Source organism: Ceratosolen solmsi, unplaced genomic scaffold (assembly GCF_000503995.2).
Source record: "Ceratosolen solmsi marchali unplaced genomic scaffold, CerSol_1.0 scaffold10, whole genome shotgun sequence".
Taxonomy (NCBI): Eukaryota; Metazoa; Arthropoda; class Insecta; order Hymenoptera; family Agaonidae; genus Ceratosolen; species Ceratosolen solmsi.
Genome location: NW_011948412.1, coordinates 25,848,708 through 25,992,886, shown reverse-complemented (window position 1 = coordinate 25,992,886; position 144,179 = coordinate 25,848,708). Strand labels below are relative to the sequence as shown.

The 144,179-nt window shown below is 31.6% G+C and overlaps 6 protein-coding genes and 1 long non-coding RNA gene across 8 annotated transcripts in view; 4 read left to right on the top strand and 3 right to left on the bottom strand.

Moving 5' to 3' along the window:
* The window catches only part of black (glutamate decarboxylase-like protein black), a 7,657-nt gene extending 2,871 nt beyond the window's left edge, over positions 1–4,786 (top strand). The window contains exons 2-6 of the mRNA XM_011500984.1: positions 99–419; positions 1,448–1,643; positions 2,030–2,369; positions 3,120–3,404; positions 4,536–4,786. Of these exons, the coding sequence (XP_011499286.1) occupies positions 99–419; positions 1,448–1,643; positions 2,030–2,369; positions 3,120–3,404; positions 4,536–4,770 (1,377 nt within the window). The 3' untranslated portion in view covers positions 4,771–4,786. The remainder of the gene's footprint in view (positions 1–98; positions 420–1,447; positions 1,644–2,029; positions 2,370–3,119; positions 3,405–4,535) is intronic.
* A 2,587-nt stretch (positions 4,787–7,373) lies between these two features.
* Positions 7,374–18,696, bottom strand: LOC105363302 (alanine aminotransferase 2). Its single transcript, XM_011500973.1, has 6 exons — positions 18,415–18,696; positions 12,278–12,411; positions 11,168–11,366; positions 9,482–9,926; positions 8,817–9,085; positions 7,374–8,010 (listed from the first exon to the last, which is right to left on the bottom strand). Exons 1-6 carry the CDS (start codon positions 18,688–18,690, stop codon positions 7,732–7,734), a joined length of 1,602 nt encoding a protein of 533 aa, XP_011499275.1. The 5' UTR covers positions 18,691–18,696; the 3' UTR covers positions 7,374–7,731.
* Positions 18,697–29,677: 10,981 nt separating this feature from the next.
* Positions 29,678–109,801, bottom strand: mgl (low-density lipoprotein receptor-related protein megalin). The gene is made up of 45 exons (XM_011500961.1): positions 109,104–109,801; positions 69,833–69,991; positions 69,231–69,362; positions 57,973–58,227; positions 56,490–56,741; positions 56,178–56,294; positions 55,334–55,648; positions 54,659–55,083; positions 53,765–54,050; positions 52,580–52,806; positions 50,680–51,038; positions 49,840–50,240; positions 48,848–49,169; positions 47,912–48,215; positions 47,416–47,776; positions 46,439–46,938; positions 46,028–46,244; positions 45,370–45,911; positions 44,534–44,747; positions 43,622–44,096; positions 43,169–43,484; positions 42,587–42,853; positions 42,164–42,503; positions 41,556–41,883; positions 41,054–41,464; positions 40,653–40,939; positions 39,930–40,244; positions 39,342–39,780; positions 38,801–38,991; positions 38,105–38,500; positions 37,637–37,961; positions 37,002–37,244; positions 36,130–36,373; positions 35,308–35,915; positions 34,839–35,134; positions 34,173–34,690; positions 33,843–34,080; positions 33,386–33,640; positions 33,001–33,305; positions 32,366–32,591; positions 31,632–32,059; positions 31,231–31,554; positions 30,816–31,030; positions 30,533–30,629; positions 29,678–30,150 (listed from the first exon to the last, which is right to left on the bottom strand). The coding sequence occupies exons 1-45, from the start codon at positions 109,237–109,239 to the stop codon at positions 29,851–29,853; spliced, it is 13,911 nt and encodes a 4,636-aa protein (XP_011499263.1). The 5' UTR covers positions 109,240–109,801; the 3' UTR covers positions 29,678–29,850.
* A 13,901-nt stretch (positions 109,802–123,702) lies between these two features.
* On the top strand, positions 123,703–126,096 carry Vps36 (vacuolar protein sorting 36). 2 transcript variants are annotated; one of them, XM_011500949.1, is made up of 7 exons: positions 123,703–124,004; positions 124,305–124,485; positions 124,740–124,903; positions 124,997–125,188; positions 125,254–125,418; positions 125,540–125,755; positions 125,839–126,096. In XM_011500949.1, the coding sequence occupies exons 1-7, from the start codon at positions 123,909–123,911 to the stop codon at positions 126,010–126,012; spliced, it is 1,188 nt and encodes a 395-aa protein (XP_011499251.1). In that variant the 5' UTR covers positions 123,703–123,908; the 3' UTR covers positions 126,013–126,096. The 2 variants fall into 2 exon arrangements, with proteins under 2 accessions (XP_011499251.1, XP_011499245.1); XM_011500943.1 differs by having other exon boundaries at positions 124,994–125,188.
* Positions 126,097–130,916: 4,820 nt separating this feature from the next.
* On the top strand, positions 130,917–132,995 carry LOC105363271 (proline-rich nuclear receptor coactivator 2). Its single transcript, XM_011500931.1, has 2 exons — positions 130,917–131,276; positions 131,551–132,995. Exons 1-2 carry the CDS (start codon positions 130,999–131,001, stop codon positions 131,726–131,728), a joined length of 456 nt encoding a protein of 151 aa, XP_011499233.1. The 5' UTR covers positions 130,917–130,998; the 3' UTR covers positions 131,729–132,995.
* Positions 132,996–139,271: 6,276 nt separating this feature from the next.
* On the top strand, positions 139,272–140,410 carry LOC105363266 (uncharacterized). Its single transcript, XR_912917.1, has 3 exons — positions 139,272–139,446; positions 139,810–139,869; positions 140,387–140,410. It is a non-coding gene; the product is annotated as an uncharacterized LOC105363266 (long non-coding RNA).
* Positions 140,411–143,044: 2,634 nt separating this feature from the next.
* The window catches only part of LOC105363259 (WD repeat-containing protein 34), a 2,598-nt gene continuing 1,463 nt past the window's right edge, over positions 143,045–144,179 (bottom strand). Inside the window, exons 5-9 of the mRNA XM_011500909.1 lie at positions 144,157–144,179; positions 143,874–144,058; positions 143,648–143,790; positions 143,268–143,470; positions 143,045–143,156 (exon numbers count right to left, since the gene is read on the bottom strand). The exon at positions 144,157–144,179 is cut by the window's right edge and continues 179 nt beyond it. Of these exons, the coding sequence (XP_011499211.1) occupies positions 143,084–143,156; positions 143,268–143,470; positions 143,648–143,790; positions 143,874–144,058; positions 144,157–144,179 (627 nt within the window). The 3' untranslated portion in view covers positions 143,045–143,083. The remainder of the gene's footprint in view (positions 143,157–143,267; positions 143,471–143,647; positions 143,791–143,873; positions 144,059–144,156) is intronic.

Here is a 144,179-nt window from a genome sequence, read left to right as displayed (position 1 = left end):
AAGTTGTAAGCGCACGACCAATCGATTCGGCCGAGAGCCACTCGTCACTCCCTGTGGCCGCTCAGCCGCCATAATAATGAGGAAAGCCGCGTCTCCAGGGCACCTCACGGAAGAGTCACGTGGTGGAGTGGGTCGAGCCCAAAGCGCTCCCATCCATCATCGACTTCCCGGCTCGCAGCTCCGGCGAGTGCCACGAGGACCTGCTGCGGCACGTGGCCGCGGTCATACGCTACAGCGTCAAGACCGGACATCCGCACTTCGTCAACCAGCTGTACTCGAGCGTCGATCCCTACGGTCTCGTCGGCCAGTGGCTCACCGACGCCCTCAATCCCTCGGTCTACACCTACGAGGTTTCGCCAGTATTCTCCCTCATGGAGGAGGCCGTGCTGCGGGATATGCGTCTGATTCTAGGCTGGCAGGTAACGCGGTTAATGACAACGAGCATCCGACGACGACCTAATTACGCTTTAAAATCGATTTTGGTTCCTTTGACTTACTTGGACGGATCGTGGACTAATATTAACCATCGATATAATCGCGCTAATTACTTGACTGAATTTTTCTGCATCGCCGGATTCCGCTATTGCATGCACTGGAGGTAGCGTCATATTTATTCACTATCTCGTTTTGTATTAAAATTAAGTAAAAATAGAACTTCAATTAGTTTGACCATGCTTCGAACAATCACTTATTGTTAAACGTCGCTTTTCTATTTATATGTTTTGACATGAGGGTGGGGGTGGGCGGGCGGACGAGCGCAATGATAATATAATAATTTGGCTATTACTAATCTTGATCCAATATTTAACGACCGTAAAGATTTTGAAGTATGTGTCTATGTGCAAATGCTTTGCTTTCACTTCGTTTGATAATAATTAAAATAATTACATATTCCAGAATTTGCCGATAACATATTGCAGTTGAAATAAATTGAAACGGAAAAACGACATTTAAACAAGAACCAAAAGTAAACAAATCCTTCCTATATTGGAATGTAATTTCAATGGAATTAATTTATTTTATTTGAGGGCAAATGTGCGAAGTTCCTAAATAGTATTAACACGGACGAAAAGTGAAATATTTCGTATTGTGTTAAACGATGCTCGATGTCCATAATACAAACAAAAACAAAAAAAAAATAACTACCTTATAGAAAATTATTAATTATTTTTCTTGATGTCTCAAAGTAAAATACAAAATTTAACACACTCATAAATATTTAATAAAATGTCAGAATTATTATTAATAATCATTTGTAAATGCAAGTCTCTTAAATATCATTTTTTCAAGGTAAAAATTTTACAATTATAATCGAGTATTAGTTTCGATTAAAAAGGACTAATTTCCATTGACTGGTCAATAGAATAATCAGCTGCTAAACAATAAATAGCGCGGCCTTACTGTCCTATAATTTACCATAAACTAAGCCAAGTTCCCTAATATCCAGGACGGCGACGGGGACGGGATCTTTTGTCCGGGCGGCTCAATGGCCAACGGCTACGCTATCAATTTGGCACGACATCGGATGTTTCCCGCCATCAAGGAGAAGGGCCTGGCTTCCGTGCCGAAGCTCGTCATCTTCACCTCCGAGGACGCCCATTACTCCGTGAAGAAGCTCGCGGCCTTCCTCGGCATAGGCAGCGGTACAATTCATTGATGTTTGTTCTTATCGTAATTTTATCGCGACGAAAAATTAATAGCTCCGTCATTTACCACTAGTTTCTTTAACGCCGACCGCGTGCCACTTATGCTTACCATCCAACCAACCTTTGCTTATCTCGTAAAATTCGTTTGAATCTACGACTGCTCTCTCGTGATAATTCTGAAAACGCATTGGCAAAACGTTGTCCTTCCCCTCCTCATATACTGTGCCCAAAGTGCAGAGTATCGAAGCCCGTAAAATCACTTCTGGCAAGCAATAATGCGTGAACTAAGTTTTCGAAAGACCCCAAAGTTAAGTGCCCTTGGAGATAATGGCGAAAGGGGCTGCATCAATGCCTGTCATTACTCATGATGGGCAAAACTACAGAGAATGTACGAGCCGTGGAAGTGGACGAGCGCGGGAAGATGCGGGTGGAGGAGCTGGAACGCGCCCTGTCCGAGGTGGAGGCGGAGGGCGCGTTTCCTCTGATGGTGTCTGCGACCGCGGGCACGACCGTTCTCGGCGCCTTCGACCCAGTGCGCGAACTCGCAGCTCTCTGCCGCCGTCGCGGCATATGGCTTCACGTGGACGCGGCCTGGGGTGGTGGCGCCCTTCTGTCTCGGAAGCAGCGGCCGCTTCTCGACGGCGTCGAGCTCGCCGACAGCGTCACCTGGAATCCTCACAAGCTACTCGCCGCGCCGCAGCAATGCTCGACTCTGCTCACGAGGTCAGTGATTGAGCCTACTTCAATCATTTATCACGCTGCAATTACTCCGTCTGCTCAAACTTGTCTCGCTTCTCTAAGAATTGGTTGAGCACCAGTCTTTTAACTTTTGCACGCCAAACTTCTATTACCTTCAATTATATATTAAGAGTTACTTATGTTGCGCTTTTGTTAGTAATCAAATTTTTTAAGAGTCGCCTTTGCATCAAACTCTTCGTCGCTACAAATTGCCCTCATTTTTCATTGCACTTGACAACTAATAATCGAAACAATTTCAAATTTCTTGCATTTAGTTATGCAATAAAGAAGCAATTAATTTAACAATATTACGCCTACGTTCGTTTTCTAATTTGAATTTTTTCTTATTTTCTTTCTTGTTAACTTGATTGAAAAGCTGGTATATGTACATATCAAGTGTTAAGTCGAGGTTTATTATATAATCTCAAATAATTGAAATAAATGCTTGTTAATTATATTGAATGAGTATCGGTTAATTTTTACATCGAAATGCCTATGAAATGTTGCCCCAGCTATGAATAAAAATGGATTTCTAAATCCAAAGTTCCGTAATCTGAGATTGAATGAGAGTGGTTTGGAAGAGGCTTCACTTTATTGGCACATCACTGCGCGCCAAACTCAGAGTCATCGAATAAACGCTCATCGCTCGAAGCAAAATCGTGTAAGCTTTTCGACGTTAAGGCCTTATGCAGCCAAATATTAATAAAAGTGCCATACGAAAACTGACTTCTGCAGACACAAAGGGCTGCTGCAGTCGGCACACGGCTCGCAGGCGACATACCTCTTCCAGAAGGACAAATTTTACGACACGAGCTACGACTCCGGGGACAAGCACGTGCAGTGCGGCAGACGAGCGGACGTCTTGAAGTTCTGGCTGATGTGGAAGGCCAAGGGCACCGAAGGTCTCGAGAGGCACGTGGACAAACTCTTCGAACTGTCGAAGTACTTCGTCGGCCTCATCAGACACAGGCTCGGGTGGAAGCTCCTCCTCGAGCCCGAATGCACCAACGTCTGCTTCAGGTTAGACTATAGCTTAGGTTTGAATTTAGCGGCGAGTATATTAAAAGAGAAAAATAATAATAATAAAATAAAACTACTGTTGGTTAAATTAGATGATTGTCTTAACGGGCTTTTTATTTACATCGACATCATCGATAAATTAACGAACAATTGAGCGTCCCCCCTAATTATTTCAACACTCGAGTATTAACACTTACATAGACAAAATTATCTGATAATTTAATCTAAAATTTTATACACATAATAATAGCTTGTGTAGTAATAAATAAAATTAATTTACGCAAAAAGCTTTTAATTTTTTAATAGAATATTAATGTTAATAAGATTAACTATCGTGTGATAATTTGTGCATAAGATGTAAAAATTATTATTTTATTCTTGGTTTATCCATTATACCATTATAAGAGAAAATTTTGTATATACTCACTTGTTAATAAACATGTAGTGTGTTTATAATTTGATGTATGCATCATCTATTATATTTGTGTAACAAAATTTGTATATTTGTATTTTATAGAAGAATTATCTTATTCAATACTGGCTTATAAATAAAATGAAAAATCAGAAAAACAAAATAAAGAATTTATTTAGCTTAAATTTCTGAATTGTCAATAATTTTATAAACATATTAAAAATATGTGCAATTATAATGTATTTTAATAAATTTTTATTAAATGCTAATTTGAATAGTTTTTAAATGATTTAACTTTTAAATGATTGACAATATATATTTGATTTTGTAATCGCGATCTAAGATAAGTTCAAGTTGGACAATTATTAGTTTAATCCTATATCTCTATGCTTTGAAATTTAAACGCGAGACTGGCATATGGTTGTTTTTTAATGTATTTTCATATCTTAAGAAGAAGTAAATTGGATTCTATGGAATTTTAATTTAATAAAGCACAATATGATAAAAATCGTTCTGGCATAAATTCCTTCGTTTGATCATAAATTGCATGGAATTTATCAGAAAATATCTTAAACATTGTTGTTAAAATAAATGATTAAAATAAAGAATTTCAGTTGAGTAATAAAAGCGAATGTAGGCAACCTACTTTCTATCCGCACGCATTATCTACAAAGAATGCCAATACATCATTTATGATCTATAATTATCTGTCTGTACAGGTACGTGCCACCTTCGAAAAGACATCTCAATGATGAAGAGCTGTCGAAAGCACTGCACAACATGGCACCAATCATCAAAAGTCGAATGGTAAAGAAGGGCTCGATGCTCATCACTTACCAGCCACTTCGAGGACAGCCCAACTTCTTCCGGCTGGTGCTACAAAACTCGGGACTTACCGAGGCCGATATGCATTTCTTTGTCGAGGAAATTGAGCGGCTATCCGACGATTTATGATGTGGACTTGAAAAAATTAAAAGAAAAAGAAAAGAAAAAAGGAAATACCTGAACACATCGATGTACGGGAGATTTGACGATTGCAACTGGGAAATGAAGGTACGATGCACTTCATTGAATCTCTCGAGTGAGGTTTCAATTTAGTTATTACTTATTTCCTTTAGTATTCGCTTTAAGAAAAAAAACAGTAATACAAATGTTAAGAACTTTTAGGATGTATGTTATTATACTGTGCATTTCATTTACGTTGGCAATAATTACACAATGAACGAACATCAATAAAGGAAATTAAAATAGTGACAAAAACTTTGTTACAGCCTTGCCATTATTTAATCTGATCCTATTAGTCCCGTTACGATTAATATACTTCTTCCTCAATGTTCTAAATTATAAATTCAGGCATGTAATTTCTGTAAGAAAAATACTTTAATTAGTTTCAGAGAAGGTAAAGAAATTCTCTCTCTAATAATATTAAGGACTAAAATACTTTCTTTCAAATTTATATATTTATTGAAAATGATAGATACGCAACTATTATTCAAAGTATGATTTTGTAACATTTTCTATAAAATATATTAATAGCATAAATATGTCATCACAGAAAATACAGAAAATATTTAAAGAAATGACATTTCAACTTACTCGTCAACTTTTTGTTTTGCAGCAACTTTAAATCATTGTTTATGAGTTCCTTTTTAAGTAAGACGAAACTAGTACTGACAAGCAACGAGTTCACTTTTCTGCATTAATCAATGCAATTCTTAAACATAACGTGATTTATAACTTGAATTATTTGCATAATAAGCGTTAGCGATCGTTAAAATCTAAATCTGGCAATGCTTACAGTATATCCAATGCTATTTTCAAATATTAGAATGACGTTCACATAAATATCCTTTAATTTGCATTAGTCTATCGTTAAATATGAAGGCGTCTCCGAAATCATTGTATTAATCATTTGTATTTTATTTTTATTATCAATTATTTATTATTAATAATTTTTTTTACAAAGATAATTCATAACTTCATATATAAATATTTAAAACTTTATTTAAGAATTATATGAATCTTTTAATGAAAATTGAAATTCCTTGTAAAAACAAAATTTATAAATTAATATATATATACAATTCTTTATACTCTATATGATATTAATTTGAATTGGGTTTTTTTAATAAAGGCGATTTCATTTCATCAACATCCATTCCAATATGAATTCTATGTTCCATAATTTTATGTACGTTGAATGTAGGTTTTCGATGTTTAAAGTATGTACATTTATCATCCAGTCAATTTCTGCAACTAAGCACTTGATATGTTATAAAATATTACTATATAAACAAAAACTATTTACTAGTATGAATTCAAATGTTCAATCATGAAGTAATGTTAAAATAAAACATTTGAAATATGATCCACTTACACAAAGTATTACTGTAAATTTAGTTTTGGAATGTAATAGAAATTCTGATTCTAGTCATCATTTATATTTTTCATACATAAAAAGCAATATTTTATATAAATTAAGATATATGCATGGCTTTCCATTCGCATTATCTATATCAAATTTATCTTACAAAGTTAAATTCTTTTTAATGACTGCTTATTAATAATAATGCTCATATATAAATTTTTAACAAAATATTATATATATTTAATTGTAATATAAATAACTTCTTTCTCAATTAATTATCGATATTCGTTCTCTAATATTCAAGAAATATATATTTCTTCTTAGTAAACAGAATATCTATACATATAATATCCAGAGTTAAAATTTTATTTAAAATATCTTTAATATTCACCATTTATAAAAATTTTATATTTATTAATTTTTATGATTTATGATTTAAAAATTACAAATTTATATTCATAAAAATATGTAATTTATTACAGAGAGATTAACAATTATATATTACATCATAATCGACTTGAAATTAAGCCGAAGACGATTAACTTCACATGTTTAATCGATTCCAAGCTTACTTTTATTACTAAACGCAATAGTGTTGCGAATTTATTATTATGTTTAACTGTTAGCCAAGTACTTGGCCACATCGTAACTACTTTGCTCTACTTGATATCGTAAATACATTTATCAGCGAATCGAAATGTTTCTTTAAAGAACCATTCTCTATTTACAATTATTGTCGAATTCGATTTAATGAAATGATCGTTTAAATAAAGTATCCAAAATATGATTTAAAAATGAGGTAAATTTTAACAGTTAAAAGGTCATTGATCTTGAATTTTTGGTATAACAAAGATATATATATACAAAATTTTATCTTTTGCTATGTATATGAGAAGTGATACATATTTTTATCATTATTCGGATTATTATTGATTCGTATTTTTATCAAAGATTTCCTAATTACTGATTTATATTTTTATCGAAAATTTGGTATTTTATTAATTCATAATTGTACGGAACATTTGTATTAATATTTATAAACTTAACAAAATCTCTCATTTGAAATCGTAATTAAACTGTTTTATAATAGGCCTTTTATTGAAATTCAATCGAATAAATGGTGGTATATATATTTATTAAAGAAAAATGTTTACAAAAAATCTTCATAAATAATTACATACGTCTCATATTTTGTTGAAAAATTTTATTTCTTATTGTTCAGATGAGTCTACATACATGAAAAACATTAACAATTTAATTACAGACAAATTCATAATTTATTTACAAATCTATTAAAAATTAACAATTATAAATAAGGAAAATTAGCGATCTACAAAAAGCCGTGTACGAAAATTCAATAGTAGTTAACAATCGTGTTTCCTACACGCATGCAATATAAATAGTCCCGTGTACATACTACGATTGCGAAAGATGCACCCGATCGAATAAGATAAAGAATAGTTATTAGTTTTTCATTCGATCATTTTTACATTCTTTTATACTTTCATTTTATGCACTAAAAATAAAATAATTCACCGCCATTTAGTTTAGCTGAACTCCTTAAGGAACTTAAGATGAAATTCCTTTAGACTACTCAGCATCGACTTGATTTTTTCTTTCTGGGGTAATATGGTTGTTCTAAAGTGAAACGTGCCGGGCTTTTGGCCGAAGCCTGAGCCTGGGATCACACAGATGCCGGTTGCCTCCAAAAGTTTAAACGCGTAGAAAACATCCGGTGCTTGGCCGACAGCCTTCGCTGCTTGTATAGCCTTTTCCGGAAGGTCGAGTCGTGGAAAGCTGTACATGGCACCCATCGCTGGATTCGCCTATATATAATCAAAGTTTAGATCTATATTTAAACAATTTCTATTTAGTGAATTTATACACACACAAACACTTATTATATTTATATTATAAAGATTTTATTATTTGCTATTACTTTTCTTGCATTTTTTTACGAATATTATAAATAAAAATATTAACAATTGCGTACGTGTTAGTATAAGTAATACTGTAAAGTTCATCTATGTGTAATTTTTAATGTCACAGCATTAGGTGAAACTACATATTATCATTAATTTTCTAACAAATATGTACTTAAGATAAATACAATCCGTGACAAGTCAGTAATGAAAATAACGTGACGTGATAAGTAATTAAGTTTATAATTATCTAAATTTTGAAGCTCAAAAATGATTAATCATTCAATCTAATCAAACGTATTGGTATTTGTAAAACCATAGTTTCTACGCTCGTAATATTATAACAATTTATAATAACAATTTAATATTGTAACAATTTATAACAGTGTGAATACAATTTTATCAAACATTACTTTCTTCACCCTTGATTTATTTTTTTGTTAATTTACTCAATGCAATTAATGAACAATTAAAGGCTTCATCTAATAATATTAATTTTATAATTTGAATAATATACAGTGTAAAGTAATTAGATAACAAAAATGTTAGTGATAGTTTGTCGTTATTATTTCCATAAAGATAGTATTTAATATTTATTATAAATACTATTTTAATAACTCATTTGTATTCAATAAAATTACATTAGCAGTTATATAATGCATCGAATATCTCGGAAAAAGGTGCGAAGAAAACGGAAAATAATGACTTACGTGAAATCCAGGAATGCTGTTGAGGGTGTCGACGACGAAACGCGACCTATCGGCAAGTGAGCTAAGAGTGTCTTCCTTTTCCTTAATAAATTGCTCGTAAGAGGGTTCTCCAGGTCTCGGGGGGTTCACCACTACGTCCATGGCAGCCTGGCCAACTACCGTAGGACAAAGAGTCGCTGAGATTGACTTCATCAAGATAGCCGTGACCTTTGGATCCATGTTCACAATCTCGGCGTAGCCACCACGAAGGCCACATTCGCCCATGTAGCCTATAACAGAAACGAATATACTTTTTATACAAATCTTCTTAAAATAATTAAAGCACGAGTTTCTTTATTTGAAAATTTGTTAAAACTTATAATTTATTAATGTAAACTATGAAGGATGGTATGAAATTTAGCACTTACAAACTTATGCAATCTTACACGGAATACAGATAAAATATATAAATAAATTAATGGCAGGATTATTCGAATGGCCTTGGAATTTATTGTTTATTAGGTTTTATTTTCTTTATAAATTTTAGTAATTAACTATAAAATACATTTGTAAAATTTAGTAACTAATTGTCATAAATATTACATACTTTTGCAAATTATAATACAAATTATGTAAAACAGAAATGTATGTGTAGTAATAATGAAAAATCATTTAGATTATCTAACCTTTGGAAATGGACATAAAAGAAGCGAGCTCCATCTTGGAGTAGGGTTCGCCCATCTCGAACATAACCTTCTTAAAGGCATAGAAGCAGCAGTCTTTGTGATATATGTTATCCTGGTAGACCTCGTCGGCCAGTAGGAACAGCCTGTTCTTGTAGGCAAACTTGATAATATTCTCAATATTCTCGCGGGTAAGAACCTGCCCGGTCGGGTTACCCGGATTGATCACAACAAGTACGCGAGGATTGCTGTTAGCTCTGGAAGCATTAAGGGCACGCTCGAGCTCGGAGATATCGAGGCCCCAATTGTTGTCCTCGTTTAAGAAGTATCCGCACTGGGCGAGCCCGAATTCAGCAAGGGTAGCCGAGTAAAGGGGATACTGGGGGATGGGTATGAGCACACCCGAAGGCTTGCCATTGATCTTCTCGTTGAAAAGCTTCAAGAATGACTAGAACGATACGATAAATTCGTCTCAGTTAATTTATTGTCAGACTGTTGAGAATAAATGGATATTTTTCGATATAAATGCGTTCATTGTATAAATCAAATTAAATTAAAAATTAAAAATTATCGATTGAATTGGTTTGTGCAATGAAAGGTAAGAAAAATAATCGATGTACGTTCATAAATGAAATTATGTTGTAGACCGGTTCAAATGTCGATTAGTTAAAAGTTTTCTTACCATTATATTTACAAACTATTTGAATAAATAACGATGATATATTATCCTACTTATTAATGAAACAGTTCTGTCAATATAGATAAAACTAATTTTTTACAGTATAATAGAATGGAAATAGAGGTTATTTGATATTCCAAATGCCCTTAATTGATATATTTTTATATACGAATCGTACTGAGTCCACTGAGTTAATAATGTTCGTAGTTCATTATAGGTAATGCATCTACAATATCGTACTTTTGTATATGTTGACTGCAAAATCATTATAGTACCGATTAAATAATTAAATAGCTTTATGCGTTTTAGTTTTTTTTATAAAGTTCTTTTTCATTTTGATATCATATTTATTTAAAGACGTTTACATGTAAATTAGCACTTATTTAGTAATTATTATCATCAAATTATTGTAAACAAATTAAGTGTAATTGCTATACTCAATACTTATGTATACAATTAACCAAAAAAGTGATGAAAAAAAAACAAAAAAGAATGAAACACGGTTTTAAAACTCATTGTTGACACGCATGTATTTCTGATATATCTTTGAGCATTAATTATCAACAAAAAATATTATCTAATTACCAAAAATCAAAATGTAACAAATGTTTTGCCCACGGATAAAGATAATCTGCGTAAAAATTCATGTATTTATGAAACGAAAACTGGGAAGGTTATAAAATGAAAGAATTAACATTAACGAATTAGATAACAATTCAACATTATTAACGAATAAAATTTTAAATACCCTGTACTATTGTATTATTCTTAAAGTATGAATAAAAATTATAATATTATTTATATAGAAAACTAAAAAAAAGCAAGTCTTTATAACTACATAACTTGTAGTAACATAAATTATAATAATTCAATGATATTGAAATTTGTAAAATAATTAAATATTTCCAACTTCATTAATTCGCCATTTGAAGAATTATTATAATGTATACATTAACTTTATAATACAGATAATAATCAGTACAGAATTAAATTTTGTATGAAATACAAACCTTGATACCGTCGGACGCTCCGTTCGATAAAATAATATTATTGTAATTACTAGGAATTCCACTGTCACGATCCTCGATGTACTTGGCTGCGTGTTTTCTAATTATTTCGATTCCAGCAGATTCCGAATACGATCCCAGACTTGATCCTTTACAACCACTAAGAATCGTCAATACACGTTCTTTCACATCACGTGGATACCTAATAATAAAAAAATTTATTCATTGAAACCATTTCAATATCGAAAATGAAGTACCGACTTTTATTACTAAATTCGAATTTTAGTTGTGTTTTTCAGATCAGAAAATACATAGGATATCTTCAATATAAATTTATCGAATCGTTTTGAAAAGAAAAGAAACGTGCTCTTTGCGTTAACCAAATTATAAATTTTCAACTATTGAAAGCCTTTAAATTTATATCTATGAAATATTCTAAATAAGAAAACGGTAAGCTAATATCATTAATTAGACAGGGCAATTTTAAATCAGTATATTGTTTTAAATATATTCTTCGTAAATTACCGGTAAAAAATCTGGCTTTTATTATTAAAAACAACCTATCGTTAAACAATGCAACTAATGAAATATTTTTACGGCAACACTAGGCGCTAGATTTCGCCATATTTTACCTAAAAATACTAAAGCGTTAACTCGAAATTGTTAATAAAAATATTTCACGGGAGCGAAATACTTGGAAAAATGGGTATACCATACAATTCCATATAATTCCAATAAAAATATTACTCCTTTTTAGTTAAAAGTATAATTAAACGATAGTGCATGAAGTATGTACTACTTTAACATTATTTTTTAATACTTTATCAGAACTTCCTATGTACAGGAAGAATATAATATAATCTCCGATGAAGGATCATTTAAATTAATTTTTACATAAAAACGAAATAATCCACATATATCTTTACATTCGTGATTTTTTTAATGAATTATCGGGTATTGGCATAACTCCACTTTGAAGCCATTTTTCCTTTAAAAACGCATTCCAAATATGCGCAATTGCGAAAACTTGCACACGTCCGACGAAAGAAATAAATTACGGAAGTTGACAATTACATGCACCCCAGCCTCCCTGTAAGAAAGTATTTTATTTACTTGGGATCGTCAAGCAGCTTAGGATAGAGTGCGATGGCCAACACCTGTCTAAGGAAAGTGACGGGCTTCTGTCCCATAGCATGAGCATCTCCAACGTTCGCCTTGATGACTTCCTTGAACGGTTTCTTGGCTCCCTGGGGGTACGATAACGAGATGATAAAAATAAAAGCGTAAACTGAGAACGCGTGAGACTAGGGTGTGTATTTGATTACGCTTTAGTGGCGATTCGACAAGTGCTGAAATCCTATGTTTTCATTGCTTATCCGCTTGGAAGCGCCAAAGTTGTGTGGCTTACCGGGCTATCGTTTCAACCATATTAGTAATTGTTTTAGTATTAAACGGAAATCAAATTCTAAAGGATTTTCTCCCAAATTATTGACTCAATTTTTCAGGATTTTTAATCCTGTGGCTTTGTAAGATAAGATTCGTGAATTGCAATTTTTATCATACCAAAATACTGCCTACGTATTTTGTACGTAACTAATTTTTTTTGTACTGATTAATATTTAAAATTGGCTTTGCCGTTATTAAATATAGAAATTATAATGCTGCAGGATAGTTTTCAAAGTTAAAAATAAACAAATATACGTTAAAGAAAACTTAAATATACATAATTTAAGTTAATAATTATAATTCTAATATAACTGAATATATATATATATATATATATACAGTATAATTCATTTCATTACATTCTCAATGCAAGATTACTTTAGTCACAAAGAAACAAGAATACTCAAGATTAAATTACAAACGGTTATATATAATTGAGGATTAAATATTTTTCTGCGTATTATTTGTCAGTATTACTTATAATTACTTTTTTTTAATTAAAATTGAAAGTAAGTGCATTATTTGTTTATTTAGTTACGTAAGAAATAAAATTTTATAATTTGAAATAATTAAATCATTTATTTAAAGAAATACTTGTATTGAAGGAAACTTTTCAAAGTATTATTAATCTTTTTAAATAAAGTAAATTCTACTGTGAATTTCATAAATTTCAATACCTGCCTTTTGGATAGTTAATTATAATATTCTATGCATTAATTTTAGAAAAAAAAACCTACTCTTTCTGATCATATCATTTTTGTTTCTCAGTGATCTCATATTATTGTTATGTATTCATACGAATTAAGAATTAGTAATTTGTCTTTTATGAAAAAAAATTACATAAGAATAAAAACTAAATTGGAAAATTAAAAAACATTTATCACATTATGCCAAAAATTGATTTCTAACATGCTGCTCTACATTTTCATATTTCATATGGTTTTATTAAATTATTATATATTATAATAAACGTATTCGTTTAGAAGCTTCGATATTATCAACAAACAATTTTATAACATTAAAAACATACAAATATGTAAAATATTCTATAGTATTATATAATATTATGAACTTACCAATATATATACAATGTACTGTAATATTATATAACTAAATAAACAAAAATAAAAAATTAATTTTAAATTTTAAACCGTATTATTTTACATTCAGTCATTATATTACGTATAGAATTTTTATAAATGACCTTTTTTATTTAAAAAATTAGAACTTCTGTCATCTGTATTATAATATGAACTTGTGTAATTTTTGTAAACTGACTTTACACCTAGTTTTATTTATTTAAAATAAAAATGATCTACAATATATTTTCCACATAATATTTAAGATAATATTTTTAATTATTCAAAAATTGTATATGTAATTAAATAAAAGTTTGTAAAGCAATTGGCAATACAATAATGAAATAACTGACAAGATTATGGAACAAATCAGAGTACAATAAGAAGTAATTAGACCATAAGAATTAATTAAGTGAAATTTATTATTATAATTTATGTGAAACAATTAGTTAAAAATGAACATCTAATAAAGATTCAATACATAAATTATCCATTTTTAAAACTATATTAACAATAATAAACCAAAGCAATTCTAAAGTATTTATTTCTCTTTCAAGCTCTATTAAAACATACGAATATTGTTAAAATATCAATTAAAAAATTATAAACGGACAACAAATTTTTTAAATTTATAATTTATTCCTTTTGTATTTTTTAATCGTTTTAGTAATTAATTGCTTAGTTGTAAAATATAAAATAAGTAATTAAGTTTTTATGTTTTTTCAAGTGAATTTGTCAAGTAAATTATGTTCAAAGATATGTCAAAATACTTTCATTTATGTGAACTATATGCCAAATTCATTTGAAAGACAACTTTAAATATATGTAAAAGAAAATTTCAAAAATTACACTTTATTTTTACTTCGCAGAAACTATAGTTATGTTTCTACTTTTGCCATACTAGAAGTATATTTAAGATACCGTAAAGTATTATCCAAAAAAAAAATTGTATGATTTTTGTAATGATTGCTATTATTTGTGTGTATTTATATATATATATATATATATATATATAAAACTTTTATTTACTTTTTACTTTTTTGTAATATACTAAGTATTAGAAAATTATTGATTCCCGGAACAGAAAATTATCTATGTCTACTAATTATCAAGTACGGAAAATTTTTTGTCTTTCAATTACAAAGCAAACACTACGTACGGAAATTTACGTGCGCAATAAAATACCGACCTTGTCTCTAAAGCTAATATTACTACATATCCATTTAAAATTTCTCTAGAATGCTTTACATTTATTATAAAATAATGAAAACTTCCGTTTAAAAATGTCACGTTATTATAGATAATCGAGTTACTCGTTGTAGTTATAAAACTCTATTTTTGTATCGTAAAAAAGAGATATTTTACAAACTTTACTGATTTTATCCAATTTATTAAAATTTAAAATTTATAAACATTAAAGTAAAATATTAAATTTAAATGAATCATTAAATTAATTAAGACATTTTTATTTTTACTTCGTAAGTAGACCTTGGTACTTTAAAAATATTCAATATAAATAATTTTAAATAAATTTATCTATCGTTTATTTAAAAAAATTAGTTTAAGAGTAAAATTATAGTACAATCATATAACGAACATAATGCACTCAGCTCTCGCTAAAATAGACATTTTAGTAAATATATTGACAACAACCTCTCGTTTAAATGAATTATGGACACGTAATGTGAAAGGTTCTCGAAAGATAATAATGGAATGCTAAGAATCTTCTCGTAACCAGTAAATCTTTAAACTATAAATAACTGAACATATATTGAAAATATTTTCTTTATGCAGATATAAAACCACATATATATATATTTATAGACAGTTTTATTAAATTAATCTTAAGATTCTGTTTAAGGATGATAATTTAATCAACTTCATTTGCTAATTTTAAATTAATATACTTGATTTTAGATTCTTTGGATCTGCTTGAAATTGTTACCATTTTATAATTGTTATTTATATAGAATTCTTTAGTTGATCAATAATAATTTACTAATAATTTAAGGAATATTTTATTTAATAAAATAGCTAATAAAACCGTTCAATATTAACGTATTACTACAGTTTTTATACTATTAATATTATTTTTTTTTTAGATTTTATATTTAATATTATTATCGCGATTAGTTAGACGAAGAATATGATCTGGTATGAACAAAGCTAATAGTATTGAATTTGCTGCAGGATGGTATTACAAATTAGATAATTAAGTGGAAACATAAATCGAATGGGAATTTAAATACAAGTACACTTTCATAAAATTAGGTATTCAATTAATCTGAAGCTATTAATTAAATTAAAAGAGTTGCTAATACTTATATTTATTACAATATCGTTAGTGGATAACATATTCATAAAAAAATGGGTACATACACGTAGAAAATTAGATTTCTATCTCATTCTCGAACGTTTAATATAAAAGATAAAATATATATTTTAACCTGCATAGTAGTAAATATTATATAAATCATGATGACGAAGATAATTATGAAAATATATTACTTTTTTTTATTTTACATTTAATCGTGTTAAGTTTCAATTCCATTTTTTGACTTGTTACTATATATTCGTACTAAGAAAACTGAAGACAGGAATAACAAGCCAGTTATTTGAATGAATTTTCTTTTTAATTATAAAGTATTGTAAAATCTAATTAAAATCTAATTTTCATATATCTATCTTTTTTTTTATCTAGCAGTTTTGTAATAAGAAGATGTTTAAGCATGAAAATAATGTTAATGCTATGTTAATAATGTTTTCCTTTAAATTAAAATAAAATAATAGACACACACACGTATATATACATATATATATATATATATATATATATATATAGTAAAAAATAAATAAAACTTCAGATGATTGTTTTTTATTTTAATTTATGACTTTATAAAGTGTATCGTCTCACTACAATAAAAGCTAAGTTAATTATCTTAATAAATATGAAGATAATAATTATTCTGCGATTTAACGCGATAATTAAAATTTATATTTCGAAAACATATTGTCTTATTTAATTACTATTGACAATTGCTATTATATATTATTCTGAAACTATTTTATCAATAGAAATATAGATTAGTAAAACTTTAATATATTAAAATTTGAATTTATTGAAAATTTCCATTATCATAATAAATAGCTTTTGATTATGTGTTAAGAGTGGCAAATTTGTTTAAATGCGATGCTCTAAATTTGGTTCTCTAAGTTAAATTCTATGAGCCAGTTATTCTGGTGTGTTAGAGATATTATATTTGGAATAGTTATCGTTTTATATTTTATACTTTTCATTACAATTTATTTTTAAAGAAAAAAAATATGCACTAATTCACTTTCATAATCAAGTTTATATTATGAATAATTAAATATAATATTAATAATGAATATTAGTAATATCTTAAAACGAATATAATAAAATAATAATGTAGAATAAAATGAGATTTTATTTTGTGTACAAATATATAAATTATTAATAATAATTGATATTTTATGTTTCAACATAAACAAAGATAAGTTTAATTGCTTTGATAACGAGGCTGCCTTTATTTAAAAAGTAATATCAGTTAGAGCACATCAATTAACGCATGTAACCGAAATTCTATCTGAAATATTGTATTTTGTGTCAATATATGCGGAAATACTCTTCTATAAATAGGTTATGTTGAACCATACTGAACAGAACTGAAATAAAGTTTACTTTACCATTTTCGCGGGAAATAGGCATTAATCAAAACCTCACGATATTTAAAATCTTTATTGAGTGCTACCCGAACAAATACTTTGCAACATTTTTTTAATACCGAGATGCATACTATTTCCCTTTTAAGTACGAGCACCATTTTAAAATGTATTATTTTGTTATTGTGTGTTGTTATTTTTACAATAAATCGAATCATTTTTATTATTTTAAAAACCTAAGTATCGAAACCAACCGGCAAATGCTATATTTTAAGAAATACAAAGTAAACTAAATTTATCATTACCGGTTAAAGAAATATTTTTTGCCAAGATAGAAATATTTATTCGTTAGTTATTTCTCTCATTATTCTATCATAGTTTCGATCAATGAATTCATAAATATTTTTCTTCGTGCCAGTATAATACTTATAATTCGCAAATAACGATAAGAAAGCAAAGAACTTAACACATTTTTTTGTAGAAAGATCTAACCTAACCGGTTCCGTATTATTAATAAAAAAAATAACATAAAAACTTATCTCAAGGTATTTCTCCATAAAGGAGAGCAAACACTACGCGGCTATTTTACATTGGCATATATATATATATATATATATATATATATATACATGAAAATATGTACACAAATATACTAACTCTAATTATTAAAACAGCGCCGTACAATTATCAAAAGCACAAATGTCTACGTAGAATAAAACATCAGATGCCTGTAAGTTTTATACACGGGAATATACCTTAAAGCTAGATTCATCAATAATTCGATCAATCGATCATAAAAGACAAAAGGTGTGTAAATAGAGTAAGAAAGTTAATAAAACATGCAAAAAGGTGCCTGCACACCTCCATGGCTCAAAGTTTCGCGGTAGAGGCAAAAAAGCCGACCTTGGGCCTAGAGGCGCTCAAATACGACACGCACGAGCAAGAAGTATCAAACCGAAATTCCAGCCTCATGAAATGACCTGGCTCCTCAAGTACACACACCCGGTGAGCCGCTCAAAAGCGGATAGTCGTGAAGCGAACCTTTAGCAGCTCCTTTTCAAGTTCGATGGCACGTAGGAGCAGCGGTCCGCGCACGGCGTACTCCATCTTGACGAGATTCTCGAAGACATTGTCCTCGGTAAGGACTTGCTGGTAAGTCGTCTTCTCCCTGGCACCAGACATGCCAATGATGCGGCTTATACTACTGGAAGAGTCCGTCATCAACAGACTACAGCGCGCCACCGACGATGACGCACTAACAACACTGCCACCGCCGCCGGTGCCGCCACCGCCAGCGGTGCAAGAGCGGCCAAACATTTGGCCCCCGCCGCCGCGTAGAAGGAGACGTGATCGTGCCGACATTCTTGTGCTTTTGTCGTGCTCTAAGGAGTCTCTCAACTCTGTTCCAACTCTGACTGAAGCTTTGCTACGGACGCAGAAGACCAACGACGCGGCTTCCGGAAGCTTATCGAATTAGAGCTTGTGGGTGGTGGGTATGGGCGAAGAGGCGCACGCAACTACTATCCTCTCTTTCTCTCGTTCCCTCCCTTTTTCAGTCCACCCGTCTGTCTACCTGTGTACCCTCCTCCGTCACTCTATTTACCGTATCTTCTTAACACGTACAATGCAAATTTATCGTTTTTTTTTTAAAGAAGTTTCAACAAATTTCGTTTATATTATGTCGGTTTGTAAGATCCGTTCGTTCATTCGCTAATCATGACTCGACCGACTTAGTACACACATGTGTTCTGTCACCTTGACAGAGTTTTCGTCGGTGCAGATTCTGTCTTCCTTATCGGGAATTGTCCCTTATGTATGTTAGGTACTAATTTTTCTTTGTGTAGCGCCGGTGCTTCACGATACACTTGTGATTTAACCTTTCACTCGCGAGATCAAGCACGCGGGAAACTCGAATAACCAAAAAGTCGATGCTGTGCTTCAATTCTGAAAAATACAAGTTTAATTATATTATTGGGGTAAAAAGAGTTGCCAATGTACAAAGGCAGTTTAATGAATCATTAAGACATGAAATTCGTGTAATATAAATGTTAATATTAACAAGTTTTTCTTATGAATGTATTATAAAAAAAAACCTATAAGTGATAAAAAACAAATACAATAAAAGCTGACTAATATAATATGAGTATAGTACAATATTAATTTATTACAAAATTGTCGTATAATCATACACTTTCCACGGTAATAATGTCTATTGAAAATGCATACACACATGCATACATGCATACGTACGTAGGATCATTCGTGTGTTCATATAGATATTATGCATATATGCATGCAATACAGAGATATGTGCGTATGCATTTAACCATACTCATTTTTAAAAAAACTTCACAATAACTGATTGTACATGAGAAATTTTCAAACAATCATGGAGATGTTTAGAAAATGCTTTCAATAACGAATTTAAAAACAAAATTCTCAAAATTGTAAAATAAAATCGTTCATCGGTTTTTAACAATTTTATTCCAATTAATCATATTCCATTGATATATTTATAATTATATAATAAACTATTTCATATAATAGTAAAACAAGTTTTGTGTAATACGTTAATTTATTTTCATTTATTATTGAAAATTTTTTAAATAGAACATTAAATTTATAATCGTTATATCTAATTATACTATTTTTTTTACATGAATTTTATAATTAGTATAATTAAGAAAATTTAATTATGAAAATTGAATAAAGATTAAATATTGCATATTAAATAGAATAATAACATTTAAACAAATTTATAATATAAATGTAATTTAAATATTACCATCCCGTTTGTATTATATCTACTGCTGGTATAACTAATAACTGTTTTATCGATAAAAATATACAACTTAAATTTGAAATATTTCATAGTATTTCGTTTATTTATACTTTAAATATTTATATTTATATTTTAAATAATTTCTATGAAAAAATTTAAATTTAATATCACTTCAGATAGTAACTTATAAAATGTAATGAATAAAAAGAAATTGAAACTTGAAACTTGTTTTAATATAATTATTTTCTGTTATAAACACACTTACTAAAATTAGACTGAATTTAAGTAACATTAATATAAAATTTTAGAAATAAAATTGTTAAAAATTGTACTTAACACAAATATATTAAAGATTTAAAATAAAACCTAACACATTAAAAAACGCCGGGAATTAAGAAAATAAGTAAAATATTCCAGTGACAAAGTATTTATTGCATTTAGTAATATAATTTATTAGTGGAAGTAATATATATATATATATATATATATATATATTTATATATACTAATCGTGTACAGGTGTTCGTTAATTTAAGAATTTATAATAGTTTTTATGTATTGTTAATAAAAGTAAACATAGCAACATGAAATCAATCATTTCATTGTTATAGCTGTATATTCATTCTTTATGTTATTATGTCACATCCGATTAATAGATGCCTTTATAAAAACTTAATTTTTTCTTTTTACACTAATTAGAATTCATTTAATAAAACACTTTGAGGTCCAATTTTTCTAAAAATGATTATAAAACAATCAAAAATTCTTTTTAAAAACGGATAAATTTATAAACAATTTGTAAATATAGAAATTTGTAAAATTGAGTTGATGGAGTTATTAAATAAAAATATAAAAATATTTCTCTCATTTTATTTCCTTCCTACGAGTTGTATCAAGTTTTTTTAAGCAAAAATATAATAGGAGCAATTTGTAAAGTTTCTGTGTCGGTATAGATTTATTTATAATTTTCTGAAATAGACCAAATATTTATAATAAAAACAGAAAATTTTGTGACTAATTTTAAATTAAATTAGTACTTAATTCATTACAATAAATAATATACAATTAACTTTTTATTTAAAAAATGAACTTATAAAAAATCATTTATTTTTAATACATAATGCATATTACGATATCTTTTCATTTATGAGCATACATTAATTAAATATTAACTACATGAACATTAAACGATAAGAATATAAATCTTAATTAGTCACGTGTTAGATAAACTAATTTATATATTTCCTACAACAATAACTTTGTGATTATTTGCGATTTTACCTTGAATTAATGAAAAAAATTAACATACGAAAAATCTTAAGAAAACTATATTTACGATTGAGAATGTAGCGCAAAATATGTAGAAAGTATATACTCGCATACTATTATATATATAATAGAATCATAAATAATGCGTATTAACAAATAAAGAAATTTTCAAGTACAAATTCTAGCTTAGTTCTAATGTATTTAATTGAGTATGTAAATTAATAATTATAATGAAATAGTGATTAAATAGTGAATATATAGTAATAATTCTCAGTTTCGCACTAATTTAAATGGAATATTTAACCGTTAATACCATCAATATGTGCAGAAATAGATGACACTTTTCAAAGAATTATTAAATTTCCAAAAAATTAAATATTTCTTTTTAAATATTTTTAAATATTTAAAACGAATAGTTTTGAAATAATAATACCATTTATACTTTATTTGAACTTTATTATACTTTAATTTTTATTAATTTTGTTTTAATCTTATGCTTCGGTAAGCCGATTAATTCTTCGATCAAAAATATTTGATAAATCATAAATATATTACACTTTATTTTCACAATTTCAATTGTTGCACAAAAATTTATATATTAATTATTAACCAATTGTCAAACGTACTCTAATACAAAAGAAATTTAATTAGAAAATAATAATAGAAAAATAATCAATAAGAGTTCTATATTTTTTCGAAATATAATCATTGTGATAGAATAAATAAATATCTTTACTACATATTAATTTCAATAAATATTGGAAATAACTGAAAATTAATTCATTTTAATTGAATTTCTTGATTCAGATAATATCAGAAATTATCTTTCGATAAATATTCCTATTTTTTTAAACTTAAATGAATAAATATATACATATAATAATATGAATGATAATATATGATATTATTACATTGAAAAAGTGTAAAGGCAAAAATACTATCTTATATTTTAAAAATTCGTGGAATACTAGAAGATCTTACTATACTCAACCTAATAGGAGTCGCTAAATGCAAGCTTTGACAGCACAATTATGTTGAAATTGTACTACCTAACCGTATCATAAGAGATATTACATGGAAACTACCGTTTAATAAAGATTAAACAAAACATTTAAATGCTTACTAATTACAAGGTAGATTTATCTTAACAGATGGAAAATGGAATATATTATTCATGTTGCAATGAAAAATAAATTTAACTATTTACATACTAGATAGCTAATGAAAGAGTCAATAATTTTGTACAATTTGTCTAGATTTCCTCACATCACTGCGATAACAGTAAGAAGAGTAAGAAGAGGATGGATAAAAATTTCACACAAAAAAAAACAATTATAAAAAAATGGATAAGTTATAAAAAAGAACATTGGTTAAACACATACAGTAAAAAAAAATGTACACAACAGATAAAAGCGTTGTGCGATTAAAATAATTTGAACTATTGCAGACATTTGGCGAAAAAATGAGGTTGGTTACCCTAATAATTGTGAAAGAATAACTATAAAAAATAAATAAATAATTATACCATATAGCGTTCAATGAAATTAATTTTAATTATTTTTAGATCATAATAGTACTGCGCTTGCTTTTAGAATGAGCTTGAGTACAAGATGATTGACGTCCGTGCGCAAGTCAAGAGTTCGGGGGCGTCCTTGACATCTAGTTATATAATCTGCTGATTTATATCGTAATGTATCTAGTTTTTATAATCGAAAGTAGAATTCCCGTAGAATTCTGCAATGACTTTATCATTATTACCTGTGAAAACGCACGGTTGTCCGTCAGCTACAATATATCATGCATAGCGGAAACAAACAAATAATTTAAAAGACATTTTTAATAGTAATTAAACAAATTATTATTCTCCAAATTTTGCAATATTATCTAAGTTAATTTGTCCTTCTTATTGTTTCCAAAGGCAAATAAATATAATTCTCAGTTAGTTGTATACAGAACGATTTCTTAAATCGCTTGTTTATGCACTAATTAGATATAAAAAATGATTATATTGTTTGATATTGTTCTTTAGCTAAACGTTTATTCCAATTATATTTTATAGAAGAAATAATTTTCATTTCTACAACAATGAAATATTATTGATGGTATTTAAAGAAATAAAATTATACAATATTGTGCAGTCATGTGCTATTAGTAATAATAAAATTCATGTCATAGAAGTAGAATGTTTTAAAAATCTGAATTAATTTAATCTTATGATACTATACATTAATTATTATATGCATAAATAAAATTTAGTAAAACCTTTTTATTTAGTTAGTTTACTCGACTGTGCATTAATTATGAGCTACACAAGCAAAAATCTTATAAAATATTTCCTTACTTTATTTTTTTTTCAATAATATTCAAAAGGCAATCAATTAAAATGTATATATATATATATATATAACCAAAGGGTATAAAATTATAAGTTAGATACAATTAACTTTTTCTATAATATCATGAAGAAATTTTTTTTCTTCTAAATGTTAGTAATAGATAAAACGAATTAAGAATATAATATAGCCGAAAAATGATAGGGCTAAAGAAGTCATATCAGTTAATAATAGTTTATCGAATTGATAACGATCCACTTCGTAAGATATAGATATAATAATATTTTACATTTTTACACATATTTGCAAGCCCTAGAATTATACATTAGAACTTTTAATTTAAACGTATTTTGTATTAATTTAATCGATGTAAGATTATTTTGAAGGCAACTCATAATTTAAACCGACGTATAATCATGACATACGTACATTTTTTATAATAATAATTCTTTGCTTATCACAATAGTTTCTGAGAGATATTTGTCAGTTATGAAAAACGAATCAAGTAATATGTTTAAAATAATTTTAGATTTTTACTTTACTTGCATGTAATCGTATTTAAATGAAATAAGTGGCAATTTTTAATGATCACGACGTTACGAAAATTGAAATATCCCCTCTAAATCAAAACAGGCATTTCTTATAGTATTGGTACTTAAATCGATTTTTGAAATCAATGAAATATATAATATGCATGGATGCAACTATAGCCTTGATTATTATAAATATTTTCATGATTATAAATGATCATCTAGCTGACACTTAAAATAATACTTTCTTTAAGAATGTATGACCTAAATGTCTTTAAAAGAATGTTTAAATGAATTAGTAACTCATTTTTATAAAATAAAAAATATATTATATTTAATTCAAATGCTTTAAATATAATTGTTTTTAATATTACCCCTATTCCAGACAATGAACATATGTATTTATTATATACATTAAAAGACATTAGCAGATATTGGAATTTATCAAGAAAACAATTCATAATTTCAAAGAATAATAGAACAGCGTATCTTTTAAAATAATTTCTCTAGAAAACTGTTTTAGAACAGACCAAACAGAATAAAAACATCTCTACAGTCAGTGTAAATTTAACGACTTATAAATAAAAAAAATGATAATAAAAATGAAAAATTTCACATTATAAATCTGGCAGAGACTATTCAAAAATACGAAGTTGGGAATGCCCCATTTAACGCTGGGACCTGTAGGCCAATAATGTACAACAAATACAACTTATTGGTAGGCCTAGAATGCCTAAATAGCGATAATGACCTCCTTTTAAATTTGGAGCAGTGATCGCGCAAAATCATTACCCACATTTGACTCGCTCGCTCAACTATACGCAACAATACTGACTCGTATAAAGTTCACATTTGTGAAAAGTTTCCATCCAAGCGTCAGGTATACCAAACCTGAGGGTCATAAACGTACCGGGCGACAGCCACGATGAGGGGGTGTGAAGCAGCTCGCAGCGCGCACCTCGGAAACTTGCCTGCGAAGCGCTCCGCTCCTATGCGTATAATTACGTCGGAGCTCGATCGGTCACTAGCAGGCCTCGACGCTCCGACCAAGCCTTTGGACGAGACGCGACCTCCGCCTCCCCTCGCGGCCCTGGCTACTGTTTTATTTTCGTTCGGAGAGACCACGATTGCGAAAGACCCGCGCGCGAATCAGCGGCCTCTTGTGATATTTCCCAGTAGTCCAACTTTATCGGGGTGAGCCCGATAATGGCTCTCGTGGCCCAACGGACAATTCAGCCCCTCTCTCTGGCCACAATCGCGGTGCTACAGTTCATGCTTCACAAATGGAGCACAGTTTACTTTGTGTCGTGACGCGCATCATCACACGGTACAGTGAGCCCTATCGGGTTGGGGGAGGGGGGGGGCAATAATTTGTCATGCTTACAAAACGATTGAGAGCTGGTGCGCTAAGTGAGTTGACATTGTATGCTGAACTTGTGAATATTATCCTATCGCATTCTCATTGATGTGTTGTTGATTATTTTTGGTTTTATTAACATTTGATTATTTACCAATGTTTCGAATGCACACTGATTTGCAAGCTAATAAAATTGCAATGTTATTGATAAGAGAAAAGTTTTATATAAAGTATCGGCAATGTATTCACAAATTTCAAAAAATTTATTTTGCTCTTTCAACAGCGAGTCAATGCAAAACATGTCACATGCGCGCACGCACTTGACAAGAATATATATTAATTTAAAATATAATATTGTAAGGATCCAATAATTGACTATTTACAGTTTCGATATATTTCTGATTTTAAAATATACGGCTTTTTTTAAGCAAATATCTCACAGTCTTTTTATTAAATAACTTGAATTTTTATGATATCCCTTCATACTTATAGCTATCCAATCGTTATTAAAATCAATCAAAAAGATTTTATAATTATTAATAAGGAAAATCAAAATGAATATTTCCATTTCAAAAAGAGTGTAAGTGATAAATATTAATTTGAATCGATTGTTTTACAATATTTTACAATTTTCCGATACTTTCATGTATTGCAATGTATAATGCAGAAATGAAACTAATGCAAGGTTATAAATCCTTATTATACGCTCATAAAATTATAATCTGATACATAATCTGTAAATTGTTAATTTAATTAATCTGATATATATTCGACTTCATAATTAAATTGTTTAATACATTACAAAATTATGACGACTAACGACGAGAAATTGTTATAATGGTAAAAATATAAGTTTAACTAATATAAACTTTACTTTTAAAATAATTAAAAGAAAGCTTAGTAAAAAACTAACAACATATTTAAGAAAATTTCAATATTTGTAAATATTTTTTATAAAAATAATTGATAACTTGAATTTGCAACAATACATCTCTTAAAATTGTATACTAACCTGTTTTACCGACAGCTAATAATCAACAACTAATAATTTACAAATAATAATAAAACATTACTTTCCTGTATTTAAGAAGCTATTCTTAACATTTCTAAAAATTATAATTAAATTATTAGTTTCAAAGTGTTTTCAGATTGACATTCTCTTTAAATATTCTTTATTTATCCAAGTCTAGAAAACAACTTTCTATTCTAAAATTAATAATTAATACTATATAATACATAATAGTAATAAAACAATATATCAATTTTATTGAATAAAGTTAGCAGTACGTACACCCTATATCAATTTACTTTTAATTTACTCACAGAAATATATTTTAATTTATATTATTTTATTTAATGCTTTAGTCGAGATGAAATTGAAAATTAAGCAAGAAAATGTGAGATACCATTCATAAATTCATTATAGTGGTAGTAACAGTAATAATAATGAAAGTAATAAAAGTATTGATAATAATATTGATAATAAGCAAATTTAATTTTCGAAAACAAATAGTTATTCATGAAGAAAATTATTTTAATCCGTTTTGAGTATCTAATAGGCTAAAAACAATTACTCTATCAACGTACTCTGTTCTTATTCAATATCTTTCAATCGGGAACAAGAAAAATTTAATTCTTAACCTTAGTGTTTATTGTTGGACGGTATCAGTTTGATATTTGCACAATATATTAACAATTATTATTTTATCAACTGAATAAAAAAATACACAAAATACTGATATGTTATGATTACGCTGGAGCCCTGCCCAGGTCGAAGTCAATAGCAACAAAATATATATATTTGTTTATTTATAATCATTGTATGTATAATTATATCGCGCGAGCGAGGCGCTTCAGTGCGCTATATTTATATTTTTCACGCATTTTCTCATCACAATTACGCTAGAGCCGGAAATAAGAGAAAAAGTCAGCGAATGGGTCGTCGGCTTTCTTTGTATTCTCTCCGATCGATCCCACAACGACTTTAGTCACCCTTGCAACCACAAATTATATTTCACAATAAGTAAAAAAGTCAATCGCAATAACAAAATATTGGTTGAAAAGGATCGACGCCTTGATGCATCTCGCACGTAACTTACAAGACAAAAATGTACAACAATATTGACATGCGGCCAGACTAAGCTTTCTAAGCATTTTATGCTTAAAGAATAAGGAAAACAAAAACATTTATTTATAGAATATAAATCGATTGGCTTTCGTAACATCTACGCTTACTATTTGTTGTTGTTGTTGAAAGTAATAATATAGTTAATAATAGCTAATAATAATAGTAGAAATAATAATAATAATAATAATAATAATAATAATAATAATAATAATAGTTAATAATGCTTAACAAAATGTACGAGTTATTTATAACTTGTTGTTTTATAGCTTTAGCAATCGAATTTATTTTGCAAAAGTTTATTTCCAACTCAGAACAAGAAATAAGTCCTCTTTTTTTCTTCTCTATGTATTCGTCTCTATGAACATTATATTGGAGTAAATGGAAATGTAAAAGTTACAATTGCAGTTTTGCCACGATTTAACGGCTTCGTGTCGTTCGAATAACGACTTGTACAAATAGCATAAGGCTAACCTCTGTCTTTATTTTTTCATTTCCCTTCGTAAATTCTAATCACAAACTAAACTATCATTCGATTCTCAACACGGATCACTTTGTTTTCAACACACACACACGCGCGCACACACACTTATACACGCACGCACACATTAATAATACCTTGTCTTATCACTACAGAGTAATATACCCTCGTGTGGTCTTCGGTTGACAATGGAATGTGTAGTATTTCTTGCTTCTCGTTCATTACATTTTATTTGCAGCTTGTTCGCGCTTTTATGATGCACGAATTAATAGAATGATTTTTAAAATTCTTCATAGCAATCATATTTACAAGACTTACAAATCACATTTATGTAGGAGATGTAAGATTACCGATTGCTCAGACGCCCATCGAAAGGACAAAAATATTCGATCTTATGACGAGTTTTTTTTTATTTTTGCTTTAAACTATGGTAAAATTTTACATTTTTTAATCCAAATAGAATGCAATTTAATTTCTTAAATTGTTAAATCATTCTCGCGTCCTCTGTCCTAACAAGAAAGCAATGATCTCGTCTCTTGTTTTTCGTTTGCACGCTATACAGTTTTCAAAGACGGAGTATTAGAAACATCAGGTAAAAATTATCACTCACTCGATTAGATGTCATTAATATTGTTATAAAAAATCTGCGTTCTCAAAGAATAATATTATCTATCGATTTGGAAGACGAAGTCAATATCTATAAAAATGAGATTTCTTCTTAAAAGCAATCGAAATCTTATCACTTGTAAAATTGATCGTTGTTTGTAGAATCTTAAGAAAATTTTGAACTTTTGCATTTATATACACTCATGCACACACACATTTCGTCAAAAAATAAAAATTTTTACAACCATTCTTAGTTTGATATTCTGATCAGTCGCTTAGGTATTGAAAAAAAAAAATAAATAAATGAAAATACAGATTCATTATTTAAAGGCAAAATATAAAAACTTTTCAAATCACAACGCATAGAATAGAACGTAAAAACATTTGAATAGGTACGTCGAGTTATCATTTTCTATCTCCTCCACAAATTGAAACTTCACGTATTACACTTGAAAAGATTGTAAAAAAAGAGAAGTAAAACAAAACAAAACAAAACAAAACCTAATACTATCTGCTATTTTAATATAAGTAATTATACATTCCAATTATCTTATAACTCATATGAAACTTAATTTCCAAGACACACGGGAAGAAATCAATTTTCACGCCTTATCCTCGTATTTATTTCATAAATAAAAATATCCGCCGAATCGGCGACATTACAAACCGTTGTATTCTTCCAGTATAGCCGTCAATCTTCGTCTTAAATAAAAACAAAAACGTTCTTCGTACTAGTACAAACATAACACTTTAAAACATAATACGAGATTTCTTTTTTACACACAATAGTTTCCTCGATGTAATAGGGAAAAGTAGACCATACGGACAGTGACGTTGGCAACGTCCAAAGTACATCCTACTTCGGTTAGTCACTGCTGAAAACATGAAATCGCAATGGAAGGAAGGTTCTGATTACAATACCGATCGCAGTGACTATACAAACAATTCAATTACAAACAATCGGTGTGCACGTGGCTAAGCGAAATATGTAACCTCTAGCATTCGGATTTGTCCTCTTCGACGAGCTGCTGGGTGTCTTTGCCGGTATCGACAGCCGTCGGATCGAGCTCGCGCCTCTTGAGATGCAGTTGAGGTGGCTCCTTGTGCTGAACGCTAGAGGGTTTCATTTCCGCGGGCACCTCGTAAATGCTGGTGCTGTTGTTGCTCGCTCCCGTGCCATTAGTCGTCGTGTTGCCCATACCGGACTCCATGTTTACGGCGTCATACATAGGGTTACTGAAGTCCCTATTCTTGTTGCTCACCTCGCCGAGGTTGTACTCCACGTCTAGTGGCTCCTACGCAAACAAATGTAACTGAAGTATTATAAACATTTTTTATGTGTGTTTTCACGTCATCTTTAAAAGACACGAGAGTCGGGTGAAAGTTGGAAAGTTTGGAAAAAGTTCGGTGATAACTTGAAAATAAATTGAAAGGGCTCATAATGAACTAAAGAAAATACGTCTTTTTCTGTATCATAAAATACGTATTTATATTTTGTATATAAAAAAAACATGTAAATCTAATTGTTATGCGATACCAAAAACAATGAGCTTTGTATTTATTTCCTTCTTTGGTTTTTCTTTTAAGAACACTAGTATTAATATCGATAGTTAACTATAATTCAAGTAACCAATACACAGGAGTGGTTCTTTTAAATGTAATTAATATTTTAAGTACCATTCGATCCTGTGTCGATCCACCAAATTCGACATTGCTACCTTGTCGGAACGAGACGCTTTGAGCACCCGTTAAGCTACCAAGACCAGGTTTTCCGCTAAAACAGTAATATTTAGAAATATTTTTAACCTTATGAGAAGTGATGCTAAGTAAATTGTTAATTAATCGTATATTTCAGTCTCATTGGGATGTGAAACACCCCACAATTGTGCTTTTAGGATCAGTCATGTGATCACTCGATATGAATCAACAAGCGAGGGAATTAGTAATTATGAGCACTCACAATGGCCGTTTTTTTAGAACCATGAAGACCGCGGCAGCGGCAAGGAGCACGAGAATCGCGACGACAATGGGCACGACAATGGAGGCGGTCGAACTACTGGATCTCGTTGACACTAGTCCAACCTCGCACGTATCGCCGTGGAAGTCCGTTGGACAAATGCAGTAAAGTGCCGTCACGAGCTTCTTGCAGTATCCTCCGTTTCGGCACATACAAATCTTGAAAAGAGAAAAAAGATCAAGAAATGAGTGCATGACTGAGAGAGTGGTGATTGTCGTATTCGACGTTATTAATAGTTTATCGTTGAAAGGCTGTGAAGTGGACAATAATAAGGATGTAAATTCCCCCGAACGTATGATAGCCGTTTTAAACGTTCAATTCGTACGTTTCGGGTGAACCAATTTAAAATATATTTTACCTGGGGTGGTGGTATCTCGCTCTTGATGCTCGCGTCGCAGACTACGTCATTCACACCGAGCGGACCCGGCGTACTCCAGTGATCCGGGCACAGACAGCGATGACCTCGGGGTACCGCCACGCAAAGGTGCGAACAATCGACCGAGTGGCAGGGATCACGTAGAGTCGTATTATAGCGCAGCTCGTGGTAAACGCGGACGCCACCGGGACTACCGAGGTCACGCTTCAAGATTTGCGAGACACCCCGGCCAAACTTATCCTGGCGCACGAGCTCGTTGGCGCGCGTTGTCCAGTACACATTGCTCTCGAACACATCCAACGAGACCTACGAGAACATGATGAACAAGAACATGACGTCGTTTGCGGTAGCTCAGGTACTTAATATCCGAGCGAAATACTCACCGGATGCCTCATGTGGTCCCCGCTGATGATGACCTTTCTGTTACTGCCGTCCTTCTGGATGGACTCGATGGTATTGAGCTTTATGTCGGCCCAATAAAGTGTGTGTTCCATGGCGTGATCGATGGCGAGTGCCGAGGGCTGGCCCAGGCGGCTGATGACCAAGGACTTACGGCGGCTACCGTCCATCCAGGCGACCTCGATCTTCGGCTGAACACCGGCGTCCGCCCAGTAGACACGGCCGAGTTGCGGGTCTACAACGACCGCCGTCGGGTGCTCGATGTTCTGGGTCACAAGGGCGCTCGTATACCGACCGTCTGCCTTCGAGACGAGAAGGCGGCCCCGAGCGTGAGGCGGACTGTTATTGATTTCAGTCCAGTAAAGATTTCCGGATACCCAATCGACTGCTAAACTTGTCGGTATCGAGTTCCCTGTAAAAAAATTCTCGTTACAGTTTACTTGGGCTTCGCGAGCGTGATTCCCGATATAATAGGTTGCTTTTGTTGGTTTAAAAGATCGTCTGTAGTTATCTACTTCAATTTACTATTTAATTGATTATAGTTACGGAATTTCAATAATGTGCTGATTTTTATCAGCTTTCAGTAAGCAATTGTACTTGGTATATCATAAAGATAATGATGCACCGACTATTGCTAATTATCATTTTTCAAATTCTAAATTATACGATTGATGGTAAGATAATATAAACATGTAAATTATATATAGCTTGTACTCACTATCGATAAATATATCTTGTGCAAATCCAATTTGAATTATATTGCCGTCGACCATAGCCGAACGCCTGATAGCTGTATCGTGACCGTCAATCCAGTAAATGTATTCATTTTTGGGATCAAAATCAATAGCATTTACGCGATTTTCCTGAACGATCACATCCATTTCCTCATTTTTATATAGATTCAGTGCTCTAATTTCTTGTCCGCTTCCAAAAACAATCGTAACCTAGAACGGATTGCATTAATTATTTGCAAATGTGCCTTAGATATTAATTACTTGTCAAAATATGATCGCTGAGAGGAGGAAATTCGTAGTGACGGTCGATATCGATACGAGAATCGATAATTCTAACGAACATGCTTACGCGTGCAATTAAAGGTTGTTCTAATGTGAAATGATTCTAATGTGCATGAGCATACTTTTGAAATGTTCAAACGAGAAACTTTGCACACTGTGCACCCCTTTAATTCAATTACGTAATGCTCATTGAATCTTAATCGCTAATCAAATGCTATTCCGTACAATGCTGAGAAAATAGTTGAAATTCTAAAGCGATTGTACTTATGCAAAGCAGATTGTGTGAAGTAGCAAGTTGATCGAGACAAATGAAATTATGGTTGAAGAGGATGCCAACCTTATCGTCCTCAGCTTTACACACGCCACTGAGATTGTCGGAAAGTCTAAAACCATCGCGACAGGAGCAGGCGTAGGAGCCGTTGAGATTGGTACAGAGCTGCGAACAAAAGTGTTGGCCCTTGGCGCACTCGTTGATGTCCTCGCAGTGCTTATGGTTCTCCTCGGAGATAATGTAGCCGGGGTAACAGGCACATATGTAGCCACGCGGGTTCGCATTAACCGCGAGTGAGCCCGTGTCGGTTACGTTCTGGCAATAGTGCGAGCAGCCGCCTTTGTTCACGTCGTTGCATACTTTGTTGTGATCTGCAGAATCATAATGGAGGAGATGGTCTAAGATTTGTATATGCTGTTAATTAAGCCATTAAACAAAGTAGGAGACTTACGGCAGCCCAATTCATCGGAGAAGTCACCACAATCGTTGGCAAAATCACAGAGCTTCAGCCGATCGATACAATTTTTGTTGGAACAGAGGTACTCGGCGACTGGATTGCATGGGATAATGTTCCGTGAGCAGAGAGTCATGTTATTCTCATCGCTTCCATCGCCACAATTGTCGACGCCGTCACACAACTGATACTTGGCGATACAACGATGATTCGCGCATTGGAAGCGCCGAGTCGTGTCGCAGTTGAAAGTCGCTATTTAAGCGAATGAATTAACATTAGTTTTTATTATCAACATGGGGGGGGGGGAAATTTATTTATTACGGAGACAATAATGACATAAAATAGCCGCGTGTTCCTTTAATCGTGTATTATTTCATACTCGTGTATTCGTACGACAGTAGGTATAAAAGATAACTTCTAACGTGACAGGGGGAAAAACGAGGTGAAAACTTACCGCACATGATGGGATTCTCGTCGGAACCGTCAGTGCAATCGTCACTACCGTCACACCTGTCAGATAACGAGACGCAGATATTATTGTCGCATTGGAATTGCGTCTGTGGACAAAAACGACCGCCCGGATATTTGGGTGTGCAGCCGACTTCGTCGCTCACGTCTTGACAGTCGCGCGCACCGTCGCAGCGCAATGCTATTGGAATGCAGTGGCCACTGGCGCATTGAAAAGTGTCATTCTGCGAATAGAAATCCATTTTTAACTGGCCATAATTTCTTATAGCGGCTAATGATTGCTCAGACAATTTATGAACAGACAACAATGTCTCACCTTGCACTTAAATTCCTGACAGCTGACCTCGTCACTTCTGTCGCCGCAATCATCCTCGTTGTCGCATCTCCATCTTGAAGCAATGCATTTCCCATTGGCGCACTTAAATTCGCTTTCGGTGCACTCTCTGTATTTGCCGGCGCAGGTGTCCTTGGACTCGTCACTACCGTCACCACAGTCGTCGGCGAAATCGCAGAGCCACTGCTTTGGCACGCACCTGCTGTTCGAGCACTTGAATTCGCTGGCAGGGTCGCACTTGGGGCAACCCTCCGGACGCTCGTCCGAGCCATCCCTACAGTCATCCTTGCCATCGCAAAATAGCCACTTGGGAATACAGCGATAGTTAGCATGACCGGGGCATCGCTGCCAGCCAGTCGTGCAGTTGCGCTGGCGACACATGAACGCTGGCTCGTCGCTGTCGTCGCCGCAGTCATTGTCAAAGTCGCACATCCATAGCTTCGGGATACACTTGCCATTTTTGCAGCTGAATTCCGTATCCGAGTCGCAAGTACGATTATCTGGGAAAGAATGGTGATTAATCATTTACCAAGCACCATTATGATAATCGATGTTCGCTAATGACTCGATGAGGAAAGTCGCCGAGCTATTAACCCAATTAATTAATTGTCGTGTGCGCGTGCACGCGATATTTATACGACTACTCACGACAGATTACAGGATCTTCGTCGCTGCCGTCTTTGCAATCGGCGTCATTATCACATTTCCACGAATCGTGAATGCAGCGTCCAGTACTCTTGCACTTGAATTCAAGCTCGGGGCAATCGAGGGCGCAATTGGCCTCGTCACTCTTATCGCCGCAGTCGTCGGTACCGTCGCATACCGTGATTGTCGGCACGCAGTTCTTGTTATCGCACTGGAAGACGCCGGGCCGACATACTCGCGTCGTCGTGCAATTCACCAACTCGTCCGAGCCGTCTTTACAATCTTTTTCACCATCGCATCTTTAAACATTTTTAGGCAATTATCATTCGTTGTCAATACCGCGTGACATAACGCACGATACCGTGAGGACAGAAGCTGTCTATCGATAGACAAGATTAATGTTCATCTCAAATTCATTTAGATATTAGAGTTATCTCGTAAATCTTGAAATATCATCAATAAATAAACTCACTTCCAGAACCAAGGGATGCACTTTTCGTCAGGTGGTCCACAGCGATGTTGTCCACTCGTGCAAATGGCAATGCAGCTTTTCCCGTTAGTTCCAAGGACGAATTGATTTGGGCAATCGCACTTGAAGGATGTGACACCCGGTTGCCCGTAGCCCTCGAGAAGATACGAGCTGGCTGGAGGCGCGATCAGGCAGAGATGAGAGCAGCCGCCATTATTGACCGCGCATGGGTTGTTGTAAGGCAGCTGACGCAGCGGATGGTAAGCATGAATGTCGTATGGCCTGTGAGTCGTGTTTCTCAGAACAGTGAGATTTGCGCCCGAGAATTTGTCCGCTCGGCTAATGGTCTTGAGGTTCCAATCGGTCCAGAAGATGTGGTCATCGAACACGGTGATGGCAAAGACGTGGGGCACCGAGGGACCCGATAGGACGATACGTCTCTGGTGGCCCTCGAGATCGGTGAAGGCTATGTAGTCGAGATGAGCGTCGGCGAAGAAAAGCCGATCCGTTATGTAGTCGATAGTGAGGGCGTTTGGCCATGCTATGTCATCGTTCCACGTGAGGATGCGCGTAAGGTTGCTACCGTCCATGCCCATTTTACCGATGTAAGCCTGATGACAGAACGGTAATTCATTTATTAATACCAGAATTAAGCGTGGCCTTGCATTGCTTTCATAGGTGCAAGATACTTTTAAAGATAAGGAAAATTTGAAAAAGCTGTCGTAGCGACGATTAAAATGCACAAGATTACAGTCAATATACATTACATCTTAAAGAAATGTCGTCAATAAATGCATCATATTTGTTCTGTATTATTAAATATACCTGAAGGTGCCACGATGTGAAATAGAGATATCCAGTTCCTGGATGAACGACAATTGCTCGAGGATCGGCGATTCCACTTTGCAATGTTTTTCTATTGGTACCATCCAATTCCGAGACATCTAAGTGTTTCGCGTGTCTGTCGAGCCAATAAAGCTTTCGGCCAATCCAATCCACAGCGATACCCTCGAGACCCAAACTATTATGGCGTATAATGGCCTCCTTGTCACCGCCTGTGATTGAAGCCCTGCAAAAACCAAAATTTGGAAATAATATGAATCCTTATTCTTGATGAGATTGTGATAGAAAAAATGCGATCATGGAAATTGTATATAAGTAGAGAATACGGAATTGGAGTTTCACAATATTATTGTTCTATTATATTTTTATTAATAAATAATATATTTTTTACGTTATAAAATGACTCTACATTATATTTTATCTCATAAAGTGAATCGTTACAGTTTGCTATTGTGACTTATAAAATAAAATCGTATATGAAAAAATTAAAAATATTTTTATGTAGATTTTTATGTAAATTTTATAGTAATGAATTGAAGTTTATAGATTAAAATTTGTTTTATTTATTTATTATTCTTTGTGCAAATTTTGAAAGATTATTAAAATACAATTTTTAGAAAGGGCACGTTGATTTATTTCATTATAAATCACTTCACTTCAATATAATTGAATGCATGATCCAAATACATGTTTAAATAATACGTCTTTCATTCGATAGTAATAATCAATTTACTTAGTGATTTTTCAATAATATCAATAATACGTTATTCTATAGACAAACCTTTTACTATTAATTACATTATTATTCATGAGATTTAGGTTGAATTTCAGAAAAAGAGATTAGAGGTTTCTACCTGTAAATGGCTTTAGCAGTAACGTCGCAAAAGTAGAGCATTTCCTGCGAATAATCAGCATCTAATGCAACGACATTAATGAGATCTTGATGGACAATGTTATATTGGAAAGCATCAGTCGACATATTTCTAACGTAGTATTTGTTTGTGAAAACAATCCAGGGATGAATACTATCCCTGCGTTTACAAGTATGTTCATCCGCTGCTCTGTCGTACCATTTTTCATTGCATTTGCAATAATACCTGAAACGTAAATAAAATTTAAATGTTCGGTGTGTGTGAAAATGAAGCGAAAAATTTTTTAAGAAAAACTATTTCAAAAATAATATATATATATATATATATATATATATATATATATATAATTAATGAAAAGAATTGATAAAATATTCGTAAAATTTCGTGTGATTGATTTCGAAAAATTTCTTTTAACAGACGCTCGAAACATTCTGCAATAATATTTTTATCCCATACTTAGCTCTAACTACGTAAAAATCCACGTTTTCTATAGACCTTAAGCTCTAGAAACTTTCGCCGAAACAATCAAAGTCTCGATACAGTATGCAACATGAGTTTGAACAATTTTTGCAACGCTCATGCTATCTCAAACAACAGTAATGGAAGATAGTACTAACTTCCCGGGTGTGTTCTCGCACTGCTGACTACAGACCCAGGGTGTTTCAGTACACTCATCAATGTCCGCACAAGCCTTGCCATCTTCAAGGAGCTTATAACCTGGATTGCACTCGCAATAGTAAGAGGTAGGCGTGTCAACGCATCGGTGGCCACATTGGTTAAGCTCAACCCGGGCGCACTCGTCGACGTTGCAGTGCGCGGGTTCATCGCTCCTGTCGTTACAGTCCAGAACTTTGTTGCAGACCAATTGTTGATCTATGCACTGGCCAGAGTTACAGCGAAATTCTTGTGGATTCGGACAAGTTACATTTTTATTTTTCGGAGCTGTAAATTAAAGATAAACACTGTAAAATTGTGATCTTTTTCATTGACGATGGAATAATAAATAATGCGATAAATAAAGGACTCATGTTCCGTAACTGTAATCAGATATAATGAGTATATCGTATAATAAGAGTTATACTCACAACATCCAACTTCGTCCGAATGATCACCGCAATCGTCCTGGCCGTCGCAGTGGAATTGTTTCCTGATGCACTTAAAGTTCTGGCAGGTGAATTCATTTTCTGTGCACTGCTTATATCTCGAGTTACAGAACTTGCCTTCGTCGGAGCCATCGCCGCAATCGTTGTCGTGATCGCAGAGCCAACTGCGATTCAGGCATCTGCCATTATTGCAGGTAAACTGATTATCGGAGCAAGGCACTGGCTGTGGGCAGTGGTGCAAGGTGACGTTCTCGTCAGCACCATCGACGCAATCCGGATCATTGTCGCACAGCCACTTCTGAGGTATGCACTGAGCACGATTCCAGGCTTTGTTCGCCACGCACGTAAATTCTGTCTCTTCGTCGCACTTACGGTCGTCTGTAACAGTCGAGATTTCATTGATTTCAATTAATACGCAAGTGTCTTTGTACATGTAACGCTAACGTCAATAGATACAATAATAACACGGATATACAGTGAGGGTAGGTAGATACATCCGATGCTTTATTCTTTGTTTCGTTATTCCTGTTTTACTTTTGAAAACGCATTATGATAAAAAGTTCTCTAGCTAAAGTATATCATGAAATTACATTCTTATTGGTATCAAATTGAAAATCATAATTATATTTGTAGTCATTGTATAGCTTTGATTAGCACAATGTGAACGAATGTACTTACTACATTGGTGACGCTCGTCTTCATCGGAATTATCAAGACAATCATTATCACCATCGCAGATATAAATTCTTGGTATGCAATGTCCATTATCGCAAGTGAAGAGATCTCCGAAGCATGTTCTTCCTTCTGAATGACAATATTCTGGTGGTTCGTCGCTTCCATCAAGGCAATCGTCATCTCCGTCACAATACCTAGTGACGAAGTCAAGATTTATAAATAGGGAATCTTACTTTTGATAACATTATGAAACAACAAGAACGATTATCTATAAATAACAAATGCATGCGCAAATTTTTGTATTATGTAATCTTTGGTCAAGTTATAATCGTTACAATGCAATTAGAATATAGAATTACATTATGCACAACCATCTCATTAATCGCGAGCAAGTAGTAATATTTCTTAGTAATCCCAAGTAGTGAGCTCTAAGTAGTAGTACGCGGTAGTATATATAGTTTTTTAAAAATCCAGTTGATCAGCAATAATTCAAATGTGACACTATGCTGCTGGCCTTCGTAAATAATACAATGATCGAGTTTACCATGTGGCAGGTATGCATCTGTGGTTTGGACATCGGAAACTATTCTGAGGACAGGTTCTCTGCGAGCAATGAAGCGGATTCTCGTCGCTGTTGTCGCCGCAGTCATTGTCGCCGTCGCACAGCCAATAGGGCTCCACGCATATATTGGTTTTCTCGCACTTAAGATGGTTGGTCGGGCAAGTAGTATTCCTTGGGCAGCGCTCGTGCGTCTCGTCGCTGGTGACGTTGTCTTTGCAGTCGTTGACGCCGTTGCACACTTGTGCTTGAGGTATACAACGCTGGTTGCCACAAGTGAACTCGCCAGCGGCGCAGGGACGATAAATGCAGCCTTCCTCATCGGAGCCGTCTTGACAGTCGTCCTCGTGGTCGCACTTCCACGATTTGAAGATGCAGCGCCCGTTGTTGCAGCGAAACTCGTTCGTGCTGCATGAGTGGTAAGCTGTTGGAGGTAATTAGAAATACAATCGCTTGTGTGCTTCAATGGGAGGTAAAATAAAGTTTGTGAATTTTTAGATCGAGCACAATGTTTGGCGCCTGGGGATTGGGGAGCAGACATTGATATGGATTTCTTCATTTTCACAAACTTACCGCAGTAGTTGGGATCTTCATCGGAGCCATCGCCGCAATCACTATCCCCATCGCAAGCCCACATCTTTGAAATACACTTCCCGTTACGGCAAGCGAATTTGCTTGTGTCACAAGTGATATTTTTCAAGACGCACATACGGTTTTCGTTCACAAGTCGACTGTTGTCGTCGCATTTGCACTCGACGGTACTGTTGGGGCCTGGATGGCATGATTGGTCACAACCACCGTTCATTATGTTGCAGGGATTGACTTTGCATTGTTGCCTGGTAGGAGAATAGATATGCAGGTCGCGTGGGGAGTCCTCGAGTCGTTTAACTGGAAAAACAGTATTTTTAAGTCAAACAAATGTTAACATTCAAACATGAAAAAAGAATATTATATATATATATATATATATGTATATATATATATATATATAGTTAAAGAAAACAATATGTAAAGAAAACAACTTAATTAAATTTCAATTAAATTAAAGTTCAATTGATGAATTTATAGACACTTGTTAGCAATTCTTAGTATAAATTATAAAGCAATTCGTATAGCATTAAAACAAAAAAATAATTAGAATACACTATTCTCATTCATAATAGAGATCTTAATATCTGTAAATCTTATATCATTATAACTTATATAAAGTGAACTTGTTCTTATGGGTATTTGATTGTTTACAATGCGTGATAAATCACACGTACTCTGAAAATTCAAATTTATAAAAATATATACCTAATTCGATGCGGTCTCCGCCGGTGTACTTGTCCGCTCTATAAACACCACGCAATTGTAGATCTGTCCAATATATATGATTGCGGAAGACGGTAATAGCGAATGGATAGATCGAGGCAGGAATGAGGATCATACGATTGTTTCCATCCAAGTCGGATCTTTCTATCTTTTCTTTGATGGCATCTGTCCAGTACAGCATTCGTTCTTCGTAATCAATAGCCAAACCACTTGGCTGTGCCAAGTCCTTTTCAATTATTGCCTTTTTAAGTGAACCAGCCATTGTTGTCCTAAAAGAAAATAATAATAAATTTATAATTTAATTAACTTTTCAATATTGCAATTAGATTTTACTCGAATACTATGCGAATATAGGCAGAAAAAATTGAAAACCAATCCTTCACCTGAAGATCTTGCCAGATGTACTAAATCGGCCCCAATCGGTAAAGTATAATGATCCATTACAGGGATCGACAACAATAGCTCTTGGCCTATCCACCCGCGCAATCATGACGAGGCTTGTGCCGTCGGTATTCATCGCGTAAATACTATTATTTGACGAATCGGTCCAGTATATTTTTTTTTGCGTCCAGTCGTACGAGATGCCTTCGGGATTTATATTCTTAGCGAGGACGGTGGTAATTTGACCATTGGCTGGATTACTCGAGTCCAGCCAAGCTATCTTCGCCCAAGGTCGGATTTGCGTAAAAAATATGCGGTTGTCGTCGTAATCAAAATCAACACCGACGACATTGGTCAAATTGCCGATTGGTTTGAAAGGAACTGAGGTGTCACGCGGCACTAAATTTATAGCTCTGAAAAGCATGTGATCTCAGTTTAATAATGGGCCATAGTGTAATACTCACATCCTGAATTACTGATCAATTTTAATGTTTATTATCTCACCTGATCTCTGTTCGGGTGGCGAAGACGAGGTATTCGTTAACATTCTCACAGCTCTTCTGATCGCTGGATAGCTTACCGATGGCGCAATCGCACCTCATCTGTTGGGAATTATCACGAGGTAAAGCAAAACACAGCTGGCTGCAATCGCCATTAGTGGAACGTCCACAGGGGTTACTGTCATCCAGAGGCTGTGCGCTTTTGTCATAAATAGCGATGTCACGGAGCTTCGGTAAATTTGTCCGCATCGCCGTAGGCAGGCTCATATTGCCTGTCAGTTTACTCGCTCGAAAGACGCTGGCCAGGTTGCGGTCGACCCAGAATACGTCACCTAAGATAGACAAGGGGCTAGCTCAATAAGAATCCATACAATTTGACTTTATATGTGAAATACGATTATTTTACCGTGTAATAGTTAATCAAGCTTTGGAATCAAATTGGAACAAGCGCAAGATAGAAATTCAAATTAAAACCGAAGCAAAAAAAACAAAAACATTCAACGACATTCCTTTTAAGAGACAAAAATGAAAAAGTTTAAAAAGAAAGAAAATAAGATTATTCTATTCTAAGATATGGTTGAGTATGCAATATATTGGTAAATGTTAACTCACCACCAAATACAGCAACGCCCATGGGATTAGGTAGATTGCGCCTAATAATTTGTCGATTACTTCCCGAATAAGAGACTTTTTGTATGGTGTCCAGTTTCGAATCGACCCAGTAAACATCATGCGATGTAAAGTCGATTGTGAGGTCGCGCGGAGTACTGATGCCCGATGTGACGATTGGCTTCCAATTACTGCCATCTAAGAAAGCTTTGCCGATACGTGGATACTGGCCATAGTCTATCCAATAAATCATACGTCGGATTGGATTAACAGCAAGCTCGCGTGGAGTGTCGATCGTCGTCTTTACGATGACTTTTCGGTGACTGCCGTCTAATCGACACACCTGTGAACATTTCAATTTTATGAATTTTTATAAATCTAGTTGTAAATTTGCTGTAACACAGCATACATAATTTATTCCCTAACCTCAACGTAATTATCATGAGGAAAGACGTTTGAAAAGTAGAGGTTTCCAGCGATCCAGTCTATCGTTAGTCCACGAATGCCGTTGGAGCCGATGCCAGATTTGATAATGTGTTGAAGTTCGGTACCGTTTGGCCTGATACGAAAGATACCATTCCAATTGCCTCGATTGAATTCTACCCAATAGATCCAACTTTCAGCATAATGAACGTCTACGTGAAGTATGTGATGACCTGGACCAGCGATTGGTACCATAGCCTCCTTCGCATCCTGGCCAAGAGATAAATATTTTCTTTAGCAACGACAATCACAATTTTCGTAAACAGAAAAAAGTTATGAATAAAAAGGATTAATTAAAAGTATTAAATAAATGATTATAAAGGACTGCTACTTTGATATATTATCTTTTTCATTGTATTTAAACTGAAACATCTATTAAATTATATTTACACAAAGTGGAAAGTTATTAAATAGATTCTGGTAAAGATAGAAATTGGTGTTTTAACCGTGGGTTATGTTTTCTGAATAAAAATTGTTTACTATAATTATTTTTTAAATATATCGGAGAAGAAAAATCCACGATACCTTAAGGCTATAACCGCGAGCGACGTCAAGCTGAGTGACGACTAAAAAGGTTTTGTATGACTCGCAGTTCGTCTCTCCCACTTTTCTATATTGCATGCCGCAGGCACAAACTCTAGTCCCACCAGTGGACGGTAGACAAATTTGTTCACATCCTCCATTGTTATTCAAGCAAGGATGTGACGTGTCGGTTAATCGTTTTTTATAAATCGTTAATGTCTTCAAATCGGCGTCGTTATGTATAATCATGACTGGATTATTACCTTCTGGCAAATCGACTCTTTCGATTTTCTCATACGCCGGATCCAAATAATACAATCTGTAATTAAATAATCATGTAAGCTTATGCGTAGAGTTTCAAGTTTCTTAATTACGTTGCGCTTATTGGTATTTTGAATTGGCTAATTTCATTTAATTAAACGCCAAATAAAAAAAGTAATTCAAAGAATAACAAGCCTTTGTCCATGTACAGCAAGTGCCTTGGGGATAGCAATGTTATTGACATTGGAGAGAATATTGTGTACGACACTGCCGTCCGTGTTCATTGATTTAATGTATCCCGGATGTTGGGTACTGAAGTACAGCATCTTGGTCGGTATGTCAATTGTAATGGCTTCGAGCCACTGTTCATATTCTACTAGGATGAGCGGATTGCTGCCGTCCATATTGACTCGGCCAACCTTGATTGGCACTCCAAAGCCACCCTCATCGATCCAGAACACGTGACCCTCCAACGGATTAAGGCACATAGATTTGGGCTTGGCGACGGATGTTTTATTGCCATCGTTCGCAAGTACGATCGTGCGGTACTTTATCTCGCCATCGATCTTTATAACTTCGATGTTGGACGCTATCTTATTACCTATGAAAATGTTGCGCCCGAGCCAGTCGATGGCGAAGGTTGATGGTGAGCCGATGATTCCTGAATCACCTGGTATGCATATTTTTACGAAGGCGTAAATTATAAGTAATATAACCAAATACCTACACATAGCCACATCATTTATTTTACAGTACGGTCCAAGCTTCATCCGTGGATTTTAAGAAATTTAAACTAAATAAACAAGCAAAACATGTAATGACAGCGATTGTGCCGCATATGTATACAATTGTTATTGTAATAATCTTTACTGAATTGAAAAATATGTATATATGTGCGTGTGTGTTAAATTTAAATGAATCGATTCCTATAAATTGATAAAGTTGAAACTACAACTGCAAATAAATCGTTTAATCAACCATTATTAAACTATTCGAGCAGAGCCATTTTTAATTTTTTATTAATTGTTTTAACGAATTGAATTAATTAAAGTATCAATTTCAATTATTTATATAAATATTATTGGCTTAATGTATTAAAATAATTACCTTGTGGGCTTGGGAATTCGGTACGGTTCCCACCAATATACGGCATAGAATATAAGGTTCCATTTTCGCTACTTTCGTCATTGTCCTTGGCTTGCAACCAATAAACCATGTGTTCCTTCCTGTCATAGTCGACAAATCGTCCACCTTCCACACCAACAACTGGTGTTATATATCCGCTCTTTATGTCTCCAGGTGTGAGCGATACATCCACAATCTAGGAATCAAAATTGATTACAAATCAAGCACTTGATGAGATAAGATAACATAAAACATGAAATTTAGTGATGCCAGACAGAGCATAACTTTTCTAGTTTCATAACATTTTAATGCTGTATTAAGTATTAAAGCTCCTGTAAGTTTATTATAATTTATAGAATCCGTTAGATACGTATCGATTGTTCAAAATCCACCGATTCGTTTTCGTCTGCATCAATATAACTTGCATTGCAATGAAAAATTTTGTATTGTAATAGAATATTAGTTTTATTCAATACACTTGCAATAATAGCAAGATGAACTAATGCTTGGGTCATTTGCATTCGAAATATTCAAATGAGAATATGAATAGACCGGCTAGTATGCATGTCAAGGATTAGCTCAGGTATTGGAAGTTAAGGTTCTTTTGCAATTTTCATTTTGCACTCTTCCGAACTTGGAAATTTTTAAGACATAAGAAAATTGGGATAAATCAATATGATAAATAGTTCTTCCACCGACTGATCGTACATAATTGAAAAATAATAATAATGTTTATGCTGTAATAAGATTGAACGTATTTCAACGAGGGAGGGACGCTGGCCGATAAAAAAGCATTGTATTTAAAAATAATTACTTACTTGGGATCCTCTGAGCACCATGAGGAACGGAGTGTCCTCCTCAATGCACCTGCCATCGCTGAGATGTTTAAAGCCTACGAGACACTTGCAGGTATAACCCTGAAAGACGCTGGGTGACAGAAGGCAGAGGTGTGTGCAGGAGGCGTTGGCGCAGGGATTTGCTGTGATGGGCTGGAGAACGGGATGGTGTACGTGAATAGAGAGTGGCTGCGAAATTACATGGGAGACGACTGTTTGATTGACGCCCTTAAACTTGTGCGCGGAGAGGACACGATTCAACTGGCGATCCGTCCAGTACATTGTATCCTCGAAGAGGGTCAGTGAGTGCGGGTGCAAGAGATAGTGCGAGCTCGCGAGTACTTGCAGGCGTTCCGTTCCATCGTACAGACACGTGTCGATGAAATCCAACTTACTGTCCGCAAAGTAGACGCGCTTGGTCGCGATGTCTAAGGCTAGACCGTTAGGCCAGTAGATTTTTGTTGTGATAATCGCTAGACGCAGAGTTCCATCCATGCCAATACGTTCTACACGTGGATTCTCACCTACATTGCAATTAATTTCAATTGATTTTATAAGGCGAACTAATGGTTATCTTACATCCTAAATAGGATTTGATGCCAAGAGTATGCTTTAATAATGAATAATGAAAATAACTCACCCCAATCGGTCCAAAAAAGCCAACGAGCTCCGGGACTGGGGTCTAGGCACATTCCACGTGGTTGCGTAATGTTTTCTTTAACAAGAACCATTCGGTTCATTCCATTTTCCTTTGCTACTTCAATAGTGTTTAACTTTGAGTCGAGCCAATAAAGATTTTGTCCTATCCAGTCGTATGCCAAGCCTTCAACGAGATCTAGGCCACTCGATATGACGTCCTGTAAAAACCGACAATACCTTTAATTGGCCAATTTGACTTGTTAATTTCGTATTCGTCACAAATAAACAACAGACATTTAAAATTATACTTTTCGAGTACGTTTTCGATATTTATTATAAATTTACAAAGAATATTCATTTATAAGTATAGATTTATGCACATCAATTTGAATGAGTATTACGAATTGCAAACCTGCGGGTAGCTGCCCTTGTCCAATCTCGAGATCTTCTTCAGTTTCATGTCTGACCAGAATATTGTACCGGTGTGCATGTTACTAGCGGTGGCGACGACGTTTTCAACGCTCGTAGGGACGCGCTCGAGCGCCTGGTCCTGGAGATCGGCCACGAGGATTGTATGTCGATTGCTGATGATGAGGAACGCCGCGCTGTGATTAAAGGCCTTGCACGTGTGCTTGTCGACATCGAGAGTATAACCGTCGACGCACCTACAGTAGAAACTGCGCTTGGTATTGACACAGTCCTGGGAGCAGCGACCCGGGGGATCGCACTCGTTAACATCCCGACAAGTGAAACCATCGCTGGCGAGCTCTTCGCCCGGCGGACATGTACACAGCGATCCCAGCGGCGTCTGCGTGCAGTTGTTACTGCAGAGACCGAACCGATGGATGTTGGAGCACTCGGGTAGGTCACAAACCGGACCCTCGTCGCCCCCGTGTGGGCAGTCGACTTTGCCTACAATCACATGAGCCAAGCTGAGCTTCTTGCATTTTTCGACATTTCGCCTGTCCATCCGTACGCCGTTGATTTTTTAGAATATTGCCAAGTCCGCGGTAAGAGAGGGGGGACGGGGAGATGAAAAATTGCAGAACAAGCTCAACATATACATAAGAGTTCCTGAATTCTTTTTATTCAAATTTATAAGTAAATGGCATAACTAATATCTCACATGCATACTAGCTGTCCCATTCACACTTCCATTTGAATGTTTTAAAGGCAAATTATCCGAGTACTTGATTGTCTTTCTATCAATAAATTACAATAAAATACAATAGATCGATGCTTCTGAATGGTCTGACGAATTTGCTTCAATACACGACGAAATTTAATCATAAATTCTGCTTTTCTTCCCTACTACGGCAAACACAGATAAGGCGCAATGGCAAGTGAAAATTGAAGCGAAGTCGATCATGGGGTGGATAAACCACTTACCGTCGCATACGCTGGTAAGATTGACGCATTGATTGGTAACGTTTGGACACTGCCACTGCTGGGAGTCGCACTTGAAGGGCGGCGGTGCGCATGCGTGCAGTTTAGCGTCCTCGTCAGAGCCATCGCCACAGTCGTCTTTACCGTCGCATATGTAAGCTTTGAATATACAGTGGGAATTACGGCATTTGAAGTAGCCAGGTTGGCAAACGACTTTGCCGCAAGTCGTGGGTTCGTCTGACTTATCATGACAGTCTGGTGTACCGTCGCAGTACCAGCTTTTGGGTATGCAGACACCCGAGTTGCCACACTGGAATTGCTTGTCAGCATTGCACTGGTCTGGAGCCAGGGATGGACAGCCGACCTGAGGGGGAACAAGCAAAAGCATTAAAATCTTTTTAGTCGAGATTTCGCGTTCTTTAAGGAAAAATTAGCGGTAAGAGGGTTATAGGTTAGTTAGACGTCGCAGGTAATTTTTATTGAATGCATGGCTGCTCACCTCGTCGGATCCGTCGTTACAATCGGATATGCCGTCGCACTTGTAGGATTCTAGGACGCACATTTTCTGGTCGGTGCAGGTGAACTGAGTATTGAGACATGTAACTGGTGGGCAGTCCATCTCGTCCTGCTGATCGAAGCAGTCGTTGTCACCGTCGCAGACCCACGATTGAGGTATGCATTGGCCCGAGCGAGGACATGTGAATTGAAAGAAGGAGCAGGTCTTGGCCGCGCAGAAGTCACCCTCATCGGAGCTATCGCCACAATCATTCTCCAGATCACACTTCCAGTTGGCTGGGATGCATCTGAAAGAATTAGGTTGTAGCAACCGTATGAGTTTCTGAAACGATTGGAACATCTCGATATAGATGTCTTATGTAGATTTATGAATTGTCGATCAATGGCGATAATCATCGAGTATTTAAGACAATTTTGAATTTCAAGCAATGTAGTTATTTAAGAATCTTCTAATGTTAAGTTTTCTGCTAAACAATTAATGTTAATTATTATTTTATGTTACTAAAGTTTTTCAAGTGTCTAAGTATCCTATCTATTTATATATTAAATTTTCATATCAGTTTCATAACTCTTACGTTATTTATTACATTCACTCATGAATTGAAGAAAATCGATGAACTTTTTACTACTAGTGACAAAATAGCAAGTGAGGGAGAGCAAGTGAGAAAGAGAGGGAGAGAGAGAGAGAGAGAGATAAAGGTTAAACATTGGGAATTAAAGTGAGATGGAAGTTATCTTACTTGCCAAGTACAATTAAAAAAATCAAATGAACCATTAAAAACACAATTTTCAAAGTAGGAATATTAAATATAACTCTCTTTCTATATGTATATCTAAAATTACGCTTATAAATCTAAGCTAGAAAATGTTTTTAAATTAAGACATATATAAGGAATGCGCTTGCACTATGCACGTTCACCTATTATTGTTGCAAGTGAATTGGTTAGCGGTGCAGGTGATGTTGGCACATCCGGTCTCGTCGCTAAAATCCCCGCAGTCGTTCTCCGCGTCGCAGCGGAAACTCAGCGGCAAGCAGCGGCCTGCCTTGCATTGAAACTCGTTGCTACTGCAGGTTGGCTTCGTACAGTTCTGCATTTCGTCGCTGTTGTCGAGGCAGTCATCATCACCGTCGCACACCCACGACTGGGGCACGCAGCGCTGATTGGCGCACGTGAAATCCCAGGCGTTCGGACAGGCGAGCAGCGGTGGCTCGGCTTCTCGATCTTCCACACACGTTTTACCTGGGAAAATCTGCGTTCTAACCTTATTGTATCTAATTTGAATAGCCTATGGCTTTGCGCTGTCAGGTTCTAGATTTCAATTAAGAAATAATGCTCATTTTCATTAGATTGCCAAAGACTGGCTGTTTGACATCCTAGACAGAATGCACTTTGAACTGGATAATAGTAATTGTATCGACAATATTCATAATATTACTACTTTTTAACATACTTACCATTTTCAAACAATATGTCAAAAAAATGTTCTAGTCTAGGATTATAAAGTGATATTTAAAAAGTTGTAAAAAAATGTTACGTCATTTCAAAATTGTAGACAATATTTAAAATATAAAATATAAACCACTACTACTACTACTATTCCTATATCATCATCGTCGTCGTCATCATCATCGTTATTATTATTATTATTATTACTAATATCATAATCAATATTATCATAATTATAGTTGTCGTCGTCATTGCTGCTGTTATTTGATTCCAAAGTAATAATATGATGTTTGCCAAGATAATATAATAATTAAACATAAACTAATAGCGGGTGTATAGTTAAGTAAACAAAAGGCCAATTTAAAAAGTTAAAAACAATGTTCATTTGAATGAAAAATTCCACTGAGCATTTGATATTATAATTGATTAGTATAATTTGTGCATCCCAACCATCGCCACTCACCGTCTTCTTGCAGCTTCTCGCCATAGGGGCAACCGCAGAGTCTCGTGAGCCTTTGAGGATTGTACCTGACGGTCTGGTTCGAAGACACGGCGAAGCAAAGCTTCTCGCATCCACCGTTGGCAATGGAACACGGATGCTCGTTGTTGGCCCTCTGCACGTGACCGCTGAAGACCTTAACGCCATAGAGTCGATTGGTCGCGGGCTCGCGCACGAGTATCGATTCCTGCTCGCCCGTCTGCTTGTGCATCCGTATTATAGCGTCGAGGCGCCAGTCGGTTATGTACATCCATTGCTCGTGTATGGCGATGGAGAATGGATGCCGGATCAGCCGGGAGTTTACGTTCCGTACGTCCATCCCGTCGAGATCCGAGTGCTGCACGTGATCTAGAAGAGCATCGCACCTGGGACAGAGAGATGTATGGGTGACAATTGAGAGCTAGACAGCTCGTCTTCACATCCGAATGTACAAGCGATTACGAGGACTGCTTAATGCGACGAATTCGTTTATGCATTCCGTTATTAGCGCCTGTAATCCGCGACCGTATGACCCTCAACGGCGTATGTTAATTGCATTTTCTCAGGGTAAATAGCGGAGTGTAAATGTGGGTCCACTGATTACCTGATATAATGTATGCAATGGCTGATGATTAATACGAATTCGATCGATAAGAATTAGTTAATAATCAATTATTTAAGCAAAAAATGCAACTTCCCGTGAAACTCGGGTAAAGTACATTTGAATGTAAGGTGACAAGTCTCCTGCGTGTCGAGATTCCATATAAATAAAAATTTCAGAATCCCCTGGATAGTGGAATAAAGAAACAGATGTAAAAATCGTACCAGTAAAGCCGATCCTTGGTGAAGTCGATGGCGAGGCCGTTGGGCCAGCCAAGAGTCAGGTTCTTGAAAATGACGAGGTTGGAGCCGTCGGCATGGGCCCGACTAATGTTCGCCGGTCGGTCCCACTCCGAGAAGAAGATGTAGCCGTGGTTAGGATGTATAACAATAGCGCGCGGTCGCTTGAGATTCTTAAGGAGAGTTCTCCGATAAGTGACGTTGCGCGTACTGAGAACATTGAGGGTGCCCTTACGCGAGTCTATATAATAAAGGTTCTTGGCGGCCCAGTCGACCGCAAGGCCCTCAACGCCCTCGTTTTGACTAGCCAGTACTATTTCGCGGCCCGTGCCATTCTGCCGCACCTGAAATCAACCAGATGATCGTTTACTTTAGAGCTCATGTTACTAATTGGACATTTTAGACTGCTAATCAATAACCAGTATTAATAAGTTTGGGAACACGTGCTGTTAAGGATGCTTAATTGATTTGTCTATTTAAGGCTCACGGGAATAGCGGGATTAAGGTATGGGAGGGGGACGTGGACGGTCAGCGCTTATAGCATTAATAAAGTTGATAACTGAGACTTGGGTAAGGGAAAAAGTTTTTGAAAAATATGAAGAAAGCGGATAATTAACTTTACGTATTGTACCGCGGACATTTTAAGAGCGTGAACTAAGAAAATAAAGCGCTTGTTAATTTCGAATTACCGCATACAATTTCCTTAGAAACGTTGCAGAACTTCGGTGAAATATAATCGTAGAAAATCTCATAAAAATACGCTCGACACTAAAAGAAATGCAGATTTTAATGGCACTGAGTTTACGGTTCGACAGTTTTCTCTTTAATTCTGATGTTTTTCTGGATACATCTTAAGTCCAATCTAGATTCACATTCTCTTTTATTTTTACACACTGCCGATCGTTATTCAAAAAATCACATTTTATTAAATATAAATTTTACCGCTATTATTCATCCACACGTAGGTCTATGTGCAGGATATATATTTTTTTAATATTATACTCATAATAAACTCTCTATCTAAATTTTGAGGCTTATTATATGATACGCATAAAAATACAGTAATTGTAAAAATATGTTATTATTCTTATATTTGTAAAAATTTTTAAAGATTTTTATAGACTATAAATGATACCTGAAATTGACATGTGCAAAGGACAAAGAAATGTTCGACAAAAAGAATATCATTTAAGTATTTATTTATCAAAAATTGTAAAATAAAGAGGACATAAAGGTTTGTACATAAAATGAATATATTTTATAGTAACTAATAATAATTATAGATAATATTATCTAAACAGAAACATGACAAGATAAAGTAATTATCTATATGGATAACTATAATATGTATGCAACTAGGCGATACATACCTTCAGTCTCTGTTATATTGTTATAATATTAGAGTTGAACTCGTCCATAAATCGATGTAATGACTTTAACCAGCCTGACTTTTACCGCTAAATTATATTTAATGCGTAGAAATATTTTTAGCGCTATTCAGTATACTTCGCAATAACATTCTTTTAAACTTTGTTATTACGCATAGCATGTCTATATTTATTTATATAGCTATTGTTATGTAAAATTAGTGTCTTTCAAATACAAGTAATACCTTCAGCAGTATTATCTTATCCGTTGAATAGATTTTAAAGTATATCATAATGTAATTAATATTGAGTAGGTAAAAAAAAGTAAAAGAGAAATGATAGCAAGGCATAATGTTGTTAGCAAAGTTAAACTTAAGATTGAAATTAAATTTGAGAAAATCGACGTATTAAGTAAGTAAATATTAATGAGTTTCTTCTTGAATAAATGAAGGTTTTGCATAATTAAAAATAGAATCTCAAAATAGGGGAAAAAATGATTACGTTAAACGTTAACTAACCCGGTAAATAACATCCTGCAGAACGTCGCTGTAGTAAATATACTCTTCTTGGGCATCATAATCCAAGCCGACGAATCTCGCCCTCCTTGACACGACCGGCAAAATCGCATCACTGAAGCTCTCGATCACCGGATCAAGCACTCGACCTTTGATGAATCTCTGCTGCGAATACATCAGAAACTCCTCTACGGGTCTGCAATTGTGTAAATCTAACAGCAGCCTCCAACCTATCCACGCATATTTTCACATACAGATTTCAATATGAATTGTTTATCCCCTTAAATTAAGTTTTAAATATAAGAACTATGCGGTTTGCAACCTTGAAAGTAAGTTATTTAAAGCAAATGAAATAAAAGTTTCATTTATTGAATTTAGTATTTTTGATTTAAACAAATTCATAATATTAATGTTTCAAATGACTAAAGCTTATTCAATGTTTTATAAAGCATATCGTATAAATTGCTCTATTAATGTATTATCAAATTGCGTCTCAATTTGCACATATAAAGAAATATATTTCATTATTCTTTTACGATGCTATCAACAAAAAAAAAAAAATAATTTATTTATTTTGTAATAATAATTACATAAAATCAGATTATTTCTAAATTTTCATCGAAAACTTTATTTCTCCGATAATTAAACATAAAAATTTGAGATATAAATCTTTCTAAGTTTTATTGTATTAAAGGTATATCTTAATATAACATCCTTTAATCGTTAGCATATATTAGGTATTATAGTAATATGAAATTGCGCAACTTTAAAAATGGCGTAAAAGAATACAATTTAAAAAGTGTTATTGCATAAAAAAAAACTTTGTTGACGAAGCCGAATAACAATATATTATACATATTTTTACTTCGTCAATTTGAATTTATGACCTTCAAAGAGATTTACTTTATGATTCTCCCACAGACCCAGACTCAACAATCCCATAATTTTAACCTGCATTCAAGAACACACTTCCTTCAACTCTCTTAGTGGATCCAACTAGTCAAACTAAGTCAATGCAATCTATACTTCCATTCTCACCTCTAAGAAGGTGTAACCTCTAAGAAAGAACTACTTTGTCGAGCATAATAAATACTCAATATAAACAGCTAAACAAGCAGGCGACAGCTATCGCGCCTACAATAGAGCTTACAACCACAAAAATCAATATCCAGGTCAGATTGGACTTACCAATGTTACAGGCGCATCGATATCCGAGTCCCGCCTCCTCGCCGCCCGCAGCCGTTACGATGCACATCTGCTGGCAGCCTCCGTTATTCCTGCCGCAGGGATTCTCTCGGGGCTCGATTTGCAGGACCGCGTGCAGCGCCTTTATGGCTTTGGCGTCGCGCATCTTTGTCACGCTCTTCACCGTATTCTCGGAGTGCGTCTTCTCGACGCTCAGGACCGCCTGCTTCGAGCTATCTGTCCAATAAACGTTGTTCTCGAACAGCGTAAGGCGCATCGGGGAGGGCACCTATGGCATGTAAATGAGAATGAGAGATCTTAAGAGCACCTGTTTCACACGCGGGCTGATATTTTTTCCTTTTATCATTTGTTTATGGGTGTCGTTTGTGATAAAAGTGTGCGTTTATTTGTATAATTCATTCGAACGAGCTATAAAATACAGATTTTTTTCAACGTCTGATTTTTTTTGATTTTCCGAAATAAATAAGTATTATTTGTTAGAAAAATTCTTGGTTTAGAAATTGTACAGTTCGAGAATGATGTATTAGGATTTATTATGCACAATGCTAATAATATAGATGTCTTTTAATTAATAAATGCCCCGGGATCATTTCCATGGGAAACAGCCGATTATCTAATGATGTAAATTCAGCTATTCGCATTAAGGGTTATAGCGTGCGAGTATAAAGCTGTTATCACTAATAAATGAATGGGATATTTGTAGTAACGATGAGTAATATATGATAAAATTGTTTAAAGTATATAGTATATATTATTTTCACATATTAATCGATAATAATTAGCATGACATTTGCTGGGCTTCGTGGCTCAACATCCCTCATAAAACGCTTTGGCATTTATTGAGAAAAATATTATCGACGAGTTTGAATATCCTACCTGATTTCCTCTTAAAATCATAACGCGATTGCGACCCATGTAATCGGCGGTCTCGATGTAGTCCAACAGTAGATCGCACCAGTAGATCCTTTTAACGATGAGATCCGTGGTGATTCCGGACACCTTGTAGGCTGCCTCGGAGACGATAGGAAAGGCGTTGGTGCCATCCATGTTCGCCCTGAGGACCTGCTTGCTGTCGGCAATGAACATAAGGCCGACGAGGGGATCGAGGGCTATATCAGCTGGGCTGCTGAGATTCGAGCCAAGAGCGATGCCATGATAACGCCCGTCCAGCTCGAACACGTCGATCTTTTGGACGATCGAGTCCACTACGTACAGCTTATCACCCACAAAGTCGACGGCTAAGGCTGTGGGTGCCCACGACCCTGGCTGCGATATGTCCGCGTCCACGTGTTCCGACGTTCCTGTATCGTCCACATACATTTGTCTACTTTGTGTGATTGTTTTTTCTTGGATTGTGCAATCTTATCATTTAATACCTGGTATCGGTGGTGCTTTCAATCAAGGTTTCTCGCGACATTATGTATTATATGAAAGGCTAAATCTATTAAATAGTAATCGAATCGTCTATGAATGACCATATCGATTCGCAATCAATTTGTTCACGAACCCTTAATTCAAGACGCATTGCGAGACTTTAATTGACGAAGTTACCTTTAAGCAATTGTGAGTGTATCTTGCGCGTCTTAACGTCACTCCAGAAAAGAAGATTTTTGTTGTAGTGATAATCGAGTCCACTGGCACCAGTTGTGTTGGCCACAAGGTGTCGCTCGTCGTTTCTGCTATTGGGTAACACTCGCCATATCGCACGCTCCTGCGCGACCAAAAGCTCCATCATCTCCGAGTGTATCGCCCGACACTTCCTCGACGTTATAAATACATAACCCGGCATGCAATTGCACTCGTAAGAGTTATCGGAGTTGGTGCATAGCTGTTCGCAGGAACCCCATTCCTGACACTCGTTGCGGTCTGCAATAGGATTTCGCTCGGATTTGATTTGCTTTAAATTCAATGAGAGCGTATGCTAATGTCCTTTCGCTATCGCTTTATATTCGTTATATTCGTTAATTATTTTATGCTGCTCCGTTCTATAAAATTCTCGGCCATTGATAATTACAAAAATTTCAAAAAATTCAAAAGAAAATGAAAAAAAGATTACTTTTTTGATTGCTCATTTATATAAAATATTTTAATAATGATTCATTGTATTGATAATAATTGGTCGTGTACGAAGAATATACACAAGATTAAAGCAATACGTTGGAAATATTAAATCAAAATTACCACATAGTAGTTATCTACTCCAAATAAAACCGTAAAAAGAAAAAATAAGATGAAAGACCATAGTCAAATTTTTATTAACAAATAAAGATTTGCAAGACTCGCGGCAGATTAACGATCTATTATAAGTGCAGATACCAATATATTTGTAAGAAACTGTCAATTGATGTTAATTTCAAATATGGTTAATCTGTTATATAAAAATTCAGCCTTTTACCTATACAACTTTTGGAGTCATTAGCGAGTATCCGACCCTCGGGACAGTAACAAACACCTCCCGTGGGAGACGCTTGACAGTTAAATTGACAATCAAGTGCTTTGCACATGTGCATCGCTACAACAGAGTAACAAAACAGTATTAGTAATAATTAACAAGTGATGTTGTATACCTTATTAAAAGCGAAGGGCAGAGCAAATCTGAGTCTGAGCTTAGACGAGTAGCGGTCTGACTATCCACATAAGCCCATCACCCATCAACTAACTCAGACATCGTAGCATTGTGATTAATGGCCCACAATAAGATACTTACAGCAGACAACGGCCTCGTCGCTGCCATCGCCGCAGTCGTTCTTGCCGTCGCAGAGCTGAGATCTGTTAATGCAAAGGGGCTTGCCGGCCGAGCCCTTGGGGCAGAGGTACTTATTATCCGGGCAGACAATCGTCGTGCAACTCTTTTCATCCGAACCATCTTCACAGTCCTTGTAGCCGTCGCACTGGTAGCTCATAGGGATGCAGAGGGCGTTCGCACACCGGAACTGATCGGTCGCGCATGCGGGGAAGTCTGTTGACAAGTGGTTTTATTTTCGTCGTTAATTTCCCTTTCTTTGTCTTCAGGCTGTGCTTCCGCGGATCGCCACTGAGGTAAGATTCTTTTTAATAGACGAGCATTACTTACGAAACCATCGGCCGTTAAACCTTCGATAAATGCATTCCGCGGCTTGTAAATTACGTCGTACCTTGCCACTTTTTAAAAGACAGGTATTTTAAATTGTTTATTCGTATTGAAAGCTAATGAAAATATAAAGTTTGATGTTCCGATTAACGAGCCACACTGAGAATTTATATTTCTATTCAAATAACGAAGCCAGTGTGTAATTTATAAATAAAAGAAATATTTACTCTTGAATAAAAATTAGAAACTTTGGAAATTTATAAAGAAGCGTAAAGTGTATTTAATATTTTAATGTGAAGGAATCGCAGCTTTACTTGTACGTATTTTTTTATGGACGTGCGGTCTTGTAAGTATAAATTATGGAAATTTAAGCGATAATTTAAGAATTTAATGAACTCTGCAAGATACTAATTATAGATGTTTTTTAATTTTTTTATTTTTTTTTTTAATCGTATGCTTTTCTCATTTGTATAGAACAATAATATATTAAACATTGGTAATTTTGTGTAAATTGTATTATATACGATAATTAAGAATGAGAAATTGCATATAGAGTATTGAACCAGCGGCTTATCGATTTTTTAAATGATAAGAGGAAATTTCTCGCACCATCTACACCTTCTCGTTTGTAGTTATGCACAAAGTGTAATGTCAAAAATTATTGCGAAAGCTCAAATGGCATATAAATTACGAATAACGAAGTTTTGATTCTGTCTCAGATAAGAACGCTATATCCATTAGTTTTATCTTTTAATTTTATTAGCATGGAAAATAATGGAGAGTGTGCTATCGTGATACTCAATTAAGTTAGTATCTCCATTAAAGGGTGTACTTCAGCAATGGATATTGCTGATTTTATTTTTCTTATTGTATATATAAGTGACATAACGTTATCGGGGCTTCTGTCAATCGGATACTACGAATACTCTCATTGCATCGAAAGAAGCGACTGAGATTGAGAGATGCAAGTCTGTAGAGTGAGCTGTTCTCATTCGGGAGATAAGTTATATTGTTTAGGTAGAAGAAAATCAAGCTCGATCTAAAATATCTCTAGGTGCCCTTTGGAATCTCCAACCAAGAACTTATCTCCCAAAGGGAGCAGTTAAACAAATGCCCGTACTGCAGTGATCCTCGTCGCTGTTGTCACCGCAGTCGTCTTTGTGATTGCAGCGCATCGTCTGATCGATGCAGCGCTGCGTGACGTTGCATCGGAACTGATCTAGCCGACAGGCCGGCCTCGAGCTCGCGCAGCCCTCCTCCTCGTCCCGGCCGTTCCTGCAGTCAAGGTATCCGTCGCAGTGCTTTTCCTTCGGCAGACAGTGCTCCATCGTTGTGTTGCCGCAACGGAAGTCGTCCGGCTGGCACTTGCGGTAATCTAAGGACAGGCGAACGCAGGCATAAACTTCCGTTATGGTTGAATTTAAAAGGAGCGGATTGTTTAAGATTCCGGCAGTTTGTCGCGGAAATAGAATGGGGAGCATCTCATCAGCTTAATAAATTCTACCGACTGGTCAAGTTTCGTGTTACTTGACTCACATGACAACAAACACAAGAATAGGAATAAATATATATTTTGTTGCTTTGCGATAATGGTGATAATTTTTAATGGCGCTTTTACCTTACCTCTACAGTGTAATTTCAAAGTTTGTAATTTTGAACATTATCTGAATAATAGGGGCAATTTATAATTCTGAAAGCCGTTTGATTTGCCTAAAATTCTATCATCTTTACTTTGTATTACAATATAAAAATTCCTCGATCTATTCTACACTTAAATATTTTTTGTTGTATTTGTGAAGAATTCATTTATGTAGTTAAAGTATTTTTTCAAAGAAAAAGTAATTATGTTGTATATTTTTAATATTTAATCACCATTTGATAAGGAATCTGAATTTTTTATTGAATTATACGATTTTTTATTTATTCATTAAGTACGACTATTAGATGTAAATATATGAAAAATCTAAAAACAAAAACTTTATTTTTAAAAATTGTCTTATGTGATAGAGATAATGGTACTTTAAATATATAATTCAAACGTATGGAAATAAACGAAAAATGTTTATTAAAATTGTTAAAATCCATCCGAATAAAATTAATTTCCTACACTTGGAATAACTTTCAAAAAAGTTAATATTTAACGGTTGAATTGATCAAAATGACAAACGTGCAAATACATATAAGTCCATATATTTCATAAAACTACTAATTTATAATTTAATGTGTGTGCAAAATTGATCATCAAAACTTACTTTACATACTTCCATTCATAATTAATACAGAGTAATTACTACCACTACAAATTTCATTGGTCATCTTTGTGTTTGTTAATGATAATAATTATTAATATTTAAAAACTTAAAAGTTTTCTAAGATTTATAATATTATATAAATAATGCTATGATTGATAAGCTACAAGAAAAAATGGATTTTTTTATGATACTATGTGTAAAATATTCTGAAAAGTGAGAGAAAATCCAGTCAAATAATATAACAAATATATTCATTACATATAATGCATATTTGTGCTTAACTCCGTGAGAATACTATATATCTACTTTCTATGTTATTTATTTAATTAAATACAGCCTCGTTTTTATTATTTTTGCTATTGGAGTGGTTAATAATTTCTTTTTTATTTGTAGCATTTATACCATCACAGTAATCATACTTATGTAAACTAAGAACTCAAAAATATTCTACATTTCGGCAAGTATTTTTGTGAATCATTTTGTAAGAATGTATGCTTCATTTAAGATTACACTTAGATTATTTGTAAAGATTCTGTAAATTATATGTGAAAATTCTTTGAAGTTTTTTTTAATTATTATTTCAATACTGTCAAGTAAATGAATACTTAAAATCAAATATGGACATGATAACTTTAACATATGAATTATATTGCGTACACTACTACGAAATATAAAACTTGCAATAGTAATCGGTTTGGATCATGTTTATATATATAATTTATTACTGCACTTATAAAATAGTTTTTAACGTAGTGTAAGTTTCATGTTTGCTACATAAGAATATATAAGAATGTAGATGTTTTAAACATTTTTTTAATTGAAGTAATCTGTAACGATTATATTATTCCAAGTGTAAAAAGAACATAAGTAGTTACTGAATATCGAATAAAGAGCAAAAGAATATTTAGGATTACACAAATAATTATAATATCGACATTACTATTGTTATATACAAAATTAAGTTTCTAATAGTATGTTGTTTAATTTATATTCTGATATTAAACTTTGATTGGATATCTTACCTAAAGGTGTAAGAAGTTTATTTCAAAATAGTATGTTTTCAATTAATCGATGTTCATTATTCAACTTTTATTGGGTTTAAAATTTGATTTAATACATTTTTACAAGAAATTAACAATTTCCCGACTTATCGTTCTTCATGAATTTAATTTCTTTATTATAGTGTCATACACACACGAGCGCGCACGCACATCTATTATATATATATACATTAAAATTTATGTTTCATAAAAATTTTATAAGGAACTTAATCAAATTGATTTACTTTACAACCAGAATTTTGTCTTCTTTAGCGATAAATTATTTAGATTCTAAATAGCGTAACTAAATCTTAATAAATGTGGTAGTTTAATTGGCTATTAAAAACTTGATTCAAGTAAATATTTCTTTATGTAGTAATAAATAATTTTTTATTTCAATCAAATTTTAATTTACATATTTAGAAAAAATTATTCAATATTAAATATGAAAATAGTATGTGTACAACACTATTCAAGTTGCAAAAACTTCCTTCCTAATAGTAAAATTAATTTCAGCTATGATTTATGATCATATAATGTAATTATCTATAATTTGACTAGTTACCACTTTGAAAGTATTCAACAATAGCGTGAACGCACTAATTACCAAACGATGTGAAAGTTCATACAAGTTGGTATCGCTTTTATTACAACATCTACGTTTTAATCACGTGGGACTAGTCACAACCTTGGCATTGGTACATTTTATCAGGTGTAAATTTCTTCTAACTGTTCACCCGTGTAAAAAATTTCTTCGTATGCGAGGCTAATTTTTAAAGAGAAAACGATACATTGGGAACAGTAGTATGACATCAATCTCGTATGGCTATTTTTGATGTGAGAATTTTAACGAATAATATTCGTGGATAATGAACTTTAAATTCAGAAATTAAAAATTAAAAAAATTGTAAAAATAAAAAATTGTAAAGGTAAAAGAATTGCAAAAGTTAAATAATTTAAAAGAATTAATTTTAAATTAAAAAATTACAAAAGAATTACGTAGAATGGATAAAAAGAATATCGATTAAATACAGACACATACAGAGACTAAACAAAACAAGCCGATTAGTTGTGCGTTTCTATAAGTTAAGAAAAACTCATGGGTAGGTATAAGAAGGCAATATATACATTTGTATGGACTTTTTCCATAAATATTAGAAAGAACTCGATTATATTGTTGTATATCTGTGTTTTCCATTTATATCATCGAAATAAGAAAATTTCAAATATATCTTTCTTGATGAATTTTTGCAATACGTATCATATACTTTTGAACAAACCTATTCTTTGTCTTCAGCTGCCACTTAAGCTAAAAATTTCAAGTAATAACCGAAACAATGATAATTTTATATCATTATTTGAGACTTTATATAAAATATAAATCTTCAGAATGAATATATATTGATTGAAATGAATAGAAACCAAAATCTTTGCCACAATGGAATAAAATTATAGTATAAATTACAAAGGTGTAAGATTAATCCAAGATGATAAGTACTTTAAATAATAAATAATTAAAGATATATAAATAAAAATATATAAAGATACAGATATTGGCGTATTGTATATTTGACTTATTTTATACGTATCAACTTAACCGTTTTATTAATTATTTTGGGATTTTCTTTTTAAGTAACAAACAAAGAAAAGGATTTGCGTCTGAAATAAAGTCCTTGAATTTTTAATTGATTATTCGAAATATTAATTGTCTATGGTAAGTCGCATAGTAGTATGTAACGTTTTGAATTATAATAAAATGACAGCATAACGAGCATGTGTTTCCGACCCCACGTATAATTTCTTTTTTTTCGCAGCAGCAGCAAAATTTTTAGTGATATCTGAACGAGTAATTCGTAAGCGCGAGGCTTTGCGAAAAAAGAAAAAGGCGCACGCCGTCATTACAAAAATACGTATGTATACGCGAGGTCGCGAAACATGAGCGAGGTTCTTTCTCTCTAAGCGCTTGGGTAAAGTAGAAAATGCGGGTGGGGGAAGGAGGTAAATGATGAGAGCTGGAGGTGAGCGAGTGAGCCGGAATTTGTACCATGCCGTGCCATCTTCCACTTCTATCTCTCTTATTCTCTGTCCCACTCGCGCGTTGCAGCAGCGTCGTATTTATTTTCATTCACGATAGGAAAATTTTTGCAGCACCAATACAATTTTGAAAAGTTTTTACTATATCACTTTCTATTAAAATAATTTAAGACGGGATAATTATCATGAAATTTCGGATGATGGATTTAATTTTTAAATTATTGTAAACAAATTAATGAAAAAAATCAATAGGAAAATTGTGCTTCAAGTCATAATCAATCTATATATTGTTCGTTTATGATTTTCTATAAATTTTAATGTACACATAAGTTATTGACAATAGAAAACCGACGAGTTGTCGCCATGTGTTTACATAATTTCGTCTCATTGTTTTAACTAAAATTATACCGGAATAAGTTTATATTTATAATACAAAATATAGCATAAGCTAGAAAATAAAATTCAATTGTATTTTCAATAAGAGCTGGGTTATTACAGTTTAAAATTTATCGTTCGTTTTTATCAATCCCTAATATTCCTTCTATTAACTTCTTTTATACAATTGTAGTATAAATCTCTGAACTACAAAATAAGTAATTTACTATAGAAAAATTCAGTGTTCTGTAGAAACGTACCATTTAATAATTAAAAATTTTATATTTATACAATAATGATACGTTGATTAAGAGTTTGAAATCGTAATGAAAATTGCATGAAAAATTATTAAAAATAATGAGTAACGGTTTATATTTGCAACATTTTATTTAATATTAGTACATATAAATGTAAATATTTTAATTTATTTATGAAACAAAAGGTATCTTTTAATTATAAAATTACCTCTTTGCTTCGTTGACAACAATCCAAATTCGATATTAAATCACCGTTTAAGATACCTTCAGGTAGAATATTAAGGGGACGTTCGAGGTCATCGCCAAGTATTTCTTCAGACATTTCATAATGTGTAGTGTTTGAAAAAAATATTTAATTATCAATAATAAATATCAAGTCACTACAAAACAGTTATAAATTGCATAAATACAAATGATGATGCTGATGTATGAATTGTATATTTATTATTTTTACTATTTGTTATTCAACTTCTAATGTTTGTAAAAATAATGCAGAAATATTACCATACTGTATTTACTGCTAAGAAAAATATAATTATGTTGATAAACAATTTGTTGTATATCGATTTCTTATCCCCAATATTCATTTAATCACAGAAAATCACAAAGTCGGAAACATTATTTTTCAGAAATATGATATATAAAAGATACTTTCTATGCAAAAATAATTTCTCAAAATTTTCGTTATCCTATAAGTTAAATAATTTAAATTTTAAGAGTTTTAACTTTTCATGAATATATTTTTTATATTTGTCAAAAAGTTGAATATTTAAGTGTTGCATTTTTTCAAACGATAACCTTATTTACTTTTATCAAGTAACAATGAACATATCAGTAACATCAGCGATATGAAAGCAAATTAAAATAAATAGAATTAATATTATATTTTTTAATTTTACTAATTAAACTATACCCATATTTTGAGATATTTAGAAATGTATCAATAAATTGGAATCATATCACAGTTTAAATATATATTAACAATAAGTAATAATTTTAAGTAATTTAGCGTAGAAATACTCTAAAGTAGTAATGAATTTTAAACTTAGAAAAATGCAATTCTTATCAAATAATAAAATAGTATGATTCTTAAGCAACATTGAGTATTTATCAGAATTATTAAACGGAGTAACTAAAAATCGTCTAGTATAGTAATAATAAAGTTACTTTTGAACAAGATTAAGAAGATAATATATAGATACTAAAATTCAAAACTACGATATTATTTATAAATTCACAAATCTAAATATTAATTTACATTTGATAATACGGTATTGATTTTGTACTCTTAATGTGTCTAATGACTTTTCTTCATTTAATTGAAATAACAGTTGTCACTTGTGTCTTATTTTAATATATAATTTAATATTCAATTTACTGGTCATGATAATTTTGTCTTGCAGTAGTACTAAATAAGATAAATGAATATAAATTATGTTTGTTTTATCTGCAATTACCAAGCAATAAATTAATATCACTACTTCTGTATTTATAATATTTTGATTCATTTTAGATCGTGTGAAAAAAACATGAATTACAACAGTTAGAGAAACATATTTTTACAGTTTGCTCTTTTTTATAATATCCGATGAATAGGTATTCAAATAAAGTTTTATTATATTCAAATACTTGTATAAAAACATTAATAACAACTAAGAAAAGCTCAAATTTTATACCATACGTAGATTATTAAAATATTAAAAATCAATAGCATTTCAAACTATTAATGTTTCTTGGTTTAAAATGACAAAAATACGCGAGACGACTCTTCATTTCCTCTTGATAATTTCATCGTCCGATAAAAAAATAGCCAGAGATATTTCTTTGTTTAGTGGCTTAAATGATGGTCGGAGGAACGGAGCGGAGGGGCTTCCGAGACATGTTGAAATGGCTCAAAATTGTAAGTTTGGAAAGCTAATAACATTCAACAGATAAATAATTGAATGCTAATATCATTAAATAATAAGTAAACTTTCTCAATACAGTGAGTAAAATACGTTATCATTAATCGACTGCATCTTTCGGCAATGAAGCGAGCTACGAAGTAAATATTTTACTTCGCTCAAATCTCCTTTTCGCATCATCTTTCTCAAATGCGCAGCTACAGTCCCCACCCCCGCGTCAGTCTTTCCCGATATCTTCTCCTGATAGATCTTCACCTCGTGCCCCACTCCCTTTTTGCGAACAAGCTCTCACCTCTCTAATTTACCAAGCCGAAAGCCATTTCGTCGTAGACTAGATGCTGGTCGCACATTTGCCCGAGTCATGATTCGCATCCCTCTAATATTTATGCGTTGCTGAGGTCCCTTCTGTCTTTGTTTCATTTATGCTGTTATTTTACAAGCCACATAGGTCCTCATTGTAATGCTTCGTTGACTTTTATCGCAATTGAATTTACGGGAATTAGGACCGAAATCGCATGTCTCCGAGTAAATAAAATAGATTTAATATTATTTCTCGTTGTTAACGATTTTCACCTTTTGGACTACTGGTCTTCTACCATCTTAAGTATTTAAGAGTTCAAACTATTTTTAGTATTCCAAGTTCAGAAACTTAGAAATCTAACTTGCTACTTATTATAGAATAATTTTATTCAAATTCCAAAATATTTTTTCATCTTACATGAGCGAAAAATTATTATTCATGAAACAAGACTGCTAATAACGCTAATAATGGCCCTTTAAATATTCTTTAAAACCTTTTAATCTGTATATTAAGAACGAGATAACGCAAGGTAAAATGTAAGATAAAAATTAAATTAATATTATCGTTGAAAGTCGATTTTTATATGCGAATAGGAGGCGTGAACAGTCAAGTGCCTTGGACTTACTAATGTTTCATCAAAATCGACGACACATTCATGCACATAACATTTAGGACGATGTAACTACCGTGATTCTGGTCACTTCGCAATAGTTTTAAACGGAACACCTTTGGCAAATAAGCCATCGTCGATCATTGGCTGGAATTCAGTGACCAATCAAAATGCTAATATTATGCATCAGCGTATTGATAAGGGAAATCATCATTCGCAAGTTTATTCTTTACTACTAAGAATAGTACGTAACGAAATTTCTAAATGCCAGAAGTCTTATTATTTACGAGAATTAGCTTCCTGCGCGCGAAGTGGTTTCCCGAAGTCGTGACCGACGGCATCAAGTGGGGGAGACAAAAAACTTCCCATCGGCGTACGACTACGACTGACGATCTTGCGAACGACTTACACGTCCACTTTCCGGACAACGGAGTCGTAGGATTTAGCGGAGAGTATCGTAAAATATACGCGAATGCGCGTCATTTCGAATCATTTGTTGGTAGGGATTTTCTACGGTTTTTCGTGCTCGAAAGACTTATTCATATACGTGATACGTGAGAATAGAGATGAATTCATTGATGCTGTTGTATATACATAATTTATTTAACGAAAGTGCAATGACAAATAAATTTGAATTGATTAATTATAATTTAAATTAGTAGTTAAATAATAGCGAATCCAATTACTCATTTGTAAGTGCCAAAATAGCTGTGAGCAAAAATTCTATTTTAAATACGTAAGTATTTGTTATTATTCTACTTTGTAGAAGGACATTATTTATCCTAAAAGAGATTTTTCAATAAATTTTGAAAATCATAATTAATCGTTTAGAATTTATTTTCAATTAAATTCTAAAATGTTAATATAATAATGAAAATGCTCTAAGTATTTTAATATATCGTCTATAAATATTTGTATTTTAATATTTGTCTATAAATAGTGACTATTATTTATAGATGTAAGAAGTATGTGCATTATGCAGTGGTCTGATAAATTCAGTCTCTCGTAACTGCTTATTAACTACTATATATTAGCTTAATTTTAACACATTCATATTATTTTCATTTAGACTGTATTAAAATTGATTTGGCATGTAAATGAGAATAAAGCATAGAGTGCAGAGTTTAATAAATCCAACTGAGAGTTGAAAAAAAATTTATTTCCGTATTTGAAGTAGGCTAAAAATAAAATGAAGAATGGACGTTACAAAGAAATAATGATACTATATAGAGAAAGCCAATTTCATGATAAATCCAATAAAAACTTATCATTCCTGCATTTAATATTTCATAAAAATAAAATTAACAAAGAGGGACCAAAAATTAACCACAATTAAGAAATAAAAATATAAGAAGAAAGATTTAATTAAAATTTTTTTAATGTACATAATGGGAAGCAAAATCGCGAAGGAAGAGAATAACGAAAATAAAGAGAATGCGAGACAGTAGTTAAATAGTCGTAAGGTCCGCAAGGAGGGAGAGGTGACGAAAGACAGCAACAGGTAATTGTGTTGGGTAATAAGGAATGAAAAGAACGCGGCAATGCGAGGACAAAGGAGATGTGCTATTACGCGTCTGCGTGCGTATGAAAAATAAAGCGAAAAAAATATAAATTATGACGAATGAAAAAATTGATGATAATGATTTCAAAAAAGCGCATCTGATTTCTGACAACTTTTTTCAAGTACTTTTTTAACACTTCAGTCCGTTAAGACTAGTGATTCTTGTTGGCTTCGTGTATTTTATTTTGGCCAATATATTAAAATATTTTCACGATATAAATAGTCAATGTTTAATACAAATAAATAAAACGATCAACATAAGCATTATTCATAGAGAATAAATTAGTATATAGTATAAAGAATTCAACATTTATTCTACTGAGAAAATTCTATTTTACATAAATTCCAAAAATACATTATTGTGTCAATCAATATAATGGATATGCATAATTATGATTTTTACGAAAAACTACGATAATGACATAAAATATAATATTGGTAACCAAGACGTGTCCTGAATTTGTATAGATAATGAATGATGTCCAATAAATGTATTAAACATGTTGTTTTTTACTCTACAGAGTTAAGTATAGAATGTAGATAATGGCTTTGTCGCTTGAATAATGACTTAAGTATTTTCTAAATTTTAACGAACAATGTTAATATTTGTTGAAAATAATATTTATTTAATATGAAATTGTATATATATTTTATGTAATTAAATGTAACCTGAAACAGCGAGGTTTTCACAGAATATTGCAAAATGAATTTTATGACAAAATCTATATTTATATATTATTGATTTTTGGTGTCAGTTGCAAAACTTAAATGTTATTTAAGTATGTTGTTTGTGATACGCTGATAAAATTTCATTTAATTTTATGTAAAATTTACTTATCAAAATTTCAATTTTCTTTCGAAGACTATTTTGATAAAGTAAATTGAAACAACAGGTCAATAATAACACGAATGAGAAAAATTGACAAACAGATACTGGCTGCTGTCGTCGCGGGGTTCAAGGATAAAGAACTTTTCTCTTTCTCGAATTAGATACATAAATGAACGCATAACAATAATGATCAATTATTAACAATAATTAATGTTTAGTGATATTCAGCTTCGATTCAAGAATATAAGATCCAGACCTAGATAAAGAAATAAAGATGTCCAGCGCTGGATACCAACGGAAAAGAAAAAATGCGCATTAATCGGTAAAGCGAAGACAATAAAATAGCGTGTGAAGATAACGCGTTCGTTTATCCTTCTCCACCTTCCATCATTATAATTTTAATTTTATATCGAAATCCTTTCTTCCCCTACTTATCCGTTATAGCCATTCAGCTCGCGTGAGGATGGAAAAAAGTACGTCTCAGCGTAGAAAGTAACCTAGAAATACGCAAGCGTACTCTGTATGCATTTACACGGACGCGGCGACGTTGGAAAAATAGAAATTACCGTGTGAAGTTATTCAGCAATCCGATTTTTTTGTTGGTTGTGCACAATATTTTTAATTCTTCTTCTATTTGGCATTTGATAATTCTAGGCAACCAAATGTACCGGTTTATCATTTTATTAAGTATCAGACTTTAATATTAAAATAATAATATAGCATTAATTACAATCGCTAAGCTAACAAAACAAAAACAAAAAAATCAGGGATTTGTTCTTTCAGGCATTACAGATAATTTGAGCTTCATCAAATAAATCCGGACAATCTCCGGCACGGCTATTAATTCCAACTTAATTTCTAACTGCATTTTCAGAATCCTGTAAATTCATTTCCTTATTATAGTCTTCGCACTGCTACCCTCATCATTATCGTTGTCGTCGCTATTACAATTAATCAATCTTTATTACTGAAAAAAACATTTCTGCCCAAGTCATGAATTATCATTCCAGTTGAAAACGCTACTTTATCATCACCGAGCAATTCGTTCAGCTAAAGCCTTTTCTCTTTAGATTTTCCAACCAATAACAGTATTTTCCAATAAACAAATTGAACAAAAGCAGGTGCTAATACCAAAAAATCTACAAGCAAAGATACTTCGACCGGTGCGTAAACTATTTAACCTCCACCAGAGTTCACTTGCGTAATGGTACTTACTGCAGCCAGCCTCGTCGGTTCCGTCAACGCAGTCCACGGTCATGTCGCACCGCTGGTATTGAGGTACGCAATAGGGTTTGTTGAATACGTACTGGCCACAGGTCAGCTGACCGGCTTCGCACTCTGGCGGCGCTGTAAAAGAAAGTACCAATCATCAAAAATGGATCAGGGCCTTCGATAGTACTTGGTTAAGCACATGGCTATACGACCGCAAGTCCCTCTTTATCAATGGGTTTATTCTATCTCTCTCTCTCTCTCTCTCTCTCTCTCTCTTTCTATTTTTCTCTCTATTACTTAACTCTATTTATGTACTTATGTTTGTTGGGTTCAAGATTCGTTAGGGAATTGTATAAATTGAGTCACGCTATAAACAAGCTCTGAGACCCCTCAGCCTAGTTTTCGTAACTTTCTTTTCATAATGTAAAAGCATGCAGGCACCGAATCATTGATAGAGGTGACACGATTTTGAATTGATTAATATCTAGACCGGTGACTCAACCAATCAGCGGACAGTATCGCTGAACGCCTGCTTGAACGGTAATCGGCACAACCGACACGAGCTTCACGAAAGCCGAACATAAATCAGATTTAATGACACTCACGGCAAGATTGGAACTCATCCTCCGCGTTCTCGCAGTCCCGTTGATAATTGCATACCCAGCTGGAGGGTATGCACTTTCCTTCAGCGCACTTGAACATTCCCATGGCGCAGCCTGTGGCATCGCTGCCGACGCTGCCGATTACGGTGCTGCCGACGCCGCCTGGAAAAAGAGTAAAGGGTGAGCTTTCGAAAAGAAACGGTAACATTGTTAGTTTATTTCACTTTTAAATTTTAGTCGCATCAAGGGACGTTAGTATGCCTGAAAGTTGTATCGGCCAAGGGGAGGGAGTTAATGGTTGATTGGATGGCGGTTTTCGGACCCTCTCGAATTATACAATCGAGCACTTTCACTCGTGTACCCGCAGGCGGCAGGTGAGACTTTTCTTTACAAATAAAGAGAGCGAGCATTAGAGGCGCTGTACATCGCTAGTGCAACTGCCGACAAAACAACAGATTGAAGCTTCTGCTGATAGTGAGATGAAGATGGCATCGATCATGTCTTTTTTCAGAATAAACAACAAAAATATTATTCATTGATTAGCATATTTTATTCTCATCTTATAAACCTTAACAGTGATCCAATTAATTTATTAATGCTCATTGAAGAGTTGGATTTTTGAATTCACGATACAAAAACTCATTGCATATAAAATACGCTATATACAAGTAGTTATTCATAGCGAACCGTGTAGTAGTGTTTATATTGTAATAATCTAATAGCTATCCTACGCTTGGTAGGTAAATATAATATGTTAAATTTGCATTAAGTTATAAAATATATTATCTAGTTCCAAAGTATGACATTAAATTAAATTGCGTTAAATATTTATTAATGAGTATAAATGATGAGAAATTATTGAATTGTTTCATTGTTGCTAATATTTTAATTTCACTGGGTATGAGCTATGTTTTGAATTTGATATTAAAATACAATTTGTATTAAAATTATATATTTATTTTTTAAATGTATTAGTTTTCTAATTTATTTTAATTTTTTATACGAAATAGTTGAATCCGTAGTAAATTGCTAAATTATTAATTACTTTTTGTACATTAATATATAACATAACTAGTATGATCTTAAGTTAATCCATGGTACTTTTAAGTAAGTGGAAGACAAATAAAAGTCAAATGTCCAAGGAGGTCTAAATGCTTGAAAAGTACATCCTTCTCAATTAAGACATTTGTGTATGCGAATCATTTGTGCCATACATAGTTTTTATTTGTTGGTTTTCTAACGACTCTGGAGATCCGTGCACATATTCTTCATTCCGTTTTTTTCATTAAGTTTTTACATTCTTGGAGATGAGTGAACTATTTAAACCAGAACTTTTTCTGTCACTCCACACTTTTTGCACCCCAAGCAGGCAGGTCAAATGCAAAAACCATCACCGTTATACGAAAAATTAATCATTCTCTCATTCAAGCTCATTTATTAATTTATATATTTGTAAGAATTAAGTAATTTTCCGTGTACAGCAGGACGAATATGTTGTTTTCATAATTGAAATGGAATAAGTATTTTTTGCCAACAAAGTGATTAAAGACAAACGTTTTAAATACACTATAATATAAAAGTATTTTTTAAGCTCAAAAATAGTTTTTATAATGATTTCCCGAATTAGGAGAAATATTAATATATTGTGATGGGATGTTTTTTTACAGGTTAAATTTAAAAATAGATTGACTGAATAGAAAGAAATAGAAAGACCTGATTAATATAAAAACCTGTTTTACAATATTAGTAAAAGACAAGTGATAAATACTTCAGGCACAGCTTAGTGAAGACTGCATTAGATTTGAAAAATTATGACACTTGTACAACAAATAAACATATGATTATAAATATAACGCAACCATTATATTATACGTTTACCCATTTTTATATCGAGGGTATAAATATTTTTATTTTATTTATGACTTGGGGACTATGCAATGAGACCAATTACACGTTTGTAGGTCATAAAAGTATTTTTTTCAGAAGAATAGACACATTAATTAAACAAATACAGGTATGACACCTATGAGCAACTAAATCGCGCGGAAAAAGGTTCGCGCTATAAAATAGAAATCGATTGATAGAAAAAACTGGCTCGTCGTCGTTTAAGATACTCGGAATTTTTCAAATGCCACGGGGCCATTGCTCTCTGACGCTTTTCTACAAATTTACGAGCCCTGACTGGCAGGTGCCGCCCGCCCCTAGGAATTATGAAACGCCGATAAATCGGCTTATGTAGTCTTGCAAGAATCGCGCACAAAGATACGCGAAGGCGCGCGGCCTCGCACAAACGTAACTTCTCAACTAGCGCGACGGGGCAAACGAGAGGAGGCCACGAGGCTTTCCTTCGTTCTCTTTCTCTTCGAATGCAGCGATAGAATGGGCTTATATGCGCAGGTGAAAACGTGCTAGTGAAGATTACTAGATACCCAGAGGCGTGCGCATCTCGTAAATAGTCGGTCTTCCGTTATATAATGTTTTTCGAACGAGCATGCAACAGGTATTACTCTCCCTTCTGTATTTGTTATTGTGAGTAAAGAGACCGTTCTCTTTAATGGTTAAAAAGCGATAGTCAGGGAAGGCGAGGGAGAGGGAGGTGAGCGTTAAGTAATGGAATAAAAATAGTAAGGTTAGAGCGACATAATATTGCAAATAATGCTTAAAAGGAAAGCTAATTAACTATTTACGAAATCATATATTTTACTCTAATTAAGCTGTATTCGCAGTAGCTATTATAAAGATTCGATAAATAAGACTGATGAAGTAAATACTATGATTTTACAGTTTTGAGAAACACCCTTTGTAATTGTGAATAATGTAGGCTTGTATATTTGTGGCCTGATCTTTAGTACTTCAATTACTTTTAATGGTCCTATTGATACATTAATTTAAATTTTTATTTAAGGGCTATATAAGTTTGCAGATGAAAATTTTCTGTTAACTCCAATAGGATAACTTCTTTGATTTGTCATGCTCGTTCACGTACGCACGATACTCTGTAGATGTCGACGTTAAGGTCAATATTGCGTTCCTTACGATAAAACAGAGAATAGAAAGTAAAATATTTTGAAAAAATTGATGGTTCATACCAATAGTGTTCATTTACATATTAAGCGCTCATTTATTTAAATTAGTCTAAAAATAACTTATTTAGTAATGTGATTGGTTCGTCTTAAAATTTAAGGAAAATCTGAGTTCCCTTTTTAATGGCAATGATATTGTAACAATCCGAAAACAAATCTTAAATGCTAATTTAAATACTTATAGGCGGTTAATGTTATTTATCATGCACATTTCATTCGTAACCAAATAAGCTACTTAATTCGCTAAATGAAAATTACTCGTACAAGTATTAAGTTCGCGGCGTCATAATGTGTATATTGTACGATATCTATTACTATACGCTTCACGATAAATTACAAACATTATTCTGGCTAAAATTCGAATAAAACGGCTCTAAGCATCAGAGAACAAAGTCCGATGACCAGTACTTAGAAGGAGGTTGTGTTTTTATTGAACATTAAAATAATATTGTTTTTATTTTATTTTAATTTTTATAATCATACTGAATTAATCATCATTTACCATGTGAAATGTATGCTTTATATATGCTACGTTATTCTAAGATACGCCAATCTCAAATATAAAATAATATAGAACTTTTTATCGTAAGGTATGTTCTCAAAATCAATATTAATGTGAATAATGAGATATGATAAACTCGAATAATGAACTTCGGCACGGGAAGAGTGAAGAAAACTACGTTTGCAATATAACAAGCAATACATCAAGCAGTGTATGCACATAGCAACATCGTATCAAGTCAAACAAAATGTGTCAACAAACTTCTCTACTACACTCAAATATGCTCTCAGCGTTATTTAGGGAAATTCGTGTTAAGATTTTTCGACTTTTTCTGTATGTAAAATGTTGAATGTTTATATAAATTTTATTTGAAGACTTTTTTTTTAATTGTGCACATATCTCCAATAACAATCCAGTCGAATTAATTATCTAGCCATATTCTATGTTAGAAACATGTAGATTACCCGCAACCTCGACATTCCGTTAATATGATTATGATTTTTTGAATTCTTAATATGTGGACATTATTAGATGGATATTTGAATATTACAGGTGTCTATCGAATGTAAGTCTCTAAGGCAACGCTATTATCAATTATTCAATAAATACTAAAATATACGAAAAAAATGCGATGTACGAAACAGAAGACAATGTGATGGGGACCAATATAATGACATTTCCTCTTTCCATCATCCAAACAATACCTTCTAATGTAATTGATGATTTTTCTCTATCGATGTTCAGACGACATTACGGATTGTGGCAGCCAACCCTGTCGCAGAGCCAACCGGCAAGCCAACGGCCCATATTAACATATTCCCTAAACGATTAGATCGAAGTGTTCGTATGTGTAACCGAAAACCACAAATATTTTCGACCGTGTCGCGCAACGCTCTTCTTTCCCGGTGTCGTTTCGAAGTTCATAGAAGGTGAGTGCAATGTGTACCCGAGCACACCTCTAAAGAGAATGGCATTCATCCACAAAGTGAAATTTGCATGATTACACCACTGCTAACGTATGGAACACACCTTCTTTCCTCCACCTCCTCCAACCAACCCAAAAATTATTGGAGATGGTATTACTGCTAGACGCCGGAGATATTTGAATTAAAAATGAAACACGATGGCAAGAAGTGCAGTGTGAATTAGAGCAATCCGTGCTTGCTCCAATTCGCTCACGTTTTGCTTAGCTTAATGATATTTTTCACGTCGTGCTGATCGACACTTTTTCCGATCTTTTTGTCGTCAATGGTTTTGGCCGTATGTATCTTCTCTTTTTATTGTGATGGTGTACATAGTTTCACATTTACAGGAGCCGAAACGTCCTTCGTTCGCTATGGGATTCACGTTTCTAAGGAGCGTTGACCTAAAATCACCATGACTTCGTATTAATATTCACGTTTTGTTCGAAGTTATTCTCAACTTCTTTTCCGTGACTGGCTTTTGCTGAAGCTCCGATGGAATAATGCTTGTTTTTTTAAGTTTAATATTTAAATTATACTAGGTATTTATAATTACGCATGAAAAGTAGTAGTACAATTTTTTGTGTAACCTCATGAAAACTTGAATCTTTTAATGGTATTAACAGAATTATCGAAAATCAAGCGGTCATAAAGGGCGATGAACAAATTATTAAACTATGAGCAACAAGAATTATAATTGTGAAACGTTGAGCTATTATGAGTATGAGATAAAAATAAAGCTAAACATAATTAATAATTGAAAAATAATAAATTTAATGCGGCACTACTGTGATGAAAAGGAAGATCAAACGACGATCATATCTTATATTATGACAATCTCCTTCATATTATAAAAGAGGAGAAAATGAAGAAAGAAGGAGAATGGAGTGTAGGCGTAAGCATAATACAAGTAAATTAAAATATCGATGAAATAGAAAGTGACGGAAAATATTTGCTAAAATATTGTCGATCCATGTAGCGTTAATAATTAATGATTATTCATCGAATCAAAATGACCGTCTCGACGACTTCATTCCAATGGCAAATTCCATGCTTGGAAGATAAATAAATTTCAACGACGTAATAAACCGAGGCAATTAATAATAAAAGTAAATAATTGTTACGAAAAATGCCGATGGTCGAGATATCGGCATAATTGATAAATTAATATTAATTATGTGCACGAAAATGATTGGCAAATACTTTAGAAGCTTGAAACAAACGGCGATCGGTAGTTACGAAGATTCAATTTCGTAAGAAATTAATAGCCTCAAACACGACTGCTAAGCTAACATAAAATTTGAAAAAGAAAGAAAGAAGAATTAGGAGGTACTTTCAATTATGAAAAAGCGCTCCGCAAGTTCTAGGCTAAAGCTCTAGGTCGTGAAATCGCGCGAACCAATGCAAACACCTGCGTAAATATGATATGGGAATCGCATTTGAGGAGGCCAAGCCGCAAAGGCGAGGGAGCGCATCGGTGAGAAAAGAGGCACTTCATCGACGAGATAATTTTGTGTGCACTCGCAGGAAAAAAGTGGTTTCCCCAAAAGCTCGGTTAGATGTAGGTCAGGCCGAATCCTCAGGCGGGCGATAAGCCTAGAGAAGAAAAGACGATGTGAGTCAGTGGCCGGAGAGAGGAGGCAACGGGTTGGGAGGTCGGCGCTCTACCAAGTGCAACGTTCCTCGTGCCAGGCTGTGCCAGCCACCGCTCAAACGCAGGAGAGCGGCTGCTGCTCTGCCTCGCTCACTTGCTCGATCCCCCCCCCCCTGTCTTGCTCCTCCTACTCTTTCTGCCCGCACCCCATCGTCCCTTCTCGTCGTTCTTCCCCCCTCCCTTTCTCTCGCTCGCATTATTCTCTTGTTCCTGGACGAATGCCCCTGGAGGTCGGGACGATTTTCGAGGGGCTGATTGGCGCTTGGGACGAGTTTGACTTGAGAGACAACAGCACGAGGCTTGGGAGAACATCATGCATTGCTTCTTCGTTTGTCCTCTTGACGTTACGTTACATAGCGTACGTTTTCTGATGCTTAAGTGAGAAGCGCCGTTTTAAAGAGTGCCATCTGTGACGGCGTATCGCCCTTTTGAAAGGACATTCGCAGGTGGGATGAAGCCAATGCGTTGCCGCTGACTATTCGTAAAATATGCAGCGATTACAATTTGGTCATCGGATGGTATTCGTAACTGAATTGTACCGTTTTTCGGAGCATTTGATCACGCTTAATTAATAACTGATCTTTGCGAGTGATGGAAAAGTCAGCAAAAGCCTGATAAATATGCACAAGATGCTCTAAACTGTATACATTATGTACGTGTAAGTGAATACACTCGCTGAATTTAGGACATACTATTTATATACTCGATGTGTCTTTACTTTTACATTGATTATTTTATTTTAAACGGAGCTTTTTGTTACGTTTGCATTATTTGTCTGAATTTAGGAAATATATTTAGGAAATTATTTATAAATCATTAAAGAAAGAAACTCTTTATTGTGTTCTTTTTATATCTGTTCTTTACTCTCAAGAAATGATTTAACTTTTAATTTGAAATTTACTTCGTAATGTATGAAAATACTTACAGCGGTAATTATTAATATCAAGAAATTACCTGGTAAAATTATGTTATATTATTAATAAGTTATTAATTGACTATTCTATAAAGCCTATATGTTTTAATACTTTTTTCAACGTTAATTGAATTAATTACGATACAAGTTTAATTTCGATAAAATCAAATTATATAAAAAGAATATTCCGCCAGCTAAAATTCATATATAAAAAAATGTTGATGAAACGTTGATAATAATATTAAATCCTTACCCCAGAATACATGCATCGTGTACCGATCTTTGAATCAATCTTAACAAATCTTCGTTTCTTTAAAAAAAATATTGTAAAATTAATTATAATAAAACTATCAGTACGTATAGTTTTTCAGTTTCAATTTCAAGAAATGCATACATGGCCCTAATTCATTATTGTGAAGCTATTGAGAACTTACAGCATTACTGTAGTGACCATATCGTGCGCAAAGTGTATTATACACCTGTGATCTAAGATCGAAAAAATTTATATACACTGAAAGTAAATTCATTATATCTGGATTGCGAATGACTGCGCAATTCCCAAAATGGACATAGAAGACGTGAATTCGTGATCGCGCCTCTGTTAGTCTAAATCCGAACATAAATCCGTGACTCGCGGATTAATTGAGAACTGATCATTAGAGGACATGAACAACCTGGATACGAAGTTCACGAGCATTACATAAATTTACGAATACAAAAAAATAAAATACTTGTAAGTGCTGTTATGTTTTTACATAAATTTAATAAGTAGTTTGCCTGACCTATTACTCATTTCATATCATCCTTAACAAATAAATAAAGATCGTACTAGTCAAAAATCAAGAAACATAAGCTAATAAAAATTTGATAATATATATAATATATAGTCTTACTTTTGTTTAATGTTTACGGGGTTTATATTAATACTGTTAAGATAGAATTGAATATTGAATTGAGTAAGGATTTTCATTTACATGAACATTTAATATCGATATTTCTTTTTATATAAAATCCATTGAAAACTGATTTTACTTGGAAATCTAATACGTTTCTTGATTTTGGCCTCTGCGCGGATAAATGTTTATTGCACATTTATTTACCAAACAATCTTGTAAATTATACTATATTCAAAAATATTAGCATTAGCTGAATTATTTTACTATCATGAAAATCATTTTACATCGGTTGAAACAAAGATGCTGATTTGATTCTGACTAGCATTCGTTGATATTTTGTCTGATCGAATAAGTCGTTATCACAAGGTATCTCGTACTTTGTGTGTGTGCGCGCGCGTACGCGAGCGTAAAGATTAACAAAGTATTAAGAAGAAAGAAAGCCTTAATGCTAATAATTAATAATTACCGCTGCTGATTTCCCTCATTAATCGCAAGTCTCAAGAAGACTGAAGCAAATGAAATTGAAGTATAAGTAGTCGGTATAACATCAGAATTATAATAACTATAAAATGAAGATGCAACCATTCTACTGTATGACAATATATATAATGAATAGTTAGTTATGAAATAAAATGACTTTGGCCACCAGTAAGTTATCTTTTGTTACATTTCTCAAATTACTAATTAGCGTGCTCATATTGTATTTATATATAGATACTGACTTTTTAAAATAATTATTCGAATATCACAATTTAATAATCTTCAAAGAATAAAGGATAAGAAAAGATTGAATTTCAACTTTATTACGATATGCCTGAGCCAAAAATCACAAACGAAAAACATGAGATATTAATTTATAAATAATATTCGCTGAAATATGCGAAGGTGTAAATAAAAAATGTATATTATCTCTTTGGCGATATAACTGAATTCTAACGCGTAAGTTATATAAACATTAAAAATTTCTTAACAAGGAAGATAGAATGCATTTTAACTCATTATATTTCATTGATAATGTAAGCAATCAGAGTTGAAAAATTTAAAGGCAATAAATTGTATTAAAACATTGTTTAGTTTTAATATTTAACATACGAAAATTATATGAAATGATAATCAAATCTATAAATAATAAATGTAAGATCAATTTTCTATTTATAAAACGGTATATTCAATATTAAATTTGTTGATGCTTTTATGATATTATATAAATAGACAAGAACATACGGTATTTAACTTCTTGAAACGCACAGTCCATTGAATGTTTTATCTGATTGGATTACAAGAATAATGCGGAATATTATACAAAGCGAATTGCCTTCACTTAAGCTATAAGATTGAAATTTTTAATACTGTCGGAACAATTTCTTAGGACAAGATTAACAAGTAAAATGATATGGATTTACTTAACGGGTGATTTCATTGCCATTCATCTAAATTGCATTTTAAAAAACTATAATCTTTCAACACTCATTGTCTTTCCCGAATATTTTTTCCAGCAATTTAAGATTTTTAAATTGTTGGATCAATCACTAACATTATATTTATTTATTCTTCTATCTTTCATAATATAGAAAATTAATTAACTCCACAATTCTTTAATGTTAAAATGTCCCTACGTATACAGACTTAATGGAAACTGATGCACACAGCAATTGAACGTGAAGTTAGCACTGTGAACAAATTTTAAAGTATCGTGCAAATGTAAAGTCTAGAGGTTGACTATCAACTATTCCTGAAACCGCATATACGTACACAAATGCACAAAGAATAGTTATCGGTAGTATTTAGCAACAGATTACGCTCCGTTTGACTGAATAAGTTTGCAAAGGTCGACCAAAAAAAAAACAGAACAAATGAAAGACATGAGAGATACGTTCAGCCTTTCGCATGATTGGATTGTAGAGGATTAATGAGCAACGATAATCGCTGGGACATTGCAGAAATGTCACTCTCGTGCTGTATGAGCCAACAGTACACATAACTTATTAGCGAGGTATGTAAGTGAATCCTAATTGTAATTGCAATGCATCTCAACGCAATCTTTCTCTCATCTTCATATTTTTCCTTGTGTGAGGTAAAGAGAGAGAAAGACAGACAGAGAGAGAGAAAGAGAGAGAGAGAGAGAGAGGTGAGAAATATAAATATCTTTATATTTCTAGCATAAACAAATATAAAATCTATGACAAATCTAACGAATAGCTGTGTGTTTTAATAATATGTATTATATAAAATTGAATTTAATGTAATGGAAGAATATTGATTAAACTTCTTCGAAAAAAACTACATTACCACTAATAAAAAATATAATCTTCAACCGCCGAAGTCATTTATTAGCTAATAAGAATTAATAACAGACGTTGAACATAATTGAAAGTAAATTAAAATATATAAGTTTTTCTCCGAATGTAATAAAAAAAACAACCATTACAATTCGTGTTAAATATTTTACATTAACATTTAAATTAAAATATTAAGAAAAAATAAATTTATAAAGATTTATAAAACAATTTTTATCAATTAACTTTTTAAAATAATAGTGTTTATACCGAAAAATATACTAATATGTTCAAATTAATTTTTTTGAAGAAAACAACCAAGTCGATTTTCTAAAACTCTTACTCCACTTCCTTGAATTTGTGATAAAAAAGCATTTCTTACTTCGTTTTCAGTATTATTTACCATTTGTAAATTAAAATATCAATATATACAAATAAATTGAATATAATCTTTTGGAAATCCAATAGAAGTCACGATTATAAAAATTATTACCATAAATATGTAAAATGGCAAAGGAATTACGTTTGATAGATAAATGCTTTTACATAATAATTCTGAACAACCAGCCTTATTTAAACGTAATTGTTATTGCATCGATGATGACTAAATACTAGGAAAGGAGGAAGAAATATTGGGCCTAACAAAAATTGGCAGAAAATTGTATGCAACAAATTAATAATATCGTATGTGACTACCTCTGGTAAAAACATTGTAGAGTTTGTTTTTAAATTCTAACCACACCGTCACGAGCCGATTCATTCCTGTTGCAACTAAGTATTGTGTTTTTAACAATAATTTGGCTAAAAGCTAGTTAATTTTAATATTATATAAAATAAGCTTTTATTCGATCGCACATTATAAAAGTATTGTTTATAAAGTTTAAATGAGAAAACTTCATTGCAGCATTAAACTCTTGATATAAAAGAAAGGCGAAAGGTACAAGAACCTTCCTCGGTATAATTTGGGATTAAATTTAATAATTATATTTTTCAAAAGTTCTATTTTCTATCTATTTTTTAAAACTAAACATGCAGGGAAAAGACCGATTAAAATGACAAGACCTATAAAATCATGCATAATAATATTTTAAAAAGACTGAAGATACGCACATTGGCATTACTGTTGGCTGTAAATCTGTTGCTATTCTATAAATCACTTTAAATTGCGTAGCATCACTTGCACTAAAGGCTCGTCATTATTAAATTGTCTCATTTCTCCTGGTCATGAATCTCTAGGCAACTTTTTACCAAGCTTCCGACTTATTTTAGTCTACAGTTCGATTCAATGCCGATTTCATAAAGAGAAGAGAAAAACGGCTCATTAATTTTTCGTACTAGAATATTGATCGAAAAGTTCAACGAGAATCGAAAATAGTAGAATATAATTTCAATTACAGCCTAAACGATAAAAAAAATTAAAAATGGAAATTGTACATTCACATTTAGCTTAACAAAATTAGGACGAAAGAAAGGGACAAGTCAAAATTTCTAAAGGAAGGTAAGTTCGTTTAGAGTTGGTGATAAAGGTAATGCGAATTAAGATGATCCTCTATCGATTACTTTTCGTTTAAAAAGAAAATAAATATTATCAGTTTATGCGACTTTTTCCTTATTTTATAAATGAATTTTAATTATATAATAATAAGGATTCAATTGGCTTCTATTTATATATACTTGCTTTATTGAAACCAAGAACTTTCAATGCCTTTAATTGTCAAAACTTGTGAATTTATTATTTAAGCAGTTATTCATTTATGACGTGATTTCCTATTAATTATTGTAAATCAAATTTTTCAAAAACTAAAAAAATTAATTATTACATTGATATTACATTTGGCAGTCCGAACAATAATATTGCGATTCGTTCGAGTAGTCAATGATCATTAGAGATCCAACCTATATTTATAATATTATACAAATAGAAATATCTTAACTTTGTGTATACAATTTTTAATTTTTATAATAAAGAGATATCAGAATATTTTAAATTACTACTTATGTATCTGGTATTAATGTAGGTACAATTACTTAGCTCAATGACGTCGATAATGATCGAGAGCCACACATAATAGATTTAGTTATATTTGCTGTAAATAAGCACGTTATTACAAATACCATTAAATTTGACAGAAAACTGTTTATCTTATTTAGATTAATTTTATATGCAAAATTGTTTAATAGTGAAAGTTGCAACCGATCATTAAAATGAAACTTATCTTGCACACGAATATATTGCATATACGCACAATAAATTTATTTTTTAAACTTATAAATGGTATAATATTTAGAAGCCCAAATAATTAATTAGTGAGGTAACGTTTGAGATCTGTGCATAATTGTCTAATTATCTTACGACGTTAAAGGATCGCAAATTTCATATACTGTTACTTCTTACATTTACAAATTACCGACTTGCGATCGTTTTCAACAAGTATAGATATTCTTCAATAATACAGATTCGATATGACTATTTAAAAATGAATTTTCGCATTATTGGTGAAAAATGTGCGTCACACAATTTTTTATAAACCAACAAAACATCAGAAATTGGGAAAAGTCGAACATCAAGAATATCGATTTATGTATTATTTCATGTTTATAGAATAATTTTGTTATCAATTTTCTTTTAATTACAAAAACAAGCTGTAATCAAATGTTTATGCAAATTCATAAATATAAATAATCTGAGGGATCGAATTTTGTTGTTGTTTTTTTTGTTTTTATTTATTTTATTATATTTAGTATGAAATGGTGGTCGCGAATTTGCGTAAATTTCTTATAAAAATAAATTAATCAGTGTTGTATTCAAGGTTGAATTGTTTATTTGCCCGAGGAAAAAGAAAAAGTTGTGATAGTGTGCTTTCTTTTAAAAGATTTTTTGTAGTATAAAAGTAATAACTTACGCTAAGGCTTCTAACTTAGATAATTCTAATAATTTCAGTAACTCACCTGTAACATAAAGATAAAAATACAATTAGATATGTAGTTAGGTATGCAATAAAATTTATAAATAAAAGCTAAATATAAGCACTTGAATTTTTATTTAATTCCATGAACTACTGTACTTTCAATATTTTTAATGATAAAATGTAAAAATAAAACTCCCTCGACTATTCTCTTTTTATTTCTTCCACTTATATTTTTTATTATTATTTCATATTCTCTATATTGAACAGGATATCTTCGATCGAATATAAGGGATCCTTACTTTCACATCGTGTTTAACTTATAGCTCGCTATTTTATTTTATTTGCTGACTGAGAAATTGACATGACAACACCATGTGCTCAAACATAATCCCAACGTACGTAGATTTTGTTTACATCGACTCATCGAAACGACCATTGGATAACTGGATGAATCAGATAAACGAATGCACCATGTAAGTAAATTCTTTTAAAAGTTAAAATACGAAAAGTAAAAAAATAGTGTATTTTTTTATAAAAACAATAACATAATACTTAATCCTTTCATTTCAAGGCTATACGTATTTCTCGTCAGAATAGACCAGACATTTGTAACTGATAAAAATTAAGTTGTATACAATTAATCGAATTTCGACACATTAGCCTTTTGGTAGCTTTGTATATAAATTGCCTACGATGACTTTTATGTAATTATTGAGAAAGAAAAGAATAATATTATTCATGATCAAATTGAAAATAATAGAAAAGATAATTACCGATGGAGTGATTAATGCATGTCTAATAGATCAGTAAGCATTACTACGAGGAAACAGATTTGTTTAATTACAATATTACCTTATCTTTGATAACTAAAAAATGAGCATCTCTATGTAAAATGTACATTGCCGATATAAAATAATAATAAAAAGCAGCATGATAATGTAGCTGGCCTCGTTAGAGCCTCTGATTGAAGAATTGAATATAAAATATGACAATAGCTCCATCGGAAAATAAACCAACGTATTGTTTATTATTATAATAATAATTGTTTATTATATTGTTTATTTTCATATTGCCATTGTTTAAACAAAGAGAGCTGTAGATTTATAAATTCATTATCATAGTAGGATAATATTATCCTAGATAATTGTTATAAAAATTGATTCTTCAAGATTATTTATCTGTCTATTCTAAAAAAATAATTTTTAATTACCAAAGTAATTAATACATGTTGCTATTTTCATTTAGAGAATAGAAAATGCATTTTATTTTATTCCATAAATCCAATCTAATAAATTTAATGATTTAACAATAAGTTATAATTAATGGCTTAGAAATTCGGATGTGCGTTTTTTTTATGTTTTATATAAATTTCTTTTTACTGCAAAAATTAACTGCTACAGACCATCATAAGAATTTACAAAATTCTTTCCGTACGATATTTAAAACTAATAAAATTTGAAGGAAAATTATTTTTTACTAGTGGTTCGAAATAATATTAAATTTGTTATTTGTTATTTTTTCTCTTTTTTTCTATTTATAAGTATAATTTCAGAAATTAAACTTTACTTATATTCAAGCAATAAATTTTTAATTTAATGTATTTATTTTTAAAATAGAATTTTTAAATTATGTAAACTTATAATTATGTACCTTACGAACCTCTGTTTATAAAACAACTACATCGATTTTTTATTATGAAAATATTAATAAAATAAACGAATTTATTAGTTCTAATAAAGCTAATTGTAACAACTTTGCAAATTATTATTACAATATTTAAAATAAGGTAATAGTAATAAAAATGAATGAGCAAGATTATTTTGATTGATAATTACAATTCATAGTAAAAACCTGATGAAGTAAAATTTGAGGTATAAGAAATATAGAAAAAAGAATTATATAAGAAATTAACAATGAAAATATTCGAGAGACACTAAAGCTTAATTGTATAGTATAAACAATAATTTAAAGACATGATAGAAAATCAATAGCTGGAAAATGTATGTTACACTACAAAGAAAGACTTGGCCTTGAATGAATAAAAGATATTTGTAGTCTCAGAAGGTAAAACGATTTTTCTTTAACATAAAAGTGAAAAATAAACATATCGTACGTTTCTTGATTTGTGAAAGCGGCAGCGCAAGTAAGATAATACATGTCGGAGAATTACGAATCAAAATTACGTTCACTTCTTCACTAATTATGTCAAAGGCTTTAGAATTTAAGCGAATGTTGCATATAATTGTATTGATAAATGGAATTTGTAGATTTTACATACCACTCCTTTTATGTAATACACTTTATAGAAACCGCAAGATATTTCGAAGCTCCTCCTATTACCGTCTGCACTGCCATTATTATTTCAAGAAACATAAAAGAATAATGCTCTTTTGGATTTTCTTTACGTGGTTTACAAAATTTTATATAATTGATATCTACTACACAATCTAATATACAATAATATATTATTTAAAGTTAAATACAAATTCTTGTCATATAAAAGACAATGTTATATATAAAATAACTCTTAGAAAATTGAAAAAATTCTTAATAGTTCATTATCATAACTATTTTAAACTTAATTTTCTTAATTAATAAATATACAGTGCATAAGTTTTTAAAAATGTCATTTCTATAAACTTCAATATTTTATTGTTTTTTCTTACATTTTGTCAATCGATGATATTGATATATTACGTTTAGTATTAACTTACATTAAGTTTTCAATAATATTTCTTATTAAAGAATTCAGAAAAAATTCATTAATTATTCATAAAAACCAGTCGATCATTCTCAAAATTCAATGAAAATGACAAATTGTATTTTCAAGCTGATTCAAACTCATACTATACTGTTGCATTAATTGCCGGACTTTTAGATAGCCTTGAGGTTACTCGGCAACACCTGTAACGAAGATTTTTCATTCAAATTCCTTAGAATAATAACTTGAAATGGCGATTAGATTTCCCTTATGTCGTTGAAAGGATAAAAAATAAAAATGTAATATTTCGAATTCTTGGTTTATTAATATTTCAATTAATAATTCCTGTAGAAAATGTACTTATACCATCATATTACACTATTGCATTTTTTAATAATTAATATATAATCGCGTACAAATTACATACGTGCTACACAAATATATTATTTTTATTCCTCGAACATTTACTTTTCATTGTTATTTTTAGTATCATTCTATCCTTATCGTTTGGATTCAGAATATTTATGACTCGTGAAAATTTACTTGCGATAATGACGGAGTCCACGAAAAAGAAAGAAAATCACAAAATTTTGTCGCTGAATATTTTCTTTTCAAGTCTTATAAGTATTTTATAATGTATGCAAAGGAATCATAATTTTAATCATTTAGCATTAAATATAAATAATAATCCAGCCAATACCTATAATTTACGCAATTAGTAATTAATACAATAAAAAAAATATAAAAAGCAAAAGCTGGAAATATTTTGGATAAGCCGTACATGTCCAATAAAGATTTCGCAGATGAGAAAAAAAATTTAACTTATCATTTTAACTCTTTATTTTCCTCTTTTCCCTTCTTTTTCTGATCGCGTCTAAGTGTAATGGCGTTAACAAGGTCGTAGAAATTACACAACGACTGGAGTGCGAGACCAATTGTTGCACCACAACGTTCGTTCATAGTACATGACAATGAAGAGGTGCTTAGATTCAAATTTCATATCCATTCATGTAATTCGATATTCTGATAAATGCATGTTTTCTTTTACTTTAAAGATGCATGAATTTGTAATTCCGACAGCTGCAGATTTTTGGTGATTTACACAAAATCGAATATTTAATAAAATTTAATTAAATATTTAAAGGATTAAATTCCATTTTGATATATTTAACGTGTCTATTAAGGCATTTATTTAAAATATTTTTATATTAGCTTAATAAAATTAAATAATTTTAATGCATATTTCTTCTTTGCTTATATAACCAAATTCAGTAAATTGTCCAACTAAACAATAAGTTTCATAATACTTTAAAGTTTAACAACACTTTAGAAAGTTTTACTAATTAAACAAACTAATAATCGACGTTACAAATATCAAAAGAATCTCTAATTTGAAAGTTGCTTAAGTGCTGATTTCACCAAAACTAAAATTTATTTAATCATCAAATTTCGTTTATTAATTTCTGCATCATATCTCGGTAATCAAAATAGAAGCTCAGATCTTGTATATAAATGTACACAAAGTTATAGTCTTTATTTATAAAATAAAATTTGTTAACTCTTTTCCTAATTTTGACTATTTTTTAATTATTTTTTAAAACTATTTTTTAATTAATTAAAATATTTCTAATGAATATTGAGGTATTTTTTAAACTTCATAAATAAGCACTGACTCATATTTCTATCTTGTTTTAACCTGGCTTAGGAAATAAAAAGCCGATATTTTACAAAACATGTCAATACTAGCTCTGATATAGCTTTTTGAGATTATATTAATACAGCCAACTACTTTGTCTACTGTCAAAAACATTTTCGGAAGCCTTTTATGGTTTATAATGTATAAGAGTTATGTCATCACATTGTTCTCCTTATTTCCTGGATTCTCAAGACAAATTCTTTCAAAAATATTTTAAACATAAAAATGGTATAAGTAGCTCCTTCTAAAGAATGGAAAGTTAAATCTCATTCATGGCCCAGAAATTTTAAATAAAAAATAAAAATTGTCTGTATTTATGCTACGATGTAGTCAGCCGAGATTATGTCACACATTTGTAATACACTTAATCCTATGTAATAAAATATTGGGATCACTTTCACTTCATTCTGTTTTTATTTACATTGCTGAAAATCCGAAAGTCACCAGTGCAATGAAACTTCATATAAATAATTACCTGTCGCTTATTAAATCAATAAGCAACAAATAAAAAATTACAGATTCGTAATACTGATCAATTTTAGATATCAGTTAATAAATAAACTTTTCAAATAAATGTTATACATTGAATAAATATTTTCTATTCAATAAGTTGTCAAGAATAAATATTAAACTTCGAATAACTGATAACATGATTTTATTACGTCTTTGAATTCCGGTGCTAATAAATTCTTTTTGTGGTCCAACAAAACATTTCTTTGAGTCTTCTTTCCTCGAGTATTCTAATCTCATTAATTATGCGGCCCGAGAAAACATTTCTTCAAGTATTCTAATCTCATTGCAAAGAGCTAATTTAATTGAATCCCATTAAAAGTACAAGTGATGAAGGAAATAAGGTAATTGCGTGCAATATCTAGAAAAACTTGAATTACTTGTTCTCTGTGGGAGATGCAGAAAGACTTCCGTAAACATAACTTTGAATGATTATTATTAACAAACGCTATTTTACAGCGACAATGATGAAAAATGATGAAACCTGCATGAATAAGGTAACAAGAATAGGGGACGGAGCGACTGTTGAGAAATGAAAGTAGCCGAGCCAACGCGAGGAAAATAGCCCCAAATGGCACATGCTGCATGTGTATGGGATTCAATCATAATACTTAGAGGTGATTTTTAGCGTCAACTTTCGTGCGAAATGGCAACTTTCACTTATTGCTCACGCTCTTTGATACAAATCAATTTCGCGTCGCGCGTATTTGTGTTAAGTGAGCGAAAATAATGCATTAAGGGTAGGGAAATTTTGCATATTTCTGAAAATAATTCCATGAATATTAATGGAAACGTTGGAACCACTGATTTATGTTATACTTGCAAACTTTTATAGCAATACCTTATAAATATACAAAATAACTATTGCATCTTATCATCAAATGACCTTACAACTCATTTCTTTAGTCAGACGTGAGATTCTAAGCTACTCGATTTATTTTGTTTTATATTTATTTATTTCGATTGTAAAGTTGTTATTTATCTAACTTTTCAATTACCACTTTAATTACTATTATTTGAATATTATGAAAATATCTATTTATTATTAATCTTTGTTTAACAGTATATCTTTCTTAAACCATCTACTCAAACAATCTTTATATTAAATTACAACTTCTCTGAATTTTAGAACATCTTACAAAACAATCTTCTTATGAAACTTTATTATTAATTTTTCTTATCTCATGAATAAAGCTCTTTTTATCATTTTTGTTTTTGCACTTCTGACAGATTTCGATTTTCTCGATCGAGAATATTATTTTATTCTTCGTTAATTAATTTTATTATATCTATTACTTCATTCCCTTGGCAAAAATTTATGCTATTCATATAAGCCAAAGCGAATTATTAAATATTTATTACAAACGTCGATTCTGTTTTATAATTATTTCATAGAGAAAATTACATAAAACTATAAATTTTATACTATTTTATACTATTTTCAAAAACTAATATTATTTATTTTTAATAAATTATTTTTTGCTTTAAATATTTTAATATTTTAAAAAATTTTTCCCGTTTACTTATATATACATTTATATATATATATATTTAATACGTATGCCATGTAAGTTTATCATTTTATACAAGTTCGTATCAACCTAAATCGTTTTAATAATAAAATATTAATAATTTCAATTCCTTATGTATGCTATAAATGTATATTTCTTGTCTCATTGAAAAATATTTTCTAATTTAGACTCTATTTTTTCTCTATAAATCTCTTACTTATATGTCTCTTTATTTCTCAAGAATAATGTAATTTCTTGTTAGACTTAATATTCTTGTATATATTTTTTTACTAACAACTTTTTTTATTACGATTTATCCATATTAAAATATTATGTTTTAATCTATTAAACTTTAATAAATTAAATATATTAAATTTTATAAATTTAAATATATTTTTTGTTTATTTTAATATAATTAAAATACATAATCGACACACACACACACATATATATATATATATATATATATATATATATGAACTTATATTTTTATATGAGTTTAGTAATAATACATTTATAATTTAATTTATGGAAAAATTATTTTAGATATTAGGTATGCATTTAATTCCATGAATAGAATATCAAAAGAGCAATTTAAAAAAAAAAATTAAATTAAATAATTCATTTGTTTAACTATATCTACAATTATTTATGATAATTCATTCAAAACTTTTTTCCATTTATTTTTTATTTTAAGATATATAAAAATAAAGGCATCTGTAACTCATATTTTTTATTGTTACATATTAATTTCATGGTTACGTTGCACTTTTTACGATCTTACATTATATATTATTCTAATTCATAGAAAGTTTCTTAACGCATTTTATAACTTATATGTGAACAATAATTAAAATTCTTGTTTAAGAAAATAATGTGTTCATTATTTTCATATTTTAGTACATTATTTGGGAAGGATAATGATTAATGTAAGATTTTAAAATAATTTTCCAATCAGCTAGGCTTTTACGATCACAGCAAAAGAAACAGTAACTCTACCGTTAAATTATTTTCCACATAAAGAGATATTTTATGCTGTAAGCAGTTCAGTATCCAACAAAGAGTACTTAAATACTGATTAACAAGAGAAGCATTAAATTGAACTAGATAACTCACTACCCGACGTTAAAACTTAGAGCAAAATGCAGTAAAAGATATTCTGATGTTTGATGACAAGGCATGGTCCGATACAGAACCATGTGGACTTTATCATCTATACAATAAAATTTTTGACACAAAAATAGAAATTACCTCTCACCTACGCTTTTTCCACTCCATACATTAACCACAACGTACTCATTACATTACTCATATAGACCACCACAGGATCTCTATGTTTGTCCGCTAAAACATTTATTTTTGCTGTAAGTCAACATTAAAAGCCACAAATAAACTCCTACATATAAACAATGATTCAGTACGCCTGCCCTAAAAATAGTAAAGCAGTAAAAGAAAAATGCTGGCAATGAATTGAGAAATTTTTTATGATCATTGTCGTAAAAATGGTAGCGCGGTGATGGAAATCCGCGTACCACATCAGGCAACAAACTGTTTTGTCAAGCGATGAAAAAGGTGGTGCGCGGCCGGGTTAAAAGAAAATTCTTCTTTCCTTTCCCGCTCATCCGTCAGTGCCATTCTCTTTCTCCCGACTATTTTTAATATGTTAGACTTTTTACCAGCATTCGCCACAGTCATAACGGGCGCGTAACATCGCTTTCTAACAGACGCGCACGTGACCGCGGGAAAAAACGAATTGGCAGGCGCCTCAATGTTCAGTTTGCACAAATAAATGAACCTCGATCTTTTAAATACCGAACAACGAAGTTTCACTCTGTAAGAGCGAAAAACCAGCGTTACTTAAAAAAAAAAAAATGACTGCCAAGCACCTCATGGAAAATCCTACTTTCCATGGCCGGCAACTACAAAGTGAAGAGTAAATGTCGCACGCGTTATCGTTCATGGTAATTTATTTAAATTCATTGGAATAAATTAACCATTTAATTGTTGTTTGACGGTTTTTAAGATACTTTAGTTTACAATTGAGTAGGAGTTTCTAAATTAATTGAAAGCCCTTATGCATTTTATGTAAAACTCTAATTAACGAATCTTTTAAAATAAGAATCTAGATTACAATAAAAAAATTAACTTTACAATAAAACAAGTATTTCATAAGAGTTTCATAAGAATAAGCTTTATATGAAGTATAGGTTGCTGATTTGTAATGGAAAAATAATCAAACATTATTCGAAATTTTGTATTTCAAATTAAATTTAAATATAGTAAGATTAACTTCAAAAGTGATTATATTAAAAATCTTTAACATACATGGATAATATTTTATTTTATTTAAAGAAGAAAAAGAATCCAAATTTACATTATTTTACAGATAGTTCAATATTGAATAAGAACGAAGAGAAAAAAAGGAACAAGTTCCCGACATCAAACGGGCTTTTTGCTTTTATGGAGAAAAGTCGAACTGGGTTAATGACCATTTTTCATCGGACATAAGAAGCCGTTTAAGTAAATAGAAACTAGAGAGTGCGTACAAAAATATATAAATATCGAGGTGCTGTAGTAATTTTACATTTTTGCGAAAACAGCATTATACAAAAAGAATCATGTTTCTTTAAAAGTGACCCACTCTTAGAAAAAATAGTTCCTAAGAGGAGGTTAATAGTTTTTATTATGCGTAACAGAGATACTACGCTGAGTAATTAAAGGAATTAAATGATAATGTTTCAAATTAACTAAGGAAAATATATCATTATAGTATTTTTCTCTGCTCTTTTCATAATCTACAGTAACTTTGTTTACCAAAATTATTTAATACTACAAAGTAAAGTGAAAGTGATTTGCCCATTCATTTTAAAAATAATTTTTAAAGATACAATCAAATGCTCCCGATACATAAAAATCAATAATAACCATCTCTCGTGAGCTTAAAAAAAAATCCAACACATGTTGTTCGAAATTTTGATTGTATGAAAACAGATGACCTCAAACACAATATAAACATCGATATAATAAGCTGCTAAAATCGGTGAAAAGATAAAGGGAAAATAAGTGTTAGAATCGAGCATTTATAATATCAGTGAAGATCAGGATTATCAACGTAAAATATAGCAATGGATGAAAAAGGCATGTCACGGGGTTAGTTGTCCTGGCTAGTGACAAACGTCGTTAACTGTAAATTAGCGGCCGCAATAAATGTTGATCTGTCCCGAATCCGGAAGAGACCGATTTCAGGCTCTCGTTAAACAAAAAGAAAAAAAAAGAAAAAATGTACGGAAAGTAGCGACTGGTGGCAATTTTTTCATATGGTGCAACTCTTTTGGCTTTTCGTAGTTGGTGTCGTTATTTGCAATTGTAATTTAATATTTGTGCGCACGCGCGCAAACTCAACTTATATGCATACTAATTTATACTTAGGAACATGCTTATTTTTCCTGAGTGATGTACTTTTTTCGTTTGCAGTTTTCATTGGATATGAATTTCTCATAAAAAATAATATCAAAAATGTTTACATGGGAAATTGAGCCGATAAATATCGCGTTTTTGTCAATGATACCGAATTGAACCGTATTCTTAATATATAATGCATCAGTATTTGAAATAATAAGCCTTATAATCAATCGCGTTGCCGATATTATAAAATGAATAATCTCGAGATCGTTAGAGAAATTATACTTAGAAGAACAAAACTAGATTGAAGGCGAAGCTTAAATTTGCTATTCAAAATTATGTGAAACTACACATAGAAAATACTTGTACTGATACTAAGTGATGAATTAAATAAATCAAGGTTACGAAATCTTGATTTTCTGAAATCTATAATTTCTATATTATTTTTTTTTTTTTCATTTGTTTTAAATGAAACAATTTAAAATCGGATAGCAATTGAATGAGTTTAAATTGCAAATCACGGTAATGACATGCCGATTTGAAATTCTGATCGACATTTTTACTATAAAATTCATTCTTAACTACAGGCATTTTGTCGTTCTACTACTGAATCAACAATCAATCCGGAAATGTTTATTCTCTAGTTAATTATGAAATACTAACCAACCATCGGCTTACATTATACTAACAAAATAAGGTACCATGGAACTAAGCCAAAGCACGAAACTCTGAAACGTACCAATTATTTGATTTTTATACTACGCATGCAACACGATAATATTTAAAGAATCAAGTCAACGCATTTTTCGCTTTCCATTATCAACACCATTGCTAACTCGGTTATTGAAATTACTGTCGTCGTCGTTGTTATTGTTGTTGTTATTATTGCTACCGCAGCTGTTACCTTTGTTATAATTGCTATTATTATTGCATGAAGCATGGCAATAAAATTGTTTTTAAAATAAAAACGAAATTATTGCATTTACTGGACTTGCCAGTGTAGTGGTGCATTGCACGAAATTCTTAAATTGTGCATTTGATTCTCAGATTATTACAGGGTATATTTATACCATCATTTTTTACGCAAGAAAATCAACTTGTTCTTAGATGCCGGACATTCCAATCCATTACTGGGGCACACAGTAGCTACTCATAGCTGCTACTCAAGGACATACAGATATGGAAACGTATGTTGTTTCACTTTGCAAACACTTCGATTTTCTTCTACGGTGCCATTCTACAGCGGCATAATATAAATATAAATTTAAGCGTATGAGTCGTTGAGTTTTAAGATATCATCGGTGAAATTCAGCCTATCGTGGGACTTTTGCAAATGATCCGCCTCGATACGCCTGCCTCAATACTCATAGATGCTTATATTCCAAATACAGAGATTTTTTCCTTGTACATATTGAGCGAATTTAGAAAACTGTGATTTAATTGCGATAGAGAAAAATTACAGGTAATTCGATTATTCGTTAATCGATATAAAAACAAGTTATTAGCTTGTCTGCTATCCTCCTGTTTCTGCTAACACTTACCATTTTTAGTATTTTTCATAATTATTTCCTGAACAAAGTATTTAGGTATACAATTACAACTATTATTAACTATTCTACATTGCCATTTTGAGGTAGAGAAAAATATTGCCACATTGATTAAGCGTATATGCATATTCATAAGCAATAATGGCAATCAATTTTGGTTATTTTCTTTAAATCCTGTTAGTGAAATGCCAATGAACGCAGACTTGAGTGTCAGCGGTCAGTTCCGCGCTAATACAAAAATTCACTCAAATTAAATGTAAATCGAGTGCCAAAATTTTAACGTTAAATTGTCATTAAAAATGAAGCGGCACACGCCGACGAGTCGAGATGAGATGAGATGAGAGGCAGTCAGGTAGGTGCGTGTCTCAATCGCGCCTAAAGTTAAAGAAGCGAGTGTCCCAATAAAAAGAGAACACGCCGCGGAATGAACAGCATGCGTAAGCATCCTGGTATCGAGATACCGGTAACAGCTGTCCCTGGTGCCGTCACCGCACAAGCATCGATAACCAGCGTCCTTTCAAACGCGATCGTGAAAAGCTCCCGCGTGTCTCGTCGCGATCGTGGCCCTGAAAATGTTCGCCACTGTTCGTCGCCATTCGAGCGCGCTTGCCAAGGTTACGATATCTGCTCTGGGGCCAGCGCTCCGGCCGCGCCCATGTGCGTTCGCATGCATAACGCAGACTCGTATACCGGGTGTGTCTGATCGTCTCTGAATTGTCCGGTCGGCCGTCAGTGATTTGGCTGCTGCGTTAATCGCTGAGCGACAGAAGGGCTACTTTGGTTGCTTAATGAGTTTTTAATTAACTGATCGGGAAAGACTAGTACGAGGTTGAAGGTCTCGAGGTACGAAATGTGGACGATTTATCAACGATTACGTGTACGTTGTGGTATCATAGCAGGATTTGGGCGCCCTCTGTGGGGTCAGAGTCGATCCGCATGATCTACCATGTGCTTATTGCGACCAATTTCATTCCTAGTAAGCGTAACTTTATTATGAACACATAAAATAGAAATTAATTCGTCAGTGTATCTAGCATTGCGACTGAGGAAAGTTGCGGTGGTAGATCAGTATAGATGGATATGAAGGATAACGAGGAAAAGCTGATAAGCGGATTTCGGACAGTTGGCTTCTGTAGCGTGGTGGTCGACATGATTAACACGAGTATAAAATGACATTATTCACATTTAATGACAACTTCCAAGGATTATAGTTCAGTAACACGTGCGCTTGATTAATCGGTTCGGAAATGCGGTATAATATTTAGATAAGGATCGAAGCATTGTCAAGTGTCGTTAGATGTAAGTCGTTGTTACTTATAATTGAGTTAAGAGTAAGTGACTTGTCTTCCTTCATACTCGTGATTATTTGGCCAGCAAGTGAGGCAAAATGAAGTTCACGGCTTAATATAATGATATGGGACAATTGAATTTTTGATATTCGGTCAATTTTTCATTAATATTTAATCTTATTGCTTTACTATAGCTTTATCGATAACTATTCTCATGCAAAGAGAAACAAATTATAACACATAATTAACCTTAATGTGATTTTTGCGCAAACGGGATACTAACATTTTAATTTCATTCGCATGCGATCAAAAACGTTAATTATATATATATATATATATATATATATATATATATATATATATATATATATATATATATATTGTCGATTTAAAAAAGTAATTTATGGACAATCACGAGCAAACGGTTAAATCTAAAATTACTTTTAGTTTCCTTTTCGAGCGAATATTTCCAAGTGAATTTTATATCTGCACCAAATGTATACTAAATAAAAGTCTGACTGAAATAGAGCCCGATGATTTTAATCATTATTATATCCACGCTCCTCGAAAGTTTCGATTATCCTCGGAGCATCGAATCGAGTAAGTACTTCTATCGACCACTCGATCTAAACAAACACAACGTATCTTCCTTTTGACAACTCGCTGCTCATCTTGAGTATCGCAACATTTTCACTCGAGGACGAGGCTGGTCTAGTGGCTTTGGCAAAAAAGGGCCGAGGTGAAGACGGACAGCTCGACGCAAAAAGAAACGAATTTATAAGCGATAATTATGTGGTGTTGTATGGTAGGATATAAAAAGGTGACTCGATGATAGTACAAACCAAGACGAGATAGAGAGAGGGGGCGGGAGGGCGAGGAGCTATGTTCATAAGAGAAAAACGTTGGGTAGTTGTAGTGGTGATGTATGCTGTGTCGTGGCGAGGCAGGTTAAGTCAGTAGGCGGACCTGAGTTCGTTCACCTCAGACTAGCGGGCAACCGGATAGCGGGACCCTGACTCTCCGTACGGCTCTCGACTCGGTCTCGTCCGAACGTAACCCCTCGCACATGTATCGGGTGATCCGAAAAAAGGTGGATGCTTGCGAGATCTTTCGAACTTTACGTATGGTAATTTTCAGAAGGCGCCACGCCGTCGGTCAAGCCTAAATAATTTGCAAACAGGCGCAGTAATCTTCAATTCCTACGCTCGTTCCGCTACGCTCGTTTCTTTTTGTTTATTTGTCTGCTTTTTATTTATTTTTTTTTTTATATCATAAAACACACGCAAAAGGAAAGGTAAAAAATCTTAATTTTGGCAGGGAACTTTGCAACATTAGACCAAGCGTACATAGACAATAGTCAAGTTCTAAGCGCTTACTGATTCGCTGACCCACATTTCCAGTGGACGTTGTTTGTACTAATTAATCGTGGCTTATATTTGCAAGCTTGCTTACTGCTCCATACTTATGTATACGTATGTATAATGTATTAAGTATGTGCGTTTATTGGCAATTCCATATAGAAAAATGACAGAATAAAAATTTAAGACGACTGAGATGATAAAATTGCACCATCACGAGGAAGCTAAGTGGTAACACACATTACAAATGTAAAGTGTAACAATAGAAAAAATGAGTTATCCATGAGCATCGAATAGCGAAAATGCATTAATCAAGAAGGAGGTGAGCACGCTAAAACAACGTGATCCATTGATCACTCGCTAGTTAGCGCGGGCCAAATTCGTGCGTTAGATAGCTTAAACGCTCCCGACTTTCACAGATTTCACAGGTCGTCCATCACGTGCCGCATCGGAACATCCGCCGCCGTATATGTCTGACGCTACTTCCACGGGTCGTTTCAGTAACCCACATGCTGTGCATTGTGGATGTAAGAAAGTTAGGTTTCTCTCCCACCTTGCTCCTTCACCCCTCCATGTCCTCTCGCCCATGCACACGCACGCGCTCATTCGTAGTCTATAACCGAGTGGAGGATCGTATGCTCGGACAAGGTCCGATAAAAGTTCAAACTCGACGCACTAAAGCTTTAAGGAGTCCATTGATTGGAGTTGACTCAATTTATTATTCGTCACTATGAATAAAGCTATGACGAACAAATATAATAATGGAATACCGATATAGCAATCCAACTTTTATGAAAGGAATATTACATTAAATCCCAATTCTTCTCGTCTACAATAGTTCAGGACGTCTTACAATAAGCACGAATAGATCAATAAATCGTAAAATTGTAATCCAAAGTATGAAATCTAATAAATTTAAGTTAAATAAGACAATTTATTATACTCAAGTTAATTTATTAAGTTATTTGAATAAACATTTATTAACCATACAGGACTTCGAAAGCATTACGAGTAGAATCAATAATGTCGCTTTGTGTCATGTCGCCCGGAGAAGAACATCGATAAAGGTGGACAAGGACTTGAGCTGCAAGCGTGTTCCCTCCGAAATCCAGAGATAGAGAAGGAAACAGGTGCCTGGCTACCTGCGTACGCGCCTCCTCTAATACACGCGCAAAATGCCACGTTCTTTTCATGGCCACTACGTCATACATGCACCGGTCTCAAGTACGCGCTTTTGCTTCAACAAGAAGAAAAAATAGTTCTAGAGTAGTACGTAATTGTATGACAATCTGCTTATTGTTTAGTCTGAAATTTAAAGTAATTGGAATTGACGTTATCCTAGATTGTCTAAACGTACTTCGAACGTATTTTGAGAATCGCTTGAAAAATAAATCATGGGATTTGGTAAATGGGATTTGGAGAAACGATAATTGACTGTCTAGCAATTCTGACGCATAAAGGTAATTTGGAACAGTGGTTTCGGTTGTTTAAACGATCGATTTCAGTTCAACACGTGTCACTCGGAAAATCAACGATTTTTGACCTCGGTAAGCTCATTATAATGCACACGTAATTTCTTCCTAAAATATATTAACAAAACCAATCATTACAGTCTCCTTTAAGCCTAACAAGTATCTAGGCTTATATTCTATTCGAATATTTTATTTAAAATTGATTATATCAGAATTATATTATTATACAAATAATTTAAATACAGTAATTGAATCAACAATAATAATAAAGCTGTGAATAATGTACATAAAAAAAGCTTAAATGTAAAGAAAATGAAATCTAGAGCATATATATTGCTAATTAAAATCTATAAAAAGATTATTGATTATAATTCGTATAAATTACAAAAATTTACGATATTATTTATTATTATAATTATAATTACTGTAATTATTATATTTTTAATTATTATATAATTATAAATTTTAAAGATATTTATTATGTATTAAATTACATTCGTAGATCGAAGTTAAATTAATTATGTGGAAATTTCTAAGTTTATGTAATCTAAATCTAAAAAAATTTTAAAATACATGTAGCAAATACTTTTGCAGATTATACTATTGCTACTTACAATACTGCCAGTTTAAAACAATCGAAATTTAGTAAAAATGAGAAAGTAAAGAAATGGTAATTATAGTTTTTCCATTCTCAAAATCTCCATTGCCAATTTGAATATGGCAGTATTCCTTTTTTACAACTGTGTTCAATGTGCACAATTAAGTATTATCTGATATACGTGGAAAATCGTAAATAAACGTTTGAAAATGTTCTTACCTAACTTAGTAATGTAAATGCCTTGATAATGACATTCTTAAGTAGAAAATTAAGAATGGAAATAGTTTCATTTCTGTTAATGTTAAACGCGAGTATTAATCATACGAAAGACACTTTGCTGCTCTTCCAAAAATGGAACGAAATTCGCAATGTACAAAATCACCCGTTCATTATCTCATTTTCCAGTTGCTAAAATAAAAAAGCGCTATTGCAATATGCATTTTACATAATCCAATGTCATAACTGATAATCTTCAAATTTATATAAAATCACGAAAAATTAAAAGATTCTAATCAGATTGCCAATAGCAATTATATCGATAAATTGAATGAAATTTTTCTTTGTTTACAATTTTCACATCTTTATCATTTGGAGGATTAGCGTATCACGAGGCACGTGTGCTGAAGCAAAGCATAAGCACCATTCTTATCAAGTTGGGGCTGTTGAAAGTCTCGTTGACCGAACAATGGTGAAAAAGGAAGAAAAGAAATACCCGCGCATCAGTGAAATTAGCAGGTCGAGCGTGAAATCGTGTCTTTTCTACAAAATACGTGAACGTGCGCGAACTCGTTAGAGGGACAAAATCATACCGATGTAAGTAAGGAAGTAAGCGACACCAATCGCGTTACATGATCACAACAATTTTAAGTGCTCTAATCCGTACTAGTGATTTTTGTATACCGATAATTTTATTTATAAAACAAGCATAAGGAAATTTTACAAAAATTTAAACATTTCAAATTTAATGGGTATATATTTATTTTAAAATATTGGTAAAGTTGATAGATTTATGAGCTTAAGATAAAGCCAAATGTTTATAATTTACAAAAATTCTAAAGTGTTTTTACAAAAAATTACACAACCTTTTATTAATTACACGAACAATGAAATAAATATTTAACAAACCACTTGTAAAAATATTTCTTACATTAAGATATATGCTCAATTACAACACCCGCTATGTATTAAAAATGTCTTTCAATTTAATGCATGTCAGATAAAATCGGTTGACCATAATTATAGAAATTATATATATATATATATATATATATATATATATAATAAGGTAATGCACATTGAATATTAGTTAAAGTCTTATAATCGTATTAATTATTAATGTTCATGAATCAATCGATTATATTAATTAATCTACAAATATGAGAAGCTGTTTAAAATTGTGAACGTTTTCTGTTTAAATCGAACAAATATTATCGCTCAAAGTAAAGGCATTTAGGTCTTATGCCAGACACATGTATACGATTACAATAATAAACCATTAAAAAAAGTTATCAGATTTAAAAAATAAATATTCATAAAGGAAATGAAATAAATTCTAATTATATCACGAAATATATTCATTGGAACGGACGCCGTGAAAATATTTCAATATCATGCTAGCTGTATAAAATAATACAGAGCTCTACATTTGCTGCCTTGCATACGCTCACTTTTCCCGTACATCAACCTCATGACTCAACTAGCGAGCCAGAACCTGCATTTACACCATCGCTTCTTATATTTCTGATGTAAAAGAAGCGCACCTCACATAAAATCGTATCTTTTTCTTGTGCTCCGCGAGAACTAGACTCCTCTAAGTCATGCTTACGATATCAACTCAAAAAATGAACTCCAGTATATTATAGCTCTCATTGTTGGCTTTTGAAATTAGAAGTTAAGTGTCATGGCACACGCTTTCCGATTATTTCGATCTACGATTGCTCGTTACAACGTTCATTCTTTCCACATCTAATATTTTTCTTTTTAATCTACACATAAGGAGATGATGTTTTAATTAGTTTTATATAAGAGATAAGAGATTCGATAGTCTCTGATAAAATAATCGAAGAAGTAGAGGAAATACCGAGATCGTTCTTATATCCTTTCTCTACTTTTTTTTTTCTTATTCTTATTTTTATCAATTCCTTTTTCTTTTTTTTCATAAGACCGGTTTCCTGACATGGAAATGCCAACGATGACGATGAAGACGACAACAACGACGACAACAACGATGACAACGATTCATACTTACATTAAAATACGTGGACAGAGCTTTTGATTTTCCTGGATGACACGAAGTTACGTCCGCACTCGAGCAGAGAAGCAGGAAAGATTCGTGACGATCTGGTCATTTCTCTCTTCTCTCTCTCTCTCCCTCCCTCTCTATACTCCAATGACCATGCTAAAATAGCGTCTCGTTTTTCTCTCCTTCCTTAACCACTTCGTCACAGATAACATAACGAGACATATCTGCGTATTCTTAGAGCTTAGAGACACCCGCTACACGTTAGATCGACCATGAAAATTAATTACAGCATTATCGTCAAGTGTTTGTATGTATGTACAGACGGGTGGACATCGAACAAAAAATTTTGATTTCCTGGGCGGGTTGAGATATCTTATAAAGAGAAATAACTTGCTTAAAAGGAGTTTTCCGTGAAAGATTAAAACTTTGTATGAAATCGTTATTAAGAGGGGAGAAAAACGAGGAAGGAAAGGAAAACAGAGGATCTAAGTCCATATCGGTAATAATTGGACCGCTACATCATGGAATAAAAACACCTTATAGATTATTAAACTCTTAGTAGTAAACTGATACATACTCATAATATGTTATCACATTGAATGTGAGCTCGCTGCTAACTCCTATGCCAGTGACTTTTCACCCTTTAAAGAACTCTGTTAAATAATAGTTACTTAATCAAATGAATATGTGAACCGATAATTTTAATTATCTAAATAGACATTGATTAAAACGACAGAACTTCTGCGATTATGATGTTAAATATTAAAAAGATTCGAATTTTCTTTTGTTTCAATAATAAGAATTATCAGTATGGTAAAACTAAAACTAAGATTATTACTTGATTGTCTTGTAAATTTATATTTTACAAATAATTACTTTACCTATAGATAATTGCTAAAATAACCTATGTTTTAACTCTTGTAACATTTCTAAATTCTTAACTAGTATAAGATTTAAAAAATTTAATTAACCGCAAGTGAAAAGTAGTTTTTTTAAATCCGTAATGCATTAATTAATAACGTTTATATAATATAGCATAATAATTAAACAACTAATTAATAATTATGAAAGATCTTTTTCTCGTATTGATTTAATTTATTTTAATATTTAAAACCACGCATTTTAACCGGATATATATCGAAATTGATAATGTTTTCCTTGAATTTAGAGGAGTCACGGTCAGTATGGTCGACCCACATAATCTCATTCGCACGAACCCTACACGTTTCATGCTTACAATCTGCTTATGCGACTACTAGAATTAAGTATTTAAAAACAATATTACAGCAACTGATTGAAGCAAACTCTTTTCTGGTGATTTGGTTTATTTTTGTTTTATTTAGTTTTTTGTTTTAATTTTAAGACAAACGTCTTGGTAATTACATATATGAAGTGCTAACGAAGCTTCGATGCTTTAAAATGAAATTTCCGTCATCTCAAAATTCAAGCTATGATCATTTTATTTTTTAAATATTTAGAGAAATTTTCTCGTATCCTTTGTCATAAAGTTCTTTAAATGAATTTTAATAAGAAGCTAATATCTTTTCTTACCTAAGTGATCTCATTATCGGTATCATTAAGATACATTGATTTTGATTATAGGCTATTCAGGCAAAAGTAAAGGATTGCCATAGGCAAGTCGGTTTCTCTTCGAAAATACTAAATAGCTGTACAAACCTTTTAAGTCCAATAATTTGAATTACATTGAAACGATTTAATTTCCCCAGTCAAGGAATGAGCAACGAAAAATAAAAAAATAAAATGATGGGAATTCTATTTCAATTTTATTTAGGTATATAATTTCCAATTTAATTCAGCTGGACATTAAGCTGGACATAGAAGCCACATTTAATGGATACTTTATAAGGTATTGAGTGAGTAATAGTTGAAATAAGATCTTATAATGTTAATTTGTTAATCATTGCTATGCTCTGAGAAATTTTATCTCAATTAAAACGAGCGCATTAATTTTAAGTATCTTAACCGTCTATCGTAATTGTAAAAATAAAAATCACATCAATTATTGCAGCTTGTACAGTCTCTTTTCTTCAATAAACAACATTGTTAGCGAATATTCAAAATAAAATTCGAACCAATTGATAATAGTCATAACCGATTTTCCACTTCTATTCCTTGTCAAGACGAGGCGGTCTATCTACCAAAAGCTAAAAGACAGGGAAGAGGATAATACCATTCCATTAGGAATCTCTGGTGTAACACGAGCATCTAATCCAACTCCCGGTATGTCGGTACCTCGCGGCGCTTCTCTACGACGCGACTAAAATGCAAAACCGGTTTGAAGTGTAGCACTGATCGTGGATATAAAAACGATTACGATGCTCGGCCCGGTGCGTCCTTCGTCACTCTTCCATCGTACCAATCGCTGCTATTGCTGTTGCTGCAGTTGCTGTTGCCGCCGTTGTTGTTGTTGTTGCTGTTTCTGTTGTAGCAGTTGTTGTTATTGCTACTACTGCCTCTAGCCACTTCTCGTCTTTCTACGCCCCACGCACGTACGCAAGCACGCGTATAATGTTGCTAGAGAGTAGCGCCACGACGGCGATGTCAGGTCGAGTCAGTGAATCAAGGTTAGGGCACCTAGGCCTACGCGCTCGATTTCCCCAAGATTAGACCTCTTGGAAATTTCATCGCGGGCGGTTTTTTTAGTGCCAGCTCGTTACGAGTATTCGAATAAGTAATCAAATAATCGCCGTGAAAGTTGAATTCCATTGGCCTTTTGTGTGACAACCGTTAAAATTTTGAATCATAGCTAGCGTCTTTCCCCTACCCTCACTGCACCGTATTCTCCGCGTCTTGGTATATCCAATGGGTTCTGATTAAACTTGGCCAAGCTTCGCGATGCTTCGTAGATAGGAATGGAATTGTTTAATATTTAATGGAACGAGTGTTTGATCGTGGTTTGAGTTCCCTATTAAGGGAATTATTGTATCTATTTTATTAATTAGCTTAGATTCGACTAGTTGTCAATATGTTTTATTGGAGGGAGAATTGAGATTTTTATAATCAGCAAACACACGTTTCATAATTCTGTTCATTATTCGATTTAACTGTGTCATTGTTTTGATTTTTAATATTTAGCCAAATAAAGCGAATAAAGTGAAAAAGCCGGTAGAAAGGGAATAAAAAGCACGATCATCCTCGTCTTTATTCAGTGATTGTCATCGCTGAACAATTACCAAGTGTAACTATGTAGAAACATAAATCCGTCTCAATCGAAGACAATTAAAATCAGATTTAATTGAAAAGACAGACTTTCGATCGTTAACAAAATTCGAAATTGTAAATACGCTTCTTCGGCAAGTCTTAATTTTCAGCAAACGGCGCGTGCATTGAACAACGCCTCTACCGACATGAAAAGCCAAAGTAATAATGAACGATTAATTGTTACGATTAACACTGTTCTACAAAAGACGAGATAAGACTGAAGTAGCAACAGAGTCAAATTAAACGTTGTCGGCTTTTATTAAAATTTCGAATACCTGTCGATCTCACAAAATGGCACGGCTACAAAATCATAATTACCCTAAGCTGTAAGGTTTGTAACTCCTATTTTCAATGTTTCTACTTATGTAGCACAGAAATTACAAACTACGAGACATTAAACATAGGCAGCACTAAATTTTGAAATTTATAACATATTGCGCGCATCTCAGTAGTGCGAATATTAAATATCCGAGACACGATTACCTGCACCATTTTGCTATATAACATTTATTCACAGGTACATGACGGAGTTATCCCTTCCTTGCCATCTTTTTAATCGACTTGTATCACAGCAATTGTTTTACGATGACTCTCTTTTTTTTAATACCATTGAAAAAGTTGTAAATCTCTATTATCCCTGTCCCCGGCGTGGAAGACAAATGTCGGCTGATGGCTTTTTCAAGATATCAACAAAATCTCGTTCACTGTCTACTGAATATAAACTGAATATTAAATGTAAGCATGGATTTTAATATCGATTATTAATAAAATATTAATTAATTGAACACACCAGTAGAATGATTTATTAATCAGATTAATAATTAATGATGATTTGTAATAATAAACACAACTACGAATGCGATAACTATATCGCACTTACAAAATTGAATGCCGAATGTCTTTCGTTAGAATAAATTTGGGATTGCCTTTGTAAATCGTGTCCTCGCAAAGACATAATATTTATACATATAGGCGGACTCAATGACACCCGATAACGCTACTCATTCCCTAATCATAATGAATTACGCTAGATGTGCGAAAGAAAAATTAATGGATCGGCGAGCCAAAAACAAAAGAAAGGAAATGTAAAATCGGGCGTCAGGAATGAAAATAAAATATTATTCGTGTTCAATAATACGACAAGGAAGCTCGAGGCTTAATTTCACGATTAATTGGCGACGAACCATTTTAAAATTTCAACTTTAAAAACGACTCGTAAGAATTATTTAGAAAGATAATTTTTGTTACGAAAATCGGTGAATATTCACCTAAGATTACATAATAGGATGTGAACAATTCCACGGAAGTGAATATTCTTTGTCATGTATCATTCAAGTAATTGACGTTTGGGAATTGATATATTTTCAAAAAAATTTTATTAAGGCATATAATTTTGTGAGTGTTGCATTTGTGCAATCGTCCTTCAGTGAACATTACTAAAAAAAATTTGTACGCATCGAGGAAGAAGATGTTATAGCTATTTTATTCTACAATGTATATCCTATGTTACTTCTTGCATTTCCTTAGTATTATCGAATTTTTATTAACACTGCAATAAGTTTTATTGTTATTTAATGACTGATGTTGGCTTGATCTCGACTCTCATTATTATGCCGAAAAAGGAATTTTACTTTCCAATAATTAACTTTATAGGTACATCATGAAAGCCACAATACAGAGGAATTTTTCCGAGTGCAATTATGTGAATCAATTTCTTTCCAAATACAAAGAGCGTTATGTTGAATATATTTCTAGTTTATAAATGTAGTCGAATTAAGATTCGTTAGAAAATTTTTACAATAGTATTAAATAAAGAAATCAAATTATAATTCAGCGTGGGAAATCATTAAAAATGTATATTATGGGTAAATAACAGATGCTCGTCAATTTACAATTAAATGTTAGACGAGAAAAAGGAAATGATATTTACAAATGTACGCATTTAATGAATGAATACTGTTTAGTTTTGATATATCAGACATTAGAATAAGGGAAATAATATTCAAACTACGAAAATATGTGTTTGAGAGCAGAAAAATTTATAATCACTTAAATAATTTAAATATTGTTCGCATGGAAAAGCGTCAGACCAATTTCTCGGTATTTACAATTGACAGCTTATAAAATACGTCGAAGTAATAAAAAATAATTTTCCTTTCATTTCTATAATAATACAAATTATTAAAAAAGTGTTTATCAAACCCGAGATACGAATGTCATTTAGAATTACAAAACACTGGAATTTTTTTTTCATGTAATCTTATCACAATATAAAACTTATTTCACAGTCGCTGCAAGCAAATGAATATGTACACTCGTACTTATAGACAAACTACGCCATGAGCAAAAGTGCCATTTTATTTTTTTAATTTTACTCCCTCTAGATTAGAGCTGAATCAGTGCACGGAAGGCGCTTTTAACAAATTATTGTCAAAGATTGAAGTTTATGTCGTCATCACTCCACGACATTTAAGAATTTTTGCTTTGGGAGATGCAATTTTCACGTATTTATTATTATTTCGTTTAAAAAATCATTTACCGAATTAAAATTATTATTATTAATTCCAAAGAGCACAGTCAAATACATATTTCGGTAATTGAAATAATATTTTGTTAATTGTTCCTTGGCCAAACATTCACAGGATATAATAAAATACTTTGTAACTACAAATTGCACTTCTTGGAATTAAAGTTATCGTACGTTTATTATTAAATCTAATAATATTGCGCTACAGTCTACTAATTGTCTAATGAATCCATAGTCTAACAAAGTCAATAGCTTTTTGAAATATTAGTATTTTTACGTGGGGAATTTATAAATAATTTATGAAACGTTTTGAAACACAACCATACCTCAGTTGTTACATTATATACGGTAATGCACATGACATATTATCACATTGAAGAACTATTGACATTTATATAAGTGAACTTTTATAGGACACATATTTTTTACCCTACGAAGGGCTAAAACGGGGAAAAATATAAATATCGACCTCCCTTCAATAACTGTTCCTTCCTTTTTGTATTTGTCCTCTATTATACTCCAGAACTTTCATTTTCAATGAATGCAAACGTAGGTGTAAAAAAATTGTTAAATACCAATTTAACATTTAAAATACGAATTCATCTGCTTCATTCAAAATCATGTCACGTCATTCTACATCGGATGTATTGTCGAAGATCGGCCTTTTGATGAGCGTTGCCCTGTGACGAAAATCGAACGTGAGTGTTGCAATTAATTTATTTGCCAATGTTTATTCGGCGGCAATTTTTTCTGCGTAGCCATTACAGCATTTTTTTCGGCGGCGTTGTTATTGGTATAAAAAGGAATTTTCACGGCGCAAGCAAAATCCACGTAAGTGCAGCATGTTTACTTCTTGATTCCTCTTCGCTTTCAAGTTGGACGATGACAAAGTGCATAATACTAGTCGCATATACGACATCGATAGACGCCCCCCTCCACCCGCCCATTCAACCGATATCCATACATCGATACAGGATCTACATACCCTTTGGGCAATGCAATCACTTAATCGATAATTTGTGTATCAAAAGTGCAGACATAATATTATAATAATTTTATATTAAATTAAAATATACGGTATTCTCTTCTAACTAATATTCTCCTTAACGGTAATATTTAAACCTTTATAAGAATTACGTTTAAATGCAATTACGTATTTCCAAGAGCGATTATGTCGAATAAGCGTTTTAAGAGAGCAAAACAACAATTTAATTAAAAAAAATCCACGTAGATGCCGATTATAAATGTGAATTAAAAAAACTCTATACAATTATTTTTATTTAAAAAAAATTTTTATTATTAATTCGATGTTTAGATTATGTGCTCTTATGCATTTCATTCTGTATGGCGAAAAAATGGGCATTAAATTTTATAATGTTACATTATTAAAATATGTATATTCAAGTTACTTCCTAAAAGCCATACCTCGAATAATTTATTGATAAGCTAAATTACATGTATAATAAAAAAGAGACGATTAAGAAAAGGCGCTATCGTGTTTGTGAAACAAAAATAAAATTAATATATCTTATTCACGTGATGTCCCTCTTTAACTATTATTAAATTAATTATACTGATCGATATTCCGCACTGGATTACGTCATGTTACAATTAGTACTTGTTTATCATATAGCGTATATAATTAGCGCGTAAATTTGAAATATTAAACGATGGATTCGCTCGGCTCCATGAGAGTAAAACCATCAATGGTAACGGTCAACGAGAACTTTATAACCTCACTTTTTCCGTGATCCATCAAGGTGATCGACTCCGTTAAAGCAACCGATCGCAGTAAAATTTTCGGCATTCTCAGTGCTCGATGCATTATCGATCAACTACTAATGAAGCATAGGTGAATTATGTTCCCGTGAAAGACGTGAAGAAAAGCTCGCAAACGCTTTAGTTTCATGACAAATCGCAAAGTCGATACTGATTAAGATCTTGTAACCTGCGACATTCCGGCTTGTCAAGCGCAATCTGAAAAAAAAATATGCTTCGACGTACCGACTCCCTTGGCGGCGTCGGCTTCAGGTATCCAGCAGGTGATGAGGAGGACGAGGAGGTGGAGAAGGCAGCAGCAGATGCCGAAGGCCCCGGCCGCGTTAATCTCCCGGCGACGATGTCGCGGTACGACCGCCATCGCGCCCCAACACCACCGTCCTTTCACGACGGACCCAGCGCCTCACCTGCCGCTCCTCGGGGCAGCGCAACTGGGCCCTTTAAAAATGGCGCGTTCTCCAGGACGCGAGGCTCTACTGCCGGCCCGGGCGCGGCCGATTGCTGGGGCGGCGGCGGCTCTTTTCGCTTCAGCACCCTTATTCTGCGCTCCTCTATCCACTCTGCCTCTCTCTTTCTCTCTCTCTCTCTCTCTCTCTCTCTCTCTCTCTCTTTCTTTCTTTCCTTCTCAGGGATGATTTTCCTCGTTGCAGCACAGCGAGCCTCAGTCCATGGCGTGTTCTGAAGTTCTTTTAGCGGTTGGCTTCCAAATTGGAATTGGCTACGATTCACAACGCGGGCACGCGCACACCGAGTCTCTTTCCTTCTCGTCCTCTCTTGTTCCCCGCCGTTCTCGCTCGCTCTCTTTCTCTCGTCTACCTCACAGTACACGCAAACCTTCTACACCCGGTCGCGGTCAACAGGCGACTGCCCGGGACCCGTGTGCCTCAACAACCGATGGCAAGTCTCTCCAGCCGCGGCTCTCCTTTCCTGGTCCCCGCCGCCAGGCCACCTCTATCACTCTCTCGCTCTCTCTCCCTCCCCCGCTCTATATCTCACTTACTCTCTCTAATTCCCTCTCAATATACACTGAGTATAACGCGACCAACATGGCGACTTGTGCCGGCGACAGGTACCTTGTCTCTCTCTCTCTTTTCTTGCTCAGTCTCACTCGAATTCTGCCTTTTTCTACCTCTCCCATGCTGCTCTAACCTTTTCGAACTACGCGTGCATGTATGCGTCGTCGTGCGCGATGCCTCCTCAGTTCTCGGTCGCCAGCAACTTGTTGCTACCGGCCGCAAGGAGGAATTAAATGCAAAATAAAACGAACTTGGTCGAAGAAACTAATATTACATATGCTACCTTATACACTTACAAATTATTTTTGTTACGTCTTTTTCTATTTTTTTATTTTATCTCCTAAAAATGTTTTATTAAAGACAACGCGATAGTCCTGTACGTCGATGACAAGTCTCGTTGGAGATGTAGTCAAAGCAGCAATGAGACTTAGATTGCAAGTATCCATGAAAATTCAAGTAATTCGCGTAATGTATATTTTGAAGAACTTATAATTTAATACTATGACTTCAATGAAAAAGTAATTTTGATAAGATTCTTTTACATTGCACTTCAAATGAATGTACGATGCCCAGTTTAATATGCTTTATACCAATAAAAATTATATTCTGTTTAGAATTGGGTGTTATTTTACTTATTACAGTATTTAGATAAGTAAAAATTTAATAAAAATTCCATCTAAATATTATTTAATTCGAATTAAGACAATATTACAGTTGCTGTATATATATATATATTTATATACAAAACTGTATACTGAATTACTAATATGTTCTTTTCAAAAAGGACTTGGAATTCAATCTGCAAACAATGTACAATATTTAAAAATGTAATTTGTTATTTTTGTTAGATATCATTTATTTCTGTATTTAAATTCTATTATAACATTTTTAATAATATAATAAATTTAATTTGAATATTATGGCTCCGGAAGTAATAAAAATCACTAAAACTATATATTCTACATATCATAATGTAACGTTCACTTTCCAAAGCTTCACATTAAAAATAAAATCTATTTCAAAGAAGCCATCGTGTTCTTTCACATAATTTTATTATTTATATGATCTCTATAATTGATATAAAAATAATCCAAGTTTCTTAACATTTTATTTTACCTAAAAATGAAAACCATTGAATAGTAGTTTCCAAAAATCTTATAACTCAAAAGTCCAAAAATCTTCAATAATGTATTATTGAATTCTATACAAGGTTTTGATATTCTAACTGCTATTTAAATAATATACAAATAAATATTAACCCCATATTTATGGAATGTGCAGATGTGGCTAATATTACTAAGTGACATAGATGTGCACGTGCAAATTACAGCACATATATAGTATAGAAGATTAAACTATGCCAGCATTCGCCATATGATCTACAATATCGACATTTTTTAAGTAACTTATTTCAATGTCACGCAATGAAACACTAAAATATTTGATAAAAGGCTAAACTATAATAATATTATATAATGTATGCACAGTGCATAAATTATAATTCTTTTTCACGTACGTAATTACAATCTACGTAATAGTAGATTGTACGATGGGCATTCTCGGACTATAAATATAATTTAAGCAAAATGAATCTGCAAATGTTCGTTTCTTCCTTTTCATTCTAACACCAAATATCGTACTTTTTCGTTCTATACTTTATTAATTGGAAACAATGTTTAGAAGTTAATTGGCATAAAATGATACTATCCATCTTAATTATCACTCAAATAAAAACATAAAAATTATGTATTCATTGAGTACATCTCTCGTTACCTACAAATTTTGTTCTGAAATAAAATTAAATAATTATCTACAATTTTTTTTCTTTATAAATAAAGTCTGTACTTACTTACTTAGCTATGTATTTTTAATATTCTAAATTTTTAAATTTCATATCTCACTGCCCATCAACAACTAAAATGATCTTTATCTCCGTCTATTTGATTTTTTTCATGCAATTAGTTACTTATTCCCATTTCAATTCCTAAATGTTACGATACAAAATTTTTCAAGAATTCTAGTTAGAAAACACTACACATTCTCTTAACTATACGCCACTCTATGAACTTATTCGTATAATTATTAAAATTCCTATAGTCAATTTTAGTCATTTGAACTAATAATTATATTTCCTTTAATAAATAAATGGCTCTGTACTATAATAAAAATTAATTGAGCTTAATGTAATATCACTTTCCTAAGTATGCAACGAAGATAACAATTTAGAATATATTAAAGTAGTAGTTGAAAAAAAGATTAATATCAATAAAGCATTCATCAATTTGGATAAATAATAAAATTATATAGATCTTATCAACTTGAATTTTATATAAATTTCAATAATTTTAATAATCAAACTACATTAACAATTTAGTTAGCTAAATATTTCTAAATTTTTTTTAACATTTTATAAGTGATATTGTAGATTTATACTTTTAAAATACCTTAAGTAAATCTACTTTAATCTGTTTTTTCCTTTTAAAATTATTGTACATTAATGCGATATTGAATTTTCTAAAATTATAAAAGCAATGTAATTTTTTAACTATACGTGATACATTGTAAAATATTCAACATAAATATTTTATTAACTGTAAATGATCGCTACAATAAAGCATTGAAAAACTTAATCGTTAGATAGGCCCAATCTCAAACTACTTTCCGCATTAAGCTTTAAAGTGATTGCATTCTTTTACGAAATTGTATTTTAATCCTTGGATAATCTTTTGAAAGATCGAATGATTGATTTTTCTTTTACTTCATCCATATTAAACGCCTTTAGATAAATATTTTGAAGTTAATAAATATATATGTATAATATTTTATGAGATCGATATTCGAGAGTATGAGCATACTTCGCGATATCGTGGTAAAAAGTTTCATGATTATACATTTAAATTTTACAGAAATTCTCTTCCAACAAATATTTATGTCGATCAATATCAATTAAGCAGACTCAAAAGACTGTCGAAAAAATTCATAGCGACGAAAATATTTTTGCAGTGTTAGACTTCCTACAAGACTTTTGTTCATCGTATGTAAACCAAAAGATATTTCGCAATTACATCCCAGATACATCTAATTGTTCAAGTGAAAATATATTTTTATGAAATTACTAAATAGAGTCTAGAAAATAACGGCCGAATGCCAAAATCTACTGAAATAACATTATATTTCCGGCAAAATTTCATGAGTTCCTTAATTATCTTCGCATGAGGCATTTGAATCTCCGTTTCTTCCACCGTTTCAAAATTCAAATAATAAAGCTATATATTTTTGTTAATATAACGAAGCTTTATAATACTACATTCAATGTAATATAGCTTTCTTGGTCATATTATTAAACGACTTGCACGAGGAATAAAAAACAATAGAATGAAAACGATGGCAGAGACGTTTTTGATTGCCGTCTCAAAGAGAATCCACGAGGTCTCATAACATCTCGACTTCGAAGGAGCACAAGTTGAGAAGTAAAAAAAAAATAGGTGGTGCCTGTGAGCTGTATCATTGGGTGGTGGTCACGTGTATACATAAAGTCAGGCACATTACGTAGGCGCGCCGTAAATACCGCCGTACGTACTTGTACGCGCCCGTACCAGCCGCACTCTCGTCTCTCTTATTCTCCTACTTCCTTCTCCTCTCGCGCTTTTCTCGCTCACTCGCTTAGCTCCTGCGTGCGAACCTATTTTTCCAGCCGAAGGTATAAACAAACCTCACTTCAAAGATTCATACGGAGCTCAACTCGATGCTAGACTTTACGAGCACATGAGCCTAATAAGGCTTTTCCTATGATTCCGGTCTTTTCATGACTCTTAACTGCCTTTAATTGGGGATTTAGCTGCGTACACACATTTGGATAGAAGGGTCTCGCTTCAAATCTAATGGATTTCGGCTTTCAAGGTTTCCCATTTGCATTGTTGGCTTGTTACTTTACAAATAATTGCGTCCCATGGGTAATGTACTGCGATCTACTTAATGACGAGGCAAAGTAATACAGATTATGTACATGACTGTAATTTGGAAAAATTGCTGAAATATTAATTTTATTAAATATTACTGGCTTATATTAATATTATATTAATATTTCGAATTTCAAAAATAAATTGTTGTATTCGCTGTTTAAAAATACTTCGTTAATAATACACTTTATTATATTCAAAGAATTCCAATTTTATACTGTAAGAAAATTTTATGTTCGAACATTAATGTTGAGTATTGAAGCAATTGCTCTTGTAAATTTTCCTTAATTTTTTTTAACTCCACTTAAATTATATTTTTTGATTAATATAAAAAGTAAAAATATAAAACAAAATTATCTTAAAAATCTTATAATAAAAAAAAAAATGTTGAAAACTATTATGGAATGAAAAGTGAAATAAATTAAATATGTAGAAAAATAAATATTTTTAAATTATAATTTGTTATGGTTTAAATATAATTAAACGAAAAATTCAATATCTTTACATCACTAAAACGGATATTTTCAAATTTAGAATTTATTTTATTCGTAATCGTCTATATTATTGATTCTTCTAAGGCAAATATAAGTAGATCTATGTGTATATATTTTTTTCTCTTGTACGCACAGATATATATATATAGTTCTACAAAAATTAAATAAATACCATCTACATAGATTTCATATTTTTATAGATAATTAAATGAAATATCTATAAAAATTTGCCTATAAAAACATAATTATTTAAATGTAATTGAGAAACTTCAACTTAATACAATTATTAAAAATTATACTTAATAAAATTTATAAAATACAATATTTAGGTACAACTCTTGTATAAATTTTTAGTATTTTACTGTTTCTTTTTGTTAATTTATTTTTATAATTTTTGTTTCACCACAATGTTTTTTGTTTATCACTTTATTTCATTCGATTATTTTAAACTCATTTATCTTAATTAGTTTCTTATAAAATAAAATAAAATTATATTAAATAATAAAATAACAAATATTTCAATCACTCTAATAAGCATTTACACGGTTCCTAGTTTCGGTATTACAAGAAAAATTATGCGGACATTTCTAAATATTTATATTCTGTACACGAATATTTATATAACTGTATCTATTAATGTATGATTTTAAAAAATACTCCAAAAGTAAAAAATATTCGTCGCATACTTTCGTATACTTAAAGATGTGATGTAGATATTATGAAATAATTGTTTCAAAACACCGAAAACATATTTCTTTTGCACGAATACATGAAATGCTGTATAAGTAATTAAAAAATAATTAAATTTTTAGAAAACATCATGAACTATATCAGCCTATATTATACTTATATATTATACAATTTTGAAGATACATTTTCGCATAAATTAATAATTATTTCACCTATTCCATTATATTATATATAATTTGTGATTATAGATATCTTTGAACAGGAAAAAAATTTTAAATAAGAGAAACAAATTCTCGTGCAGCTAATCTACAATGAAAATTTCCAGCGACAGCTGAGGATCTTGATGAGCAAGGGCGTGAAGAAGTAGTATAGCTTCAACACATTCTGATGTTCATAAAACTGTGGCCTACCTCGGAAAATCAATATGCTAATTTTTCTTTCTCTTGTTAGTGTCAACTACACCTCATTGCGGCTATAACCAATGCTGACTTCAAAAATATGATATCGTAGCCTGAGATTGATACAGTTAGCCTATAAACAGAATAGGAAAATCAATTGACATTTAAATATTTATATTAAGCTACGAATTAGGGATATTTAGGAAGAAATATATCAGATACGAGCTTGCTTGAAGTTGCATTCTCAGAGTCCTGATATATAACGGATTACGAAAAAGATAAAAAAAATCTACAGATAAAAGGTATATTGTTTTCGAATTATTTCTCTTATAATACATGGTAATTAAGAAGTCCGAAACACATTAAATTAATAGTTTAGTCGTATCTACTAAAGCTGAATTAACGTATGCAATTGCAAAAGTGGTCTTTATCAACAGTTACTTACGAATTTATTCTCTACACGTATTTAGTCCGTTATTAGTAGTTCAACCTCTCGTAGATATTAAATACCATCAAGTAAGCATTTTAAAATTTTACTTATTTTTATTTTACTTAAATGTCTTATTCAATGCAATACATTTTTCAACACAATAAGTGCTGAAGGATTAAAATTATTATTTATATACCTGAGAATGTCATATACATGTAATAGTAAAATTATGTCTATTTTTTTTAGAAAACTTAAAGACAACCGCAATAGAGCTCGGATCCACAGATATCCGAAACCATTACCTTATTTTTTTTCTTAAAAGAAATTTTCTCTGGTGCAATATATGACAATATAGGAATAATTATTTAACTATCATATATTAGTATTATTTAATATAATGTTTTGAAAGTGCTCTAATGTAATTTATAAAAAATGTCATTCAGATCTCTAATTCAATCAAGGCAAATGCAATTTTTATCCAAAATAAGACGTAGTTTTTTTTCAATAATTATTTCAGATATAAATTATTTTTAAGATTAATGAAATTTATATATTAAATAATCTATGTAAAAGATCTATATTAGTTTTTAATTTACATTAACTTTTTATAAGATACAGACAGTTACTTTTCATATAAGGATAGAATTTTTTTATCAAGAGTCAATTTTTTACAATTTAAAAAATTTTTCTTAAATGAATGCTTTAGATGAAACATTAAGTAAAAATAATTTGACATTTATATTACCGTATTAAAAAATTGCTTTGCATCATCATATTATAAATAAATGTATTACATTTATATTTTTGTCGCCTATTAAAGTCATATATATATATCTTATAGAATATAACTCGTAAGTAATGCGTAAAAATTCAAATGCTGTAAAATATTAAAAAAATAACAATATGACAAAAAAACTAGTAATACAACTTTTATCATATGCAAAATAAAAGCTGATGCATTATTTGAAGGCAAATTTCAATGAGTACAACAATGAAAGAAAATTTTAAATGAAAAATAAGTATTTGATTTTTGTTTTTTACATTCGAAAAATTACATAAATGTGTAATTTTATATTTTTTAGTACAATTTTGTTGAAAAATAAACAGTAGGTTCAAGTAGTCAGCCCTTTTAAATTCAACGATTCTATTATTTAGAAGTTTAGTAAGAGAAAGATAAAACGCATTCGTCTAACGTCATCGAAATAATCGACTAAAGCTGTATGAAAACAATACTTTCGTAGGCGTGTCAGCATAATTCTAAAAAATTCATTCTTATAAATTAGAAATACTCGAAAATCACCTCTAAAATTGTAACGTAATTTATATACTCTTTAATGCTATTGAGTTAAAATCTTAAAAACTGTTTAATTTAAATTAAATCAATAACAAATATTATATGAAAATTATTATTCTTATTGACTATCATTATATTGCATATATATCAATTAGAATTTGGTAAAATATTCGTTTTTTCAATTAAGTATATATTCTAGTTTTAATAAAGCTAATTAAAAATTATTTTGTTATTTATAATTTTAATAATAAATGTGTATACATAATAAATAAATTCGAATAAAAATTCTAACCAATTATAAAATTTTTTCGCAATATTTTCCCATATGACTTGCGTTGTATAATAAAGTGAACGATAATAATTGATAATAATTTTTTGAGATATAGAATGCTCCTTGATCTCAGAATTTTTTTTATCTAAATTTACCATATTTTTATGTATATTTGCGTGTAATCATTTGATTGCATAAAATGATAATAGAAAAATATTTTCTTTTACATTTGTTTGTTTAGTTATCAAAAAATTATAATAGTGTAAGATAATATATCATAAATTTAACTAATAAATCATCTATAACTTAAAACTAACCAATAAATAGAATTTTATGAGTATTTAATTAATTATTATTAAGTAAATTGGTAGTCGAATAAATTGTTATATTATTTACTTTAATAAAACATATTAGTAAAAAAAGCAATTCATCATATATGAAAATTTTTGTAGAATTTTTTTCCTGAATAAAAATTGCTCTACTATAGATGTCAGATATTAACAATTATAAAATTAATTTTCCGCTTTATTTGTAAAAGTTTTGAAAAGTAAGAATCGTAATTCTACTACATATTCACATAATAAACTTACACGAATGAAATGCAAATTAAACTATTCTCCATTAATCTAGCGAAATTTCCTTCATAAAACATTTAATGTCATTTTAATACACTACTTAAACTACAATGTCGAATCATATATACCAAATCGTTTCAATGACATTTCAATGACATGTGATATAAAGATTTTTTAAGTATCTTGACAGTTTAAAAATAATTCAAAAGTAAATGAATTAATTGTTCTTAAAGCTTTCCTATGATTTATTATTAACTATTGATTTTGTCAATTTCATTACAAGTTTTTTAAGACTAATAATTAAAAATACTCAACATATACAAACATTAATGGCTTTTATAACTATAAATAAAAGCAAATTATTTTCATACAATTCGTCCTTATGTTAAACTTTTTGATATCCGTGTGGCTATTACTAGCTACGTTAGTAAGTAAGGTTATTCTTCGAAAATTATATTATTTAACTGCGCTCAATTCTTAGGTTTATTTATTTATCTGTATAAATTCTTGGGCATTTTCGCTTCTATTACGGTTTTCTGTAATCTCGAAGCTATAATTATTACTAATTTATTTAATACTTATTCAGAAATCATCATTTTTAAATCTTTCAATACATAAAATAATAGATTTGTAGACATTATAAATTATTTAATTGGATAATTTGCAACTATGTGTCGGACAAAATCATATATATATCGTGCATAGTGTTTGAATAATAGGTTTGGGTTCCAGTATATGTATGGACATTGTATGTACTCATCTTTCACTGATGTCATTGATGTTATTTATTAATGTTATTTAAGTTTTGAATTATATAATTATTTAGCTGTAAAAATATATATAATTCAATATTATTAAATGATTTAACAGAAATAAATATTCAATAAATAATCATTATAAAGAAGAAATTATTTTAGTGCAATGAAGTTTTCAATAATTATACCTATCAATTATGTTTTTTATGAAATTTTGGAAAATTATTTACACGATATTTATAGTGAAATTTTGATAAAAAAAAAATTAAAATAGAATACAGCTATAATATAATTGTATGATTGAAATATAGAGGACTTTACCAAATTCGATGAAGTAGTAGTAAATTATTCGGTATCACTTAGTAACTGTTTGCAAATTTATTTATATTGCTTTCATAATCTCAGTCGATTCAAATTCTATTAAGAGAAGTTATTATCTATTAAGTAAACTCGATTATTAATGAAGCCATATCTTATTATCCATAAAATTGATTATGTATATTATTATAAATAAAGTAGCATATAAATATAACTTGCTTCATAAATTGTCAGTTGATATAATATATTTAAAATACTAAACGTATAAATGATTATAATGAAATTATCAAAAGCAAATATGGAAGTTAATGGCTATAAATAAACGTTTTTGTGTTATTAAAACTATTTAAATATAAATTAAAATTCTGAAGCATAAAAAAATAATGAGAAACTAAATTTTACTATGTAGGCATAATTTTTGCATAAAATTTATGTCCAGAATCTTTAAATTATTACTGAATGAAGAAAAATTATTTGAGTTTACAGTAATAATTTCTGTGATTATAGATTTATATCTACATGATAAATCTTATTATTAAAAAAATTATCTTTAAAATTTTCAATAATGTAAGTTATCATCATTTTAAATTACTTTAAATTAATAATTTACATATTTTTTAAACAAAAGGAAATATAAGAAAAAAATTACATTTGATTCGTGGAATTTTTCATATTGCATTTCTAACGCTTTAGTTTGTTTTGTACATACCCAAGAATATTCATTCTCAAAGAATTTTTTAACAGCCAATTTTTTATATCAATGGCATAATTATTAGCAGTAATATAATTACAGTGTCAAAAATATGTAAACAAATAAAAAATGCCCATTTACTAAATCTAAAATTTATTTTTTTTGTCTGATTAAGCATAAATTTCTAAATTTTTAAAAATATTTAATTATATTCTATTCTATTAATTTGTGGATTCTGTCATTATTTTTATGTCAACTTTCTATTTATAAAATTATAATTTGCTAAAACTTATTTAATTGTAATATCAGAATACGCAGTAGTATTATTTTATTTTCAATATATTTTAAAAATGTCTTACTCTCAATGTTTGACAATATGCAGTGTAAAAAGTTTGTATGCATTCTACTAATTTAAATTAATATATAATAATATTTTAACGCTTTAATACTTTATTACTTTAATACTTAACGCTCTTAATATCAGAATTACAATATAAATTAATAAAATAAAAAACAAACCAACTATTAAATGCTTTAGCTTATCTAAATATCTAGAGTTTATGTAAATAAATAAAAATTCATAAATTACTGAAATTATTCTTATTTTTAATAATAACTAATGATTTTTTTATACTAATTTCTACATGCATTATTAAAATAATTAAAGTTGTTATTAAGTCTTTTAAAATTTCTTCATTAACATATAGTAATTTAGATATTTACTTTATATAAATTTATATTTCAAGAGTTGAAAGAAAAGAAAAAAACCTTTGCTCGCAATGCTCGCAAAAAATCTATGACAAAATACTCGTGCGTACAATCAACTTGTGCTGATTTTCATTATACGATAGAAAAAGAAAGCAAAGCCGAAGAAATAGAGAAATTTAGAGAGAGAGAGAGAGAGAGAGAGAGAGAGAGAGAGAACGAACGGTAGGGAGGTAGATATAAGGATGAAACATAAGCTTCTCAAATATTATTACTAATCTAAAGAGTTACATACTATATATCAAAAAAAAATAAAATTTACAAAACTGCTAGTCATGAATTTATTCAAGCTTTAAAATACGGCTGTAATTCATAATAAAGCTAATTAATTTATTCAGGCTTTAAAATAATGCTATAAAAAATAGTGTAAACAACTTAAATATAATGATGTTTTAAATATTGTTATTCTATTGTTTAATTTATAAAAATTATATTACTAAATTAATAATAAAGTGTAAGAACACCAGCTTGTAAAATCAATTATGTAAGCTGATAATTTACACAATAATGTTCCTTGTACTTCTTACTAGGAAAGAAGCCCTCTAGCAGAAGGTGTCTACTCAATTTAACAACAATCTCTTTCTAATGCTCTACCGCCAAAGCTCCTCCAATTGAAGAGTATTCAAAAGCATCCAAGCGCTACTATTGCATGAGCCTACAGGTTGTTGCTACACCAAATAGATGGTTTATTTATCTAGATAGTTGTTTATCTAGATGTAGCGAAGTTAGCGAATAATATATTTTTAATAAATGAAATACGCAGTCGTGGCTACTCAAAACCAATACCGAATGTTTCTTAATATAAATTCGAAACTAACCATAATAGCCATTTCATTACGAAAATTCTATTCATAAATAATATAAATGCAAATTTTTATAACGTGATGAATAATAAAAGGCCGACTATTTATATTAATTACTATTGATCGAAATGTGTCAGACATATTATTGAGTAAGCCGTATTTCAGCTACCAAAACGTTGGAATATGTCCACTGTGCTATAATAAATCGATATTGCCACTTTTCTCTTTTATATAATTTTTTAAAACAATGTTTTATAAACTTGAAACGATAAGACCGTCGAGTAAAACAAAAAAATATATCACATTTTTTTTAGAAACCAAAAACAAGTCACTGTATGTCTTCACAAATTTATATTAAATAATTCGATAGAATTTTACAATCTTATTTCTCTCGATAACTATTAACTGTATTTAGTAACTTTTTAAAAATTGGAATTTTTTGGGTAATTATTTCATAGCTAACATCGATCAAGTACAGCTACAAAAAGTGTTTTCAAACCTCGAAACAACAGAGAACGTAATATTCGAATGTCATCGTTTGTGCTTAACGGTAAATGCTTCGTATTGTTAGGAACCTTAAGGCTAAAATCAAACCTTACCACCTCTTCTCCTCCCACCTGACAATACAAAATTAACGTGTGTACGTCCGCAGTCTCATAATATCTACTTTCGGCAATGTAACTACGTTTTCCAAGCGATCATATTCTTTATTATTATCATCGTAAAATAATGTGGAAATACTATTTTCTATGACATTTCAAATATTTTGTTTTTAATTTTCAAATTATTTATATATTTTTTAATTTCATTGAGAATTTAAATTTAAAGCAACATATCTAATATCTATTTAATATTTTAAAATATAATCATTTTAATTACTTTTATTTTTAGACTATATATTAATTAATAAAGTTTTATTGTGTAGATATCTTATGAAAAGAAACCAAACATTTATTTGTAAATTGTAGTTCATTAATATTTATGAAAATTATAATTTATCATAACCAATCAATTTATTATTAATTTTCTCATAATTGTTCTGAAATTGAATACTAAAGGATGGCTTTAATAAGTTTACTCCAAGTGTGCATTGCTATCGATATTTACATTAAAATTTCCTGTAATATATTTTTAATGAAAATATTGATTTACTTACTTAATAATAAACTAGGCTCGATTTTAACGTGTTTTAAAATTGTGACCTTTTAAAACTATTTTATTAAATTTTCGTGATAAGTTTATTGAAAAATTATAGAAGTAAGAATCTAATTAATAATAGAGCAGATGCTTCTAATTATTATCAAACAAATTTATTATTATTATATTTTTTAATATATCACGTTATATTATTTTTCCTCGATTGGATTGTTATTCCATATTATTACTTATTTTATCACGAATTCACATGTTTTAAAAATAGAATACAAAAATAGCCACAAGTAACGTAACAGTAGTTCTGTGTTTGAATTCCTCTATTTTTAATGAAGATATAAGAACATTACAGACTAGTTTAAATTCAGCAAGAAAAAAAGTTAAGGCTTTAATGACCCTAGATATACTTAAAATAGGACTATCTACAAGTCACAAATGCTTGTAAAATAATAAAATAAGATAAGACACAATATTCCATAATTCAATATTGACAAAAAATTGATGTTTAAAAAATGGTTTTGAAAGATGAAGACTGATATAGATGAATTAGTATATGCATTGGTATATTCATGTTTGAAAATATACGTCATATTTTACTTTACGTCGCACCTAAAATTTTTAATTACTTATTTCTCAAAAATGTAAAGTAAATATAATAAATTTTTCAAAGATTCATTTATGATTTAATTAAAAAAATTTTACACTTATTAAAACAATTTTAATTATTTTATTTTTAATTTTGTTTTTAAAATTAAATAATAATTATTATGAACAACGGTTTTTAGCACTTACAAGAACATTAAAAATTCATTCTACCCAAAAAATTGTGTTTTAAAATCAGAGAATTTAATATATTTCACTTCATTTTCGACAATCTCGATTAAAATGTTAATATATACTTAATATCCTAGATAACTTACGTTTTACTGCTATAAATTTTTTATTAAAATTTTAATATAATATTTATAATATTTATAAAAGTAGATCTAACTTTATACTTTCTAAATACTTTGTTTTCTATTTTTTAAACTGTAAAAATCCATTAAATAGAATAATAATTTCAATTTCTTTTAATTAATAAGAATAAAATATATTAATAAATAAATTACATGTTAAACCAAATTACGTAAAATTATAAGAGATAAGAATATAATTTAATTTTCTTAATTACTATATAGATTTGTTTTAATACTATTTTAACACAACAATCACAACTTTCTGTAACCGTTACATAAGATAAATTTAACGAAATGGAAAGCGTAGAATTTTTAAAAATTACATTTCAACAAATCATTTGATCAAGCAGAGAACATCATCAGCCGATAAAGTAAATTTTCAAAAAGGCGTGTCTATTCAATAATGACAGGTTCAAAGTGTTGATACCCCCGGGTTCATTGTAATTTACAATAAAATAATAAAATGAATAGATTTGAATATATCCAAGCTCAATTAATATCAAATGAAAGTAATATTAGACGCGACCGTGGAATCAGACTTTATGATGGAGAAGTCAGGGTTCGTTTATTTAAAACTTTTTTTAACATAACCTATATAAATATAATTTTTCTTATTTCTTACAATATTTCATAGTGACGTCTATTGTTACCTATTTCGTGGTGTATAAGAACTATTATGCATGTAAATATATATATATATATATATATATATATATATGTATAAATAACTAAAAGTTTTTGTGCATGATTTCTTATAAACGCAAATTATTAATTTTTTGTTTTATAAATGCATTAGTCTTCATATTTTATATTGTTGTTTTTGTTATTCATATTTTTGGAACTATTTCTTACATTATAGACTATTTATGAGGGTGGTGAGGTAACACTAACAACTCATAGAATTATTTACAAAACAACAGATGATGTCTCTTTTGCATTACAACTTCGCTCAATTATATTTTTTGAAGAAGAAATTCCTGGGGCTTTGTTTTTCACACGTAGTAAAAAAGTTATTTTACATCTTGCTGAACCACCTAGTGGTAAGTATTTCAAATATTAGAAATCAATAATATGTATATGAGGATAATTATGTATATAAGGATATAAAAATTAGATTTTTTATTTCGACACAAATATTACGTATAAAGTATTTTTTCATTATAGAAAATAATACTTCAAAATTTATTTTCATTAATAATAATATAGTGTTAAGATTTTGAATCTACTATAATAATTTGTAATTCATTCATTTAATTTAATCTAAGTTTAATTGTATTATTTATTTTATAATTAGATAAACTAACTGGCCCGGTTAATACAAGTATACACAATTATATAAAATTATCGTTTAAAGAGGGCTTTGATCCACTGTTTGTTATACATTTGAGTGATGTCTTAACAAAAAGACTTTGGGAAATGGATCCTTGTGTGGTTCCTTGTACAAGCATACAGAGCCTGGTTGGAAAATATCTTAATTTTTTCATTGTTAAATTTAAATAAGTAAAAAAATTTTTTAATTTCTATATATTTCATGTCATTTATTTATAGCAGGATAAAAGTACGTTCAAATCACTACCTCCTATTAAGCCCAGAACAGGCATCATAGGAATTGAACGTAGCCTTCAGGAGCAACAGAGAGCTACAGATGAAAGTATAAATGTTGCCTTCCAGGACCTGAAGAAACTCATGGGTATGGCAAAGGATATGGTTTCAATAACGAAAACAATATCAGCAAAAATAAGGGTGACTTTTTGTATGATAAAGCTCACTTAAAACATGTCGGCTCTCATAATGCGAGAAAATTACAGGAACGTCAAGGAGATATCACAGAAGATGAGACTGTTAGATTTAAATCATATCTGATGAGTTTGGGCATCGATGATCCTGTGACCAGAGATGCATATAAAAGTAGCAATGAATACTTCAGACAACTCGCCCGGCAACTTGCTGAAATTTTAGAGGAACCGATTAAAGTGCGTAATAAAAATACATTCAACACTTAATTTTATTTCATGAAAAGATAGATTGAAATTAACATCAGTAAAAAATTGATTTAATTAATTTTACACTAGAAATTAAATTCTTTTTTATTAGGAAGTAGGTGGTATGATGGTACTCACCGATATTTACTGTAGAGTTAATAGAGCAAGAGGTTTAGAACTTTTATCTCCTGAAGATTTACTTAATGCTTGTAGACAATTAGCATCAATGAATTTACCAATAATATTAAGAAGGTTTGATAGTGGTGTTATGGTTCTTCAGTCTCAGACCCATAGTGATTATGAAATTACAGAAACAGTAGCTCAACTGGTAAGTAAATATGTAAAAATTATATTTTTGTTCGTATTAACAATAAGTATATATACTTTTAAATTATATTTTAATAATTGCAGATTAAAAACAAAGGATCAGTGACAGCAACAGAGTTAGCACAGACAGAAGGAATTCCAGTAGTTCTAGCATGTGAAAGGCTTTTAATGACTGAAAAATATGGTAAAGCATGTAGAGACGACTCTATAGAAGCATTGAGGTTTTATCCTAATTTGTTCCTAGAAAAAGATACGTGATAAAGATAGAAAAATTAGTAAATTACTGAAATGCAACTCCTATTTAACAACTATGGTGCATTGTATTTAATAACAGATCAAATTAATGTTTAAAAGTATAATAAATTAGTATATTTTCAAATAATTTTTTTAAGAAGGAAAAGTTATTGATTTATCTTGATTAGAAATGTATATTGTATTTGTAAAAGATTGTTAAAAGCTTTAAATGTAAAAAAGTATTTATATACAATAAAAATACAAAATGTAATAAATAACTGGCTTACAAAAATTGTATTTAGAAAAGGATTTAAATTTCTTAATATAATATATAATATATATAATACCACTCATAATAGTTTAAAATCAATAATTTGCTTAAAAGTCAATTTATATTACCACGAGATTACTTTTACATGATTCATCGTTGAAACAATAAATATCATCTTAGATATTAAATTTAGAGTGATAAAAAATTCTTTGTATAATAGACTATTAGATTTTACATATTTATTAATGTTATCAGATAATCGTGTCAATAATTATTCTTCAATCAATTTTAAAGAAATTGTAATTGTTATAATAATAATCTAAAAATATCTGAGGATTTGATAAAAGGCTATTTTAATATCATAACTTTTAAATTAAATTTCGTTTCACACAACAAAGAATTAGATTTAAATTAAAGAAACAGCAAGGAATTTCACTTTAATTAAATAAATGTTTAAATCTACATTTATATATTTTTTTTCAACTATTTATCAACTAAAAAATATAGACTTAAAACGAATTCTGTTAAAAAATTAAAATTTCAATTTAACCAGAATATTGATTTAATCGTAACTTCGTTAAACGTAAAATTTTTTATCATTACTTGTAATCATAAAGTGTCAGCTGAAACAATCATAGAAGAGGCAACAATTTTTTATTCACGCGCCCATTTAAATTCTATACCATTAGGGCAATTACATTGAACTTGTACATTGGAGCACAAAAGATTTTTATTCATCTTTGGTATGATTGGCTGTTCGTCTGGCCAACCCGCGTCCCTCTTAGATTCAATCTTTAATAAACGCAATCTTCTTCGTAATTACTGATAAAAGCTAACTCTCGCTTCGAAACTTAATTATTCAAGCGGTCACGACATTCCCATTCTAAAGTATTAATACCAATGCACAATGGTTCCTTATGGGATCTACCGAAAATTCATTGTTCTCGACCAATATATCCAATACAGAAACATCAGTACAAGTTTCATTGGCTCGGTACGATCACGTGCCAAGCGTCTGAAACGTCCATTGGCCAACACCATGCGCAGCCTAATCGGTGGTGGGGCGCGGATTTGTAGTCGCGAAAGGGGTCGAATATAATATTTAACAATATCCCCTGTTCTACCGAGCTGTTGACAACCATGTTTGTTCGTAGGACTCAGTTACAAAGGAATAGTGGAGAGGTGTCGGTGGGTTCGCGTAGCGTCGGGTAGTAGGCGAGAAGAGTGTAGTATAACGTGAAACAAGGCCTGTTAAGCGAAAATAGCGAAGGTGAAGAGGGTATATGAGCAAAAAGTAAGAATCATTCGTTTATAATTCGTCGTCGTTTTTAGCATGTTAATTTTGACATTTGCCTTTTATTGAACGGTTATTTCGCGAATCAAGGAAAATAACAAAACAATAAATAAAACTAAATACTAATTTTTAACTACTAGGGCGTGAGGGAGATATTGTTTTTTTTTCTCCAATTGTATGCGTGTTAAGAACCGTGCGTATTCGCTTGCGTCCCCTACTACTCATTTAATTTTCCTACCTTTCCATCTTTCTCTGTTCAGGGGAATCCAAGAAAAACAGACGCAACGGCGCTGCCATCTTGGATCAAGTCATAAGCTGGAATTGTTAGAAGTGGCGGAACGTAACAGAGAAAGAGAGAGAGAGACCAATTTACATTTCCGAGAATAAAAAAAAAGAACGAAAGACGTTTCTCGAGCGACTTTTCTCATCGCGAAAAATCGTTATTTCGAGCAAAGGTTTGTCTATTATATAGACGGCTTTTTTTGCGTCGAGGGGTGACCAAAGGTCACCGAATGTGGCAAAATTCATCCCCAGTGTTGAAGCGCAGTGGGAGGACAATAAGCAGACTAGTGTTATCTACTATCTGTATCCAGTCATCTAAATCCGCATCATTCTCGTTTTACGATTTCCTAGACAAAACGAGGTAGCAGCAACTAGCTATTTGCCTGTTTTTGAAATTACAGGTGAGTGCGCTTTCTTATCTTCTAGCAGCCTATGTTTTTCATTATAGATCGTCAATGGAGCCCCCTCTCCCCACTTCCCTTTTACGAATAATTTAATGTTCTGAAATTTGTTTTGCGTATATTAAACTGCTTATCGATTTTTTATTATTTTAAATCAATTTGATCTTGAATGCATCTTTGCTGTCGGTATTACAAGTGTGTGAGTTCACATGTAACAAAACAAAACACGTATATATTTTTTCCTTGTTTCCCCTACCACCGTTTCAGGAACTCTGGCGGAGTTTTATTGCGCAGTTGTCTCGTCAACATCCGTCTTTGTCTGTTTCACGGTGCAAGGGGCAGTATCTCTCTATTCTCCGTGTTACATATAACGTCGGCCGCCCAATACAAATAGCGGTAAGTGAATATTACGATTATCTATTTATTACTATTATCCAATAAACGCATCTTACCATTTTGTAATTTTAAGCGGACTTGTAGTTCACATGCAAACGTTTCCTTTAATTTTCTGTTTCGATAAATACAGAGTTTTTTTCCAATAAACTTATTGTAATTTTATCATTTTCATATAAAAAATAATCAACCCATCAGCAGCTTTATAATAAAATTTATATATTGAAAGTAATAATCAAAATATTAATCAATTTTTTTAATGGCGATAATTTATGTTAACTAAATTGTATTATTGAATGTTATCTATTTGAAATATGATAAATTATTATATTTTGTCATCTAATGCTTATTTTTCGAATATTTTAAAATAGTTTTAGTTCGTAAATTAAAGACAAAGTTAGTGCAATATGTTAGCAACGTATTGCATTCTATTTAAAATAAAATTATTTACATAATTATTTGTAACCAATAATTTTTCATGCAAAGTGTTGCAAATTCGTGCCTTATAATAAAAAAAAATGATAAAAAATGCATGTTGCTTAGTAAGCAACTTTATTTTATGTAGTTATAAAATATAGTGTAAAACGATTGATTGCCCGAATTTTCAACATAAATTTAGTGTAATGATTATTAAACAAAAGAAATTCTGTTTGTCTAAATTTATATCTTTTTTTTTTTTTTTTTTTATTAGTTTTTAATTTTATAAGACCGCGATGTTGAAATATTGAGTTAAATTCAACGTTTTCTATAAACTAAATATCATTATACCGATTTTTATTTATTTCGGTCATTGATGTATTCAAATGCAGTGACATTAACTCGATTAGAAACAAAAGGAAATAGAAGAGAGAGAGAGAGAGAGAGAGAGAGAAAATAAATGAAATTAAGTCTATCTTGAAGTTTTTTCTCTACGACAAGGAAAAAGAATCAATAGGTTATATTTCAATTCACAAAGGAACGATTTTTCTGGGTAAATTTTTCATAAGTTTCCACGATTGCATGTAATATACATGTTAGCGAGTCTTAAAATTTATTATAAATCTCACGAATTTCGGTAAAGCGACATTATACACAATGACCTCAATAAGAAGCTGCACTCGCTCGTATTGCGTAACATGAGAAAAAGATTTTTAACTACGTAGTATATATAATGCGATTACATTCTTAAACATCGAACGAGTGTAACCCACAATTCAATCAGTCGACATTTCAATGACTAATTATCCTATTGCAAATATCGGCAAAGGCATAGCCTCACCAGGAATTATAGAAAACGTAGAAAGTTCATTTCGAAATCGGGCGAATGTTTTCTAATTATGTTTTTATCCTTTAATCACGTACAAAGTCGAGTGAACAAGATTTTATCCGTTTGTATAATTTTCATAATTCAAAATAAACGAACGTTGCATTATGCTGGAAAGTGTGGTGCATTAACATGAGTTACCTGTCTTACTCGCGAGCGTAAGAGTTAAAAATTACCTTGGCGCAAGTTTAGTTCTTTGTCTATTACCAAAGCATGTTCTGAGGTAAAGTATCAATGTTTTTTACATAAAAATCCCGTTGCAATAAAATCAGGAAGTTGGAGATGACATCTTAGTAACTCGGCATTTAAAAGAATAATAGCTATGCGCGCGCTTCGTAAACATACTTGAGAAGAGAGAAATCATCTCTTTCGTGCTCGCATGGGTCGCATTTAATATCATCCAAGTGAAAGGTGGATAAGCGTCTAAAGGAAAGCTATGACGGTTCGCTTCGTGTAGGCGCGCCAACGACTTTTGAACGGCTAGTATTGGTGACTAGATATAAAAGAAGCCCCGGAAAACGTCTCACGGCATCTGCTCTCTTTCTCTCGCTCCTCTCCTTTGCCAAGCTGTTACCGTGATCTGAAGGGCGGGGGAGAGGGTAGCGTCGTACTTTCTAAACTGTCCCCGTTGTTGAACGCCGAGCTTTCACAAAGCCCCTCTCACTCGGGAGTAACACAGCTGGGTTCACGGCTTCCTTCATTCTCGGTAATCCCAGTTCTTGTCTAACGGCATTGTCGGACATGTAACCACGACTGTAGCTCAAGGGACAAATCGCATATCGCGCGATTGGAATAATAATAATAAATAAAGATAATACTAGTAAGCTCATGCGGCCACGGATTTTATGTAAATGCTCGTTGGGCTTATTTTATTTAGCTTTTCTTGAGTGGACCGTTGGCACTGCTTACATTGTATAATATCAGGCATCGTCGTTCTCGAGTTACAGTCTTTAAGCGATAAAATGGTAGGAAAGCGAGGCTCATCTCTCTTATCCTCTATTTTAGACGGCCCTCGCAACAGCGTTTTCCAGTTTAACATCCGCTTATTACCAGCTTCCGAGCCAATATGACAAACTCAACGCCCAAAAGCAACAATAAGATCGAGCGGCAGGGTTCACCCAACAGTCATGGCAAGCAAAAATCGCCCGGCCAGCGTAACTCAAATTATGTAAAGACTGTCACGTACTTCGCCAGTAGCAACAACACCACAAACGGCAGTGGCGGCAATCCCGGAAGTGGAGGACGCAGCAGTAGATCTTCCAACAGCAGACAGAGTTGCAGCCCACCATGCAGCTCCACCAAAAGCATTCCTCGCAGCTCACCAATGCGCTACGAGAGCCCAAGGTGGGTGCCAATAGTTGGTTAAATTAATAGTAATAATTAAATTTAATTAATACTCATTCATATTTTCAAAAGCATTAATTGGTATTGAAATCCAATGCATGCTGTATGTCATGATTCATTTGAGGAAGAATCTAGCATATATGGAATATAGGATATAATAGATGATGCTTAATATATTTTTTCTTTTCAAATTTTTTTTTTAAAAGCCATCAAGGCCAGTCTGATTTAGTATCAAATACATTTGAACATGCACTACTCTGTTTGATATGTATAGGGGCAGTCCAACGAACAGTTTTTATGCTGGGCCCAAGTTCTCCGAGCCACCATCCCCTGCCAGCTTGCCGAAACCACCCAGTCATTGGACTGGTCTGGCAATTGACTGTCAGAGTCAAGCGACTAAGTCCAATCATATTTTCCAGCATTTAAAAATGATCTTAAACGTCCAGGCTTGATACAAAATAGCGAATCCAACAGCAGCAGCTATGGCATTGGAGTGCATGAGCCCTTTAAGATTCAAGAAAGTGAACTCAATTAAGCACACCAGTGTCATTCGCTAAAAGTAGAAGTACTTCTAAATAATATGAAGAGGTGCGTTCTTTTATGCATCAACTTTGTACGCAGTAGTGCAGAAACTTCTCGAAAGGTGTATTTGTGCAAAGGTGAATTTTGTTTGCCGTCTTCTGCAAGAGACGAACTGTATTTTATTTGTCGAAGGTCACGTGTGAGGCTACTTTAAAGACCTGTGATTTTAATTTGTAACCAAAAGAAAACAAGGTAATCGAAGAAGGCTTTTCAACAGGCTGCTGATTGTAGAGGTTAAGTAAGATCCATTGTACCTAAAATATTGCATTAATATGACAAACAGGAGAGCACGCTGAGCCAACTTACCCTGCTAACTGCGTTTCAATAACTATAATGGCGTTTAAGATACAATCCTCTATTCGCAAACCGTGTATAAATATGTAAACATGTATTTTAGATCGTCGTGTACTATTAAACAAACACATACTATACTTAACATACGATTATGAAGAGACACTAGACTACACATACACAAATTTTCACACTACTATTTGAATGAAATGGCACAGCTGCACAAGGATCTTATTTTTTAAATCATGAGCTTCAATTTTTCTTGTTAAAGAATCTATCTTTTCTTTTTTCTACGTAATAATTTCGCCATAATTTTCGCCTTCTCTTATATTTCGGTTTCATGGCGAATTAAAAAATGTTTCTTTTCTTTTTAATTATTAAAATTAAGTTGAATTAACTCGACCCAGTGAACGTCTCGCCGTGTGAGATGTTAACGGTATATATTACGAACTTTTTGCGACGTATTAATATAAACCTTATGCCTTTTGATCTGCCTTAACGGCAGTCGATTGGAGTGAGACAGCGAGCGATTATTACAAAGAATGAAACAAAAATAAATTTTAGAATCATTATTCGAGGTATCAGAATTAATGAGAGAAAAGCAATAGGAATTCGATGGACCTTATTAAGAAATTAATAGTTTACACGTTCGATTTATATAGATTTAATGTGAAAGAAAGATAGGAGAAAGTAATTGTTTTTAATTATATAAAATTCTTGCGACAAATCACCAATAGTTTAAAGCAACGCGTTAAGAAATCGAGGGAATAGCAAACAAAAATTATGTTGATCCCTTGTAATTCTTGGCGCGGCTGACCCATATTTGTCAATTCTTTTCTTATTTTCTTTCCTCTTATTACTATTATTATCTTGTAATTCTTGGCGCGGCTGACCCATATTTGTCAATTCTTTTCTTATTTTCTTTCCTCTTATTACTATTATTATTATTACTATTACTACTACTACTACTACTACTACTACTACTACTACTATTAATTATTATATTAATTATAATTATTAATTATTATTATTATTATTATCCAGTTTCTTTTTTTAATTAATCGTTAAGAATGAAGAGTATTTTTACGATTTTTTTTTGTTTTTTGCGCCAGGCTATGCAACTAAATCTTTGCAAAGCTTTATACCATGCGAGTGATTTAATCAACACACACACGTACACACACGAGTGCGTGCGCGCGCCCAAATACGCATGCATGCATGCATCTACACGCATCCATATAGAGTATTATTATCAAGAGATGGGTAGAAATCCTTACGATGAAACAAGCAGCTCGTTAGCGTTTCATTCTTTCCATTGATAAATTTTTCATTTAGTCTTCTCTGAAGCCAGATTAATTATCGTATTCCTTTCTACTAAGTTTATACAACTAAAGTTCGATGTTCTTAATTTCGGTTTATATTGGGGTTAAAAATCAAATGGAAGGGGTAGTACCTGGTACTTTTGGATTATAACGCAAAAGAGCCAACATTTAATTTTCAAAAATTAAATTAAATTTCTGCTATTATTGACGTGGTATTTTTTATACTGCACGACGTATTACCTCTGGAATTTTTCCACATCTAAGCCGCAACCGAAATTGTGTAGAACTTTCAGCGTGGTTTAAAGCCACATAGATCTCTTAACCGTCATTCATATGCGTTCTGTTAGCCGCGCAATGAATAAGTAATTGACACAAGATGGAACGTAATATAGCTAATGAATAACTCGTACTCAATCTCGAACTCGGCTTGTACCACGTCCACCAAGTAATCTAGGTGTCACCATTTTTATAATATAAATGATATGCAGGAATGATATATTTACATTAAGTGAAACGCGATGAGTGGTGGGCCGTAACGATAGCACTTTTACAGTTTTCACTGATTATCGAGCGTTTGTTCAGATTTCTTACAACGATCGTACTTTGCAAAACTTTTCGCGTATTTTAAATTTTGAAAACGAATCGATTTTAATTCATATTTTTTGTTTTTTGTTCATCATGAATTACTATCGTACACGGAAAAACATTTTTATCACGAGCGAGTTTGTTGTGCCGAAGAAAAATCTCGTTACCGTAAATGTTTTTCGTTAGTTTGTAACGGCTCCCATTCTATCGGCATTTTATGTGATATTTAACGTACAAAATATCGTTCGTCGCATTAAGTTCGTTCAAAGGATCTTTGAACAAGCATAATTAATGATGTCCGAAATGCATACTAAAAGAGAAGAAAAAGTTTCAAACTTTTCAAAATACTCCGGGTGGCTTTTTTTACCTCCTATAAAAGATCTCTTTCTCATTTATTTTAATTAATTGTACCAACGTTTATTTCTTCTTCGTATTTATTAACCCCCCCCCCCAAGTCATTTTTATTGTATTACAAATAAAGGCTTACATTACACAAAGAAACTGATATAAAAAAAATTGTTTAACTTTCCCATTTAGAGTATAGACCTTCGTTTCTTTTACATCAAACACGAGATAAATTTGAAAATTTATAAATAATGAATTTTCCTAGCATAGAGTACTTTTGTCTTTCTTTTTTCCCGCTTATTAAGGAGAAAGCGAAAATTTATTGCACATTCGTAGAAACAAATAATGATATTAAAAGATAGATTGAAGCTCATTGATGGTATGAAAAAAATTAAAAATGACAATTTTTTATGTTGATTTTTTACTTTTATTTCTGTCATTTATATAAATTATAGCCATAGCCAACGACAAATAAATGTCTAATCGATTAATTCAAGAATACTATGAATAATATCTTTTTGCAGCTTCGCAATTTATAGATAATTGAGCAAGAAAAAATGCTGACGAGATTAAAGAATTTTGTGCTCGCCTTCGGCAGTTATGAAAGAAAATTTTAATAAGATCATGAGAAAGAGCATAGTACACGAGCATATATACACACACACATGCAGAAATACACACAGAGAGTCATACATACATTTATGCATACAACATACAGATATACATACAAAACGTTAAAATATCGAAATTATGTTTGGCAACAAACTACTCAAAAGTGACAGCACACGAAATGTCAAATAATTTTTAAGATCGTAGTTATTAAGAAAACCGAGTTTAAAGATTCCAAATAAACACAAATATAAGGAGGGAGAAAGTATTAACGTAGCTAAAAGTGATGTGCGCCAGGGTGATGCGCGACAATATTTGTACATAATTGTAAGGAATGTTTTTTTTGTAAATTTTTGCAAATTTACAATCGAGAAGATTTAGTGCTAATTTTGTATAGAAATGTAATGAAACATACAATCAATGAATTTAAGAATTGATTATTACGATTAGATAAAGAAAACAAGTCGCCCCGGCAGCTGCAGCAGTATATTTGAAATTTCAATCTAGAAATTTTAAATTGGAAAAATAACAGTAAAAAGTAAAATTTAAATTTTCTCCCTCTTTGTTCTAGAATTTAATTGAAAAATAAGATTTTAGTACTTCGCGAAAGCGTGCAGACGCGCATGAAAATGAATGTTTTGAAAATCAAAATGCTATAATTCAATTGAAGAAACTATGATAATAATTTGAAGTATAAAAAAAAATAACAGACGATGTCTATTTAAATACAATTGCGCATATGTTGATTATATATGTTCTGTGCGCATTCGCGAATGCGCAGCATGATGAAATTAAAATAGAAATCGATTTCCGGGCGTATTGCGAACGTCGCGTGAGGAAGCGAAGAATAAATGAAAGGATTGTTTGATTTCTGTATGCGTGAGGAGTGAAAGCGAAAGAGATCAAAGATAGAGAGATCGACGGCGCCCGGAATGCAAATATGTACATTTAAGCGTAAAGATAAATATGCGAGGTTGTTGACGCTAAATGCGAAAATTTTGCGCATGATTTTTCTCCCACCGTCGCGTTAATAACGCCCCGGTGGAACGTACTGATTACATTTTAGAAGCGAATGGAACAGATTATTAAACAAAATAAAAAAAACAATAATGTAAGCGGAAAATATAATTGTCTATTGAAAACACGAACGGCGATCTTTAACAATCGTTTCACAGATAAAAATAATATTTAAATTCTTAAAAAAGTGATTATGCAAGCATTCGAGGTGAAGTGGAGAAAAGGAACAATAGTAATAACAATGTGTGCGAATGCTTCTTTATTTACTGTAAGAATTATATTAACGGAAACTATTACTCGTCTCTTTCTTTAGCTTTATTCTAAATCAAATGAGTTTCTCAATCATTTCGTTTTTCAAATCTTTTTTCTCTTTTCTTTTTATTTTTAAAAAATTTGTTTCTTCGTTGACCGATAACATCGATAAAAGGATTAGTTTGTGCGGATGAGAGATTTTTTCTTTCCTTTGATAAGGTAAATGTTTGACAATATTTTGAATACACTTGGGAAATTGTTAAAATAAACAATTTTCACTGTGAAGAGTCACATTGGAATATTTTGTATCAGACGATAAAAAGATCGAGCATTCGCACTCCTATTCGCATTTCCAACAAATCCTAATTTCTTCTTTATTTTCATTTTCCTATTATAATTGTAAGCAGTGCGAATTTATGAAAAAATTGTTCGTCTTATTGTAAGCGCATTACAATACTGTATTATCCTATCTCCACCGATCGAGGCATTTTTACGTTTGTTTTTACATTTTAACGCGAAAGAGAATGTCAGCGAAAATGTTTATTTGTACGAAGAACGTTACATTAAATTTATATATATATATATGTATATATATATGTGTGTGTGTGTGTGCGTGTGCGTGCGTGCGTGCGTGCGTGCGTATAATTTTTAAGATGGAAGGTGATTTTTTTTTTGTTCTATCGCGTGTCGACGACGATTATGATAATGATAACGATAACGATTTGGTGAAAGATTTTAAAGAAACCGTGATCTGTTTCTTAAATCTTTTGAGAATTTTTGCAAGAAAAACAAAAAATAACAGCGTGAATAAAGCTTTAAGTTTTAAGCTATGAATCACTGTGATTTCCGTTCTAAGAAAAAACAAAACTCAATAATTCTTTAAGACTCTTCGAGTCGTTTGCGTGTCGGTGACTAAGAGAAGGTGTAGGAACAAAAAAAAATGAATGATTGGCGGATCGAAAAGAATTTATCGAATTGTAAATATATATACATATATAGAAATATATTGATTATAATGCGATTTGAACAGAAGAAACGTCATAAATATTGCAGAGAGCCTACGAGGATGTGTATAACCAGTGAAAATAATTGTGAAGAAAAGGAACGTATAAAAAGTACTTAATGTTTATTGAATTTGAATTTATGAAGTTGAATATTGAAGTCGCTAAGGGCATCGTTCATGTGCGTGTCCGAGCGCGAAGATTGATATCTTTTTTTGACATAAATACACGGAGATTTCTTCATTGTTTAATAAATGTCGAAGAATTCTTAATTCTCGTTCTTACGCGCTACGTGTCACATTGCTCGTAGTTGTTACTTAGATAGAAGGTTGGATATATAGTGGTGGCCTAAGCATGAGAAATTACTTCCCAGGATAGAAGAATTCATAAGCGATTATGTGGAGAAGGATTGAAAAGTGTGAGTGCGATGGATATGGAAAAGATTGGTAAAAAAAGAGATTTGAAAATGATTAGAAATTAAAGATGAAATATAAAGTAATGAAATACGAATGAAGCAGAGAAAACAGAACGAGCCGTCCCCGACACCAAGTGCCGACGAAGTTCAATGCAAATATAAAAAAAACAAGTTTCTGTAAATGCGTATTGGTTCGTTTTATAATACATAAGGAAATTGCGTATGCATTTCATAATTAAACACAATCATAAACACTCATCAAATATATTAATTACATACACAATTAAGAAAACATAATTAATGATAACAAATCACCACAGAATCATAGAAAAGAAAACAAACAGTGGGATAGCGACGCGCTTGCGATTTCTACGTATTGTATACGAAGAATTTTATTCGCCGCGATAAATTTAAACGTTAGAAGAAAATTGAAAAGAGAATAGAGTTGATGATGGAATTATAGTACGATTAATGAGGCAAGCCGTTTTTAAAGTAAGGAGACAAGGAAGAGAAGCAAAACATTCGTGTAAGACGATAAAAGGCGCAAGTGTTTTCAAAGTGTAAGGGCGTGCGAGCACCAAGGCAGCGGCCCCAACACCCGCACTGTTTTTCCGTCTGTGTGTGTGTGACTGTCAACACGCGCGTGTGTGTTTGTGTGCGAAAGCTGGCGAGACGAAGCTCCGAAAAAACCCGGTGTCGGCAAACATATATAAAAAAGCCAGCCGGGACCGCGTCGATCTGGTCCGGGTTCCATTAAATATGGATTCATTGGGCCCCAGTATAGGCGCGGACGGCGAGTCGTGAGCTGTATCGATCCGCCATCGTGTATACTTGTGTCCGACCAATATGACTATGACTATGACTATGACGATGACGATTACAACAAAGACGACGACGATGACGAACTCGACACAAACTCATGATAATAAAAATGAAAATTTGACTTTTTCCTTTTTTTACGGAAAGAAAAAAGCCAACCCAAAAAAAATTAAGGAAATGCGTATCATGCGCGATTGGACGCACGACTTTTGTTTTGTTTGTTTACATTTATATATATATATATGTGTGTGTGTGTGTGTGTGTGTGTGTGTGTGCAAGCGCGGGGGCGCATGTGCGTTGAATGCATGCATGCGTGTGAGCGGGGGAGCGATTGTACAATTAAAAGCCCGACGATGAAGAGATTCAGTTCGATAAATTGATAAAGAGGTGAAGTCAGGGCAATTGTGTGTCACGAACGATTTCTTTATTCTGCGCTAGAATATTGGAGAAGAGTTAGTGAAGTTGGTAATAGTGATGGGCGGCAGTCAAGAGTGTTTTCCAGAAGCGACACCTGCGTGCAATATTATTATGAAAACAAAAAATGTATTCCGTAAAATACGTTTCTATGAAAAGACTCGTGTCTGACGCAATTGGCAAGGGTAAAACCGAACGAATAAGTTTTAAGTGGAGGAACGCCGATGCTCGATAATAGAGAAGACATATATGGTGTATCAAGAGACCCCTTGAAAACCAACATTTTTTCTTCCATTTTTTTTTATTTCGAGCATACTCGAGACAATTCGCTAATATTATATTTGTATGAGCTCGTCAATGATAATCGACATATCTTGCGTTTCATACTAAGTGAGCCTTCGTCCAAGACACCTTTAGTGTTTTCTTTCTTTTCTTCAATTTCAACCGCATTCCCACCGACAAGTTGGTGGATTTCATCCATGCATCTTTACTCACCTTGGACAATTAAAATATTAATAGTTAAGTCGTTGCATTTTTCAAAGGCTCACCCTGTATATTATGTAACTTTCATATTCTGTCCTTACATATTCATAAAATTTGAAATATTAAAATTTAGAAATCCCTTTCACGTTATCCCTTTCATAGTTATCCAAAATTCCAAAATCCCTTTTTCCTTAGGGCCCTTTTCAGGGCCCGCAAATAAGTAATTATGCAGAAGCAAACTATTCGTTGCAATTGAGAGAACAAAATAAACAAACTGTCCTTTTCAGGACAAAAAGAACAAACTGTCTTTTTCAGGACAAAAGAACAAACTGTCCTTTTCAGGGCAAAAAGAACAAACTATTCTTTTCAAGATAAAAGTAATAAACTGTCCTTTTCAGGGCAAAATACTTAAATTTCAAGAATTCAATGTATTACATCTATTATTGGCATTGTACAAGGTAACTTAATTCATATATATACAATGGAATATTCTGGTAAGCTGACTAAATTAATTAAAAGTATTAAAAACTTTAATTCATTTTATTTGTATAATTATTTATTCAACGTTATACAGGTATATAGAAAGACTACGAATTTTAAAACTATACGATCTTAATAATTACTTTAAATTATTGTTATCTTTGATTTCATATATATAAAAATTATTGAAACTAAATTGTTGAAATTTTTAATTTTAGTTTCAAGTGTTTGCATTCAATTTAATTAATTAAAATATCGTTTAAAATGACGTTTTATATACATAATTAAAAACTCAAATTTATCATAATTTAATAAAAAAATTTGTATAAAACAGCTGATGAACGTAAAGTGTAACGAAATTTATATGCATTTTTTACATAAAAATAAATTTTATAAATAAACGTAAAATAAAAACAGATCGGTTCTTCAATTTTGTTTGTACCCTAATTTACAATATTATTGATTATATGCTTCAATACTAAATTTTTATTTTAGGACTAATGAATATTTCACCACAAGCTTTACACAAATAAAAGAGAACATTCAAGTTATTTGGTAAAAATGAAATTTCAAATAAATTTGGTTCCTAATAATTGTCATTTGCTTCGAAGAATATAAAATTGGAGAGAAATAAAAATTACTTAAAACTAACATTTCAGAATATTGATAAAATTCTTGACTTTGGTTCTGATAAGTCAATGTTTTATGAAACTAAGAATGTCATTTTTTATAAAAATAAAAAAAATTTTTAGCAATACCAGATGTAAATTTCAGATTAGAAATTAAACAAAGATAAGTAACTGTTTCATTGAAAACAAAATCATGTTGATACAGTAAATTTTTGTCCTAGTTCGGAACACGTATTACTTTACAAAATATTTATTGAAAAAATGGATGCAACGAAATTTCATTTTTCTGTTTTTTTTTTATTATATTAAAATTATGTTCAAAAAAAAAGAAAAAAAAACATCTTAATGATTATTTTTTAAAAATTTGCACATAGCAATTAATTAGTTCATTTGGTAATAACAATCTAAAAGTTTACAGTATAATGTATGAGCCTTAATAAATAATGTTTGATTATACAGAAATTAAATATTTTTTAAATTGTCATTGTATAATACCTATTTAATATTAAATAATATATTCCCATTATATTTTTATTATACACACTAAAATAATTTAAATTTAAAATTCTAAAATACCAAGTATAATAAAGCACCATTGGCTTGTTTATTATTCCGTTATTTTAATTGAATATAACGATTAGTTATGACTTCAATTAAATTTTTAAAAACAAATTTTGCCACGAGAGATGTAAATCTTCCACCATAGAGGTTAATTGCAATTTTAACTTTCACTTCGCGTGATTGAAACAACCTTTCCGATTTAAAATAAACTTGACCTTTTATTATATAAAATGAAATTTCAAATGATTTAGTTTTAAACACACTGTTTAAAAATGCAACACATGACACTAATTAATAATGCAGTTACATAATTAAACACTTTCTTGATAATTTATTGTAAGAAAAATGGACAATCGTAATAAAGATTTATTGATATATTTTTTATATCTTTTTTATGCCAACTATGTGGTTTAAAAAATTGTTGAATTATTTTTTTACTTGTAGTATCCATTAATGTCTTTTAAAGTTTTTTAACAATCCATTAAAAATAATATTTTAGAATCATTGTTTCATACATAATATTGACATACAATAAATTGTATAAATTCGCATAATTAAATAAAATAAAGACTTGAAATAATTTAATTTTAATAATATCAATTAATCAATTAATAATCAATTAATTTAATTACAATTTTAAAATATTGTTTTCACTTTAATCACTTTTACATAACTATACCTAAAATAAATAATATATGCTTAAAATTATTCATTAATAAATAATTAATATCTTTTGTGTAAATAATTTTAGGTTTAAAAGAATCATTAGATATAAGATTAAAAAAATGTTTTATACTTTTACGTCATGTATATAAATTACATAACAATAAGTAAACTTGTATAATTACTTTAATGAGCACTATACATAATTTTTTTCTGACAATCATTTATAAAAATAACATAACTTATGATATCATTGTAATTGCGCAATCTTGTCTTAGATTAAAGTATTTCTCAGCAGTACTCAATTATACAGTAAAAACTTGTCATACTAATATAATTATAATTACCAATTCAATTTATAGAAAGATTGATAAAATTTCTAATTGCAAGATTATTTTTAAAAAATTATAAGAAAACTGGCATGCCAGTGCTAAACTGAAAATAAAAAAAAATAACGTGATAGCGCTGAGGGTTTAAGAGTTATCTTGAAAATAAAGTATGTTTACATAGATGATTCCTATAAAAAAATAAGTAGGGTGCGATCGACTTTCAGTGAGCCAAAACGGGAGGCTTTTATGGCTCTTATACGCAAATGTAAGTTTTGGATCATTCATAATCATTATACATTAATAAAATTAATTTTTAGATATTAATCTAAACGATCAATATAAGAATACAAATTATTTTATTTTAATTTAGTATACTCAATTTTTGCCTCTGCAAGATAAATTTGGATTTACTTTTATTGAAACTTTGTGTCTGTCAACGGATGTAAAGATCTCTTTTGTAATAAATATAAAGTTTATTAGACTTTATAATTTATATAACTTTATAATTTAGTAGACAATAAATTGTAAAAGTTCAAAGTATGGAACCTTTAATGCAATATTTTAATAATTACTTGGAGAATCAAGGTATAAATTCAAACAATGTTTTTTATAATATTAAAAAAAAATTAGAAAAATGAACAAAAATTTTTTCACATTTTTTAAATATATAATTTTTAATATAATTCTGTTGAATTATTAATTTCTGTATTCAAGTTCAAATGTTCGTAAATATATTCATATAAATTTTGTATTTAATTTTTACGAAATTTTTAGTTAATAAATTAACTCAGTATTTTAAACGTAATTTTTTTTTTATATATTTTATTAATATTATTTTTAAAAAAGTATAAATAAGTATGCAAATAGAATCAAAATAGTAGTTATTTTAAATAATCAACAAATTAATTTTAATACTTATAATTAGTTAGTATATTCAATAATAAATTAATGAAAAGTATTAAATATTTATTAAAATATCAATTTTTAATTTTGCTTTTATTTAATCATAATTATGGAATTAAATTTCTTGGTATTTTCCAGATTTCCAAATTCCCTCGAGTGTCTCCAATAGCTACCATTTCTCTGAAAATAATGTATTTTTTCATTAATAGCTCCATAAAATAAATAAATTTTATGATATGAAATATTCAGCGTTAAAAATATTGTTCGATTAATAAAACAATATTTATTTACCTTTTGGGATTAAAATTTAAGCAACTAGTATTTTCTCTACTTTCAGAATAAAGCATCATTTTTGTCAATGGGCGGCCATTATTAACGTTAAAAAATTTGACCTCTGACCCTGCACCGTAAGCCAAAAAAATGTTTTGATTACCAAAGTGCCATGTTAATTGTACAACCGTATTCTCTACAATAATGACCTTTAAACTTGCAGGCTGAAAATAGATTTAAATTTAAATTAAATGTGAATTGATTTTTATTCATTTAAATATATTCTAAAATAATAAATATTGTGTAGTCTTGAAAATCAATAGATTTTGAAGGATTTTTACTCTATTTCTAACAAACATTATTTAAAGAAGAATTTATATCTTTTATTTGTTTGAACTTACCTGATCAAAATTGTAAATGCGTATTTCCTTATCAGATGCACAAGAGACAAAAAGATTTTGAATTGGAGCACTTTTAACACATGTTACACTACCTTTATGTCTGTCATATTCGTCTACAACTGGATCAAAGATATTTTCATCGCCTAACAAGGAATATTCACAATATTCAAAATGTTTAAAATTTAATAAAATGATGCAAATATTAAAAAAAAATGAATTATATAACCTTGAATAGATATATCATTATCAATTCTACATTTATAGAGTCCACCACATAAAGTACCAACAACCAATAATGAATGATCCTTTGATGAGAAGTCAAAACATGTAATTGGAAGTCCAGCTTCTGACGCTCGTTCTCTACTTCCACTTGCACTTTGTGGTCTAGCCATTTCCTTGGCTATTTTATATCTGATGAGAAAATATTATTTATCTATATATATTTACAATACTTATGAAATCATAAGTGTTTAAAGTAAGATTAATTATTGTAACCAAAATTAATTTACTGCTTGCTTAATGTTGATTGTGT

Excerpts from the sequence above, each read along its gene's own strand:
- LOC105363302 (XM_011500973.1), bottom strand. The coding sequence starts at position 18,690 with ATGTTTGGCCGCTCTTGCACCGCTGGCGGTGGCGGCACCGGCGGCGGT. Across the intron at positions 12,412-18,414 it reads TTGAAAAGGAGCTGCTAAAG|GGAGCCAAGAAACCGTTCAA; the intron begins GTTCGCTTCACG and ends TCGTACCCCCAG. Across the intron at positions 11,367-12,277 it reads AAGCTGCTTGACGATCCCAA|GTATCCACGTGATGTGAAAG; the intron begins GTAAATAAAATA and ends TTTTATTATTAG.
- Vps36 (XM_011500943.1), top strand. The coding sequence starts at position 123,909 with ATGAATAGATTTGAATATATCCAAGCTCAATTAATATCAAATGAAAGT. Across the intron at positions 124,005-124,304 it reads TTTATGATGGAGAAGTCAGG|ACTATTTATGAGGGTGGTGA; the intron begins GTTCGTTTATTT and ends CTTACATTATAG. Across the intron at positions 125,756-125,838 it reads CAGAAACAGTAGCTCAACTG|ATTAAAAACAAAGGATCAGT; the intron begins GTAAGTAAATAT and ends TAATAATTGCAG.
- mgl (XM_011500961.1), bottom strand. The coding sequence starts at position 109,239 with ATGGCGGTCGTACCGCGACATCGTCGCCGGGAGATTAACGCGGCCGGG. Across the intron at positions 46,939-47,415 it reads TCTTACCAGCGTATGCGACG|GCAAAGTCGACTGCCCACAC; the intron begins GTAAGTGGTTTA and ends ATGTGATTGTAG. Across the intron at positions 37,245-37,636 it reads TGCGAGAACACACCCGGGAA|GTATTATTGCAAATGCAATG; the intron begins GTTAGTACTATC and ends TTTACGTTTCAG.
- LOC105363271 (XM_011500931.1), top strand. The coding sequence starts at position 130,999 with ATGACAAACTCAACGCCCAAAAGCAACAATAAGATCGAGCGGCAGGGT. Across the intron at positions 131,277-131,550 it reads ATGCGCTACGAGAGCCCAAG|GGGCAGTCCAACGAACAGTT; the intron begins GTGGGTGCCAAT and ends TGATATGTATAG.